We start from the raw sequence: 144,179 nt of genomic DNA, 5'->3' as shown, positions 1-144,179 counted from the left end.
AATGATGATTTATAGCACTCTATGCAGTTACGTTATAGCACTATACGCTATGTTTTAATAGAGATCAAAATTAAGGAAGGTAAATGTGTGTTTGTTAAACTATAGATCTATGGATGGGCTCATCCACGTTAAGCAGGATTCTCTAAATCTTGTCTGACTAAGAGTTTAATAATATTTGTCTGGGAGCCTCCTAAAATCCTGGGTACCCTACATGTAAGCCAAGCAGGCCACCAGCTGACAAACATAAGGCCACAGAAGTCAGATGAGCTGGTAAACTCCACTCTGCCTCATCACCGGGGAGGGGGGAGGAAGGAGAAGGAAGGCAACCGTGAATAAAGGAATGTGTTATCTATATAGACTGCACCAAAAAAAAAAAAAAAAAAAAAAAGATAGATGTTTGTTTTGTGACATCAGAGATGCAAAAATGATACTTAACACTCAGTGTGGGAACTTCTTGTCTTCACATGAAGGATTAATTCTGGCTCCCAGCTTACTGGAGCCTTACTTCATTAGGAGCATTTTGGGATATTATTAGCTGCAGTTTTGAGGGAGTTGGTTGATTTGTTTTTTTTAAAAAATTCTGATGCATCTTTACAGTTTCTATTAGATAATATGAAGGGGAAACAGAAGAAGAAGAGGGAAATGACAGATAGTAGACTAAGTACAAAATGGTGCTACTTCAAGGAAATTATTTATCTTCATCTGATGGAATAATTATTCCCATTTAGCTTGAAAGTAATTTTCCACCTAGTTCTGCATAGAAGAGCTGAAATACATTTTACTTGACTGTCCCAGGGCAGATTGACATTGGATTTAGGCACAACAAAAGAGGGAAAGACAATTCTGTTCTACTCAGGCATGAAAAAGTTAGAAAATGAAATCCACTAAAAATCTATAATTCACTACACAAGATGAATAAATGACCAAGTAAAGTAACATGAAGACAGATCTATTCTACTTCTAGGGCAAATCTGGAGCAACTTCAATGACTTTTTTCTGAGGAAAGGGGAGGGTTTTGCAATAGAGCTTTGCATGGTGGGCATTTCTATTCTACTCCACAGATTTCTATAATAAATCAGCGAAGCTGCAACAGGTTTTTTCCAGTACAACGGAGAGCAGAACCTGTCCTGACTGGTTTTCCTATTCTGCGCAATAGCTTTATAGCAATTTTATTTCAGAAGTGACAAACAGCCTGTAAGACTTTCACATAGGCAATGCACAGCTGGTACATAGTTCCATTTAGTAATAGGGCAGCTCAAGTTTTCACGTGTGTATATTTGGATCTGCCATGCTTACACATAGGCATTGAGTTTTGAACATAATTTTTACCACATACAAGCTAGGAGACCCTTCTCAGTGATCCGCAAGCTACAGAAATTCAAAGAACATTTGAAAACACAAATTACAGTGTTTCTATTCTGGTTCCGAGAGTGAGTTTTGAAAACTAGGTAGTATAGAGAAACATACAAGTGGCTGGTTTTCCCAAGAGGCAGCATGATGCATCAGAGGAAGCCTTCCTTAGAGGCCTGTATAGACATAAAGTGAGGTATTGATTCCAGGCGATCTAGAGAGGCACCCTCCCATTGAATGCTTGTGACAGATAATAGGAAGGATTGCTTGGTCACAGAAACGACCAAATGCATTTTGCGTGTAGTTGTAAAGCCTCCCTCAAGAGAGGGATCTTTCTCTGGTCTTAAGCTTTCTTCTCATCATCTCTTCTTCCACAGCAAGATTACAGAGCTTCCCACTAGAGGGTTTCACATAAAAATTGGTTCCAAGAACTACAGCCCACCATAAACTTGCCTATGTTGAACGACTTTGATGACTGACAAAGCCAGGAAAAATGGAATAAATCACTAGGTTGACTTGCCATCTTCTTTTAGTAACAAAGAACTAGAGATTTTACTTCGTTGGGTAGCTAACATGAGAACTGGCAACCAGCTTGCAGTGGCCCTTGAAAATGTCTCTAGGTACACTGGGCCCCACTGTGATGGGCATGGTCAGCAGGGAAGACTAGAAACCACAATGAGAAATTCTTCTGGAAAGTTCAAATTACAGCAAATATGGGAGCCCAGGGAACTCTTACTACATTGTCAAAGCTGTAATTTAATGTTCAGACTGAATTCATTGCACTGTGCATTGGGGAGACAATGTGGTCTGGAGGTTACAGAAGAGGGCTGGGAACCACAAGTATCCTCTTGGGATCCTATCCAAAATGAGCTGCTCACTGCGTGACTTCAAGGAAGTCACTTAATCTGATTTCTGTATGCCTTAGTCAATTTAGATATAAAACTGGACAGAAAACAGAACAAAGCTAAAATTTCCTGGTGCTGCAGTCAGACCTTATCTATGCAGAATAAATAAGTCTTTTTGACATAATTCATTATGGGAGGGAATATCAGAGAAGGGGACCCAGAAACAGATTGGTTTCATAACAAGCAGCAAAACCAGACATAAAGAGTGGTTTCAAATATCAAAGAAATGTATACAAATAGTACAGGAAAAATACAATGTTCACAGCAGCTGAAGAAAGTGGTTTTCTAGAGAGAAACAAAATCTCGTAAGTCTCGTTGGCATCATGTCACCCATTCATTAAAAAGGTGGTGTTGCAGCAATCAGATTTGCTTTGTTGGTGCTGAGCTGAGGGTGCACAGTTGGAGTGATTTGATCAACAGTTTGCTGTATCTGCTTGTGAAAGAGAAGCGGAGAACATCAAAGCTGTAAGTACCATGTGCTGTTCCACTGATGATCTATGGAAATGGACAGAATAGTCTACAGGGTCATACATCTACACAGTACCCAAAGCCACTTTGCAGCTAAGTGAAGTGGATCTCTTTTTACACTACTGCCAGCTTGAATGCCCAGGATTTTCTTACTATAGTTGGAATCAGATTATTAGAGGTCTGGGTTTACCATACTCAGGGCTTCCTGGAAGCTGTCAGGGTTTCAGCTCTGAACTTAGAAGAACATGAAAGACAAGTGGTCTCTCCTCAGGATGGAGGGAGAGCTAGATAATGGTATGATTTTAAAGCAAACAAACAAAGCAACCAACCCTGAATAGCCACAAAGTGGTTACATATTGAAACTTCAAGTCTGGATCCACATCTCAAAATATTCTGAAAGTTTGAAGGTTTTTGTACTGGAAAACTACTGATGAGACACACAGAGCCATCACTCCAAATACAAATTGACGAAGTGGAGTCGAGCAAAGGAATTTGGTTCAGATCCATGTTTTGTAAAGGAAGCATTCTGAACACAGTATATCAACATCTCCTCAGATGGAGATTTTAGCCCCTGAAATTTCATTTATGCTATATTCTAGCCTCATTTTCTTTCCCCTGAGTACAGGCTCCTCAGCAGAGTAACACACACCTGCCTGTGAACAGAGAACATTACAGTAAAGCTGTAGTGACTGGCAGGGAGGTGTTCAATTTGGAAGGTGTGCAGGAGCCCAGGCATCATCCAAGGATATTTTACTCAAGTAAAGAATCCTGGACAGAGCTTGAAACAACAAATCTTCAGTTCATCTAGTCCAACATTCTCAGAGCTGCACCAGGATCCAACCAAATTAACTAATTATGCATTGAGCCAAAGAAAAGTCTTAGCTAAAGCAAGGTTTTTCCCCTCTCAGTTTAACATGTAACATAGTCACCTAAAAAAAAAAAGTGTATAATGTATTTTAACTGCATTTTTATTATCTCTATGTTAATTTCTTTAAAGCATACTTTTAAATATTTCCTTTAAAAACTGTGTCAAACAAATACGATGGGAAACATTCTGCAATAAGTATGCATTCTCCCTCTGCTCACAAATGGCTTATAAAATTCAACAGTAACATTTTGGCAACCAGAACTATTTACATAGGAGACAGATGACTAGGCATGGGAAAGCAGCCTTTTGTTCACATCAAAGGACCACATACAAATTCTCACATGGTACATTATACTCATTTTTATTTATGGATCAGAAAGATTGAGCAACTTGATAGAAGCAGGAATGGTGAGAAGTATAGTAGGTTGAAATGGGGAGAAAGCTGCATTACTTGCACAGCAGAAGGAAAAGTTGTCGTATTGCATCATATAGGAAAGCGTTGGCTCAGAGTTCAACCTGTGAGCACAAAAGCATGGCTTCTGCATGCTCTGCTCTCTGTGAATGTTCTGCAGCATAAAGAAAGTTGCTTAGCGACATGTCTCACTCCAACTACCTCAAAAATAGGTCCTACTATACCACTAAGGATTTGCGAACAAAGCAAAACCCACAAAACAAACAAATTAACCTGTAAACCAAGGACCTCCACAAAAAAAAATACCAAGTAAACCAAAGAGCCTGGAACAGGAGACTGGCTACAGCTGTCTCCTATGAATACTGTCTCATATCAATTGCTTTTCTCACTACAAAAATTCAGTTTATTCAAGGGACAAAATTGGACCTAGAACCCCACTTCTAAAGGTTTGGAAAGAGGTATCTCAACAGCATATATTGTGTTTAAGAATTGAATTCTGCAGCAGCACAGAGCACAACAAGCTAGCAGCTCCAGAACTACTAATCCACACCTCCAAAGTAATTACAGCTTGACTGAAGAATTCAGTCAAGATACCATGAACCTGGTTTTAAATACATGTTGTAGCACACAAGTGCTTTCAGTGATGAATAAAAGGGTATATCAATAACATACTACCTGATAATACAAATACTTTATGTGGTACTCCTCATTACTACTTTTTTTTTAAGCCGCATTTTTTTTTCCTCCCCCCAAACGGTGGTTGTTGTTTTTCAGTAAATTTGGTCCTCCCACCTCCAACAAGAATTGCATCAGTTTCTAAACAGCTAAACAGTTCTTTCATGGCAACAGAATGTAAGAACATATTTAATGTTCACAAGTTGTGAACCACTAAAAGTTACACTGGCAATTAGCGAACAGTAACAGCTCAAATATCTGTAGTATTTTAACATTAAACTATCATCTCCACATGTGCATTCATGTACACGTTAGAGTGATGTTTAACTGAGAAACATGCATTAGAGGTCTAACATCCTGAACACTTGCCTTCAGACAGTCCACAGGTTATGCCCAGAATGTCTAAAAGGTTATTCAGGTCTTGTAAGGAGGACTGCGGTCCACATGTTCATTCCTCATCCATGGTGGAGATCTCTACAGTAAAGGCTAGAGTTCATCTTCTCTGGAGTCAGGCATCTGTCAGGGACAGTCAAAGACCACAGAGAAAATTCCCCTAGGAACACAGGATCATCACAAGGCTCCCTCCTTCCTATTGTGACCACTTTTCTTATTTAAAAAAAAAACCAACCAACCACAAATGTGTAGCAATGTGTACTTAATAAGGGACAAACACAACCAAGAGTTCACATCATAAATGTCTCCCTTTAGGAAGGGGAAAACAGACACACTATTGTGTGGCAGATGGCAGTCGTATTATTTGACACTACTGGAAAACACTGAGAAATTCCTATATATGGTAGGATAAGCTACAAAGGAAAATGTTACTACCATGCGAAATGAAAGAGGCAGACGCCATGACTTCCTGCAAGACAATCCATTTTTTCCTCCCTAGACTTGGTGTAGACCCACATGCTCTTTTCTATTGACAAACCAGTACACGTCAAGCCTGGTCTGGGGAAGTGACTGTAAGGGAGGGCAGCTCAGCCTTCCTGCCCGCTGAATTGCCACATCCTCTGTGGCCGTTATTTGCATAGCTGAGAAAGATCCACACCAGGCAAGCACAATCCAAGCCTACTGAACTCCAGACAGGTACACAGTATGCTTGATAACAGCTGTTCTAATTAATGACCACCTGCTCCATGCAAATGCTAAAGCTACACCTTATTTTCTAACTTGTTAGCAATAGATTAAAATTACTAATTTTTTTAAAAATTGTATTTATTTTACCAACTGTAAACCAGCTTCTCAAAATAAGGTTAAAAATAACCTGTGGCTTTAAATTCCACTTAGATAATACGTCAGTATTTTTTCAGATAGTTTGACCTTCTCTGATCAGGGAAGAGCGACTTGTGGATGGAAGGAGCATTTCCAAAGCTAAACGTGCATTTATAAGTAATTCATACAAATTGTTTACCCACGGAAAAGATGTGTTTACTGTACAGTCAATACTACTTGATCTTAGATAAAAACAGCTTGTAAGAAAGGAGATTAAATGACTCATTAAAAGTTGCAATATGCATCTTTTCTATTCCCAGGGAATAAAAGTTTCTCTTATTTTATGAGTGATTCACAAAGTTCGGGACATGCATACTTCTTTCTGTGTTGCTAATTTATTTTAAATTTCTTTTAAATGCAGGCTTACTGATCTGGGAAACAAACTTTCTATCTTTACTGTATAGATATAAGTATCTGGAAACAGTCAAACAGTGTCTCAATTTCTGATAAAGAGAACCCTCAAAAGTAGAACTTTTTTCCCAGCATCGATTGCACTAACAAGGTACAACCATTGCTATAGAATCTTTTATCAGATAGAAGATGCTTTATATGCAGGTCACTTATTTGCAGAACAGTTTTGACTGGAAAAACGTTTGGAGAAGGTGGAATGCTGAACTTGCTTTTTTTCACATCAGTGATCTGGAAGTTCAAGGATTAGCTTAGACCATTTTGCCACCTTATAAGGGACCCATGTTCAACTTCTTCAGCTGGCTGAGGGGAACTGAACTTCCAAAGAAGTTTCCTAAACATTACAAAGTATTCTACACCTCTTTTAGCCCTTCCCATGGGAGCCATGTTGCTTTGTATAACATACTTCAAAAACCAAAGAGCTTAATTCTCTTGGTGGTGAAGGATGTACAATGTATGATTTGAGTTCTACTCCTTCAGAAGAGTTGTGAACTGAACTTGAGTAGGTTGGACAAAAAAGGGAATAGCAGCTCCTTTTAAGATCTCCACAGCTATCACAGGGAGACAATTAACTTAGTCCTTACTTCAGAAACTTTTTCATCTGAGATCTTTAATTCAAAAAGAAAAAAATTAATTGTAAATTTGGCAAATAAAAATCAAGATAGTTTAAATCTAATCTGATCTGTATAAGAATTCTTTCCGGCTGTCAGCCTTCAATGACTGTTAACACAAATACAAATGCCCTTTACCTGTTTGAGATTGTCCTGCTACTAGGGCAGTCCAGGAGCATGTTAAAGAAACTTTTGGTAGACCTCAGCAGTTGTTCAACATGAGTAAGTTAGCCTTTTCTCTAGCTTTACAAGAAAGCTAAATTTGTTCCCATCTTTGCTTGGCCTACATGGTCAATGCTTTTCTCTTCCAAAACCAGGATTTGAATACTCTGGGCTGTTACAAGTCTGGATAAATTTGCAACAGTAAATGGAGTTAGTTCAAACCAACTGAAAGTCTGATCCTTTCTCTGCACTAGAAATTTGAATTTAGTCTAGGTGCAAAGGTGGAGAAGTTTTAAGTCCAGAAATGACGCCTGATTCAATTTAAAACTGAAGAGTTATGACTCAGTGCATTACTGAAAAAAAGATTTAGACATGCATCCAAATTCAGTTTGGGAGGATCATGAGGTCCAAGATTCTTGGGTTTCTTAAAAATGTCATAAATCTCACAGCTTTTGGCATCACACTTTATGTGCTTTAGCCTGCTTGCCCTATAACTCCATTGGTTTCCACACAGGTGGAGTTAGACACTTTGGGCAGCAGAAAATATTTTTCTGGCTGAGATAAATAAGTTTATGACAAAGCAATCTTCTCTTCTTTACTTTTTAAGGCGTTTTATGTAACAAATTACAACACAAACATTTACCTAGACAGAGAGAAAGGTTTCACAATTTTGACACTGAAAAGCAGTATCACTTACTTTGCATAAAATGTTTTCACTGAGCAAGGGAAAGATCAAACTAAAGTACATCCAGGAAATCAATTGTTAAATCACACTGACAGTTTAGCCAATTTTACATATTTTCACAAAACACAAAAGCACTAGCTACTTATTTAATTCTACTTTAAAATATATTAGTATGCTAAATAAAAGATACAAATAGAATTTCTGGGATAGCCCAGCCTTTTTTTTTCTTTTTGCATAATTTAGTATTTTTATTGATTTTTTTTCCTGCTAGCTGTTTAGTGCTGTTGTTTTTTCAGAAAAACACTTATTTTTGCTTTCTTCTCAAGAAGAAATACTTCTTAGCTAATTGCAAACATGGATTTTAAGAAATTTGCTGACAATCTGATACCAGTAGACCTTATGTGAAAAATCTTTACTCACTTCTGCCTTAAAAAATATAAAATAATGTGAAAACATACATGCACTCAGTCAAGCAACATGGAAGTTGAACCCTGTTATTTATTCAGAAGTGGGCAGTAGTGTGGTGGTGGTGCCTCAGCTGTATTTAATATTAGTTTTAGCTAAGCCTGAAAGCACAGATAATGTGAATATATAACAAGCACTGCTTACATAGTGCTACCCCACGTAACTATTCCCTTTAGTTAAATTCCCTTTCACACACCCAAGCCCATGCACTGTGGCCAAAGAATATCCAGAAATCAGCTGACAATTTCTTATTGGAGGTAAAGTTTCCTTAATTGGTTGAGCAGAGAAATGTTGCTGTTTTCTCCTTAATTTTTAGATATTGCTTATGTCTATATTATAGAGAAAAAGAAAGGTATAAAAAAGGCTGTATCATTCTAGTTAGCTCCTCTGAATATACGGTAAGGTAACTAACTCAAGTTGAATCTTAGTAAAGACAAGATACATGAGTTGGGTGTTTTTTTTGCGTTTAAGGTAGGAGGGAGGCAGATTTTAAACACAGGCAATCTTGTTTCATCTGCTAATTTATCAAAGACTTTTTGCCTTGTGCGCCATGGATATACCTTTCCATTCAGATTCCAAGCCAACAGAGAATATGCAAATTAATTCACTGTGGGCCAGCTTTTCTGACTTTTTTTTTTTATTCATTTATTACTAATTAAGCTTAGAGTCTGGTCATAGACCATGACTCCAAATGGGTTAGCTACCGCTGACTAGAAAAAAAATAAGCCTACCTAAAGATTTCCAAATTGACAAGGACAAGCAAATCAAGATTCAACAGCAGGGTCTCGAGAGCCAAGCACAGAGCAATAACTGAACCGCTTTTGGAAGAACACCCACAGACAATCATAAGACACTGAAAACAGAAGAGAAGGCATGTGCAAAACAACTGGTTTCCAAGTCTACAGACTACCGATTTCCTGCTATATAAGACTTTGATGACTAGTCTAATTCAAGATAATATAAAAATAATTCTGCTTTTCCTAGCAAATTAGCTCATTTCACTCCCTTTTTTCTCACATTTCCAAGTGTACATAACATGTGCTCACCACAACGCACAACCCAATTAGATTGTGTTGCTGACCTGTCAGACCAAGTTTAAAGCTGGCAGGCAGGCTGGCCCCCAAGGAATGCCCCACACAGCAATTACTGCAAAGGACTGGCTACTTACAACTCTTCTGAATGACAGTGTCAGTCTGGGGGTAACTATGGTTATGTGACACTTTCTGAATGCATAGAAGGCGTTTATCTCATTTCCTATTCCAGCTTCACCTTGAGTATCGGCATCCATAACGCCTCTCTGCTACTGGATTTTAGAGCTCTGGTCATTGTAAGTCACGGATCTAGTCATACTGCTGAGAGGTCAGGGTTTTCCTTCATAGATTAAAGGGAAACTGTTCCTCACACGAATAGTCCGGCTGAGGAACTCCACTGTAGGACATCATGGTTGCTAGAAGTTTACAAGTGTTTAAGGGAAAACTGGACATGTTCGTGAGAAAGATTTATTGAATGTTACTAAATACATAGAAGCTCTGTCTGGCTCAGGAAGTCTCCGAGCTGGAAATGATGGGAGCCTGAGAGAGCACTTGCAGGGAAACTGTATATGTTCTTTTGGCTCCCACACTCTTCCCTAGACAGTTATCCATTTCCAGTCACTGTCAGAGACAACACGGTGGGCTGGGTAGGTCTTTGGAATGACATGAAAGTTCTTCAGTTTTTGTTTCTTGTAGACTGGGATTTCTTCACCTGCTCTTTTCTTAAGCTGTTTACTGCCATTATATACCATTTCAAAATCTACATTCCTTTCAGAGGCTTCTGCATTTAACTATCGGATATATGATGACTGCTGGGTATATAATGAATACAGTATATTATCAAACTGTTTTACAGACTTACGCACAAGTCCTGATCAGGAAATAATGAAAAACAGTATCTACAGATGTTATTCCTGGACTCTGCTTCAGACAGTGTACACAATACAAAATCATGCATGTGCCTTTCCAAGACTGCAGAAAATAGAGATAGCCAATAATGAACAATTCAGCTACACAATGTCTACCATAAAAGCTGGATGTGTTTCATGTTTTCCACAGCACTTTAGTCCATTATGCAATTTTCATTACTATCACTGTAATTCTGCCTGAGAAGTGTCAGAGTTCAGTCTTGTTATCCCTGGCAAAAGACACTGTTCAATTCATTTCACAACAATAATTGTTAAATTCTCCTTCTTCCTAATAACATCAGCTTCTTTCAGCTCTGTTGAATGATGTAAATTAGTTATTCTATGCTAGAAAGTCAGCAAGCAAATTGGCCTTTGTTTGCAATGTCCTCTCCAGCAGGATCCATTTGCCAGAGATCATAAGATGAGCAGCTAATTGTGGCTTTCTAAAATGCCTTTCATTTTCTCCACTGCAGAAGTTCTATTTCTGCTTTATTTAACTGATAAACACTAGCAGAACTGTCCCTGTGGAGATGGGGTGAGCTTCAATGCATTGATCTGAGCTTTCTCAAAAGCTCAGGCATTTTCCACACTGATATTTTGGGTTTTTTCCTTTGCAGATATTCAAGGCAACTTCCAAACTTTAAACTTAATATGTAATATTTATCATATTTGAAGCAGGGCGTTATATTTCAAAAGCATTTTGGGCTACTATAACATTAAGTGACATTTTTTCTAAGGGTGACAACAAAACTTCATAGCAGGAGAGGTCACAGTGTATTTTAAACAGTTACAAAAATCAAAGAAAATGGATGCTTCCATCCATGCCACAGGGTATCTCTGGTTTGAAACACTATTCCTAGATTTTGTCTACAGTATCCAACTAAACTGTAGGTCAAGCCCAGTTAGGATGGCAAAAGTGACCACAGAATGGTGCTGAGGATTAGAGAAGCCACAAAGACTGACAGGATTGGGAAACATTGGCTACCCTGGTACTAATTGGATGATACTCTTGTGGCGGCATGATTCAGAGCTTTAAATAAGCTTAGAAATAACGTTAGAAAACTCATAAAGTGTGATTTCCAAATCAACACAAGATCTGGTTCAAGGCGAAACCCAGAAAAATTGCTGTTTGGTGACCTCAATATAGTCAATTATAACAACATTACAAGAGAAAACAGTTCAGAATTCCACCACAGGAATGCTGAAGTTTATAAAGGAAATTACAGAAAAATGGAAATCATAGTTAAAATAAAGCCTAAAAGAGCAGCTGCAAGAGTAGGGTGATTACATGCAGCAGAGAGGTTGTTCAAAAGTATTTCATAAAGGCTGTCAGTTCACAGCTACCTGACAGAAAAAGACTCTGAAAGGAACAATAAGAAGACAGTGTGGTTAAACATCTGACTAAGGACTGCTATTAGAAGTAAAAAAGACATTGTAAAATGTGGAAGATACAGCCAGATGAAGAATACAGAAAAAGGAATTAATGCTATCAAGTAAAAACATATTATTTTTTTTTTCCTCCTTGGCATGAAGTACAACTTGCTATAAGTATAAAGACTATTAATAAAAACTTTTTTCAAACATACTGGAAGCCAGAAGCCTGCCTGAAAGTTTCTGAAACCAACAGATCAAAAAGATATAAACACCTAAGCAGATAAGCCCGTTTCAGAAAAGCTAACGAATTCTTTCCATTTGTGTGCAGTACAGAGGAGGTCAGGCAGGTTCACCAGCTAAGTCAGTCTGCCCGAAGAACTGCCTCAAACTGAAGTGTTAAAGAGGTGGCTCTTTCCCAGCACTGCAAAATGAGTAGCCATAAATTGCCAAGACCAGAGTATTCACCCTGGAGTTCTAAGGGAACTCCTAATATGAAATTTTGCCAAGCTACTACAGTACTTAAGTCGTCACGAAAATTGCCCTCACTTGCAGAGGAGTGCAGTGGGAAAATGTCTCACAAATCTTGTGAAATCAAGGATGTTCTTGCAAGTAACAGACCAAGGATTTTAATGTCTGCTTATGCAGGCCAGTAAGATATAAAGGTCCAAATCAATAGATACTTTGATAAATATGATTTCACGAGGAAGAGTCAATGAGCTTTCCGAACGCAAAGTGATGCCTAGGTAAATCCCTCAGAATGCCCTGAAGAATTCACTGTGTTAATACAGGTAACCCACGGCCCATGCTGAGCTAGGATTTTCCCCCAGAGATGCTGGCTTAGATTTCAGAATGGTTTTGACAGCCACTACCTTTCTATGGGCTCTCTGCCTTTGCTAAGGGATAAAGCAGTGTCTTTCAAGAACTAGTAAGTTGTTAAATGACAGAAAGATTTAGTTTTGAGGTTGAAAGTAGTTATAAGAAGTATCCTCCAAGAATCTACACTGGGACCTGTGCTATTCAACATTCTCTTAAACAACCTGAAAAGGTAAAATGGGGAGAGAAACAAAGCAAGAGCGTTTGCTGATAATTTAAAAAAAAAAAAAAAAAACCCAAACAAAAAAAACCCCCACCTCATTCTGGATACTTAAAACTTTAGTCTAATGATGAAGGATCACAAATTTCCCAGTCTTAGCCAATTAGGTCACTAAAAGGAAAACAGAATTTAATGAATTTAATGTCAATAAAAAGAAAGTAATGCATCTGGGGAAAAGAAGCCTTGAGCATTCCTGTGCAGTGATCATCTCTCTTTTTGTTGTTTTTATTCATATCTGTTAATCAAATTTTGCTGCAGGTAACACCTAAAATAGCAGATAGATTACCAGAAAGTAACTAAAATACCTAGGCAAGTATTAGGAATATTTTTTTTTTCCATAAAGATGTAGAAAGCTTCTTCTATTCAAAATCCACTATTCACATGTTGCACATTATATTCAATTCAATATTCTCTTTTCTGTTTTATTCTCCCTTATATCAGAAAGGGAACAGAAGAATGAGAAAAGGAATTGGAGCGCATTTCAGGTAGGGGATAGCCCAGTATGTGCCTTGCAGGGGGATCGGTTTTGTTTTATTGTTGGTTTGGATTTGGGATGGGTTTTTTGTTAGGTGTTTTTTAAAATACTACTTCCACAGGCATTTATTCCCTCCAGTCATCAGAAGACACCAGGCAAGGGAGATGGGAACTGCCATGAAGAACCAATGCCCCACTTGTAGTTTTCTGGATCATGCACACAGGTATGGCCAAGTCCATAGTTCTAGTCTGCCAAATATGTCTTCCAGAGGGAGGTGGGGTGTGTCAAGAAAGGAATTTCTCCTTTTGTTATTGATCAGGTTCCTATATTAAGGGTTACTGAGCAAACTGAGACAGGAGTTTTGGTACAAGGCCCCCCTCTGACTCCATGCATTTTCAAGCAAATAAATACGCCACATATACTATGAGATTAATAGATTCCACCTGCACTTCATTTAAGTAAGTACCCGCTGCTCTTTGATATCATCCGGAAATTTAATTATTTCTCAAAACCAATAAATAGCAAGAGATTAATTCTCTTATCATATATTAAGTTTATACAAGTTCTAAAAGCCTCTTTTCACAATAGCAAATTGTTACTTATGACTAGGACAGACAGCCAGAATCCATAGCACTGTGAAAACATCTCTTAACATCTTTTGTGTTGGCTGCACTGCTGGCTTTACTAGGATTCAGGTGGGGTTTTTTTGGTTTGTTTGGTTTGTTTGGTTTGGGTTGTTTTGGTTTTTTTTATATGATGGTGTGGGCAGGGGTTTCTTCTATATATAGAAAGATATTCTGGAAGGTCCTTAGCAATATAAAAACCAATGTGTTTCAAAGGTTACCATCTTTTATACACAAACTGCAACTCATACAGCACAGAGCCAAAAGCAGTTATCACCATCTCCAAACAAACTAGCTCCTGGAGCATTTTGGTGTAAACAAATCAGTGCAAGATACCAGCCAAAAAATCTTGGAAATCACAAGAGTACTGTCCACAAAAGCTCTGGTTCCCTGAACAAGCTCAGCATTTCTAATTCATAAGCATCTTTGGATAAGGAGCATGCATGAAAATCTTAAGTAGAGGAAAGGGAACACAGCCTTAATTTTGGAAAACCACAGCAGTACAGCAGTTACACAGATAGCTTGCACTTCCTCAAATAACTTGGCAGCAGGCTTTCTAGCTGTCCACAAGCAACTACCCCTGAGCCACATCACAGCCCCACCAAATCTCGCTTATCCATGCAGTTCTTCCCAGCCCAAATGACCACCATCAAATGTAGCTGAAATAAAAATCAGGTTTATTATGGTCCTCAGAGACAGTTACAGCTTCATTCCTGCCACATGAGCTCTCTCATAGTGGAGCCAGAAGCACTTAGAAATTTGAGCAAAACCTCAAGTGCTTGGAGCCAACTCCTTTCTTCTCCCAAGTCTCTCAGCAAACCCCCAGCTCAGCCAGGTCCAAGCCACAGCACAGGTACCGTGATTCTCTGAGAGTCTCCGAGAACTTCAGATGAAGTTCTGTAAAGCATCACTTTTCCACACTACCAATAGAGTAAATCAAAATACACCAGAGCTTCTCAAGTGAATCGTTTTGCCAGACTGCATTTTAATTTGTGAATACTACTATTACAGCAGTACAGTAACACAGAATACATCCACCTTAGCTCCCACCCCCTGCACACCAAAAAGAAGAGCAAAAGAAATGGCAAATACAAGTCTTATTGCTAAAACACATCTCAGAGCACTCAAAGCCATGATGACTGAGTTATGAGTCAGAACAGATTTGAAACCTTTATGTTCAGGCACCTCATCAGGGGTCTGGTATGACAGCACAAGAGATGGATGGGGAGGGAGTAACACATAACAACATAATGGCTTTTTGCTGGGAAAGATTTGTTCACCTTTCATGCAATCTTTAGATCTAGATAACCAAAAATGGCCTTTTGCCAGCTCTTTTACAGAGCTGTCTTCACCTGCTGCCCAAAAATGATTACAGCCAGCTCTCTTACACCATCATGCTTACCTACTGGCAAAGCAGGATTACAGGTCAGTAACATCACACATCCTTTGGAGAGGTACTTGGTCCCCCTTTTACCTAGGCAAATGCAGGATGGAGCGCTATGAAGCAGCAGTAAGCCAGGGGCCACAGCTCTTGAACACAAGACACACAAATATAAAATGGGGGTGCCCGACAACAAAAGGAAACTCTTATCTTTTGCCTTTACCTTTCAGCATGCAGCTAGGAAGATGGACACAAGGAAAGTAAAGGTGCCCATTTTCTCCCCAACACACACTTTGTCTGCAGACTATATCTCAAGGTATGACAGAAGTTTCATTCCATAAATACACCTCATTAGGGAAAACCACTTGCAGTTTAGATATCTTCTTAAATATACATAATTCTTTACAAATCAAATAATCAGTGAGCAAGTATCTCTTAGAGATGCTATATAAACAAAAACCTATCCAAAGTAAAAACTTTTTTTATGCTTCCAAAAGAAAACCTGCTCTGCTTGTTCATCTCTCCTTAAACTCCCAAACTATGATATTTATGATTTCAGTTAGAAACCAGCAAGTAGGGCCTTTCACTGCTAAGTCAGTTCGTTTCTGTGGTGGGTGGTACAGCCAAGCTTCCCTAGTTTACACCTGTCCAGAGTTTCCAGGGCCTTCTACTCAAGAGATGAGCACAGCACATACAGCTTATCCTGCCCATTCCAGCTGGAGACCCCAACCACAGAATTGGCCCTTTGCAGGAAGAACACCACAGCTTCCAGGCAGCAGCACCTGAAAGCTGCCATCTGAAGGCACAGTCACATACTGAGCTAGTCCACACAGACAATCAAAAAGATACTCTTTTCCTGTTGGCTAATATTCTTTGGAAGCTTGGAGTATTTGCCCAGGGGACTTCAGAAAGAACAGCAGTAGTACAGATTACCTCAGCCCAACTCCAAGCAAAGTATCAAAGACTACCTGGGAGGGTTGCTACCAGCCTGGAAAGGCAGCACAACTACTACACTCATTAAAACTCTTGCTTGTTGTCGTAGCTGCGTTCTCATCAGCATCATGCTGAGCATTCAAATGTATAGTAAATTAAAATTGTGTACTGGATTCTGTTCCCAAAGATAGCAGATCAATTGTTTCTGATTTCCACAGCTGTTCACCAAGTTTCTAACCAGAGCACAGATGAGTTGTAAGCTACCAACTGAAACATTTTCCATATGGTATCCAACTACACAGCTTGTATTCTTTTAGTTTGAAGCTGGAATATTTGAATATTATTAGGGTTTCTTTAAGGAACAGCACATAGGAAATAAAAGCCAATTTCCTCAAAAGTTAGGGACAAAAAGCAGTCTAATTAGTCACCTGCCTCAACAAATCTGCATAATTAATTACCACAAGTGTGCATGAAAACATTAGAAGTAATGGACTTCAAGAAGTCCCTACTGTGCTGCATGCTGCTATCGTGTGTGTATAAATATAAACACCATTACTGTGAAGATTGCAAAATCCCCATGTTCACCCATGCTTAACTTCACTCAACCTTTTTTTTCTGAAACTTTCCAGTTTTGGATATTGAGGCAGAACTTTTTCTGGAAAGTCTGAGAAAACTCTTCAGTTTTTCCAGAAATGTGTGGGAGTTAAATTCTCCTGTTAAAAAAAAAAAACAACAACAACAAAAAAACAACAACCTCAAAACCCACAAAACAACCACAACAACAAAACAAAACTCACTCACACACACAACCACTCACAAAAATACCCTTTTTAAATTATGCTGGATACAAAAGCAGCATCGTAAGCAACATAAATATCTTGCATACCCTTCAGTTAATAGTTTAATTTTATTATCAAGAAATATAATAATATTTTGGCATGTTTGTTGTGCTGGGCCTCACTCCGAGGATAAGCATCTCTGAGAATCTATTATTTGGGGGTAAACAGAAAAATCAGCTGGCAGTATACTCTCTCTTAAACGGTTACCTTACTGCACTAAGCAATTGTGCTCCAGGAGAAAACAGGTTGGTTTTGCAGTTGAGGGACTAAACAAAATTCCACCAGGCTTATCCTATTTTATCACACTGTATTAAGAAATCAAGAGATGAGATGAGCTGCCTTCTTTGGTCCTGATGTGTAAGGAGACCTGGCAGAGAACACTGGAAAACTCCTGCAGAAAATCAGAAAATTGCTTTTACTCTTGTCTTTACATACATCCACAGGAGCCAGACCTTCACAGGGCAGAAATCTGGAGAAGGACAGAGGCCTCCTTGGAATATACCAGGGAGATTCCTCAGCAACACTGCACATACAGGGTCAGGTCAAAGATCCATCTAATCTGCTGATTTTCCCCCACAGCAGCTGGGATGCCTAGAGAAAGTAGTGCAAGTATACAATAACATTTCCCTTGTGTATCCTCCCAGCTCAGAACTTCCTCAACTAGAAACTATCTACTGTTCAGGAGCTCTTCGTGGATTTTTTTTTTCTTCCATTGATTTGTGTAATCATGGTTTGAACTATTTGGCCTTCAAAACATCCTGTGGCAAGGCATGCCATCATTTAATTATGTTTCTATGGAAAAAGTAATGGGTTTTTTGTTTTGTTTTGAATTTGTCAGCTGATTGTTTCATTATGTACTTCTAGTCCTCATGTCATGAGAAATATTGACTGTGCCTTCACTAGTCACCTTTTCCATACCTCCTCCAATTTTATGAACTGCTATGATCTGCCTTTCCCACCCTCTAACTCACATCATAATCTTCCAAGCTTAAGAACTGCATGTCACCACTTCCTACATCATCACATAAACTTCTGAACAGTACAAGGGGACCAAAACCACGCAGACCAAGGAAGACAAGAACAAACTATGAAGTTAGTGGCATGATGATGCTTTCTCTTTTATTTTCCTAGTATTTTCACTAATTTTATTTTTGCTTACCCCCCTCCCTTTTTATTATTGTCAGTCACTTCACTGTGAAAAATTAATGCTTTATGCCCAAATCAATCTCAGTGAGAAATTTTGAGTGTGCTTTGGGTTTTGTAGTTTTTTAAGAAGTTCTAGTATTATACTGTAAATCAGACTAAGACTTAGCCACTTAATTATTGGGACCTTACAAAAGTGATAGATGTGAAGCATGGCTTCTTTGTATAAAGGCTGTGTGAACTTCTCCTCTTTAAAATATCCATATGTCTACTAGGTCTATTTTTTATTATAATTGCCTAATCATTTTCCCCCTGTAGAAAGTCATCTTTACCCATCTTAAGCTTCCTAGATCCCGTAAGAGCAGTCATGCATTTGCTATCTGCTATTCCTTTGGCATCAAGGCTAATTGAAGTCATATATTACACACCACAGTTAACAGCTCAGTAATTTAATGTTTGAATTCCTTCAAAACACCTGGGTTATACCATTTGGCCTTGACAATTTATTAATACTCATTTTTATGGATTTGTTCCAAAAACTTCTACTGACATCACAGTTTGAAAGCATCACAAAACCTCTGTGAGAAATACTCACTGTTGGAGGAGAGTGACTCACAGAGTCAGTTAGACCATGTCACACCGGCATACATGCGAGAAAGAGCAGAGGTTGTCCCACAGAAAAGGATACACAGAGGCGCCTTGGAGCCATCGTGATGTATTATGCAATTAAAAGACAACATTAACCTTAGAAGCATAAATGCCAAATTTGGAAAGAGTCAAAGATCTTTCCCTTCACCCACGCAAATATTAATGCCGACAACATTTGTAACTCACCAGAGGAAATTTCCAGGCTAGCTGGAAATTTTTTTTGCTGGTCCTATGTACTATAGGAGTTCCTAGAGTAAACATTACATTTAGCTGGAAGCAATACCTCTTAGGATCACGTTACTTGGGGCTAGGGAAAGTACAGAACATCAAGATATGATGCAGTACCTATCCAAAGGTAAGCAAACAAGCTCGTTTGTCCACGGAGGGTTTTTTTGTTTGTTTTTTTTTAAGGGGTTGTTCAGCTTTAACAGAGTGTTTGTCTAAAACAATCTAGTAAAGCCAAAGACCACACATTTTCAGGTCTAAGTTTATGTTGTAATATAAATGTCTTGTTATATGAAAGCAAAGTTTAAGGTTATATAATGAGGTTATTTCAGATGGGGGGGGGGGTGGCCGACACACAGGATGACAACAACATGGGGACCCAAACAAAAACGGAGCTTAATTCCAACAGGCATTGTTCTTTTCCTTACACACCATTCTTTCCACCTCCCCCTATTTTTCATTTAAGTTTCTTCTGCTTAGTCACAGGATTTGGATAGAAAGAACCAGCACAACCAGAGCCACAGCTATGCTCATTACATTTTTCGTTAATGGAACAATTCCTGTTAGAGCTCTTGTTTTCCCAACAGGTTCTCCAGTTTAGTGTTGTCGCTGCTGTTTACTGATGTTTTAGTCGCTTACTCTGATAACTATCCTACCCCTCCTGGGCAAACATGGCTCTTAGCTCTATTTTTGTGTGAGACTAAAGTAATGAGGACAGTGTAGCTAACATAATAGTTAACTATCTAGAAGCAAAGACAGCAATGGGCTTTATCTCTTCACCTATGTACGTGTTCTCCAAATGCCATAGTATCCCTGCACAAAATGGAACTACTTTTAAAGCACTGTCCCCCTGCCTGATCCCATGGCCAGTCTTCAGAAGGTGACTGCCAGGAAGGGCAGGAAAGAATGGGTTGCCAGCACTGAATAATCCTTTCTTAATATATTACTTTAAGGATCCCAAGTAGATCCATGCAAGAAAACAAAACCAAACCAACCCACACACAAACAAACCCTAGAACTATCTCCACATGCCGAAAACTGCATAATATTACTAAATCTAAAAGTCTCAATTCTTAGCAAAATAACTTTTCACTAAGGTGAAGTGACATTTGTTTGCCCACAGGGGAGGCTGAGAAAAGGGAAGATATCACATCCTCTGACTTATTTTGTCAGGTTGAATTTGATCTTACCCACATCATCAATTCAGACAGCAAACACCAAGAGCTCCAAGGGAAAAGGAGCCAGACAGTTCATGAGAAGAAAAAGGATCTTTTGAACATGAATATCACAGAATATCCCGTTCCATCAGGCATGTACATATGCTAAAGGTATTTGCCATCCTCAGCCCGATGTAGATTCTTCTCAATCACTGCTGCTTAAAAAGCACCATCTCCCACCCTAGTTCATATACTCTCACTGTCTTCCCTGATAGTTTTCTAAAACCTAGAGCCCCAAATAAATGGCTTCATATAAGAGTTCACTAAATCCAAAGCTAAAGTTACAGCAACTCAGTGCTGACCAGCATCCCACCTGCAAACAGAATCCATCTAGCCTTTTACAGTCCTTCTGACAGAGAACAGCCAGGGAGTACAGAGTGCAAACCAACCACACTTACTCCTTCTTGTTGCACTTATGTGACAGACCTGGTGAGCAGAAGGCTCAAGTTTGATTCTACAAGCATTAAGACTACCTGAAGAGCTGCCATCTTAAAAGTTCTACATTGACTAGTTGGCAGTGAAGAGGTGATCAGGCTGTTGTTTCAACAATGTGCCTACCTATGACATGCATGACACCCTTCTCTACACCTCCCTTGGGAAATCAGTGATCAGGCCAGGACCTGAGCAAGCAGTGGAAAACAGAATACCTGGAGATAAAAAAGCACCATCTAGCTCCTTTCATTAGCACTAAGACTCAGACCTTCAAATACGCTAGTGTGCTGAATTCCTGTGTAATTCTTTATAGGCTAAGCATTTAAATACCTGCAATCCAGTCTTGACTGGCCTTGGTGATCTATAGGTTTTCTTTAGACATTTAATCAAGTCTCCAAGTCATAACACAATAAAGAAAGAAAAACATATTTGCAGAGACAGTTAAATTTTAAAAGGCAGCCAGAACTAGCAATCCATGCCAATGAAATAAGGCAGCACTGACTCTGCACTTAGCACTTGTGCTTACACAGTGCACAGTCAGTGCATCCTGCTTGCCCGGTGCCATTTATAACTCCAGCAGTTTATTGTTCTGTGAGTATCCAGAGCTTGAAGAGGTCATGGCCACCTAAATTCAGCCCTTTTGCTCACCTGAGAGCCTTTCCAGAGGACCACACAGAACTTCCCTCAGCATGCCATGGTTTGCAGTGGTGCCAAGACACATGAAGCACTTGACAAATAAACCCAGAAAACATGAAAGTTGTGACCAAGGGCAGATTTTAGCAGTATTTCTTGCTATAGTAGTCTAAGCAAGCCAAGATCTTTCAAAAATAACCTGACCAGCAATTTCAGATCCTTTGTGGAGGCAGATCTCCTTAAATTCTGTCCTTAAGCAGACCTGAAGGTTTTGACTGTAGCAATATAAACCCCTTTTATAGCCAAGATAGATATATAGGTCCTTTATTTACATGCACCTGTGATACACAAACCCAAACAATTCTTCTTCACTTTTAAACAATTTCAGTCACACTGAAGGCAATAAGCTTCAGCTATTCCTTATGACTTGCATCTCTAGAAGCTGACCTGTTTTTGAAGGTGGCACATCACAAGCGAACCGCATCCCTTTTTGGAAATTTTGGAAAAAAGTGACTGAGAAGGAACTTAACAGTTTAGGTAATCTTCATAATTAGGCAAGCTAAAAATCAGTTCTTAATTCAGACAGTAGTCTTCTCACCTTTAAAGCTCTTTCTCTAAAAAAACATTTATCCACAGGCCTACCAGTGGGCTAAACTCTAGCAGTGTCATGGACTACCTGCTTTCACGACAAGTGTGACTAGCTTTTTTCTCACCATGACCTGTTTTATGTTGCATCTGCATTTCTGTGTACCTGCGAAAGGTCGAACTGTTTGAAAGTCACGGCTTCCTCACACAAGCATTCACTTGCAAACCCAGTAACAGCTTGCAAGTCTCTGGCTCGTGCAGAGCAGTGCTTGCACAAGCTCTTTCTCACGGAAATACAATTTTACTGCCTCACACATGCTGAGCCTTCAGCCTTTTCCAGAGTGACTCAAAAGGTCGCCAGTCTGTGTGGCCATGCAGATCACCTCAAGAATTTCAGCCATCAAGTTCTGCTCAGCTTAGCAGTACAACACAAAGAATAAATTCTTCCTCCCATTTTTGCACAATAGGAGGCGGCAAACTGCACTAGCGGAGAATAATCCCTTTAAAGTCTAAATGTAATACCATAATGTGATTATCCAAGAAATTTTAGCAGCTTACAACATCAGTAACACAATATCTTGGTCCATTACTGTAAATACTTTAATAATCTTTTAGTGTGTCAGTAGGTTTTCTTCCCCTAGATAAAGTATGTCTGTAAAGCTTAGGAAGATAAAAATGGCTATTACTTAGTAGACCAGAAAAGCCATCTAGCACAGTACCTCCAAGAACACCCTATAATGGATGTGTATGGAAGAGAATAAAAGCAAGGGAAACAGAACAATACTTGCCCAAAACAGCCTCTCACCATCCCGATATTGGTTGCTCAGCACCTTTCTCAGCCAGAGATCACAGTAGTTAGTTTAATAACTTTAAATGTTAACGAAAATTTGATTACAAGAATAAAAATGGGGAATGTGTGAAGCAGGATTTCAGCTGTGATTATGGTCCCCAAAAACTATGCAGTGCCTAAAAAAGAGGAAAGCCACAAATACAAGTCAGGAGGAGCACCTGGCCTCTATGAGAAGCAGTAGTTTCCTAGACTGCAAAGTCTTGGTGGCATTGCCTACTTTAGACAGGGACAAAACACCAGCTGGGGCTGTACTGCCATTATACAGTGGAAGGGACATGGAACAGGGAGGTTACAACAGCGACAGACTATTTTACTACATCATATGTAGCACATCTTGATGCCAGCTTATACCTGCATGAAGCAGCAGCTCTCCCATCTGCAGGGACGTGGAGGGGGGAGAATGTGGTGGCACTGTGCTTGTTCATATCAGCAAGGGCAGTACAGCCTACTTCTTTTACCTCGACATGCTGCTCCACTGCCATGGCAACATGAGCAACAAATAAAAGGAAGACAATATGAACTTTGAGCAGAATTCATCGTTTTCATAACTTCTGATGAAAAATAGCTTTGGGAAATTTTTAGTGAATTTCCACATTTCCTTGAGCCTCCTTTGCTACTAATTCAATAGATCCTGAGACTTGATCTCTTCCTACGCATTGCTTTTCATGGGCAGATCCCCAGGTGATAATTATGCTTTGGCAGTTTTTTCCAGGGAACTTTTCATGTATATTTTATGAAAACAGTGCCCAAAGGCCAGTCCACTAATGATGGCTGTTCTTTACAATTTGTCCCTACAGTTCCAGGTGGCAGCTGCTGCCCCGAGACAGAAGCAACACAAAAACCTGGGAAACAAAGCAACAGGAAGGCCCCATTAATATGCCCCATAACTTCCAAGGAACAGATACTTGAAAATAAAGCTATGCATTCTCTCCACCTTCAGTGTGCCATATCTTGGTGTCTCTGCTCATTGTGCTCCAGAAGACTTTTGCTTCCAACACCTCCCATAGGCAGCATGTACTAGACTCAAGAGATTTTCACTCTGCTGAAGAACTACCATTCTCACAGACGTTAGTGTTCCATACAAAACATCAGAACAAGACAGAATACTTAAATTGCCACCTCAGATGTCAGACCACCCTTCAGCTTTTTGATGTAACTCTCTTTGCTGTTTGAGGCCCTGTTCATGCACCACATGACCATACATATAGACAAGTGCACACACGCATGTGCAAACACAGCTAAGTAAAACCTACTGAAGAATCTGAAATCCAACTGTAATACCTTTTACTAACTTTCCTGCTTTGAACATTTAATGTCTTTTTAAAGATTAATGAAATATTTATCCACAAAGCCCCTGTCCAGATTTAGTGATGATAGCAGGGACTGTTGTGTTGATGAAAGAGAACTCCTGTCAGTAAGTTTGCAGGTCTTTCTGGATTTTCAGGGAAAAAAAAAAGAACAAACCACAAACAAACAAACAAAAAAAATCACCAAAAAAAAACCACTAAGGTTTATCTTCAATTTCTTGAAACTGGACTTAGTGCAGCTGTGGCAGCAGGGTTATCATGCCTATGTTGTGGTATCTGCAAGGCTGACTCCTGCTGCCTTTTGCCCTGCACTTCACTACTCAAATGGAGTAAACCTCAGAGCTTTAAATGCGCTACCATGGAATGTTCTGGCCATATCAAGAACTGAAGCAGTGAGCCACAAAGCTCAAAAGCATGAGCTATTGCTGCTAAAATGCTAGGCTCTCAAGTAAATGCGTCCCATATGCACGCATCCTCTGCGAACTGGGCACAGCTGGGGATACACACCACATAACACACCCACACACTGATCTGTAGGTCACTCAGCAAATATGTGGGACGAACAACTGAACACAATATTTGAACGCAGTGAGTCATATCAGTTTTCAAACCATGGGTTTGCAGCACAAAGAACACATTGCCATGCAATACAGAAACTTCCCACCCACCCCAGACAAACCAGCAGCAGAATTCAAGTTCCATGATCTCCTAGGCTTGACCCACCCTAAGCAAGCTACCAGGGTGACCCCTTCCAACCTCTCTGAGCAGCCCACAAGACAGAATGCATGTTTTCCTGATGTGTCACAGGCACCTACAGCCAAATATCCCTAAAACTGAGTAGAACTAGGAATCTCATGATGCTTACAAATTCCTCCACCAGAAGAGCCGAGTTAAAAAATTTTGCAAATGCAGGATACAAAAAAAGAACCAAAAACACACCTTCAAGCCAGAGCAGCAGTACTCAAAAGCAACAGCTTCTTCCTCTCCATCTCTTCAAAGCAAACAGTAGAGCTGCAGGAGAAGATCTCAAAGCCCCGAGGACACTAATAAGCCTTAGTTACCCTGACCAGCCCCACATGGGACCTCACCCACACCTGCATCCATGGCCCAGGAGCAACCTTGCAGCCTAGGTTGGGGCTGTTAGTCCCTGAGCACACCACAGGGACAAGCTCCCACAGTTGACCCAGGCTGCCGCAGGTCCTAAGCCCAGCACTCACAGCCTAGCCCAGAGCTGTGCAGGGACTGGTGGTCCCAGCCAGGGCTGCACTGGGGGGTCCTTGGTAGGGCTGTGGGGAAGGTCCCCAGGGAGGCTGGCTGGGGAAATTAAGGGTGATTAATGCCCTGGGGCCCCAGAAGAAAAAAGCAGCTTTGACCTCTGGAAGACAAAAAGGGAAAGGATCTCATCTGTTGATATTTTCTGTGAGCCATGTGTCTTTGGTTAAACTTTTCTTTTGAGATCGATCCCGTTAAAATTCCTCTTAGAGTAGCTTCCTGTTCTAGGCTTCTCTTGAATTAAACAATAAACCCCCCAACATTTAAAAACATCCTGCACAATCTTTGTGATGCACCTGTAAATGGCAGTTCCAGCAGGGTTTGTACTTTTAATTAGACAGGAATATTAACTACACAGTGCTAGCAGGTAAATGCATTTGGTGAGCTTTGACACTTTGCCATAGGACTGGGGACTGTCAGTGGTCTGGCAGCTCACAAGGCAAATCCTATCTATTTACTCAATGATTTTATGAGAATATCTCCAGTGCAAGATGCTGATTTTCTCAAGCCTGTATTTGTTTACAGAGAAATCCTGAACTGCTAATTATGCTGGCTCCTGAGCTCTCTCTGTCAACCAGCAACTAAAGCAAGCTGCGCATTTGCTTACAGATGCAAAGACAGAATATTACATGTTTCCCTTCAAACATCAGCACATGCTAACATACACAGGAATTAGAATTTAATGACTGGGCATTAACCTGCAACAAATCTGAGGCAGCAAATAGTACATAGCAATTAGTACGCAAAATTCAGGCATACACCCACCTAATCAGGCACCTGCTACTTCCACTGAGGTCAAAACTGTGTAACAGTTTCCTTGAAGACATTCGTATGCAAAATATCCAAACTGATGAGCTCTGGAGCATCTTAGTATCTCAATGAACTGTTTATGCCAGATACAAACCTGTTACTGTACACAGTGGGGATAAGATGGTTCTGCTCCTGACACATACAGATGGCCTCTGTTTCTTGTTAACTATCAAGGACAGAGCAGGGGCTGTTTGTTTAAACTGGAGTCTGCTTCTCTTGGCTCTGGTTCAACTTCCTGGTTTCTCTAGTGATCAGACTAGACTGACGAAAAGACTGAGATGTTTCAAAGTCTCAACCCAAGGTGTCCAAACTAAGACCCACGTTTGTCCTGATCACTACAGCTTCATCAAGCTAGAAGAGGTCATCACTTGTATAGAAGACCTCAAAATGAAGCAGCATGTTGTAAAATGCATGTTTCAAGCACTGAAAGAGGCTGCCCAGGGAGGTCATGGAATCACCAGCCCTGGAAGTTTAAAAAATGCATAGATGCAGTGCTTGGGGGCATGGTTTATTGGTGGCCTTGGCAGTCCTGGGTTAATGGTTGGACTTGATCTTAAAAGTCTTTTCCAATCTAAATGATTCTATGATTCTATGAAAATGAGAGCAGATTCCCTAACTACTTTTCTCACACTTCTGCTTTTGTGTTACGCCCCACCACCAATTCACAATCACGGGATCCATCTCCTCACAGATGCCCAATATTCTTTCCAAATCTGGCAGCTCAAAGCGGTGTCTTCCTTTCTATCCCATAGTGAGACTGAACATCTTCATCCTTCATACAGGGATGCAGAATATATAACTCACCATGTAGTGTCCTGTTTGCTTTGCTACCATGCTCTGGGCCATTCTACCTCTTCTTCCCAGTATCAGTATGCAGGCAAGACTCTGCAGGGATGCAACAGTCCTCTTAAAATCTGCTTGGGAACTTTCCATTCAGTCTCTACCACACCTGTCATGCGGCAACTTTTCAATTGTTTGCTGCACAGATCAGATTGGGCAGGTGAGAAAAGTACTAACATTTTGAGATGTTGCTGCAGCGCTATTAGATGGCTTCATTAGCTAACTAGAAACACCTGTAGAGGTACATCTGAAATTTAGGTCTTCTTATAGGTTATGCCCAGTATTTTCATCTTTCCTAACTCTGACAAGAATTTTATTTTTCCCAGTAAAAAGAGATGTATAAGGAAATGAGCAAACTTGCAGAGACAGTGGTGAGCAATCTCTTTTTCCCAAACTGGTCCAAAAGCTTGTGTTTAACAGTGGGTGTTTTGTAGGATATTCTCCCTGACAGTCTGTCCACTGCACCTTCCCCAGTACTAGGAGCTACTAAGAAAAAGAGAGGACATATTCTCATCAAAAGTCTTAGGTCTGTTTCCAGTTAAGGGTGCAGTAAAATAACATGTCATTTATAAAACCAGATGGAAAAACCCAAAGAACAATTTAAAGACCGGCTCGTTTCTTCTCAGAAAAATAAATGTCAGCCTAGCCCCACCTTTTCTTCTATACACAGGACAGACTGAGGAGAAAAGAGGTCAGATGCTTGTTTCTGTCTCATGAGCTAAATATTTCCCTCATGCTTGCACTAGAGAAGTCTGTAGTAGCTAGCAGCACCTTTAACACATTGAAGAGGTCAGTGAGATCCAATTATTGCCTTCAGGTTGTTTTTAAATATTAACACAGTTGCCAAATGACTAATACCTGCCTATAGTCTGTTACCTACATGACCCATGTCACCCAAACTGCATACCAGATTACTTTGTCTCATCTCTTTTTTTACCACATCTCTCCTAGACTGAAAGCTCTGTGAGTTGAGCTGCTTTTTTTTTTTCCCTTTAGCAGCTAGCAAATGAGGGCCCACCTTAACAGATTCATGACAGCAACTGCTTTTAGTCAAAAAGACAATTATAAATTTAAATAAGTTGATGTTTCCTCACCAAAGTAAGCAAAACCAACATGGTTTTAACTTGAAATACTGTTGTTACAACAAGGCTTTTGCTTCTTATAAACAGCAAAAGAAAGGAGAGGGTAGGGTATTTAATTTCCTGATTAAATCCATGAAGCAAAAGGATCCAGTCTGATTTCTACCCAGGCCTGAGAGAATCTACCTCTCGTATGAAAGCACTATGGCTGCGAGGCTACCGAACAGCTGAATCTTACAGTTTCATTATGTTCTTATACAATTTTATACAAGTCACCGGAGCAGGGACTGAAATCCAATATATACTTGCTTCTGTGTATTTGCTAACCACTGGCCTAGGGAGTATTTGTCTCTTTTTCTTGGGCTCCGGAAAAACTAAGGGTGTACTGCCCTTTCTTCCTAATATATTCAAAAGTGCTGGTAATTCAGTGGGACTGGATTATCCAGCTCTACCCAGGCACAGAGTGGAACTGGATGAGGGATTCCCAGTTTCTGGGCAAATGCATTAACCCCTGAGTAAGCAAAAGGGGGAAATGACTGTGAAGAAAAATCCACTGCTGGAAAAAAATAAAATCCTGGCAGTAACTAGTTAGAGAATTTGACCTGAATTCATAAATAGTTTTGGGATGACCTAAATATCATTTTCCCAACAAATTTATTATTCACCAGCATTTTTTTTCTCTGGTTTTTGCAGGCCACTTGGTTCATTTGAGGTGCCTCACTATAGGCATCAAACAACAGTAAACCTAAGGAGGTAAGGTTTTCTTTTTATGCAGCTTGGATGGAAAGAAACTCACTATGAGCTTCCTTAGTCCACACTGAGAAAGCTGTAGCCTGGTTTTCTAGAGTGGCCATCATCACAAAATTGTCACTGACAGGAACACAGCAGACAAAATGACCACAGCCATCCTCAAGAACGCCATCCTCCCACATTAAAGGTCACAAAATGCCTGACAGAATTGCCCTTTTCGTAAGTCACTGGAAATACTAGGACTCCCGAGAAAAGAGGACAACACGGTATCATCTTCAGACACAAAGCAAAATGCAAGGGCACCTAATTAGAGGTTTCACAAATATCAACAAGGCAAAGTTGAAGCAGACCTCAGTCTGTGGGAAGGAATCAATTTTCGGTCACCCCATGATGGAGACCACAGCCATGACTTCCACCGCCACAACAGCCTGGCCACGTTCAGCCTCCGCCTCTGCCAGCAAGGCCCCAGTAACAAGGGCAGGCATTCACCAGATCCTCTGCATCCGTTTTTGTCCTTCAAAAGGAAGCTTTGTAAAGGATGAGTAGATGTCAGGGCTTTCTCTGTTGAAGATGCAGCAAAGATGAAATATCCAGAGGATGAACTCAGCTCATCTTTCACCAGGCTTTCCAGACCTGGAAGGCAATTGGTATCCGTTAACAGGACCTGACAAGCCTAGCAACCGGAGACGGGACTCAGACCAGGGATATGTAATTAAGCAATAAAGTCTACCGAGCTGTGGCTGCTGAGGGTTATTACGTGCTTCAGGTGGTATGAAAAAGCATAAAGCCGTCAGCCACAGCACCTCAGAGGTGCAATTCTGGAGGAAATCACGGGCTTGTTGTTCTTCTTGTGAACCTGGCAGCTGGTGGGCCTGCATGCTGCCCTCTACCCCGGCCGGGCGGGACCTTCCCTCAGCCCCCAGAGAGGCCTGTGCTGCTGCCCACCCCAGGGGCCTGGGCCCACCGCCATCCCCAGGCTCCCCCAGCGCACATGCCTCGGGTGGAGACATTGGGCTGCCATGGTGGGCTGCTGTGGGACAAAAAACCCACTGGCTCAGGCTCCAGCCCACAAAAACCTATTAGAGATCCCCCACGGGGGGCTGCAAGCCCTCTGCAGCACTCACAGCCCCTTGTCCAACTGCACGCCACTCGCCACCCTTGCTCAGAGGCAGTAATTCTCATTTGGTGGCTTTTTTTCACCTGACAGTTTCTTCTGAGAATCTGTTGGTGTAATTAAGAGGGAGTTTCGCAATAACTTCCAGTTGTTCCGTGCACGTAAACAGAACAGCCAGCAGGCCACATGGGAACGCTGTGCGAAGGCAAGCGTGTGGCCATGACACGCGTCTGCCCTCCCTCTGTAATGGTTTTCTTCATCCCTGACAGAATCATCCCCCATAGCAGGTGACAGGGGGTGCTGGGGCACCCCAGGGCCCCCAAACCCACCCTGCATGGGGCAGAGCAGCCCAATCCCTGTCCTGCTGAGCCAGGGCGCTGCAAGGAGAAAAGTCCAAAATAAAAGCCTCTGTGAGAGGCAGGTTAAAGGCAGGCTGCAGCTTAACCCACCCTTGAGGACACCTATGGCTGAAGACAAGGACACTGGTGTGAATTGGACAAAAAACCCCACAGGTTCAGCGTGAGGAGACTCCTCCGCCATGCCTGAAATGCTGCAGGGGTCTGGGGCCACTGGACTTCTTTTGCAGCCGTTCATAAGGGAGCCCCCTCCAGTGAGACTAGCCAAGAGCACACCTGCTCCTTTATCTGGTTGACAAGAAGTATACAAAGCTAAAGAAATAGGTTTTATTCTACTACTTTATTTTTACTTCTACTATTACATACAGAAAGAGACCCACGGCATTGGGGGCGGGGGGAGCCCATGGAAGCAGGCGGAAGATGCTGGGTTGAAGGTAATGGAGTGAAGAGGTACATGTGTGAGGATGAGCTGTCCTAATAAATCTTCAGAGCTTCTATTTTAAACCCTTAACCAAAGAAACTCATTCCTAAATGAGCAAGCTGTGGCATTACAACTGTAGCATTCATTTTTCAGCTTTGTCTGTGCCTTAACATGCAGGTCCCACAATTTCACGGGGAAATAGCGAACGTCAGCCAGTTTTCAAAAATTAGGGGAATAATGACAGTAACTGTGTGTATTAGCTGTATAGGTAATGTCACAACACTTGGGGTATATACGAAGTTATTATTTACACACTCAAAAAATATCACCAATAACAAATCTCATTAAAAAGACCAGGAGAGCAGGGGAGAAAAAGGCTGAGGGGGGTAGCTGACGTTAGAGCAGGGTGCTGTTTTCACTGTGTCACGGCTCAGCTGGCTGTTCACAACCCAGTCTTTCCCTAGGGCTTTGTAGCACAGCTACTTTTATGGACCTGTGCTTAAATGGAACAGTTTGGCCTTCAGATGCAACAATAGCTTACGTGCAGGACTCCCTAAGAGCGCAGGTCCCTGGAGAGGGACATGAGGATGTCTACAGGAATGAGCTGGCTGTGGCCCGAAGCGGCGGAGCAGATTTGTGTAATCCTATCCCATATAGACCAAAGAGAGGAGTTAATCATTTTCCAGGCAAAGCTTCAAATTGGATCACTAGGGATATCTGTGAGGATTCCAAAAGAAATATTCCTGATGGCCATTAATGTGTTCCCAGTGACGTACAGGATGCACACGCGTGCGCGCACACACACACACACAAACAAAGTAGCAGCTAGCCTGGAAAAAAAATCAGCTTGTATGCAAAGGTGCACTTTGAGCAAATTACCTCACAAGGGACTCAATTTCCAGGACAAACCAAGACTCCCACTGCCCTTCCATGTGTGCTCCCAGCAAAGGGGTGCAGGAGCTGGACGCAGAGCATGTGTACAGCCCAGCTTCCACCCTTGAAAACTCCAAAGGGCCACGCTGTTTCCATAACACTTTTTACATGCTTACTTTTATGGGTCTCTTGATGACAATCTAAATCCTGCCTGTTCTTCAATAAACCATTAATCTTCCAGATAGAGTTCAGGGAAGTTGCTGTGTAGCAATAAAGTGCATGTTTCCAGAGCCCAGATGGAACAAAAAGACAAAAAAAAGTGAAAGGGAGTGACATTGTTTTTGAAAGACAACTTCCTGGCTTGGAGGGGTTGGGGTCATGCAGGGTTATCTCCCCAAATCCTACCTGGAGCCTGCCTCTCCCCTCACAAACCCCTGATGCTACTTTGCCTGCAACACTTGTGAGAAGAAGGTCCACCCCTCCAAAACCAGGGTCAGCATAAGAAAGGGGCCGGTCACCCCCTGTACCTTCCACCTTGATGGCCCAGAAGCCTTTTGTGAATTGTGCCAGCTGGGACTGTGCTCTGGTGAGGAGATACCAGTCAGCGAGAGTCAGTGCTCATCACTGCTCCCCCCAGCACACCAGACCTGGCTTGGCAGTCAGTGGTGAGGGGGCTCCACTGGTTCCCCACCAGCCAGTGATTTCAGTAGTTAACTCATATCACGCAGTTGACAGGCTTGCTGCTGCTTTTGCAGACTGAAGCATAAAATGTCTCTGTCTTCAAGCTACTTGCTTTTGGTGTGCTGAGGGTATCAGTCTCACAGAGCCAGTGTTGCAAAAGCCATCAAATCCTCATGCCAAGCCTGGCTAGTCCTGTCCTGGGTTTGCATTTGAACTGGTGACCCACAGTAGAAGTAACAGATTCTGTGTCCCACTTTATAACAGGAAAAATTAACACAATCCCTTGTGCTTCCAGGCCCCTGTAAAATTGATGTTAACCATATGTCAGTGTGTGAATTGTGCATAGCTGTTAAGAAAGCACGTACTGCACTACTCAAAAGAGATGGTAGCAGTCAGCATTAGAAAGTACCAAGGAATAAAAAAAATCATATCCAACCTGACTTAAGTGCCCTAAACTATGTCTTTTATGCAGAAAAGAAAAAGAACAAAAGGAGAGACATGAAAAAATAAATTCCCTGGGCTACAGTCCTCTAGAAAAATGGTAGTGAGCAGGGAAAAAGTAGGCACATCAGGAACATACATACAGATAGAAGTCCATTTGTTGGACTCTCCCAGTTCAGACTGGCACAGCTCTCAACAGAAAAATGGGGGAAAATTCACTGTCTGTCTAGACATCATAAATACAAGGTCTCAAAGAGTCTAGTGCTTTTACTCTAAACTCCTGGGTCTGTGATCCTTCCCTGGCACACATGTATCTCACAAATATTCCTATACAGGACACATTTAATCCCAAAGCTCTGCCTATTCCATATGAATGTTATGTTCTTTTCTTTCCATATGAATATAATGTTCTCTTCGTTCCTGGTGACAGTGCTTTACAAGACAAACTAAAGTTCATGGATGAGAAGCTCTGGAAAAAAATCCTTTTCACTGACAAAAAAGAATCTTGCCATATTTTAAATGTCCTTCATCAGTTTTATTACAATAGTAATGCATAACTAAGTATGTAAATATCCTCCCAAACACTCAGTATAGTACCTACAGATCACCTGAAGCAGTTAAAACCTTGAGCAACCAGCCCTAGGGCAACATTTTTGCTTGCCACTGCAGCAGGCTGACCACCAAAGATGGTTAGCTGTGTCAGCAGCCATTCGCACCTCCCTAATGATGGCTCCCCACAGAGGCAAGCTGCACAATCCTTTTCTTCTGGTGTTTCATTCTTGATGAACATAGGAGAAAAAAAATTTACAGCAAGAATCCCTCTGAGATACATATCCTGACCAAAGAGAAGCTAATTAGATGTGACTGAACTTAATTATGTTTAATATTGAACAGCTAGACCCCAAGCAACAGAACATGACAGAGCTGTTGTTGCTGTTCTCTTTGGTGAAGGCACAACAAGCAGTTCCTCACTAAGTATGGGTAGGTGTTACCATCACATCACCCATGTGCCTCACTGTCATTTCTTAGCTAACACTCACCGTTCTAACCAAAGTCAACAGCATCCTTTGGTGTAAAATCCTGTGCAACTGATCAAAATGAACACATATGCACAGGGTGCGTGCACAACTCCAGACTTTCCACACTGCTTTCATACAGTGCTGTGTGTGGGAAGTCACATCTGGAGAAATGTCCCAGTGGTGCTGGGGCTTTCAGCAGTCCCAGCACAGCTCCGTGCTTTCACAAGTGTCAGGAGTGTTCCCTGCTTCCCGGTGGAGCAGAAACACGGTGCTAGCATGCTGGAAAGCAATTACTGACACTCATTAGCCTGCTGCTGCTGACAGGATCAGCAATAAGAACGAGTCCTTTTGTAGCATCAGGTATTTGTAAGGAAAATGATGAGGTGGTGCTCCATTAAGACCTTGAAAGGAGCACCACTGGGGCTTGTATGTATATCTTTCAAGGGTAGTCTTTCTGCTACTACACTGTTATTAAAAAATAGTAGCAGCAACACCTTTTCTTACCTTCACTCTTACAGGAAGTCTTGCTTGATCAGTTTATCATGTTCTGAAGAGAGAGAAGGGGGATACCCATCCTTAGAGGTGTATATGGTTTACATTCCTTCCTGAAGAGAAGGAAAGACCAGTCTTCTGTGTATTCTCTAGGACAGAATTCAAAATCTCTTGCAAACGTTGTATGTCTCCCATCCTCTCGCCTGCGCTGTTCAGCTAACATGCTCACTGCTGGGATGAGACACAGCTGTCCCAGGGAGGGCTAGGCTGGGGACCAGCACCACAGCAGGCTTGCTGCAGGCCCAGCATTCATAGGTAAGCTGCCAGGGATGGAGGCATTACATGCTGGCTCTGGCTAAACAGCTGGAGTTCACACCAGAGGAAGTTCTTCGGTTTTGTGGTTCCTTCTCTGAGTACGAAGTGTAACAAGTCGTCTATCTTTTCTCACTTTCCATCAGAGCTCAGCAGCCTAAAATTCTCAGTGTAGTTATTCTCACATCAGCCTTAGGCAGCAAAGGTGTGTTCTTCTTCACAGTTTATAAATGACGGTCTTAGCCAAAGCAAGTAATTTTCCAGAGTACCACCGCGAACCTGGAGCAGAAGTGGGAACTGGATTTAGTCTCCCACTGCCCTGCTCACCAGAACCTACTCTCTTCTATCAGCCAAGCAAAAAGGCCCTGTTACATAGCTTCTGCTGACCTGAGGAGGTCCTGCAGGATGAGCTGCATTCTTCCAGATAGTCACAGATGCCAGCAATTGTCATTTGTGGCCAGTGGCTGCTCTAGCACCTAATAGTATTAAGGAGGGCAAAAAGTTTGGTGTTCCAAGGTGCTCTGTATTTATACCGTATCTTTTATCTGACAATCACAAGCATTTCATGTCTATCAAGAACACACCATATTCTCACAGGCAGGAATATAAGCAGCAACATCTGATAATCAAGTGAAACACAGGACAGTTCAACAGATTACCCAGCTTGTAATGCACCATTCCATAGCTCTTATTATCCTTTTTTTAGCCACTTATTTGTATGCTAAAAGCCACAGCCTAACCTGGCCTAATACAAACTGGAACTCTACCTAAACTAAAACAAAATTAAGCTTTGAAAATCGCTGGTGCTCATTGATTTTGTATTATTTTCCATTTTCTTTGCTAGCTAAGATGGATACAGAAGTGTCAATACACTAATAAGGTGGCTCATCTCGCAGCTACTTTTGGCTGTATGCAGTAGGAACTGCAGAGGTGTGTGAAAACGGAAAAAATACAAAAGCAATTCAACCAGATACACAGTGGCAAATACAATCAGTGCTTAAAAAAAACCAGCCTAAACAATTTCATTAACTTTTACGCCTCTTAGATCCAAACTCTTGTTTTAAATCTAAAATGCAACTGTGAGCTCAGAGAGAAATCATCTTCCCACTAGAACTAGGTCCAGAAAGATTGTAATGTGACTGTGTTAGGGTGACAACCACAGGACCCAGACAAAGCGTGGCCCAGCTTTGGCACAATTGTATCTGGCGCAACCAACTATACCATCCTGCACCCTGTTTTGAGCACCTCTGAGAATGCTCATCTATCACGTGGCAGGGACTCTGTCCATCTTTGCAGGGTCTTGAAATTTTTAGATTAAAACTAAAGGCAGATGGTTTAATCTTCTCTTGGTTGAAATGGCTGTGATAAAAGTGCAGTCTGCATTGGGTACCTGCGTGCAACTTGTCCTTGAGCAGTACACCTATCCTTGTCCAACACTGTGCACTGAGGACTTAGAAACAAAAATGACTGTTAGAGTTCATCTGCTTTCTTCCTTTCCAACCCTGTGAGAATTGATTTGATTATTTGGGTAGGTGTGGGCGTAAGCCTGAGAAAGGGACAGATCCAGGGGAACCCGCTGTGAAAGGGCCAAGCTGAGGAGAGAAGTTTTGCAACGAGTTGTAACACATGAGGCTCCTGGCCTTACTTACCATCATCTGTAACCTGCGTTCTAGTCCCAGGAAAGTGGATTCTCTCATATTTGTTAACCTTCCCTCCCTGGTTAACTCTTTCCCTGGTCCAGAGCATGGCAGACAGAGGAGATCCTGTGCTTGGGGAAGAGATGAGTTCTGCATTTCCACTTCTGTTATTCAGCAGGTTCAGCTTGTTGAGTGAGTAACCTCACAGGTGCATCTCTGGATGCAATCCACTGGTAGGGTTTAGGACAGTGAATCAGCCAGCTACTATCACAGATCCCAGTGTGGTAATCTTGAGAGCTGGCACTTAAATTTACAGTAGATCCTGGAGCCAGACCATGTACACATGCCACATGTGGCCATCTTTTCCCGTTCTTCCAAAGGTGTTATGTGTTAACTATTCCAGAGAACATATGAGCTATAGCACTGCCAAGAAATGGCAGCCTAACTGCTGTGTTCTTTTAAGAAAGAATGCATTTGTAAAAATAAAAAAAATCTCTATTCTGTCAAATTACAGTCAGTTATCATTGCCCTCAAGCCAAGATCTATTGGCTCTCGGTCTGATTTAACTCAGTTACTGAAGCACACTGGAAACACCCGTCATTTGGGGGGAAAAAGAATTATTACCTTTTACTCATTAGTAGTCAGTAGGATTTTGAAACAAACTTCTTAGGGGAAACTTTCTTCCTTCCATCTCTAGCTTTTCAAGATTAACAGCATCTCTTCCATTTTGGAATAATAGCTACCTGGTAGTCTTGGGTCACTGGGCCGTCTTCAAGGCATCATTGCTTCCAGTTGGATATCCAATCAACTTTTATAGCCAAAATATATTTTTGCTTCTTTTTTCCCCTGGTGCCATCAAAATACTGGTTTGGACAAAGACAAATGCTCTTGGACGGACAAATGCATACCAAACTATCACATGCTTTCTCAAATCCCAGGGGCCACAGATAGCTCCATCACAGTCTGCAAGAAGGTGGTCACATTCTCATGCTTACTAGCCCACTTCAGTGTACATAAACCCCAAAGCACACAGTGTTTCCCTTTATAGCAGCTCAATTTAATGTAAGGAACCACTGGAATAAGCTAGCTTTTTGATCCATGAAGCAGAGCTGTAATTTACATTTTGTTCTGTTTTTCCTTCTTATCACCAGCACTGTCAGAAGTCTCTTGATTCATTATTGTGGCAATGGAAACACTGGAACACTGAGACAGCAGCATGTGTAAATGTGGAAGATGCAACATTACTGACCTGCTATTCCAGGACACTGTGGGTGTCCCGGGAGATTACATTGCCAGAGGGAAACGCAGTCTTGCTGATGGGGAGCTTTAGGTCCACAGAAACTTGTGAACAGGCCCCAGAATTATTTAATGGGGAGTGAGTGAAGAGAACAGAGCACAGAGGAACAGGTTTTGTGGGAAAGTGAGCAGACGCAACTTTATAGCAACCTGATTTTTGAAACAACCTCAAATTACCCCATGCAAATAGGCCTCAGCCAGTGCCTGTGACCCTGCACATACTGTCACAGCTTGAAGGAGTTATGGATGTGCAAAGTTGCCACTAAACACTTCCGCACTGCACTGGGAGCCAGGATCCTGAAACCTCCCCTACCCCTAATACTGGAAATGACAGAGCAGCAGTGAGACCCAGGGTCAAAGCTTGTGACAAAGCCAGCGATGTACCATGGCCAAGTACTGGAAATGCAGTGGGAGCTGAGCCCTGTGCCAGAGACTTGCCCATACCCTCAACTCTAGCCCACCCAATTTGCTGAATGAATGACAGAGAACTTCTCATAGCAGCCCATCAGTATTGCCAGCCTCCTCAACGGGTGGCCAGCACCCCCAGCTCCCTGCAGGAGGGCTCAGTACCCCGCAGCCCTGCCTGCGCACAGACAGGAGCTGAGCACGAGGAAGATGCCAGGTGCCCCAGAGAGCCAGTGCGGACCCAAGGCAGATTTGCAGTGCGCAGCTCAGCCCTGCATTCAGCCCACAACACTGCAGTACTGTCAAACACAAAGAATCATTTTGAAAAAGAGCCTAAGAAAAGGATTCTGTAGATATTTTGCCCAGTCTTGTTACTGGCAATCTATTTGACCTAGTGAACAAACATGGAAACTTTTCCAGGAAACGTGTTTCTTTATTTAAATAAAAATTAGTGCCAGTAGAAACAATAAACTTTAAATACATGAGACAATTATATACAACTCAATGTTAGGAATTATATACATCGGTTTTTTACAGATACAAATACATATATACCAAAAGTAAAAGGACGAAAGAGAAAGCAATGGAAAATGTGACAACTTGCGCATGTCAGTCTCATTTGGAAAGTTTCAGGATTCAAGTGATTCCAGGCAAAGTGCCAAACTTAATTTGGCTTCTCTCAAACTTAAAACAGCCCCTTTTGGAGTAAATCTACCAAAAAGCTTTATATGGTCTGATCCAAAGTTCACTGAAGTCAATGGAAAAACTCCGGCTGCCTTCAGTCTGGACTGAATCAGGCCCTTTCTGAGCACAATGGAGCCTTTGTTCTGCTGCCTTTAGAGAGAGACAGTGATACCTCTGCAGGCTACATCATGTTAACCCTCCAAGTCAAAAGCAGAGTTCTCCCTTCCAAAGGGAGAAGTACAGCAGCCTCTTGCCTCAGTTTGTTCCTGCTGTTCAGCATTCATACTTTTCAAGCTGTCTCTCAAGCTCTAATGCCAGTGGCTAAATCACAGAGCTATTTTAGCACAGGAAATAGGTGAAGACATTTTGCAAACATTTTGCTGTGCAGTGCTTTAGATTCAGGCTCTTCAGCCCTCATGCTTCAGAATCAAACATTGTAATAAGTTATTATAAAATATAAGGTATGATTGAATTATTAATTCTTTTTTTTTTTTTTTGTTCTTACTTCTTTTAACAGTGCAATAATTTAGTAACTAATTTCATGAGCATTTAAAAAAAACACAACACAGTACCATTAAACTGGGGGGGGGGGGGGGGCGGGGAGGGGCCGAGGGGTGTGTAGTTTGTGGTAGTTTCCAAAACTAGTTACCAATGACTTTATAGAAATGCATGTGTCACATGCAAGCTGGTTAAAAAAACTGCAATGCAATGTTTATCTACACTGGATTAAATAGGGCAGAAAGTCGAGATTCTTTAATGATGTAAATGGGCACAGTTGTACTGGCCTCAAATGGAGAATTTAAGTCCAACAGATAGGCACAAAACTTTGTGCATGTCCCCTGACGTCAGGAGGACTCTGCTGATGACTTCGGTGGGGCCAGGATTCCACCCTTGCTAGGTTAAATTCTATTCTGAATTCCACCTATTTTTCAAGGGGGAGTAACAGAGCAGCATTTGTTCAAGCCTTTCTACATCTTACACCTTGTAACAAAGATCTTTTAATGTCTCCTGTAACTTACAGATCTTTGCCTTTAGTGATCAAATGTACATATATATAATAAAAATACAAAAGCAAATAATAAAACCACTTTTCCTACTAGCAACTGGCTAGTTTAAAGACTGGATTGCAGCAGAAGTTGGTGAACCCGACCCAGTCAGTACAGGTACAACTTAAGCAAAGATAGATATAGTGGCATGGATCTGAAACTGGGCTCTACATACCTCCTAGAAATTTGGTACCTTTATTTTTTTTCTTTCATTCTTTCTGTGCCTGAAGTTAGTCTACAACCATGCTGCAATCTCCCTTCAACTGCAGCATCAACAATTTTTCAGGTTTTATGGCCTCATTGAGCAAATCGGGTGTTGGCTGTTGTTTGTTATAAAGAAAACACAGTAAAAGTACTTCTAGTCTATCACAGTTTTCTGTGAATGAGCATTACCCATTGTCTTTAACAGCCAGGCACTTGCATTAGGTTCCCTAACCATTTCCCAGATATTTGCAGAATTCTGAAATATGCGGAGACAGGCCAGTAATAGTTACCCCATTAGAGAATATATATATATATATATAAATATAAATATAAATATATATATATTCTCGTTGTTCTTAGCTCTTATGGTAAGAAATAATAATGGAAAAATTAAAATGAAGCATCCCAGTTATGTGCAAGTTACACTTTGGAGTTGGATACCACTGCTTCCTTGTCCTGCCAATCTCAGGAACACCTCGGGCCCGGGGGCACGGATACCTGTTCAGAGTTCATTGGAGAGCAGGAAAGTAGAACCACAAGTTCTTAGTGGGAGCTCCACTCACACTTTGGCAGCTGATCAAGGGAGCCCTGCAAGTGCTAGGAGTTCTTGTGGATGTTTTCCACAGATCCCTCGCTGCTCTCATTGAGGAGCATTTCTGACACTTCCCCCAGTTCAGCATCCGGCACTTCCTCCTGGATGGTGAAATGCACGTCTGGGGAGGAGGATTCAGAGCTCACACTGCTGCCTTCCATTGAGCAGATGGCGCAGGACAGGGACGGCACCATGCTCTCCTGCAGCATGTTCAGCATCATGGGGATCTGAACAGATTTCAGCCCCGATATGGTTGGTAGAGGCTTCACAGCTTCCCCCCATTCTCTCTCCTCATCTTTGTAAAGCAGAAGCAAATTGGACTTCTTCTCTTTTCTTTTGGATTTCATGTAGCCAAGCATTATTCCTATCAGGAAGATCCCATAGAAAGACATGACGATCAAAATGTAAAAATACTCGTTGCTGTTGCTCTTCTCTGTGTTGCGGGATTCAGCATCAAGCATGGCTTGGGTTATGTTTGCATGGTCCATCTTCAGCATGGAAAGTGTTTTACCACAGCTAAAGCCTGGAGGAGAACGTGGGTATATGTAAGATCAAACTTCAAAGATAAAAAAGAAACATCTTAAAAAAGATACCCCCAAACGATTCCTTGCTACTCATAGCTTGCAAGCTTGCAAAACAGACACCTGATTGAAGCTTGCAGTCTATCATACCTCTGCGTTAACATTAAAGTGAATGAACTGTTAATCAGATACAGACAGTATTAAAGGAAAGAAAATGCATAATATTAAATCATGTTGAGTTCTATGCTGAAATATAAAGCCCTGAATCCACACGATTAAAGAAAGAAAACCATACAGAAATACTCCACTAGGCACTTAAATATAGTTTTGTGCTACTTGACCATGCTTCCATGGGGAGGGGGAAGTTAGAAGTATTATTTTATTCAGTGCTGCAGGAAAAAAAATATCAAAAAGCAACTTACTTCGGTATGCAAATAATTCCTCCTTTTGCAAAGCTCAAGAGACCTTTCCTCTACCAAATGCCGGGTGTTCTGAAAACTTTCCTCTGCTGCAGTTGGAATAAATAGCTCTCAAGAAATGTTTCATCACGTGTTTTAGAGGCACAGTTTATAATAGTTTTGTGTTGGAGTCAACAGACGAACTTGAAGGATTGCAGTTCAACCCACTGAACTCTTAACAGCTGTGAAAAGAAAAAGAGTTGGGAATTCAGATTTTACTCTTTCCTAACCAGTTCAGCACTGGCTCTTTCAGCTTGGGAATCTATTCCTCTCACTGCCATTCTAATTGCTAAATCTGACCTGTTACCCTGAGAACTGCTATGCAAAATGGAAAACCTGCACACGATTATTCTCTGTTTGTCATAAAATATGGAAAAATATACATCTGAATTTTGTAATAGACACTATCAAGTTATTTACATGCCTGCTATACATAGTTTTCCTGAAGAGATAGGGGCCGAAACAGGTTATTTTCTTTGCCTGGGACTAGTGACAAAGCCTTTCAAAGCGCATACAAAACAAAGTGGTGACTTTCCATTCATGTTGCAGCTCCTTTGCCACAAGGTATGGGGCTGGGAGGACTGCACCCTGGGTCTCAGGTGAGTTTTGGATGGATATGCTGGTGCCACATAACTTCAGCCATCGAAGCAGCAACTATGGCATTTTGGTTCCCCACATGACTGGAAGGGTGCAGACTGCTCCGGGGAGCAACTCGGAGCTCCTGAAGTTAGCAGCTCCTTTCTCCCACTGTTTGTAGAAGCAGCCAAGAGCTACGCGGTCTGCATGCTGTTTATGCCTAAACAGACCACGACCACTGAGTTAATGCAGATTTTAGTATGAGAGGAGTTTCACAGCTTCTGGGCAGAGGGACGCTCTAAGTGCCTGCTGGAGGCTATAGCAGCTGGTTTCTGGGCTGAGCAGGATGCCTCCTAGACCGCTGGGCAGGGCAGAGTTAGGACGCAGGCTGGGTTGTGGGGCCCGCAAAGTTCCCAGTCATCAGCTCAGTAGTACAGGAGGCTCTGAGACCCCTTTTCAACACGTAAGCAACAGCACAGGCCATGGGAAGAAGGAGGCCCAGCTTGCACCTTGGGGATTTCACTTCCTTAGCCTCTCCATCCCCGTTCTTCACACACAAAGCCCAATTAGTCAGGCCCCACATGTGAATGTCACCCCTTTTGCAAAGTCCCAAGGATGTTTATGTAACGGAACACTCCACTTCCAGAAAGTAGTTGACTGGTGCTAGAGTTTCCCAACGGTAGGTCTGGGGTTTTTTGCCCCCGCAGCCACTTGTGGATTCTTTGCATAGACAGCAAATTCTTTTCCAAGCTCTGCCCTCACAATCCCTCTGAGGGTAAAGGCAGAGATAGGATTAACCACTCTTCACATGTAGGAAAAAGCAAGAGGGAGGAGTTCAGCAACTTTAAATGAAATGAAGAATTCAAGGAAAGACAGAATTGTATCTGTGTTTAGAACCAGCATTTTCCATCTTTTCTCCGAACAACTCCACAAAGAAAGGAAAAAAGTTACATTAGCCAGATTCCCTTCTCTGTCCCTTAAAATAGAGGATCCACCCTTTAGGATGTTGGTTTTATCTCCTTGCGCATTCCCATGTGATAGCTCAGGAGCTGTTGATGTTGGACTAATGTCTGCTGGGATTTCATCTGACAAAATCTGTCTGCAGCACCAGCTTGCCAAGTCTGGATTCTTCTTCCCTGTTCCTGACAAATTACTGAGCAGGGAGCAAGAGCACAGTAACTGGTAGGCTAAAGCATAACACAGAGCAAGTCTCTGGATTTACTAGCTAACTTTGGGGAATTTTTATTTCACATCTTTCTCAGTTCCATGTGATATTTGCTCCCCATTCAGCTCCAGAAATTTGGAATCTGAAAAATTAAAGACAATATGTCAGGTTTTATCAACATCCTTTTATGCAGGACTTTCACAGAATGTTGAGGAAATGCCCAGCATTGTTGGGTCAATGAAAATTGGCTCAGTACAAGGAGAAATCCCTTCTCTGTGCTCATGACACCCTATGAAACCAGCTCTGAAGCTGCTTGATCCTGGGAATGAGACCACCTAAAGACTGTCCTGCTGCCTCCTGCGGTCAGTGTTATGTACAGGTAATCACTCCCCTTGACATGAAAAGTGCTTTCAGACACCCAGAGGTGCTGACACTCCACAGCTCCCACCAGTGAGCCAGCAGAGTGAATAGAATCACTTATTTATTCCAAAGCCTCATATTCTTCATGTAGGTGAAGCCCAGTACAAGGTTACCACGATGAACTGCAGCACCCAACAGGAGCACAGGAAGATGGGTCAGTTACATCCATAGATCTATGAAATCCCCTGAAGTTCAACTGAAAGATGACTGAATTGCATATTTATGCAGTTATTGCTGAAAACTCTGTTTACCTTGGCTAGCTGATGACACCAACTCTTTTCCATCTGTTAGCCCATAACTCTGAAAAACAGTTTAATTTTAAAAAGGCCTGGAAGGAATCCCTGAGCTTTCTATAGACATGAAGAGGAGGGATAGGAAAACACTGGGGATTAACCACCTGAAAAACATATGCCACTTGCTTACTGGTGCCATAAGTCTGCTTTCTCAAGCTGTACCCTGTAGAAACTATACTTTCATCTAAAAACAAGACCTAAAAAAATGAAAACTGGAGCCTATTAGGTTTGTGTTTCAAAATTACTTTTGTTGCAAATTGTATTGTAAAACCATTGACCATGGCAAAAATACTTGCTTAATTTGAAGTCTTTCTTTGCCTGCACCACCACCCCCCCACACACACACACCCCCCACACTCCCCCCCCAGAGTTAAGGTTACTAGCTATTTCTTTTTTGAGGTTTCTTTCTTCCTTTCAGATCAATTTTTTTCCCCAATCTTCACAGAATTTCCCTGAAATTTCACTTACAGATCTCTTACACTTCCTGCAATTGCCTTTCACATGTTCCTCTTCACCTTCTTTAAATGAATCCCAACCTAGGCTATAACATTTAAGAATAATCTTCATGCTGTTGCTCCCACCTTTCAGATTCCCCCTTTGGAAAATATTCAGACTAGTAAAGCAGAGCAACAGCCAGGCACTGCAATGATGAAAAGGTCACAACGTAGCTGCTGATGCCAGTTTTTCTTCTCAATGTCCTTGTCTCCTAGAGAGCCTTTTGTGGCAGCAACCTTCGTCACCAAAGGACGCAAAAGTTGAAGCTTGAGGCATCCCATGGGGCAGGAATTCTTCACAACACAGCCTAAGGGATAGTATAATGTGAGCCCTTTCTCCAAATCAAAATGTGAAGATAGTCAGAAAACTGAACAAGGACAGAATCCGTGATGAGGACAACATGAAACATCCTTAGACACTCAGATGACTCCCTGAAGATTCCCTGCCATGGAAAATACATGCCTAACCCTTCATTACAGGCTAATCCATGGCCTGATGCTGCATTTATCTTTCTTTTTGCAGTTAGGGGGTTAATAAAAATAAAGATACAAGACACAACTGATAAAGGGCTAGCTCCTACCAGAAGCTGAGCCTGTCTAGTATGCTAACAGTTTCACTCTAAGGAGTATCCAAGCATATGCATTTTTGGAGTAATCATCTGAAAAAAAGGAAAGAAAAGAGAAATGGGAAGAACAGAGGAGCTGGGGTTTTTTCTCCCTGCACATGGACCTTTAATGGAAGTAATGGTTTGGTATTTACCACTAGGGAGAAAAAGGAGGGAAAGTTTTGCCATGCAAATACTGACTTAGTTATAATTTAGACTTTCCAGGCACAGCAGCTGGGAAAGGACAGCAAAGATGATAAATATTTTCCACTCCCATATGAGATTTCAGTTAGAGTAAAATTAGGCGTCAAGAGCTGGGTTTGACCCCATAAAGAAAGACACAATGAATGGGATGCTTGTGCCCTTGATTTGGTCTTGCGTTTAAAGACCTGCCATGCTGAGATGCACATACTGACTTTTGGTCCCGTTGTAAAACACACGCCTCACTGAGGACCTGATTCCTAAAGTTAATGGCAGTCTCTCACCTCAAGTGAATGTCAGATCAGGCACGGTCCCTGCTCCTTTCAAGTTCTGTACAACGCAGAGTCAATTTCAAGTGAAGCTTGTGAGTGTGTTGGAATAAAAGGGTTCGCTCAAAAGCAGCAAGTCATGCACTCATTCCTAAAGTAGGGAATGAGTAGCAGCCTGACACAAGTCATGTGTCTCCTTGCTAAAAAGCCTACTTACAGTATGAAATTTATGAGCTTTACTATATGCTTTCAACACTTCTATGCCTCAGTTCACCCACTTGTGAAATTAAGAATATCTCCAAATTGCATGTGCTGTGAGGGTGCAGCCTGGTAGCGCACTTGCAGATTGCTACCTGAAAAGGTAAAATAACCATCGCGTTTGTGAGCACAACAGCAGGAGCACACGGCTGGGCTGGCAGCTGAGCAATTCTCACACAGCTCTAGGTTCAGTGTCATTTTCCATCACTCCTCCTTATTTTTCATACTGCAGAAATAGATGATGATTTTTTATATACTTCACACAAGCAACTTCCAGAGGAAGGTGGCTGTTTTCTCAGTGTCATCCACAACATGGAAGTAACGCTCTGCCCAGTTATTAACTGTGAAAAGCTTAGTAAAATGCTACAGTTCTGCCTTGCTACCTTACAGTCTTTCACATGCAAATATAACTCCAGACGATGCATACATAAGCCTTCTCTCCAACTTCAGGGTTTAGCTTTCTTTAATTCAAATTTTATTTAACCTTCATAGCAATTCCCCATATCATGAAACTTCAAGTTTCTCAGGCATTCCCTGCACCCAGAGCAGCAAAAACTTTCCATTTTCATCAATAGTAGCAAATACAGGGTTCAGAAGCACCTCACAGCCAAGGTGGCCATCTGCCCTAATGCTCTCAACTCTAGTAGTGGCAAGAGATTTCCCAGAAGTCACATCTGGAGTATTGCAATTGCACTCCAAGCACACAACAAAGATCTGTAACGCAAATTGGTTTCTGATCCTGAGAGATGACAAGCAACAGAAAACCTCAATGATAGCTGTAATAACTGTTTATACTGAATTTAACTGTAGGGCATCCATTGTGCAAATCTTGGTGTTTTGGGATAGGGCATTTCTTTTCAACCTCTAAACCGAATTTCAGAAAGCTCTGAGTGACTGAAGATAAACAGAGTGGAAACAGGTAACTCATGATAGCAATAATAAGAAATTACATATAAAAATCAAAATCTTTCAGTGGCCTGATATGACAATCTGAGTCCAATGTCCTCACACTCTCAATTCTCTTTCCTGTAGCTGAAACAGGTTACAAAGTTATTTTGTCAACATACATTTCTGTACAATAAAATTAAATTTTATTTTTATTTTATTTGTGATTCTGTGAAACTTATACTTCATATTATCTTACCTTTTGGCTTTCATGGGGCACAAAGGACATAGGTATGCTTGAACTGAAAATGCTTTTTCTTTTCTTATTCCTTCCCCACCCCCCACCCCCCACCCCGAATAGAATTATCTGTTGGATGCACTACCTTTAAAAACAGAATAAACTGAAAGCTTTCTTTGCTCTCAAATGCTAGATTCAGTTGCACTGTATGCAATCAACTGTGTTCAATACATTTGACTCTACATGGAGTTTAAAACAGCAGCATACTAAATTTTAAAAAAAAAACCAACAAAACAAGAATCTCTAAATGTGATTAGCAGTATTTAGAAGAAATTCACTGACAAATCCAAACACACATTTCTGTTTCTTCAGCAAGGAGACAGCACTTACACTCCTCCAGCTATGGAAAGGTGCCTTATGTAGGACCATTCATCCTCTCCTCTTTGAAGGGCTTCTGACTAATCTGCTCAGAATTAGCATTTTGATTTGCATTAGAGAAGGCTTCTGACAAATCTCAGGTGAAGGGATATGAATGAATATTTACGGGGGTTTTGAAACATTCCTCTGCATGCAGCATGAAGATCTCTCCTCAGTTTTCTTTCTTTTTTTTTTTTTTTGTTGTTGTTCATTTAGAGATTTTTCATTATCTGAAAAATTCAGCATATGCCAGCAGTTGAGAAGCATAAGAAATAAAGGAGAAGCATAAGAAACCAAGAACAGGGGAGCAGGATGCTCTCTCATGAAATGAACGGGGCAAGGCTCACACACCCAGTGACTTCACTTGCACTGGCACAGAGGTGTAACAGCTCTCAAAGTCCACCACACTTCAAAGAATTTGAGAAGGAAAAAAAAAACCAGACAAAAATTTAACTACTGGGGAAACAACAGACTCTGAAGTCCAGGAGGCAGTTGGTGCTTAGTCGTACTAAGCCACAGCATTGCGGTTTTAATTTTCGTATATCAAGAAATGTTAAAGACCCCAACATCTTGATAAGCAAGTTCTGCCACAGACACATGCCCAGAACTCCCACTGAATCCTGCAGGGTTTGCTGAGTGTGAGGAATACTCCTCTAATAAGGTACCAGCCTGGCTTCCTCCATGGGCTGCATCTAGTTTTCTACCTTGAGATTAAAGTACCTGCCAGTACCTAAGGGGTATTTCACATTAATCTTTAACACTGCTTTTGAGGACAGGGTTGAATACAGACTGTTCAAAAGAGATTGAAAAAAGGGAGATCGTTATGACATTCACCACAAAAGCAATTCTATCCCTTTAGGAACTTGTGACAGCACACAACAAAGAATACAACAAGTGTCACAGTGATCTTTGCATCCTCCCAAGGAGGGAAAACGCATGCAAAGGTAAGTTCACTCTCCTCTCCCAGAAACAGGTGTAGAGCAGAGATGAAAGGGACAGACAGTGCTTTCTCAGTGGCACACATCCAGCCCAGCTGAAGTGAAACCACTTGCGAGGTCTTAGAAGAGAAGCTACATTTCTCTTCATTATTGTTTTTTTCCAATCCTGGAAAATTTGTTTGCAAAGTAAAAAGTAGTCCGTGCTGTTTCACAGCCATGTCAGCACAGCATCCCAGGTCACTGTGACCTTCAGCACATACAAGATTTTTCACTTTCACATGGATACCAGATGCTAAGCCCTCTTTCCCTCCGATGTTCAAGGCCCTCAGGCTTTTGTACTACATCAGGCACTTAGTATCGTGTCCGTTTGCAATGCTCCTTTTGAGTTTTTGTTGTGAAACCTCCACATTTTCTGTAGCTATTGCAGCAAACATCACACTCCGTTAATTTCTGCTCTCAACCTTGTTGACCTGAATCTTCATGGGATTGCAAAAGCAGTTTAGGTTTCATCACTGCCTTTTCCCACAGCAGTCCCCTTTCAAGCTGAAGCAACTGAGACAGCACTTCAGTTTGATTTATTACATATATTTGGCATCTGTTGACTGTACTCACTTTCAGAACATAAAATATTCAGAACAGCTATTTGTATTCTTACTCCAAAAGTCTGCTTTGGAAAACACAACACACACAAAATAGTGATCTGGGGTGTAAATAGCATCAATTGGGATGAACCTCAGGTGCTCAGCAAAGAGGACAGAAAGCATACAAAAGAAGAAGCAACAGCACATCCACCCTCTCCAAAGGGAGGGATGCTGCAAGGTAAAGGAGGGAAATCTGAAATCCAAGGCTGAACTCCCAGTCTCAAATGAGGAACCCATCTGCAGTTTCCCTTTGGATCCTGTAAGGTCTGGCTTACCCTTTTAGTGCCTGGATACAAGAAGTTAAAACGATTCCTGAAAATGAGCTAAGATCCGTTGCTATATTTCTGTATTAGTCCACAGAGCCACAGCTGTGAGTATGCAGAGGATGAGTCCCTAAATGCATAATGTATGGAATGGGTTGCATGCAATACAGGGTCATGCCAGCTTTAACAGAACAGGATTTCTTCCTTTTCAACTGACAGAAAATCTTCATTTCTTCCAGTTAAAATAAGCACTGGTAATCCAGCCTTGCGTGGACATCTGATGGAGATCAAAGGATGTAATCTTCCATTACTAGGAACCTGATCGATGTAACAGCTCCCCACAACCTCCCACATGAAAGAAGTTTCACAAGAGCTCCAAGAGACCTGGAAAAGCCCAAGGAAAAGCTTTCCTGACATTCTCCTCACCAGCGCAGCGAGTTTGCAATCTGCAGATTAGGTGTGCCCCATGGGTGCATGTGGCATCAAACAGAACAGAGAGAAGGTGTGCAGCCCTCTGGGAACCACTGCTGTGTCCCCATAAGGTCCACAGCCACATCACCCTGTGGAAAATTGTTCCCATGCCATGTGTTGAACAGAAAGAGCGAGAGAGCACACAACACTGCAATACTGATCAACATCAAAAAAATCAAAATAAACTTCCCAAATTATTTTTTAAAAGGTAATACCAAGAAAAGGAACTTAGTAACAGGTAAATTCCTACTCTAATCAGGGGCAAGCTTACTTTTTTGAGTGCAGGCATTCATGCCTCTGTGGTGAGATACCATCCCTTCTTGAATGCATTTTGTTAAAGCAAAAGCAACCATTGGTTTGATGGAATTATGCTTTTAGAACTCAGGGGAAAACACTCTCCTCTCTTGGCTGCTCAAAGTAAACAACATGTGGTCTTGTGTGGTCTTTTTGCTCCTCATATGAGGCTGGTATTTTGCTCATCTGTAGGAAGCAGCAGGAAATGCAGAGTTCTGCACAGATACAGGATTCTGCACTTTCCTAACAAGCTCTGGAAGCGCAGTGTGTTTGGGGGAAAAAAATTACTGCTGTTCAATATGGGAAATACAAAAAAAATACACCTAGACACATAGAATGAATTAATACTCCTCTGAGTCACGTAACTACAGAATTTTGATGTAGCCATATTCACAGAATTTCCCAACTCTCCCATAAGCATTTGAGTGTTCAAGCATCAATGGAGTACTAATCAATTCTTAAACTAAAGTGTTAAAGGAATTCCTGAAAGCAACATAACTGCTGTACTAGTTGTAAATATAGTTCATGGTGTGCAGTGGTTGCTCACATAAATCATCCACTTAGGGAAGAGAAATAGCGCTCCGGCAGATGAAAGGGCTCAGCACACACAGCAGGGTCTGTGTTCCCTTTGCTGTTGCACTGCAGGCAAGGAATCTGTTTGCTGCTTTCTTCAGCAAGGATCCTGAAGAACGACACTGCGTAACATGCTGCTACCCATTTACAAAAGAATATGGGGTGTGGAAACTTTGTGTTGGTTTTCTTAACCGTCACTTGCTCACTCAACCCCAAGGCACCCTGTCTGCACCCATCATGGCAGGGGATGCACACAAACCATTTAATCAGTGTGTTTTCCAAGTGTCGCTCCCTTTCCCTACCACACTATGTCTCTTCCACATGACCCATCCACGTCCCCCTCTCTCTGACCCTTCCTCTGCATGGTCTCGACCTCCACCCCGCCAAGCCATTCAGCCCAAGTCAGCCAAAACCCAGAGGAGGTCTGCTACCCCCAGCCACCTCCACATGATTTGGCTGGCTCCCTCTGCCCCACAGGCTCCACTTCATGCTCCATGTATTGCAAAGGGACGTGGACACAGACCACTCTCATCTATCAAATCGTGTGAACTGAAAATGCAAACTGGAAGCCGCTGCTTCAGAAATGGAACTCGTGTAGTCCTTACCCACATTGCAGAGCTTACCTCCTTCTGAGTTAAACCTCCCGCCACCTTCTCCATCTGTGACTCTTGTCCCTCTCCTTTGATTTCTCCCATGATATTTTGCTTTCACCATCAATGTCCTTCACAAACCAAGTTGCCAAGCATCTCCTTCAAAACCCTCCAAGATCCACCTACTTGCCTGTAGGGACAGAGAGGGAAGGGAGAAAGAAAAGAGATGTTAAGAAGAGTCTAAATAACACTAAGACAACAAAAAATACGTGCACATGTTACTCAGCACCACAGATCCATATTACTTGTTCATGTCACCTATGGCTTTTCGCTGACATTTCTGGTTATAAACATAATGTTTATATCAAACAATGTCATATCAAAACACATCGCTGCCTGTAGCAAGATACCTCGCATTTTTCTGAGCCCTGAAATAGCAATCACACCCCATACATTTGTGAAGTGCACTCAGCTGGGACAGCTCTGCAGAGCTCCAAGTGTTTTCCCAATACCTCCCTTGAAGAAAGAGCTGTCAGAACCAGTTCCTTCCTTCTCCCAGAAGATATCCTCTCTTTGCTGCAGCTCCCTGGGGCTGTGTGGCTCAGCCCCTTGCCTCTGCCCGGTGCTGATGCTGGGGCTGGTGCAAGGCGCATTCCAGAAATGCTTCCAGCCAGCGCCCCTTGTGCTGCTAACTCTCCTCCTTTCCCTAAACATTCAGACATGGCTTAGTCAGACTTTTTTTTTATTATTTTTTTTTTTTTAAATAGTTGCTCATTCTCAATGAGACATGGGTGCATCTGTTCTGGAAGGTTCTCTGCCCAAGTCATCATTACCTGATATAGCTTACTTGGATTAGAGCCCAGACCTAGAAAACGTTCCTCTGGATTAATTTGTTTGTGAATAACAGATTAAAATGAAAAAGAGGATGTAGATTTGTTTGCTGTGAGTGTAATAATCTCAGCATTAGGATTAGCTAGCAGCATAAGCAAAAAATCCAAAAACTCTCAAAAAAGTTATCTGAGATTAAGGAGTCTTGGCGATTAAGCTTTATGATTTGCTGCTGAAGCAACCAACACATCTGAATTCATCATTATTTTTTCCTAAACCCAAGAACTAACAAGATAAACCAAAATATTTCCATCAATTCCCATCATGTTTTGGTCTATTATAAAGTCTCTTTTTAAACATCAAGCTGACTTTGTGAAGACTACGGTAGGAGTTAACTAAAGAGTAGGCAGTACAAAAGCATCCTGAAACTGGGTGACAAGCTGTGCCAGGCTGCGATTTTGAGGCAGTGAGAGCAGAGGAGCTTTGCTCTAGTCTCCTGTGTAATGTGGGAGCAAATAAAAAAAAAAAATAACATCTTCCAGTTACCAGAAGGATAAAGAGAGATGCAAAATCATTCAGAACTGGACACAGATTGCAAACCCTTGAGGATGCCATGCCATTTTTGAACCACAGTTTCTAGAAATTCTTAGGGGTCAGACTTTTGTTGTTGCTGTCGAGCTTGAAAAGCACACTATTAAATTGGGAGCTCAGTACCAGAGAAGCAGCAGATTTAAGGGTCAATGCAGAGGCCAATCACCTTTGGTGTTGACAGGGCTCTGCCCTGCCTCTGCTGCACCCCACACCGGCTCCTGCAGCAACCTCTGGAGGCAGGGACAGGCTGGATTATGTCATGTATTACATGACGTTACTGGATCCTGAAAGCACCAGGTAGGACACTCACAGCCTCAGGAGTGCTCTCACAGGGACCCACTACATCTGATTTTTCAAGAAAGCATCTGTTGTATTACAGCCAATCAACAGGTCCAGGCTCAGCCCGTGAACTGCTCAATTTCATTAGACACAGCAAATCTTCACAGGGGTCATTTCCCACTGAAGTCACTGGGTCGGTTTGCTTTTCTACAATGAATCATATTCTGCTCTTTAGGCTTAATACTGAAATCCTTTTCTAGATAATTCCCACTAACTCTGCTCTGTATGTTGCCAGCCTCATAACCTCATATCCCATCGATGTCAACAGCAAGGAGGGTTGGTCACCTCTTCACAGTGCCCCCAAACACCATATTTGTGTTACCACAAATCTGTCCCCTTTGCAGACGTTGCTGTAACACCTCCAGGTCTCAGGGTTTCATGTTTGCTGGTCTCTTGGTACAACCCTGCCATCCCCATCCTCTCCAACACATCCCATCCAGACCCTCTCCTCAGCACCCAGCAGACCACAACAAGCTTCAATACTTCATACAGAGGAAAGCTATAAAAGGTCCTGTCTCATCATTGGAAAGCTCAGTGGGGGCAATCCTAGGTCACTGCCAAAACACCCCGTTGTTCTTTTAGGTTTTTTGCTGTTTGGTTTTGGGTTTTTTCTTCCCCCTCATGACTGGTTTCAGGGCCAGATGAATCTCAAAAAGGAAAAAAAAATAAATAGATACAGGCATTGATTCAGGTATCCAGTACTCAGACACTTCAAATAAAATGCCCAGCTCCTTTCTGTAATTTAGCTCAGGAAAGCAGTCAATTTGCTAAATTAAAGATTTTAGAAGTCTTACGAGCGAAGCGAGCCCAGGCTTTGCCCCGTAATTTATTAGCACTTCAATTTCATTTCTCTTAGCTTACTCAACCCTTCATTTCAGAGCCAGTTAAGTTTCAGTCAAGTAGGTTCATTATACCATGGAAAAACCCATGTGCTAAACTAGTGCTATAGACTGCACTAGCGCCCTTAAAAATAATAACTATAGCAGGAGTGAGCTGCCACATCCCCAGCACAGACCAGCTCGGAGTTCCTGGTCACCCTATGTTGCCATGGCTACAAGCGATGCTCAGAAACCAACGCTGCCACGGAGATGAGATTGCCATGACACCAAGGCAAGCAGGAGGCTACGCTGGGGCTGGGCAGATAACACACTCCAATTTCTGGATGTCATAATTTTAATTAGTAAAGGAATATAATATAGCCACTTGCACATAGGTAATGCAGAACTTCAGTAGCATTTCTGCTGAATTAAATTTAGGAGGTTTTAATCTAGCTTTAAAAACAAATGGCAAAAATGCAAGATCTTGTTAACAAAAAAAATTACAAAATACATTAGAATTCTATTATAGCAATAAAGTGGGGGCAATTAATATGCCCTAAATATAAGTAAAAACCAAATGAGGATCCCTTATATCTATATTAACTATGTATTACTGCCTTCCTGAAGCTGAAAGGTAAAGGTTTCCCACGAGGCAGTTACAGAACAAGAGAAACCAAGAAAGAAACAAACTCCTCTGTACCAGGATTTTGAATACTGGAAATTTGTCCATGACTGGGGGTGTACAGGCCGCACCCTGTGTGATGCCAGGCACCTTTAAGCAGGGAGTTATCGAATCCCCCCATTTAGCTAGGCACATTAATTAGGCTGTACTAAGATACTCATTTCATACTATTCAGTTGTTGCCAAGACACCATTCACACTTCTGACTCCCCATTAGCATCAGCTAACAATCTTCTGACGCCTGGTTTTCAAAGAGCTCCAGAAGGATTCAAAGCTGCTATAAGAAAAGAACAAGGCAAGAAAGAAAAGCTGCTTGCTCTTGCGGTCAAAGGAAGAAGTTCAGCCCACGGCTTTTGTGTCTCAGATAACCAGGAAACCAAACAATAAAACCCCAAATTCATTACTTTCTTAAGTCTCATCATTTGGGGATCTGAGTTGTGATTTTTAAATCACAGCTTGCTTGGGAGTTAGCAAAAGCAATAAAGCTTGAAAAAAGCAGACATAACCACAAGTTCCCCTGTTTCCACCTTCTCCCTCAAGTGTTAAGCAAGCTTTCTCCCTGCTTACATCCACAGCTGGGTCCCTCCTGCGTCCCTGGAAGCCCACAACACAGCCCCGACATTTCTCAGCTGCTTTCCCATGTTCAAAACATAAATGATTTGAGCACAGGTTCAGTCAAGGGCACAGAAATTGTTCATCCTGGGCAAAGCTCTGGGGAGCTGCATGGCAGAGCCAGGGCTGGGGGAAGCCCTGCTGCAGAAACCAACCGGCACTGCCGTGTCATGCAGGTGGTGGGCTTGGCATGGACAGGGTCAGAGACACAGAAAAATTCCAGCCAGCCTGATCTCACCCATTATTTCACTCTGAAACAGAAACCCTGCTATCTTTGACCCTACTCTCCTTCGAGGATGCAGTCAAAGCACTTCTGCAATGCTGCTGCCTCTGCAACAGTATATCCACAGTGGGGAAATCAGCCCCGTAGTCTCAGAGCCTCAGCAAAAGCTAAATGCATTTAGTAATCACCATTACTGCGAGGGCTGTATATTCCAGGCTTTGTGTCGGTGTAACACTCGATACATGTGTTTACGGCTCAGCAATGAAGGTAACGGTGGCAGAGATTAAACGTCGAGGCTAGCAGGAAGCCAATGACACAATAAACGTCCAACTGCTCAGCCTCTATTGTAGCAACAAGACTATCCTTACCCTCAGGCAGAAATTTGTTTCGGATCTTATTTCAGCTTAACTTGATATTAGCCTTAAAAACAGTTTTTAAAAAAATCCTTACATCTATGAAATGTTGGAGGCAAATGAAAGAGGTATGAGAAGCCCAAACCAGCACATTTTGTTCTGAGTCTGGTGTGAAAGTACATGGGCTTGAGAAGTGGAGATTTCTGATTTGCACCCTTCATTCTGTCACTTGCTCCAGGACTGAAAGGCAAAGCACGACTGAGTCACTGCCCAGGGGGGAGATGGCCTCCGAGAGAGGTCAGGAGTTCCTCCCTACAGCAGGAAAACTATAAAGGACAGATTAAAAAGAAAGAAAGATAATTTATTTAAAACTTTGTTTTGCTATTGTGAAGACACTAAAAATATTTTCAAAATAAAATAGGACTGGAGAGATAATTCTTTACAACGCTTAGGGGTATTGCTTTTTTCTAGATACAAAATGTGAGGGAATCGGGTCAGAACCGTGGGTCTTTGCTCTTGCACGAGCTTCTCAAATTCACAGGAAAACAAATGTCACTGTTCTTCACCGAGTCATCTTTTGCACGCAAGCATGATTGTAACTGAATCACTGACAAATTACAAACATTTGCCACAATTTATTAATCCTGGAAGGTTCTGGGTTTTTTCTCTTGTGGCTGAAAAGAATAAACCTGAGTCAGCTCCAGCACAAAAATCAAATGCTAGTGAACAGGATGAGACGTCGGCCCTTGTGGGGTTTTTTTATTTACCCTGAGGAAGTAGGTCTGCAGCTCTGCAAAGGCAGGTGCCAAGGACCACGGTCCCTTTGCCAGTTGGGCTGCCGGCACTGGCTGGGTGCAGCTTCACATTGGTGATGCACTCACAAATTTGGCTGGAGAAAGAACAGAGCTGCCTGCATCCGTCTGCGCAGCATTTGTTTTGCTTCTCTCTGCTCACCCAAACTGCAGACGATTAGGTTTTACGGACAGGGCTGCAGCAGCATAAAGCATCCTTCCTCTGCAGGAGAGTCACTCGCCTGCTCTCCTAAGCAGAGCCATGTTAAGTGGGACCTACCAGGTCTGGGTGAGAAGATCCCTGTTGGTCGCGCTTGAGCCTTCCCCTTGCTTACAACAGGCTCAGAGTGCTGGGACATCCACACCGCCTTCTTACCACCTGCAGTGGAGAGGGAATCACGCTCCACAGATTCAAATCTCCTTCCTCCCTTGATACATTCTGCTTGCTTTGACGGCAATTCTTAAAGCTAGTTTTTCTAGAAGCGATTAAGTTCTTGCCTGTATAGCTCGCAGCCTTTCTTGCTCAGCTGTCTCCTCATGAGACTCAGTATCATTCAGAATTTGTCAAGATATTTCATTTTTTTGGATGTTAATGTACATTTAATATTTAGATATGTTCCTCCACCCTCAAGAACATGCTTGGTGAGGTTGTAGGAGGATGCCTGGTTTGAAGGAGTTAGGCACCTGGGAATGTTTTTTACGTCTGGGGAGCATCAGCTCACCAGCCTTGCCCACCCTTTCCCTTCCTCATCACGGTTATGACTCATCCTCCCACATGGATTCTCCTGCACTCTCAGGCATCGCTGGTTCAAAGTAACTGCCACATCCCAGTTTATGCAACCCCACTAGCCAGTCCCCTGAGCACCTGGTGTGGGTAACACAACCATTTTCCTTTGCCCCCAGACAAACATGCCCTTCTCGAAGCCTGTGCCCCCCAGGCCCCCTTCCTGCAGCAGTGGTCCCACCTGCAGGCACGCTGGTTATGCTCCATGCCCGGGGGTCTTCCTGGAGGTGCTCCGAGGACCATCGCCGAGCCCTGAGGGCTCTGTCTCATGGGCAACTCGCAGCTATCGGAGTATTCAGTTTACAGGCATTTTAAGCTAAAGGTGAATACAAAAAAACCTTATTCTCATTTATGCATGCATAAGCCCCCCTCAACCTTGCAACACAGTATAAGCTGTTAAGGATCCTAAATGGTGTACGTCAACACATTAATCTATGGGCAACTTGCAAAGATCCTACCCCAAAGCAACACCAGCAGAGAAACTGAGATCTTACCCAGGAGAAAAGCAAACGCTCTTTGAACAGGTCAACAACCAAAGCAGGAGCCTTTGTACCCAGCAGCAGGGCTCTGCGGAGGTGGGCAGGAGGGGTGGCAGGACATGCAGCGGGGCTGCAGCCATGGCGTGGGCTGGGGCCAGGGCGCGGACCCCACTCTGCCACGCACCCGCCACGCTCCGTGGGACTGCGCTGCAAGGTGAGAGCAGGACAAATGCTGCTCTTCGAAGTAAAACGAACCATACCAAAGTGGGCGATAGATGCTAAGCATTATGCTGTGCATGGGAGCGGGGCAAAGCCAGTCACTGCTTGCCAAGCACCACGGTGAGCAGCTCCCTGGGGCTGCCAGCCCCTGGCAGGGGGACACTGGCACATCCCACTGCACACACACCTCCGCTCACACAGCCAAGGCTAAAAATCAAGATAAAGCTGTGAAGAAAGCAGCATAAAAATTACCCTGAGTAACATTTTAACTATCACTTAATTTATATCTAAATAGTATAAATATCTATTGCCATCCTTCATGCCTACTGTCAGCTGTATTTTCTTACAGTGCATTTGCAGGGTATGAACGCGTGGGGTATGCACCCCAAGATATTCATACAGTTCCCATTTAAGATCATCACATGGACCAGCAGAGAAAAATCAGTAGAGATTTTTTGCTTTGAAGCTACCAGTGCCTCAGTTTATTAGCCTAGAAAATTAATTAAAAAAACAAAATTCAAGTTAATTATGCCAGGCTCACATGGGCTGAGTTATTTGTTCCCTCCAGCACTACAGGAGTATTCACTCCCAGAGGAGCTGCAATGACAAGGGGCTCTGTGATACTTATTTGCTCATCTCTCCAGCATCACACACTGGTTGGGGACCTCACTACAAATAAGCCTTTGCAGTTGCAGAGGAGCTGGGACACTCCAGCCCACAGCTCCCACCTCTGCAGCCACCTCCAGAAGTGATGCCTGGTCACATCAAAAATCTCTCAGAGATGGCTTAAGGTACAAATCTCTCAGAGATGGCTTAAGGTATCAGCTCCAGAATAAAACAGGCCAACAGATGAATAGAGGGGATAACAAAGAGAATTAAGTTTCACTGTACTTATGAGAAAAAATTGACAAGAGTTCTGTCTGCTTGGTTAATATAGAAAGTCTTTTCCTGCAGTCAACACGTGCTTCCTAATCTCAAAATATTTATAAATTATAGGTAAATACCAGACACGGAGATGCTACAAGCGTTTTAGATGTATCAATCTTTAAAGCTATTTGCCTCCAAAAGCTATGAGAAAGGTCTTGGCAATAAAATCAAAAAATCATAGCAAGAAAAATGTAGGGCGAACAAGTTACTGATGGGTTTCTTACGTGGAGCTGGGATGAAAACCAAAATGGGACTATTTAACAGTGAAAACTGGGTATAATTGCCAGAAGCCTCTGCTAAAGGTTACCACAGCAGCAACCTTTACTGCATAAAGTCACTGTTTATAAGGAACAAGTCCTTACAGAGCTTAATCCCAAGGCTCCTGATGTTAGGAGGAAAAGCTCCCTTCGCCTTGCTGGGCTTTGATGCAAGTCCTGACTCAGCAGCTGGCTGCACTGGTGACGTGGGCTGTGGCACTTCAGATGGGAAAGCATGCCACAGCTCTGCTCTCCCTGCCAGAGGGCCGGCATCACCCCACGCAGCCGCTTTCAGCGGTGATGGAGGCAAACACATGGACAAATTCCTTAAAAAGAGAGGATCAGGAGTCCATCCACCGCTGGCGTTCCATGTGACGATGCCAACGCAGCCAGCTCTGGTCAGAGCAGGAAGGGGAAGGGGATACAGTAGGAAACCTCGAGACACAGACAGACGCAATGAAAAAAATAAGAGCATACAAGAGAAACAATGAAACACTTTGGGGAATAATAGTTAATTAAACAAAAGTTGAAAGAAGCCGTACACTTCTTTCAAAGAGGGGGAGTATGCTGTAGCCTCAGCTCATGGTGGGAAAGGAAACGTGAAACAGTGTCAGTCAGTGGTCTTGAATAGCCGTTCTAAGGCTTTGCTGCACTGAATCAGCACAGGAATCTACATATCACAGTGGGTTAGAAATTTCTAGCACAATAAAGCTGTTCTGAGTACTACTGGAGCTTTCTTGAAGAAGTAAATAAACACAGACAGATGGAAATAACTGTAATCCAAATGCTTGGAATTGTTGGAGTGCAGTTTGCACTTATCCTAGATTAGCCCTTAAAACCTACCCCAAGCTATGAAAGGGGAAAAAATTCACTCCTGGCAGAAGCAGGTGGGAGGCTCCTGGGCTCTCAGACACCAGTGGAGCCTCTGGCCCTCAGCTGCCATCAGCGGCAAAACCCAGTGAGCGCACAGGCAGGGCTTCTGCACGGGCACCGTCCCGGCACGTGTGGGGCTGCCGAGGAGCCCTTGTGGCACAGCCCGGGACCCCTGCAACCCCCACCCCTGAACAGTGCCAAGCCCACGGAGCAGAATGCTGCTGCCTGCACCAGGGATGAAGTCAAACCCAGGGAAGCCGCGCCAGGTGCCACAGAAGTTCTGGCAAACACCCCGCAAAGCTGCTCCCTTCCTCCTGCCTGCTGGTCATCCCTGGCACAGGGCTGAGAAGCTACCTACCTGCATCTCCTCCAGTTACGTCACACTTTGAAAACTAAAAATTAAAAGTAAACTGCTAATAATAAAAGTTTTCAAGAAACACCTTGAAACTTCTTTCCACATGCAAGGAGAAAAAGCCACGTTGCAGATTCCTCACCCAAACCATCCCCCTCACGGTACCCATCACCGCGGCTGCTGCTGTTGATGACACCGGTTCCAAAAAGCACCCAAGACATCAGCGTTTTCACGTGGCTTTTCCACAAAGTCACAGGTGCCGTCAGGTGGTGAGTGGCTCTGCAATACAGAGAGAAGCAGACGCATGCCTGGTGGCTAAGGGCTCGCTGGCCACCACCGTTGGGCTAAGGGTTTGTTGTTTCCCCAGAAATTAGAAGCCGTGGGCAGCACCAGATGGGCACAGCTCAGCACTCCACGGGCCGGCCAGCAGTACCAGCCCGATGGGTCCCTGCACCTGAGGCCTCGGGGTGTCCCTGACGCTCAGCACCCCGCAGAACAGCACCAGCCGGGCCAACCCCTGGCAGCCCAGGGCCAGGGTGCTCCAGGTGTACCGTGGCACGGCCCAGCAGGTGGGATTAGACAGATTTCTCTGTTATTCAAATTATCTCAGCTTTTTTATCTTTTCCCCAAGGAAAAGAGAGTTGGTGTAAATAAAATAGATTTCTTCTTGCACCTTGGCCAAGCCTTCCCTCCAAGGATCTCCATATGGCTGGGTAACTTCCAGGCTGCTTAAGATTGGATAACTCTTGTTTTCTGCAAATTCTCCCCCTTATTTTAAATAAATAAACAAATAAATAACGTGTAGCTAATCTAATTATAAATAATGAAAGGTTTATTTAAGTGTATTTCCCCTTGTGGAAAAGGCAGGGCAGCTCTGAAGGAAGGGGAGGGGGTGGTGGCACCTGGTTTACCACTCGATATCAGCCACTTGTTACAATTTAGTGATTTAACGTTTCTTGCCTGCCATTTCCCAGTTTGCCCACGAGCCTGCCACGCTCCTGAAATTCCATCGGGCCGGGATGCGGCAGCTTTCCCCGTGCACCCTGCCAGGACGGAGCGGGGGAACAGCACTTTGCAGGGACATGGGACAGGCCTGCGGCAGCCACCAGCTCCCGGGGGGCACCTCAGGGCCAGGCACACAAGGGGCCAAGGGCCCGCACTGGCCCCCAAGGGCCCGCACTGGCCCCCAAGGGCCCGCACACCCACCCCTCCAGCAGCTGGTGCCCCCTCAGCGCAGAGCACAGCGGCCAGGGCGCAGCACCTGCTCACCAGCAGCCTGCCTCGGCACCCATTGAACTATAAGCCGTCACATGCCAATTCATTGCATTAGTCTAAATATTCCATAGTCAAGCAAGACAAAAAGGAAGGTGTCAGGGATTTTTTTTTTTTATTATTTTTTAATCAGGCTTTCCCTTTCCCCCTGGCCCAGCAGCACTGGCTGTCCCCATATCCCCGAGCCAGAGGGTAAGCCGGCCTTGGCTTCCCGGGCAGGCACTTCCCAGCGGGATCTCCTTTGTCTCCACCCACCCTTCCACAAGGAGCAGCGAAGGCAGATGGGCTCACACCTGCCCACCGCCCTCAGCACCGGCTGCTCCAGGCAGGCAGCGGACACAGGCTCACTCCTTCAGACCTTGGCGGGGGGGGAAACACCCAAAAAAACCCCATTTCTAGAAATACTTGCCAGTCAAGATTTCCAGAAAGTATCATGCCTCCTTTGGAAGCAATCCATCGCGTCTACATCTAATATAATCCAAATTTTGTAAAACAATTAACAGAGTCAAAACATCTGTTATGGAAAAGACTGTACCACAAAGATCTGATTGGTGCGTGGTATAATGAAAAGTTACAGGCAGAAAATAGTAAATGGAAAAAATTATTTAAAAGCAAGTATCCCTTTGTACCACTGGGAAAAATCCTGGAGAAAGTCCCAACTCTCATTTTATGAAAACATTAGGAAAACCACGGCAAAACACATTATCAATGGCACTTTGATGAATATAGACAGAAACAAATACAAAACAAGCAGACTGGGGTACTGGAGAGCATGTTAGGGCAGGGAAACTTTTCTGCATGCTCAGTGGAAACACCGTCATTGCGACTGGAAGGACAACTCCACCTGAGCAGACCGAAGCCACCTATCCGGAGCCCACAGCAGCCCCGTGGGTTCAGCGTCAGAAGGAAGCCAGCCCTGGGGAGGCACTGCCCATCAGCAACACCCTGCCTGTGACAAGACCCCTCACCTGCCATTTCTGGAAAACATCCGATAATCCATTACTAGCCACGTGGAGAAATAACTACATGGGAAATATTTTCAAGGAAAGATTTGTTAAGCTTATGAAGACCTCAAATAAAAATCATAATAATAAAAAAATCTCTGAAATTAGTATTAGCACATTTTGCTTATACCATCCTCGGTGAGATGTAAAGCAAGCAGAAAGCACCATCCTCCAGAAGGCCCATCCTGGTCTACACCAGGAAGGGACAATCCAAAAATCTTCTGGCCCTCGATCCTACCCTGTTGCAGGCCACCTACATAACATCTGCCTGTGCGTGTCAATGAGCATGAGTGCACGCGTGCCTGCAGATATCCCAGCAGAGTCACACTACGCCACAAATTTATCAGCTCTTTTTGATAAAGTTATTCTTGAAAGCCTACCTCCTCCCTTCCCCCACCTTGTTATGTGGCTCTTGTGCAACTTTGGCAAGGAGGAGGAAAGAGGATGTGATGCTGAATGGGCCAGATTGCTCATTGGCATTCTCAGTCTGCCTGGCAATTTTGTTATGCTGCTTTAGCTGGAACAGACTAAGTCCTGAATTGCAACAAAATTAAGCAAAACAGTTTCATTTCCGAGAAGCCTGGCAAAAATACCCAGTAAACATGGGTGAGATCCAGAGAAGAGAACTGATGAGACATGAAATTCTTACCGAGTTTTAGCAACTGGTTTCCTTACAGCTTGTTAAGCATCCAGACCCTTCCAGCTACCCTGAAGAATGGAAACCTCTACTTTCCAAGTCATCCTTAACGCATTTAACCTTTAAAAACAACTATAGATACATATGGTACTAGGAAAGGTAACAAAATCTGCGAGTTTGCAGCAAGATCCATGATGCAAGTCTTAGAAAAAACTGAAGTGCACCTGATCCGCACAGAGAAATCTCTGAATCAAAGTCTGCACTAAGCAGCTAAGCATCCAGGAATTTTTACCAGGTTGGGATACAGGGAGTTTTATGGCAATTTGATACAATAGACACTCTCTTTGGCTATTAATATTTTCATATTTCAAAATTATGTTACTTTCTCCACCACCCTCTCTAGGAGCCAGAAGTAGCAGAAACCCTACAGAAACATAAGGATCTGTCGAGATCTTGCCATTTCAGAAGGATTAAGGACACTACCCACCAGGCCTGTTGCCAAACACTGTTACTGTGATTGCGTATCGATGAAACCCATATGAATTTTTCCATTAAAACCATTTATGTTCATAAAGTTGTCTCTCAATTATCTGGAAATAATTTAAAAAATAAAATCCAAGCCCACCACTAATAGGAAGTATTACAGTCTTAGATGAAAAAAATAAAACTGAGCACACACTTGTCATAAAGTGGGAAAGGGCATATCGCAATACATGGATATTCAGGGGCCAGGGATTAAAGTGTGGCATGTGGCTTTTTCCTGCTATTGCACTTGGCAGTGCTGCATAACCCTGAAATCTGAAATAAACCACCTTTTTGGTATCACATGCACAGAATATTTTGTTATAGAGGAATGCACCACTCCTTCAGGTACGCGTGTTCACAGCAAAACTTAACCCACCCGCCCAGCAACAAAACAGTGTTTGCTTTCCTACCAGTCAGCTCGTACTGGGCGACACACAGCAGCCTGGGGATGCCCTTCTGGGACCACATACATGCACATACAGGCGGTCCAACGCCCAACCCTGCGGGAAGGTCTTTACATTAGGTAGGCAGTTAAAAGCCAAGCAGTGGTTTCCATGTAAAGCAGGAATGAAGCGCTGAAATACTTGGTTTAAAGCATTCTATGATGAGATTTGGGATTCCAATCTTACAGACGCTACTTGCTGAAAGTTAACTTAGTAGCTTCAACAGAGAAAGCATTTATAACTAACTCTCTGAAATGTGATCTACCCGCACCTGCTGTCCCTCCAGCCACAGCAGCTGGATCCCACCCGGACAGGCATGGGCACGTGCCCACCACCGTCAGCTCTGGCCCTGAAGTTTGGCTTGGGATATGCAAAAGCTGTCCCTCCTGGGAACTTTTAGTAATTTCCCAATTCTCGCTGGCACCTCAAAAGGCAGATGGAAAACTACTCAACCCTTTCATCCTGAAAAAGCAGCCTTTCCACCGCTGGCTCCCCAGCACAAAGAAAAGGCATATCCATCATCTGTTCCCCTAGCTTGCCAAGTGCAGACATCCATTCTATACGTACGATTTCCAGGGAAAGACAGTGGTAATTTTCCACGCCATTCACCATCTGCTCTCGCCTGCAGAACTGTTGACACGGGAGGGCAGGCAGCGTTGCCTCACCTGCCGCAGCTGCCCGGGACCCCCAGCTACAGCCCCCCACCCCGGGAAGAGCGAGGCTGTTTCTGAACCGTTGCCCTGCGATGGCACCCAAGACCAAGTCCAGCCGTGCCAGCGTAGCACAGGCATCGTTCTTGGTTTACCTCTTACTGCCAAGGCAGAAATTGTGTATACACAAAAATATTAAATTTTTAAAAATATTATTCTTAAGTATTAAAATTTTATAATTTTTTACAAACCACTCACTTTTCCAGCTACTTGCATATTCCCTTTCCCTGCTGTCCCCTAGATTTTTCTGGTGTAGACAACGATAGCAACTCATCACTTCAATGTTTTTATTTGTAATTTTATTGTATCTATTATTCTGGATCCTATGCCTCTCTGATGGCTTTCTTAACATAACATTTTCTGAAAACTAAGGCTCCTAAAATGGTTACATGTTTATCCTTTCTGAAATTAGTTGCTATAATAAATTACCTACTACAATAGCTCGGAACTTGTTTACTTCTCTTTATTTTACTAAGGAGACACCTAAAGGCATTTTAGAAGCCGTGGATGCCTAAGGGGAAAAAACTCCACGAACAGACAAACAAAAAAAATCAATTAAAGCGTGTCATATTATCCTAAATGAATTTGAAATAGAAAGTTTTCAGTCTTAGAAACACCCAGTATTTTTGAAGGGAAGAAACAAAAAACTACTTTGAACGTAGCTGAAAATCAGGAGGAAGCTGGAGCTTTCTCATGGCTGATGAAAGGGTTAAAAATCAAGATCAGCTATACAGCGGGGAAGGCTTGACATTTAGCCAGCACTACTGACCCCAGGCATCTGGGGACCTGGCAATAAAGACCCTCAAAAACACAAAAAGAGGATCTCAATAGATCTGTTGAGATGCCTCCAGGATGGCTGGTTACCAGCAAGGGGGTTGCAAGCTTGTAGTCAAAACCTTGAAGCACCCAAGATCTTTTAAGTTGCCAGCATCTAACTTGTCTTTGGGATCTGACCCTTCAAGCCCATAAACTTAAAAAAAAAAAATTAAACACCAAATGTAAGTCCTAGTGCACCTGGACAGTAAAAAAACATGGCAGAAGCTTATAGCTTTACATATGGCATTATCATAGCTGGTGCTCTTAACGGGTAAATGACAAATCATATGCAAATAAAAGATAAAGCAGGATGGTAACCTTCCTGTAGTGGAAAACCAGGCTGACCTGACAACCAACGCTCCTGCATTCATCTTGGAACCGTTACATTTATTTTGACTATTTGACAAGACTGGAAGAATAGTTTCAAAAAACACGAGCTGGCTGAATTCCCACTGTGTTCCGTAACATTTCTACTCCTGCATCAGTGAGCCTTGCACAGAAGGGCGATTACTACCCAGTCCAGATACACAAACTCACTACCAACAATATTACCTACAGAAAAAGACACCAGTGACATTTTTACCGCACAAACGGCCGAGTAGCCCCCCAGAATGTTCACCACCTGCAAAGCACAAACACATGGCTACTGACACAGGGCACTGACAAGATGCCAAACACCAGCAGCAGGAGAATGGAACCTTCTGCAAAAGGTTACCAGCGAGGTGAGGCAGGGAGCAAAACAAAAGGATATGCCTAGCACCAAACAGGTTTCCCTGGCAATGCAGCAATTTGAACTACCCTAACCCTCTACCCTCCTTGAACAGTGGGATTTACGTGCACTAATTTACAATGGCAACTGATCTAGAACTCAGATAAAAATAAAACGCTGCTTAAAAAAACTGGACGCATGGGGCCCAATTTGTGAAATTAATTTTATTTTTGAAATATGATATCCAATTACAAATAAATAATTCATACAATAAAACTCAATTAGGATATACAATGTTCAGGCAGTTCATAGCAACAACCAAGATCACATCGAAAATGAGTTTACATTAAATAACCAATTACAATAATATACAACTGGTCATTCAATTAACGTTTCAGCCTGGTCCACGGTGTATGCAAGTTGAAGATTGTTTCTCTTACCAGTAAAGAAATAGATGTTCACTGTTTTATACCCAGTCCAAAGTAGTTAATACATCACATTAATAAAAATTAAAAACGCTGCGTTGCATCACCTTAATGTAGTTTCAGTACAGAATAAAAGCTTGTGATTTTTAGCTGGATAAAGGTTATTACAAAGGACTCTTGCGTCCCGTAGTAATTTCTGTATAAAGTTACAAGTTTTATAGGACGTTTTTGATGTATGGTTTCAATTCCATACCCTTGTCCGCATCCTATCTATAAAACCAGTAGGCCATAGGTGTATGCATTATGTTCTTAGTTTCAGCTGTACGTTGTTTTTTGCTTTTGTTTCAGGGAGAAATATTTTACTGCTAAGATACAGCTTCCCCTTGAGGCATGGTCCTGCTTGTGTGCGAACTGCAGTAGCAGCAGCAGTAAACCTGCAAGGTCTTTTCTGACATGTGATTTTTAAATGTCCCCACCTACTCCAGAAACACTGCTCTCTGCAAAGAACACTTACATCATCTAGATTGAACTTAGCCTGAAGTCCTGAAATATTTTTAAATAACTGTGGAAATTTAAAGGAGATTCACAGCATCCTTGGAATTTCTCGGTCAGTCGCTGTTTATATAATGAAATATGTAAATTTTCACAACGGAATACATAGTTACAATTTCTGATGATTCAGTCCTGGGAAATTTATATTTACAAAAGCTTTGTTAAAAATCCCCTCTTTTTGGGGGCCCCTCAGATGAGATATATGCCCCTTGTTCTTAGTTTGAACTCAGAAAGACTATTTAAAAGTTCCGGCTTTTTACATTACAAAATCCCCCACGTGACAGAGACCATTACTTCCAACCATGCACTCTTCCTAATTTACCCTACAGCTGCCCACAGCCTCTGGGACACACGCAATACATTCCAGCAGGTACTTCTGTTGTTCTTGTTACACTGGGCATGGGAAGACACACACAAAAAAAAAGAAAATAAAAAAGGAGCGAGACTAGGTACATTCCTGGCTGGCATGTAGCACATCTACACAGGGTTTCAAACCTCCCTGATGCTGTTTTTCTGCTCAGCAATGCAAGAACACAAGGTGAGAAGACGGTGGCAGCCAAAAGTATCTGACAGGCATAGCAGCCCACAGGAGTACGACTGCCGGAGCAAGGAAGCCCTACATCTGAGCAGCAGCTGTGACTTACCATCCCATAACAGCCCTGGGCAATTAACGAGAAGCACGGGCACCCATGGGACAAGCGGCCTCAACGGGATGCGGAAGCACTCAACCTAGCAGTATTAAAAGTCTGTCTTTTGTTATAAATCAAAAGAAAACACATACTCATCACAAATATTTTAAGCCCATACAAGTATTGTAAATGTCTATCTCCAATGCTGAGATTAAAATTAATGAACTGCTGTATTTTCACATTTGGAAGAAGAAATAAATGTCCACAATGAATATGACTGCTGAAGTAGGAGGAACTACATATTTATCAACTTCCATTTTAAATATAAAAACCGAACTGCAAAATGAAACGTACAGTTAGACTGTAACGCAATCCTGTGACTGGATTAGAGGAAAAATCAGAACTACTGTTTCCAAACCATTTCAGAAGTTTAAATTTGTGCAACTTATCCAGAAGTGGGTTTAGACCCTTAGCAGAATAATAACTTCAGATTTCTCCTGAATTAACCAAAAGCAGATTTTCTTAAATCTGCTGCACAATGCACCAAGTGATATACATAGTACTTCAGCAACTAGTTAGTTTTCACTGAAAATCACACAAATACTTGAACAAAGTACATCCTGTGCTGACTGCCAGCTATTTAAGAACATGTTGATGGAGCACAGATTAAGTATTAGTAATGTCTAATATATGATCTGACATTTTCCTACAGACTTGGCAATTTCCACATTCAGATTCTTCATTTTCCAACATTAGTCTTATCTCTACTGGCCAGAAGGTTTTAATTTATGATCTAGATATCTATAGGCATTAATCTCATAAAAGTGGTTTGATTTCTTTTTGTTGCTTATATTTCCATTTGACTAGTTACACCAAATTCTCCAAAAAGGTAACAGTTTTTCATAGGCAGCAGTGGGGGAAATCTACCAATAGTGCGAGAGATGGTAACGTCACAAAATACAGCACAAACCTTCTCACCATTTCATCAAAGCTAAAGTACAGGGAACCTACTTGATAAGTTTCAACTCCTATGAAACTGCTTTTCACAAACAGGGAAGTGTTAACTTAGTTTAAAAAACCCTCCAAAATATTATTTGAGAATTTGTGTATCATCTCCCAAAACTCCCACGTCACAAACGCTAACAGCAGGAACTCTCTGCCCCAAACGCTTCTGCCATTCAGAATTGCTAGACGCTACCACAGTAGGGTACTACAGCAAGCATCAGACCTCAATTTTTGTAGTACTGTGATACACATGAGGGAATAATCTCTAAACTAAAGCTATTAAAATATTTGCTCCATCACAAAGTTGACTGATGTATGCATTTTCACATTCTCATGTAAGTGGTTAAAACAGTCTTTCCAGAAATATTTTGAAAATAGATTTCACATCTGAAAGATCAAAACACTCTCACTGAAGAAAAGATCCCCCATAGCTCTTCAAACAATATTCATATATCTATAGTAGAACAGAAATTGAGACTCCTTCCCAAAAAGTAAGAACTGGGTGTAACAAACCAAGCAACATTAACTCTGGCTGACAAATACTTCAAATATCTGTTTTTTAAACCAAAAAATGCTAAACAAAAAAACCCACAGAATTAAAGGGAGATTTTTAACGGCACAAAGGGCAGCTAGGCACCAAGTGAGCTGAGAACATAACTGTCATTATGTCTTTAAAAATCCCCCCAAGTAAGATTTGGGTTGTAGCTAGGGCAGAAGAGGGGTCTCACCAGACTTTCACAAGCAATGAAAGAGGAAACCCAGTGTAATGTCCAAACCTAATGAGAAAACACTGAAGTTGTTACAGTCCCTCTGCTAAAAGGACACTGTTAAATGTACGAAGTTTTAAGTGAAATTAATGCTGAGAGCTCTTACTAGCTCTATACAATTCTACTGGATAAAACTGTCATGAGCTATTTAAAAAAGGAGTTTCTGTATTTGAAAGATTCTTCTTACATTTAGCTTTTGCTGTGTCAATAGCATCTTATGTATTAAACAAGCTTTAACTAACACCTGCAAATGTACCTGCCTTTATGCAGAGCTGTGCCACGACCATATTTTCACTTTCAGATAAAAACAAAAGTAACCATTAGGCACATATTGAAGGTGTGTTACACGACCTGGAATGTCAAAACATTTTTTTTCCCTCAGATTTACACAGGAAAAATAGCACAGCAGCAAATAACCTGGTGCTCCGTTCAACAACGATCTCGTTACAAGCATTTTCAATGTACATAATGTCACAACATCAATACCTTCTTAACTTTAAATAATTAGGTAAAAAAAGGCCCCAGTATAACCATTTCTTATATAGCCAAGTTCTCTCTATATACATCCAAATTTTAAAGATACAAATAAAACATTATACAGGATTTATAAATGTTTAAAAACTTGAGGCTTCAGAATCATGGCTTCCCAAAAAGACCCGGGAAAATCCACAGACTGACAAGGTAGCAAAGAAAACTGGAAAAAAGGAGACAGACACAAGTTTGCTGCCATAACATTTTACTAAACTTGCCAGTCATCATGGTGATGTTATCAGAAATAACAGTTTAAGCTGCAAATGAGGAATGGTGGTTTTCTGTGTTGATCTCAAGTGTCGAGACAGGCAATTCAAGTATTTCCTATTTGATCCAAGCTCATTGTAGCAAAGTGGTGCAGAAAAAAAGAATTATTTTACGTTTTTTCCATACATTCGATCAATGTCCATTTGATAGTATGCCGTAAGCTCTTTGCGTTTTAGTTTGAACGCATCTGTCACAAGACCAGTCTCAGGGGTCCAAGGATCAGGGCTCAAACGAATTTTTACTGGTATTTCAAACTTCTCCAGATTAGCTGTAAAAATAAACATTTTTAATACAAAACTTAAACATAACCGGTTTTCTACAATTAAGCATACAAGTACAAACTGTATTCTCACACAGAAAAGTGTGAACCAAGAAATGCACCCCAAAACCCCCACGGTTAGCTTTGAAAACCTGTGTGGTCACGAGCAGAGGGACAGCATCCACCAGTAACCGTGCTCCAGTCTACACAGAAATCCTGAAATCACTCCCAGCTTTTTAGGAACAGTTAAAGTTAGGTACCCAACTTCAGGAAAGCCTCAGTGCATGGAAGTGACATCCCCAAAATACACACTGTTGTAGCCCTGTTATGATACTCATCTTCTGAGATAGAATCTTAAAATTCATATTCTGTAAGCCTGAAAAAACGAGGGTGGGGGTGTGTTGTGTTTTTTCCTGATAGCCCTAAACTGTTCAAGGAAAGCAAGCTCATACAGTGGCTGTTCTCCTTACTGAAACAGCACGGTGCTCTGCATGTGACACCTTGAGCACAAAATGCTGTACCACTTGCAGGAGCTTCTCCTATGGTTTCAGATGCAAGAAGAAAAAAAACCCTAAAAGCTAATCAATAGATGGGCAATATTAACACAAATATCTACTTTCAGGTTAGATAAAAATTTTCAAATCCACAAATGTATAATTACCCTGGGCAATTTTTAGAGCTTCCTATGCCTTTTACTCCCCTTGATATTAAATCACTGGGTTTGGGTTGTGGGGGTTTTTTTGCAATTTAGTACTAAAAATCATAATATTACTTTGAAAGTAAAGGCTATGATACTAAAGTGAAAAACAAAAGCAAATATATGATAACAACAAAATGTGTAGAAGTGCCTCAGGATCAAATCAAGTATTAGTTTTATCCATTTTAACAACATATTTAATTCTCTTTAAAATAGTGCTGCACAAAAAAAACCAAAAGGAAAGCAAGCACTCTCCACCACAGCACTTCTTAGAATGACTTTGCCTGTATGTTCCATGCAGATGAAAAAAAAAAAAAAAAAAATGGAGATGTGGGGCAAGGAAAAAAAAAAAAAGTCTGCTGCAGTATTGAGACTGTACTCATTGTAACAGCATGCTCCTGTAACAGAAGTATGCAAGTATACATCATAAGAGTTTCATATAATCACAAGCAATGTGGAGAAGTGAAGGTTAACAAGACAAAGACTGTTGGAAGCACAAAGTTATCTGTAGGAGAGATGAGGACAAACTGCAAACAGGTGCAGAAGAACATTACGATACCAAGTGATTGCAATTCATTGCAGAAAAACTTAGAAGAGAATGCATATGAAAAACAGAGTTAACATCCACAGTGACCATTTAAAAAAACATTCTGTGGTCATAAATGACTGAAAAAAAGCTCAGTGCTTCATAATAGTCAAAAGCCAAAACAAGGCAGAAATTCTTATGAAAGAGTAAACAAAGCATCACTGTGCTACTGTTTCATTCTGCACCAGAATACCTAAACAGACTACAACCAATCAGCATGGAAAAAAATACAGCTGAGGGCAAGTATAACAGACATGGGAAAAAAAATGACAACTGCTATTGTGACTGTCCACTTCTCATACAAGAGCTCAGCAGAATCAGGCTGAACTAGCAGATGGCAGGTTCTTCAGAGAGTTCTTCACACAAACTTGGCTGAGCTGTGCAACTCCGCCACAAGACAGTACGGGTACTGATACAGAGACTTTAAAATGTGACTAGAAGAGTTAATGGAAGAAAAGTCTATGGAAAATTATTAACTACAAAGACACTGCTTTTGGCTTAGGAAATCCCTCAGATGCAAGTCACTGGAAGCTAGGAGAGCCCTGTCACCTGTCATCATTTCAGCTATGCACAGGTGTGTAGCAGGTGAGACTGTATGATGCCCAACACACGTATCATGGATCTACAGATGACTCGCCCCCTTTTGGGCCAGCAGCTAAGGCCAAAAAGGCGCTACAGGACATCTTAAAGAGCACCAGACACACACATCTCTACATATACGGAACTGAACTTGTTAAGTTTGACCTGTTTTTATATTCTTTCCTCAGCTAATGACCACGGTAAAAAAATGGTTACCTAAACCAGGAGGACTGACATATCTCATGTTTTGTTGTTGGTTTTCTGTATGAAAAATTCACTTCATATATGTTCTATGAAATATACATTGCTCAAGGGAAGTATTTTTAGAGTCTATGCTTATCTGTAATATGGTCCACAAGGTTCATACTCTTTACCCAGCTACTCACCTGCCATGGCAGCCTCAGCTAGCACCTTCAGTACCTCTTTTTCCATCTCAGGACTGTTGCAGATCTCTTCCCAGGTTCCTTTAAATCCTTTCTTTCGAGCTAGTTCTGCGAGCTCCTTTTGATTTGGCACAACAAATCCAATGACATAAGAATGGAAACTGAGAAGTATAGTGTACTTTAGTATAAATTGTAAAGTTAACAAGTCTTCAAAAATAACATTTCGAGTTGGGGGGTTTGTACTTTACACAGAGATATTGCTCTTAACAGTTGGCTTTTGTTCACCTGATAATCTTTCTGAAACAGCACACACGTTACCTTTGCCTGCTTAAAAATAAGTAGAAAGAGAAGCTACTTACCTTACAGCAACTGGACTGCTTCAAGGTGTGCTGTCCATATGCATATTCCACTGTGTCTCATGCTCAAAGCTTTGGGGAAGCAGTACCCATACGATGTCAATGCGCCCTGCCTCTGCTCATGTTTTGCATCCCGGTATGAAGACTGGTGTGCGGCTTCCCTACCCCAGTTTCCTCTCAACTGCAGAATCCAGTTACTGTAGAGGAGTAGAGGACTGCAGTGAAGAGGGGTTGGAGAGCAGGTTGTGGAATGAGCATATGTGCAACACATCTCAAAGAACGCCTGCTTCTGTAAGGGAAGTGACTTCTCTTTCTCTTTCAAGTGATTGGCCATACACTCACTCTACTGCTGGCAATCTCTGCCTGCTCCTGATATGCCTAGAACATACAGAGCTGTGATATCAAAGTCTTGGAAAACACTGAAGCACCGTTCACCCTGAAACAGGTATTCAAGATTTTTCAGATGGTGCAAAGTTTATGGAAAATGTGAACAGAACCTCACAGAGCAAAGAGATTCTAACAAAGCAGATCACAGAATCCGAGAGCTGAAGGCGATCTCAGATCATTTAATTCATTCACTTGCCACCAAGCAAGGTCAGCTACACCTAACAAGTATTTGTCTAACCCGTTCTTAAACATAAGGCAAATGCTAAAGTCAACGCTTCATTATTCTTAGCATCAGTAAACTGTTCATGATGGCTATTCCTGACTCACTCACTCTCTGCGGTTTATATCAGTTGTATTTTCATACAGCTTAATGGTCAGATGTTCCCCTCCTTTCCTCAGAAGCTCTCTATTCGTTCACAGGCTGCTACTATTTTTTCCCCCTTCTCACATTTCTAGTCTTCCAGATTTCAAGTTTCTTTAGGAATTTAAGCCATGTCCTTTCCTCCCAAGTCATACATCACAGATCGCTGCCTAGACGCTCTCATTTTTCTCCTGGACTCTTGTCAAGAGGGACACCTTTTCCCAAGCGTTGCGTGTGGAACTCAGACCCTTTAATGCTTGGTAGAGCAAAAGATCATTGTACAACTTGCAGGCACCTGATTATGCCATGTTATTTACCTTCTTCTGATACTTGTTGACTCACATCAGCTCCTACAGAACTGCTACCAGCTGGTGGTCCTAGTCTTGTATTTTTACAGTTTATTTACGTATAATTTACATTTCCTCTCTTTAAACTGACTGCTGTTTTGAAGCAGATCTCCACCTAATCAAGCTTGCTCTGAATTCTAATCCTGTGATCCACTGTACCTTTGCTCCTGTCCCACCTTAATCATCTAGAGATTTATGAAATCTTTTCAACTTTTTATTAATTAAATTTATTATTATTTAATAAAGGTTCTCGCAAGACAGACCACTGATGCAAAACAGAATTTTAACCCTGGTATGGAAATTACTTTAGCTTGTCCTTTAAGGTCTCCAAGATAATTTACAAATACTAACTCCAAATGCCCTTTTGATTACTGTACATTGCAATTTTCTCCTTTGTTACTGGTATGCACTATAACTGGCATCTGACAACAGCTGCGAAGACTACATTGAAGTCCATTACAAATACAGGATTTTCTGGCATCATCTCTCAACAAGCTCTGCCTGTTGACTGACTCAAAACTGTTCTCATTTTTCTAAGAAAGTACTTACAGGAAGACATCAGATTAGCCTCAGTACCGCTTACTGCTTGCATCTCGCCTTCTGTCTTTGCCTCTCCGATTTCCCCCCGCAACACACACACATACTCATGAGATACTCTGTACTGAATCACTGTAACCTTGTCTAGAGTTTGCTCTGTAATGTGTATGCATTATGTACGAGAAGGCATCCAGAACACAAAGGACTCTGGCACTTTCATCCCTGGTTCCTGTAGTTTTTTGACACGCTTAAGGTCATGTCCAGCAATACCACCAGTGTCTCCAGGGAGAAACAGCGTACAGGAGTTCGCAGTTGGCCGGCCAAGCCTCAAACTTTCAGTTCATCTAAAATTCAGCCTTCTGAGTAGAAGCATACTTCCTCTGGACAAACAGGTTCATCCAACTACGCTTTTTCCTAGGAAGAGCACCTTGGAGCTCACAACTCCTCCTCACAGCTTTTCACAGTACCACTAAGTGAAATCTTCCCTTGTTGCAGTTCAAATGCCAAAGCACTGTTTGTCTTGCGAAATATCCTGAAGACTACATCTTCCCTCTGGCGCTGCTACCTCCCTCTCCACTACTGGTCTTTTTGCAGATCTTTTGAATTTGCTAGATTCTTCGGCCTTGGAGGTCATAACAGCACAAAGAAAGACATTTTCAGAATTCAGCCCCCAGGACCTCCTTAGTCATCTCCTCCACGCTAACAGATTTTGCTGAAACATCTCTCCTACACTAGGTATCCTCATTCCCTTGCTGTGCTGGAGATCCTACCAGTACAGCCCTCAGACCTGTGGTAAGAGACCTATACTACAAGTCAACAGCATCGTTTCTATCCTGTGAAGTCTGGTCCTTATCAGCTCTCCTGGAGCATCCTGCTGAGAACTCCCTTGGGGTTTTTTGCCAAGTTTGCTCATTCCTCAGGCAACTGAGCTACTCATTTTCCTGGCGTGATGCTTGAGACCCACTGAATGAGTCTTGGATGGGTGAAGTGCTTAAAAAGCAGTAGGACTCACCTCTGAAGGAGCTCTAATCGTGATTTCTTTCAGCAAACATTTTATTCCTTATCTCACCAAGTATTTTATCTGAAGTGGTCTATTAATATTTTATCTGAAGTGGTCTATTAATACAGCTTTTGAAGCAGTGCCACCGTGTAATCACTTTTGATTCCCTACTAACACGTTCAGAGGAGCTTTGCGCCCCAAGATCTAAGGTCAAATCACAGATTTAACCCATTTGTAGAAGTCTGCCCTCCTTATCCTTTTGCATGTGGAAGACAGAAGAGCTACAAATGAAGGACTCCTCTTGCATACAAAGATCACCCAGGCAAAGTACAAGGAGAGGCAGGATGGATAAGAGAGGGCATAGGCACTGCTAACAAAAGTCTCTGAGCTCACACTGCTGAGGTGAGTGTATAACCCCAGTGTAGTGTGTATATGGACAATCATTCAGAGAATCTGTATTGCATGGCTACTTACACCAAATTACACACGTGAAAGTATTAAGAAGAAATACAGCAGCAGCAGAAAAACCCATGTGGAAGATACCTAGACTCTGTTTGTAAATTACCTTTAAAAATTGCTCATTGGTTTTCCTATTTTTAAGTAATAGGCAAGACACAGACTATCAGAGTCATGTGCCTGTCTGACAAGTGCATTTTAGCCTCCAATGTTATGTTGACCCAGCGAAATTAACACAACATTTGATAGTACAATTCCAACAGTGTACTTCAATCCTAGAAAGCAGAAGTTGCCATCTGTAGGAACCTTCTTATCCACAGAGTGCAAAAGGTGCTCAGAACAGGCACATAATCTCAGGCAGTCAAACAAGCAAACACAAGACTCACGCAGCGAGTCAAAACCACAAATAAAACTTCATATAATGGAAGTTTTCTCAGCAGTGGCATGCCACGTGAGCATTAGTCTATTGATCCTAAACTGTCAAAACTGAAGCTACAGGGTGACTACCATTAGTTTAACACAAAGAAAATACCACAGAGAACCAGGTGAACAAACCAAAAGTTAATTCTCTATTTATTACCACTGAGCAATTCTCTGGTACGCTTGTCCTGGCCTCTTTCAATCACACTTATCAAATGGGGCTTTTTCTGGCCATACTGGCAATAAGAGTATTTCTGATCATTCAGAAGCTCCAAAATTACTTTCCAAACATCAAAATGACAACAGGAAACAAAGATCATCTTAAGAATATTTATATGTGTACGTCTATATTATGCACAGGTAAGAAATTCCAAAAATATAAACTTAAGATGTGTTTGAGCCCTTATATGCCTAATTGATTAGTACACGTAGAAAGCAAGTAGAAAGGACATTTGATCATCATTTATTAATTGTGCATTTGCATAGTATTTGCAAAGCGTTTTCTCTCAAGCTTCAAGGCTTCTGCTGGTGTAGTGCAGGGGTTAAATAAAAGTATTTTTAATGCACAAGCCAGCTTCTGGGCTGTTGGCGGTTTTTTCCCCCCCTGCCTTCCTCTGAAAGACAACAGTACTTCCTCTGAAGAACAGATCACAGCTAAACACAGCAAGGAACAAGGTGTCCTAGGGCTTCTGTAGGTAATATTCGCTAAAGTGCTTAAGTGGTGTCCACTATGAATGCAGTCATTGCCTAGCTGCTTTTCAGGTTGGGGAAAAGGGAATGAAAGACTCATTCTTGGCATTTTCTTACAAGTGACAAAAACACAGGAGAAGAAAAATAAAAAGCTTCAGATGTTTTAGTTTTGATGAAGTTATTCCATTGTATTATAAGCACAATCCTTTTTCAACTGGTTTTAAAAAATTCCACACATTGAGTGGCAAAAAATCTTGCTTACAGCTTCAGCAGGACAGACAAAGAATACAGCAATAGCAAAGTATCAGCTGCCTCTTACCTGCTTGCATACGCACAAATATTATCTACCAGTGGAAGGTTCTTTAGAGCTGCTTCTACTTTGCCAAGAGAAACATATTCTCCTGCCTGGAGTTTTACAAGATCTTTTTTACGATCTATTGAGGAAAAAAGGAATTAAATGTTAGATTACAGAACACAAAACTTTAGACATGGATTTTATACTTTTCTGAAATATACGTATAAATGCTAAAAGGTAAACTGACTCATGTCTGGAAATATTTAAAATCAGGTTTCCAGACTATTCATTTTATCAATCTGTCCCTCATGTAAATATGAGACAGATTTCAATTCCACGCATTTTCTGCCTTCAAAACAGCATTTCCTACGTGACGGCACCGTCATGTGAATGGAAGACAACTAGAAATATACAGAAGCCAGTTTGGCTAGAAGCACACATTTTGTGCTGTCTGGTCTAGGAGTTTAAGGCACAGGATGCACCATTTAGTGACATTTTGTTATTTATTCCCAGGCTAAATCCGTATTTCAAGAGCAACCATTCACCTGTTATTTGAAACAAAAACCATAGGAACTGAAAATTAAGCCCAAATTACTGAGGCTTATTGTGCGTAGCCCAGAGAGGGCGAAGGTGACCACAAGGTTTACTCACCTGGTTGTCAGGGCAGCTATATACTCTCCTTTGCTATATACTTTCACACTGCTTTGTGCAAGCCGGCAATAGTTTTGCAGCTGTATGGCCTTTTGACCATTGCAAGGCTGCTGCAATGGGACCTATGATTTTTCTCATACAATAAACCAAGAAAGCCTAGTTTTCAGGAGCTGCCTGAATCACCCACTGACTTCAAGAGACACATCTGGTAGTTTATAGGGCACCTATTTTTGTGCCTACAGGTGTCAAAGAATGATGAGCCTATCACAGGCTTATGTGTAACACCTTTACCTTAGTATATTTTCCCCCTAGCTCCTTTATGAAAAGGAGATATTATTATAAAGACTGGAAAGATTTTTAAAAAGTCTTATTTAATCCCTGAGCACTTATGACCAAAAGAGCCCTTTCACTGAATCAAACTGCATTATTTACAAAATTATAAAACTTAAGGCAGCTTACCTAGCTCAATTAGCCTATATTTAACTCTTTAATTACTACCCAGTCACACTAACAGCGTGGAGTCAATGTTAAGACTGTTTTAAAAGGAAGCAATTCTTTTAAAAATTAGCTTTTAATAACACAAGCAAGTTTATGTTAACATACCAGAATTTCCCTGGGATACATGTTAGGGCTTTAGACCTCTTGTCAAGACATGGAGAATGTGTTTGGGGGATTTTTTTGTTCATTACAGTATTTAGCAGCCCTGAAAAATGTATATAGGTGTTCACCTGAATTTATTAACTCACCAATAATTTTTAGACATCCATCTTGATGAAATTCTCCAATGTCTCCAGTATGCAGCCACCTCTGTCCATTCTCATCAACAGTGAAATCTTTCTTGGTTCGTACTTCATTTTTGTAGTAGCCCACAGTCACATTTTGCCCTCCAATAAGTATCTCACCTCTAGGATATGGTTTGTCAGTGTTGTAATATCCACCTAAAAGTTTTTTATTAACATACAAGAATTATAATACATTCCAAAGTAAGAATTGCTATCATTTTTAATATTTAAAGATAGGCCTAAACACTTAAGTCAGTCCTTAGCCAAAGTTACCACTTGCCTAAGTAGTTCGGTAAAAGAAGAGGTGGTTCCAATTCTTTTCAGCATATAAAAGTTATTTAACACGTGTTTACAAACAGTGAAATTCAGACACATGCAGAGGGCAAATGCCATCTCTACACAGTCTTTCTGCCTGGACTAACATGCGCTATCAGTTTCATACAGGCTCAAATAGAAAAAGATAAATTTCACCTCATATTTTAAGAAAGAAAAAAATCCCTAAGGTTTCACATTAGCCTAAAACACACTTAAGTATTATTTCTATTCTACAATACGTAAAAGCCTACAGTGAAAGGAAATCACCTAAATACATTTCAAACCCCATTAAACATATTTTGTATAGCATCCATTAAGCTTCCATTCCATATGCCTATTTTTTAATTATTTAATAACATTATGAAGACTATATTAATTTCTTAATGGCAGCAGCAGGTATCACGCACGCACTTAAGTCTCCTGAATCCAGCACCTCTCAAGACACGACATACACAACCCGCACACTCTCCTGCAAGAATATTGATCTAAATGAGAAACAGGTACAACGCTGTATATATTTAGACAATATACACATATATTTAGAGTGACTGGAATAAAAGAAATGATGTAGCCAGAAAGTGTCATAACACAGCCCAGTCAAAATGCTACTTTCCTTGATAGCTTCTGTCTAGGTATTTGTAAGTTTAAAAGCTACCAAGGAATTTATTTTACCTGTTTTCTCCCCCAAGTTCAAACTTTTATAGGTAAAAGTAGCATTTAAAATTTCAAAAGCCAAGAAATTGTCTAATTACTACTACTGAGTAAAGTCCAACATAAAAACAGCTAAAGTTCCTACAAACACACTGTAATTTAATCACATACAGAAATTCTCACCTTCTTCCCAGTTCAGTAACTTGATTTCACAACAGACCAAAGGTGCTCCCACTCTCCCTGTAGTGTAGTCCCAAACTAGAATTTTAAAAAAGAGCACTTTTCTGAAAAGTTTTTTACCAAAACAGATTAGAAAAAAAACCTTTGTTGTCATGCATCTTATTTAGTGAAAAGTAACTGCTGTTTATTTCTGAGATTTAATGCATGGAACAGAACTTCCAAGAAAAAGCAATGGATCTATAAAGGTAATGCAGATAAAATCCTTATCCTGCAAGGAGAACAGATGGCTGTATTTACAGATACCTCCAGTCATATCAATACAGCTTTGATAGCAAGCTGTCCATGCGGATCATATTTCAGAAGCAGCACAAGAACTTTAGTGTTTGCAGGACTCTGAAATAAGCAGCAATATTTCATAACAATTCAAGGAGTCTGTGTTTTGATGCATGTTCCTAAAGTCCCAATCCCAAATACTTCTGCATCTGAACACCTTCCCAGAAGAGTATAACTGGAGACTACATCATTTGTATTGCAATTCCACTTTTTTTTTTTTCCAAGCTACCGAAGAAGCCACTCCCACAGACCTCATGCATAAAACCCACATCATAGCAGTGTGTGGATCACCAAGGAACCTAACACAGGTTCTACAATCCGGCATAATCTAGCAGTGAGCCTTAGACACTTCTTATGCGATCCTTAGGTAGGAAAAAACAGCAGGTCTGACAGTTTCTGCCACCACTGAATAGGAGTGAAGTTTTAGGACTAAAAGGCAACTGAAACCACTAAGTTCTGTGACATGAAATTAAAATCCGGTGCAGGCTTTTGCATTCCATTTTTTATTTTCCTAACATCTTGACACACTCACCAAAATTAGAAATCGTTTTTTTCAGTTCACCTGCTAAGTGCAATAATGCCAAGATCCCATTCACACTACTACAGGTTTCTCTACCACAAACGAGAACATTCACATGACTGGTAGTTCAGCAGCTTCAGCACAATGTGTCAGAATTAGTACTCCTACTGTTTTACACATTTATGATTACAAGTAATTCCCAGGATTCCCCAGTTATGTTTGGTGGCATGCACCGAAGAAACAGACTGTCAAAAATGATACACGCTGAGCACTCATCACGGATCACGGCGCTCAGTGGGAGGCACCGACACCAACCTTCCGTGATTGTTCCAGCTCCAGCTGATTCAGTCAGTCCATACCCCTGTCCTACAGGGCAACAGAAACAAATGTTCATAAACCGCTGAGTTGCTGCGGAGAGTGGAGCTCCTCCACAAAGCAGGATGCGAATTTTTCCACCTAGCAGCATTCGTACTTTCCGGAAAATAAGGCTAAAATGCAAAGATAAGAGTATGTATTTGTTGCTTAAAAACAAAAAGAGTACCTAATTTTATATCTGAACTGAAAGTTTCCACCATCTTCAAATAAACTTTTAAGGCATTCAAGGTAAACTTTGAAGGAACACATTTAAGTTTTTGAAAACACAGGCACAGATTTCTAAGCTTGTTTCCACATTTTCTGATTTGAAGATGAGTTAAATGTTTTGAGAATGCAGATTTATAAGACAGCAGAATTCTGTGATTTTCTCCTCGAAAATAACTTAAACAAGCTGTATAAATCTTGAAATTATATTATCCTTTAGTGTCACTACAGTTGGGAGTTGGACTAGATGATCCTTATGGGTTCCTCCCAACCTGAGATATTTTATGATTCACTTCTGTGAAAATGTGAAGTCTACAGTTACCTAGAGGAACAGACTTCCCACCTTACCCCAGAATTGTATAAATCCATTATTAAAGTTTCATGAAAATAATGCAATGAATACAAACCTCCAAACAGTTTGAAGTAACACTTATTTAAATTATGTCAGTAAATATTTAAAACCATCACAGACTACTGACACGTTGTTTCAATTTACACTTAATTACAGACTTGTTCAAGTTGAAAATGTCAACATTGAAACAAAGAAAAGCACAAAAAAATCAGATACTGCTCTTGTGGCAAGACTGATAAACATTTTTTTGGCACCATTAAAAATAAAATTACCTATCGCAGAGTGGGGTAGTGTAACCTTTTGAAATCTGTTCCATTTTGTAGTTGTAGGCCAATATAAATAGATTCCGCTGGAAACTAGTCATTTCATTCACTTTATTCATGACATTTTTGTAGATCCGATCCATAATTTCCTAGTTACATAAAAAGATTAACTCAAAGAAACAAATCCTAAATTCAGTACAACAAAAAGGAAACGTGACTTACAAATTCCAGTACATTTCAGATGACAACCCACTCCCAGGTTGCTTCCTCTTCACTTGCTAAGAGATAGCAAGGTGTTCACAGAAATGAGGAAGCCAGACACCAGAGCAGAAGCACCAGTTAACCCCAAGCTGCCTGCTGCCAACTATCTTTATTCCACTCATTTACTAGACGATTAATTAAAACTGCAATCTAATCCCCATAGCTATTTTAACTTTGAAAAACTGCTGACACTCAAATGATGAATGTTTATCCCCAACCTTTTTTATTTAAACTATGATTGCATTGATTTTGTTGTTAAGAACTTGAATTATGTTTTTTAAATAATTTTTAAAATTATTTATCCTTCAGTTACTTACCGGAACAGCTGCCATTAAGGTTGGCTTAAGTGTGGTAACATCACCTTTGCTTCCTTTCTTTATTTTAGAGGACTAAAGGAAAGAACAAGTTTACTAGCAGACACATTCAAGGTTTTTAACGTAAGAAACAGAACAACATAGCACATCTTTCCATTACATTCATTTAAATTATACTGTAACAATTAAAACTAGTCCAGAGTCCCAGTCAACCACCAACCCTGTTTCACGAACTGCAGAAAAGTTTTGTGGTTATATTTTTTAAGAAATATTATGAAGATCTGATGGTGTTTTTTTTTTAACCATAAGGGCTTACGTCTACAACATACCTGGTCAGCTAATGTCTGAGGCGAAGAGTAACCAATGCGGCATCCATGAGACAAACACACAAGTTCAGCACTCAGCTCCAGAACATGGGCCAGAGGCAAATAGCCAATATAGATGTCTTTTTCCCTGTAAAGAATTTTTTAACAGATTAGTGGTACAACGTAAACCTGGGTCCTCAGATGAGTCATTAAGCTAAATCTACACAGAGCTTACTGAAGAGCTACAGAAAGTGGAAAAGTGCCTTTGAGCTTGAGAACATACTTCAAATAATATGGGGGTTTGTTTCAAAAGTTGCATACACGTACTATAGGTTTAAGGCATGACCAAAGTGTGATGCCTACTCATGCCAAGACAGTTAACCATGTGTTACGGTTGCAAAGGCAAGTCTGCAGACAAGATAAAAAACTGCACCAAAGAGAAACAAACCACAGGATTTAACACTAACCACAGAAGTACTGCCTAGGGGAGCTTTCAACCTCTCTCATGCAAGGCAGCCTCACGGGCTTCTGTGTCCCAGTCTTGCCCACATACAGAAGACAAGAGAGCAAGCAGCACCTGAAGTAGTCATTTAATGCAGTACTGGAAGATGCTCAGACACCAGTGCATAGTACGATGTGTCACAGACAAAGCAATATAAAACAATTAATATTTTACACAGTAATTAAAGTTATATGCAACTATATGATTTCTTTATTTGCTGGTAAGCAACCGCTGGTACATACCCCAGATTTGGAATCCTCTCAGCCATTCCAGTTATCCCAGCAATGATGTTGCAATGGGAGATCATAACTCCTTTGGGAACTCCTGTGGATCCACTTGTGTACATGATCACCGCAATATCTGAGGGCACAGGCCTAGCCTGCTGTTTGTTACCTGTAGTTTGTGTTACAGAAGAGAAGGCATAACATGTGAAGAGCCTATTGTGCTGGGAGATCCGATACACTCATGTTTCAGCAGTCACTGCAATGCAACGCTACATGACTACTGCTATTACATTTCGCTTTCAGTTAAAAAGATTGTGGTCAAGCTTAATTGCCTTCACAAAGAGTAGGCATTTCTTTGTATTAGCCAAGCAATTCTTTCGGCGATCGTTCCAGTCTACCACAGCAACACTTCTATTGTTTCCCATATTTCTGCAGACGAGAGAGAAATGGCCAGAGCTTCGGCTTCTCCACAATGCGGCTGAGATTCGCATCCTTCGGCAGCCATGCCACACTGGTTCCATGCTGCCACACGGTCAATCCCCACTGGCAAAGCTACTTTCTCATGTGCTCCCTGGCAGGGCAACAACACGCTGCCTCATTTGCAACACCTGCAGCAAGGCACTGCTGAGCCAACATGAGACCCAGTTTCCATAAATATTTAGAGGAAATTAAACAGCTTTAAAAGAATTAGGGTGTTTGTCAAATATTTGCACTGACAAAAAGAAAATACAAAAACAATTGTGTTTACGCTTAGGGAAAACTGCATAATGCACAGACACATGCGGCACAACATACATGCTGAATGAGAAGAGTGAAAGCGTATTTAGTAACGTCCCACTCACTGAAGCCTGTCCATTCTACATGATAAACACCATGGAGGAAAAAAGCATCAGCACCAACTCAAGTACTTAATATAATATTAAAAGGCTTGACCATAAACAATTCATTGTGGTATTCCACAATTTATGAATGGTTAACTTGACAAAGATAACATTCCTTTATTACAGCATATAGGATGTGGTATTTAGACTGAAGAAAGGAGCATTAGACACCTTTTTACATACCACAAACAGATCTCAATGACCTAATTAATAACAGCCATAAAATATTACGCTGGCGTTGTCTGAACCAGTTTTAATAGTGCATAAAACTCATACATCAAAAAGGGAAAACGATCTTTTAAAGAAATTGAGAGGTCACAACATTGGGAGCAAACTTGCCATTGCCCTGATCAACAGCACATGGATTAACTACCTAACCTAGTCCTAAAAGAAAATTCAATCCAACATTAATGTGCCTTCAGTGGTTAAATGAAAGCACAAAGAATAAAAACAGAAGAAAGCAACTACTGAATATAATGAAATCTTAAGATACTAGGTTTAGCAGCTCTTCAGAGCCAAGAAAAAAAAATTATCATAACAGTCAAAACATCTTCTGAAATTCTGAATTCTAAAAATTTCACACAGATTGGAAATCTGCTAGAAAATGTCTTGAAATCTATTGATACTTTCAGAAATGCAATACAAGAGGCCAAGTTCTATCAGATTTAAATGGCTATTTTACATTGTTATTTGTGAATTTAACAAAACTTAATGGTAGCTGATGACTGATGTCTTTTGCGATAAAATACACAACAATTTTCTGTGTGTTCTGAATAACCTGGTTCTAATACGTCTGATCATATTCTTCAACCTGTGACACACGGCTGTTGAGAAGACTTTTTAATAAAAGCATCTGACTCCATTGAAAGAACAAAACAAAAATACACCCCACCCCACTTCCAACCGCAACCAAACTAAAAAACCTCCACAGATTTTATTTAAAGAAAAAGCAGATGATAAAAGGTTAATCACTGCATAATTTTTGGGGATATGCAATTATCCCAGGTTATGTCAACAGGGTCAAAGCAGGACAACAAATTAGATGATCCAAATAAAAAGAAGAGATAACCTACCCATATCTGCCTTGGCCCCCATTGCTTGCACAGAAGCCATAGTGTGAACAATGACACCCTTGGGAAACTCTGACCACGTTGTCGGTTTGCCATCCACTGTAATAATATGTCGCAGCAGTGGAACCTGAGAAACAATTTCCTGTGGACACGAACATGTGTTCAGAAATTAAACATGAGGTTTGTGCCAAAAAAAGCAAAAAACACAACCACCAAAAAAAACCCCACCCACTATCTACTGTATACATTAAAAAAAAAAAAAAAAGTACTGGCAATGTATCTGAGGTTTTAAAATATTAGAGGAGAAACTTGTCTAGCTCAAACAGCTCCAAAGCTTGAAACTTCTCATATCGAGATTTGCAGGACAGATTGAACCTTCCACTTAGAAGTCCAAAAACTTTTCCAACAATTTACTGATCTGGGTCTTATTTCAAGAAAAGCCCACAAATAAGACTGCAATGATTTGTAGAGGTAATTGACTTTCCACTCATAGAACACAGAGAAAATGGTGATACTGAGCTCTCAACAATTTTTATGTTGCTCCTTGATTACTATGCTATTTCAAATAAGCAACAACTAACAAAACTACAGAAAATTATCAGTTGAGCACTAGTTAAACATTTCAGGCAAAATGTGAATTCTTCCACTAAACATTGGTAAATTTTTTAGAAGAGATTATTACCACCTATAGCAGAAGATTCTCATACTCTTACTGCAAACTGAAATAAATGTGCATTGTATACATACTGTCATTCTAGCAACTTTAAAGATAAAGTTTGGGAAGTTCTCATTCAAAATTCAGCAATAGTTTTAGTTTTTCATTAAAACGATTCTCTTATGTGAAAGGTCTAGTTCCCCCAAAACACATGATGATGAAATTCATGCAGATTAGTTGTTCCATCTGTGTATTCAATCTGTGTCAGTAATGGGAAAAGTTTTTTGACTGTTCTAATGTTTAGTAGGTTTCCTCCCTGTACCGGAAACCAGTTCTAACTCTCCAAGCATCCATCTTTAGATTTAAGAGCCATTCTCTGCTGGGAAAACATCCATCAATCAATCAGGAGGTTGATCACATTTAGCTATTCATATACAGTTCATACATTTTTTTTTTCTGTTCTTCCCATTTGCTTCAACTGTTAAATTTAGGCACTAAGTCCACCTAGTTTCTTGTAAAGGTGTTCCAGGTGGCACTGAGCTCTTCAACAGTGCAAAGTGCTTGCCCTGTTCTCCAGTCTTTGAGGAGCCTAATTCCCACTGAAGACCAACTACCATTTTTTCTGTACATTAAGACAGATACATAAATCTTATTCTAGAAGAAGTGCCTGCCCTATAGAAAGGCAGTAAATCATTGTTCCGTACAGTGGAACCAGGCCATTTAACAATAATGAACAGATACACTGGAAAGAGACAGACAAAGAACAGTTTTCTGACCTTCAATTTTGTTTGCATCAGTTCTTTACTGGTAATGATGGTGGTCACCTCCGTTTCGTTTAGGCCATGTACTATTGCTGGGCCTCCCAGAGTAGCATATAGAGTAACAACTAAAACAGAAAATGGGGGTAAAATGGTGAATCTCCATGTTCCATTTTCAAGTATAGTTTACAATAAGGGGCTGAGATTAATCTGGGTTGGGTAACAGTAAAAATATTTGTCAGCTAACAAAGGTGGTATAGTTTTGTGCTTTACAAAAAAACCCATATTATGTGAATTTAAATACAGCATAATTTTCATTTACTCCCAGAAAGAATAAAGAACAACCACTGAGAACAACCACTGTCTATGTGACCGTTTTAGTTAGACCCTGAAAAGCAGTAAAATTGTCTAACTAAAGGTAATGTGGTTTTGGAACCTCATATCGCTCCCTTCTAGATCTGCTCTCATACCTTCATGGCTTTTACCATTTTAAAAGTAGGCATCTGTTCTCAGTTTAATACACTGTTAACTGTCCTCTTGTACACAGGAAAGAAACAGCTTTCATTTATGACTTCTCTTTTCAGAATTCACGTGCTCTGTTACTAGCCTTTTACAACTGACTGCTAATAGAACATTACTGTAATACTTGTCATCAGCGGATTAATTCTTACACTCAATAAATCCGTAACTACTACATTCTCCCATCTTTTTAAAACAACATAGTAGAGGTTTAATCATCACAATCATTAGACATTGAACTGACATCAATACAGAATAGCAAGGAAGGAAAATATTCAGGAAATTCACTATTTGAAACACTGTTTCCTGCATTTAAGGGCAGCTTGTTAGCAATAGAGTGTACGCCACAATTACTTCGTATAAACGATTTTAAAGTCATATTTAATTCCCTGCCGTTTTTATGGGAACTGCATGAGAAAAGGCAGGAAGAGACGGGGGAAGAAAAAGGCAGCTCAAAAAAGGAAGAGAGGTGTTGCTCTCAAAAAAGTAGTGATTTCCTATTTTCCAAGCAGAATGCTGAACAGGGGCATCACAAAAAAGTTGTAAGGTCAATCACCACAGCAATTACAACATCAGAGCTGGAAGTTTTGTCACATTAGGTATCTGAATGTATTTGTATTTTAGTCTGGATTTAACTGAATATTTAAACAACATAATTATTAAAACAAGACACTCCCTCATATGTTAGGGCTGTACCTATACGATGTTCACTGCAGCAAAAATAAAAATAAAATAAAAGTCAAACTCTGTTGTGTTCTAAGATTTGAAATCCAGGGAGTTACTAACCCAGTGCAGCATATTAAGGACTCAAAAGCAGTTTTCTTACACAGAAAAGTAAATAGTTGACCTCTACTTATTTTTTCCTTGTTAAAACAGTCCATCATAGTTCAGAACTGTTGCAGGGCAAATGCACATGCACTGTGTTTTCTTTAATTTGGTGGGAGCAAAGTCCAGAAGAGTGCCTCTACTAGTTCCCACGAGCTCTCCCTCCTTACTGCAGTGACCCCTGTTATATAAACATCTAGCAGAAATTTAGTTTCCCCAAGCCAACAAGCACAACCAAGACAACACACTGCCTGGAAAGAAAAGCATAATCTCTGAAATAACCATTTATGCAGTTAATTACTCAGCTATAAATAAATACGTCGAGGATAACGTAGAGGTATATGACAGAGCTGAAGAGAAAGAGGGAGATACCATTTATATGATGGTGGACGGATGTCACAGAGAGAAAAAAACCTGAGCAATGACTCTGATCTGTGAAATTCTCACTTCTCCACACTGTCACCTCAACCTTTTGCAGGCAAATCTGAAAGTTTAGGTCATTTTCCTCTCCTCGTTCTCTTAAAAACATACTGACAAGGGATTACCTTGTGTGTTCATCTTTATACATGCAATAGTACAAGCAAGTCTTTGATACCTGAATTTCTGCTAGGAATACTGCTCTAAAAGTCTGACAACAAGAAAGATCTCAACACCACTGAATTTGCCAGCTAATCCACAAGAACAAAGCCTTGCCCTAAAGAAACAAACATAATTTGAAAAAAATGGCAAAAGTTAACTAAAATGCTACACTATTTCAGCATCCATCGTACATCAACAAAAAGCAAAATCTACCTCTGAAGGCTTCAGCCAAATAAACTGACAAAATCACTTCTGCTCAAGCTTCAGGAAAGCATCACTGAAAAACAAAACACCCTTTCCTATTTATTTCATTATTTGGTAATACACGTAGATGTTTTATCTGCCTACACTGATGAAGAGCTCTTCACACAGATTAAGAGCAGATACTTTGGAAGAAAAACCTGTTTTCATGTTAGTACTTTTTTTTTTTTTTCCATTTTTGAACTAGCAATCCTACACTACCTCCTGCAAACACAAGACAGCTCCAAACAATGTAAAATTTACAATCAGGCAAACATTTCTAATCACAAACCCACTTCTTTGTGCAAGTAATCAGTAACAAAAATTACTTTCCCCATTTTAATTCTGTAGTGCAAAAGGCATTCTCTCCAACACTATGTATGTACAAAGCAGATGAACCTGGCTCTCTTGACATCAGTTCTGGGCACATACCATCAGATTTAATGCACTTCACAACCAGAAAGAATTTTACAACAGTACCACAGCAGTTAGTTGTTGTGAAAGTCGTAAACTGAAGAACTTCAGCAATGTCTTGCCACACAATTTTATAATTCATTCAGCAAACTAACTGTAAATACAGCATATCACCATCATCTGCCAATACACAAGTCAGCCAAATTCACGTAAGATGACGTACAGCTTAGATGCTAAATACCCTGTCAAACAGTGTGCTGAAGCACGTCTCACTCAATAAGGGAATTGAAAACATTAATCCAACAAAATCAAAAACATATGCACACTATTCTGCATACAACATCCATCCACTATCTCAGATGTATTCCCCCCCCCTCACCCAAACTATAAAATCTTCCTAGGATTTCTAAGTGTACTTCACTTCCAAAGGAAAAATAACTGATACAAGCCTTTGCATTTTATTCCCAGGATAGTCACTAGGGATCTAACACATCCCAAAAGTGATAAAACTGAACTGATACAGTGTGTTAGAAGACACGTAGTTTAAAAGCAACACAGGCATCTCATCCAACAGCAGCCTGAGCAGACCTCAGCAGCAGCCACTCACTGAAGAACGAACAAGAAATACCACCGAGTTTAGGCTGGAAGGCACCTGGGAAGATAACCTGCACAAAACAGTTCATTACAGCAGAGTGCTCAGAGCCATGGCCAGTCTGGTTTTAAGTATCTCCAATGATGGAGATTTCACAACCATTCTAGACTCCTGTTCTAGAGTTTTAGATTTAGAGATTTAGATTTAACCACTCTCACAATGAAGTTCATCTTTAATATGTAATCAAATTTTCCTGTGTTTTAACTTGAGCCTGTTGCCTCCAGCCTTACCAAAACACACCTTTAAGCAGAGTCTGGCTTCGTCTTCTCTGTATGTTCCCATTAGATAGTTGTAGACAGCAACAAGATATCAATTCCTTCATCTTAATGCTGAACAGCCCCCACTCTGTCAGCCTCTCCTCGTATGTCATTCTCCCACCCGTTCAGCATCTTGGCAGCCCTCTGCAGGACTCACTCCAGTACGTCAATGTCTCTTTCCTACTGGGAAGCCCCAAACTGGCCGCAGAACCCTAGATGTGGTCTCACATCACGAAAGGAGGAGGACTGCTTCCCTGCACCTACCTGCTACACTCATGCTACTACCACCCACGATGCTGTTGGCCTTCGCTGCAAGGTGGCACTGCATACTCATGGTTGACTCACTGTCCACCAGCACCCACAGGTCCTTTTCTGCAAAGCTGCTGCTCTCTCTCTCCCCAGCTGTCCCCCAGCCTATACTGGTGCATAAGGCATTCCAGCACACACAGAGGAATTCGTAATTGCTTTCACTAAACTCCACAAGGTTCCAGACAGCCCACTTTTCCAGCTGACAGACCCCTCTGGACACAAGCCCTGCCCTCCAGCCTACTGGCTGCTCCCCACAACTTGCCACGGGCTGTGACCTCCCATGTTTGCACCTGCCCCACTGCCCAGGCCTTCCATAAAGACATTAAACAGTACTGGGCTCAACACCAGTCCCTGAGGGCTGGCAAATAACTTTGCCCTCTGATTACAATCCTTTCTGCCAATGGTCCAATGAATTTTCCATCCGTCTTACCTATTTATCCATTCTTTATCTTAATAGTGTGGTTGTACAGATACTACAGGGACCATGTCAAAGGCCTGGCTGAAGTCAGTATGCAGCATCCACCTGTCCTTGTCCACAGAGCCTGTTATCGCACCAGGCAAACAGCCCGACTGTGAAACCATGTGGGATGCGGCACTACCATCTTGCAACCAATTCCATCCTTAAAACTGAGGGAATACTACAGCGTAAGGGTATAAACCAAAAAAAAAAAAAAATTCACACAAACCTGCAGTAAAGACTTATTTAAATTAAAATTGCTATATTCTCATGAACATATGGCTTCTCAAATTGAAACAGACTCATGCTTAGAGCAGAGAGGGACCACTCAGATACAATTTTCTTGTTAGGCTTGCTTCCAAAATCTGAAAAAAGTTTAACTGATACACATCTTTAGTGTGGGTAGGTAGTAAATCGGGAATTTCTGCACATCTGGCTTTTACAGTCCATCTCTTATTGGCAGATGTATATGTATATGGGGCATGCAAGAGAAGAGGCCAAAGCCTGTGAGGAACAGCAGCCCCTAGAGTGCCCTGTGGGAAAACGAGAAACATCCCCCTTGGTGCATCACAGAACCCAGCCAGGTTGAGCTTCCAGTGACACAAATGACATATTAGGGAGTGATGATGAAACTGACATCGGAAAACAATTCCTATACCAAGTTGAGATCAGCACTCAATAGGTTTCTCAGCAAGAAAAATAGGCCTAGAGCTCCTACACATATCCTTGTGCCCAGGTTCACACTACGCTGGGTACATAGCGGTTTTCCACCATGCAGATGTGCCTCGGACACAGCTGTGGCTCAAGTGAAAGGGGAGCTGACCTGGCTTCGCATCTGTGTCTGCCCTGTGCTGTGAAGCTGTGCAATGACACCTCCAGCCAGCCTGCCCTGTTCTCCACTCCTCAAAGGCACCTCCAGCACAGCCTGCCACCGCCAGTGCACACATCCTGCCAAGAAAGCACCTTCTCTGTCAGCAGGTTCAGCCCTGGCCCAGGAGTAGTGGTCTCCACAGTAAAACAGCAGAAACCTAAAGGATATTTAACTGGAACTTACGAATGGGACTACAACTGTCATCAGACAGAAGAGCCCAAAAGACTTCTCTTACGCTCACTCCATGAGAAAGTCAGAAGTGTCATCCAGGTCAGAGAATCTAGTCTCAGTCCACTGCCACAGTTAAGAATCCAGTTAGCATATGATTAAAATGGATACTATGAATGAGACAGAGACTGACTTTAAACAGCTCATCAAAACTAAAAGTTTCTGAAGCAATAACTAGGACTGAAGCTTGCCCTCGAGCATAACCTCAAGTCAGCACTCAGGTTAGATTAGGATGTATTAAATGGCATGCAATGGACTATGAGAAAGTCAAGAGGCAGAAAGAAGAAAGAAAAATACTAAAAAAAAAAGTCAGCTCAGTCTAAGGTTTGAGTTAAGGAAAGACTTACGGGTTGGTAAAGAGGTTGCTTAGCAACTTTTTAATTGAAAAAGGTCTCCAAAGTAAGGTCAGGACTTACTCATGCCTTTTCACTTTTAGAGATAACAATACAATAAACTCTAACCAAAACCAAAATTGAAGAACTGATAAAATATCCAGTTAAAACTTATAAGCACAGATGAAGGTTTGACATCAACTCCTGAAACTGATTTAATGAATTCATGTGTGATTTTTGTTTGTTTGTTTTTAGGAACTTGGGAATCTGTACCGATTTGAGATTGAAAGAAAATAAACCTCTCACAAATTCCATTGAGCAAGCTACACTCGCCAAAACCATACTGCAACTGCAAACACATACGGGTTTCTCTATTCGATAAAGCAAAACACTACAAAGTGCAGTCTCTACCTTACATGGCATTTTTTATTTGTAATTTTAAACATTCTGTATAAAGTCTATAATAAAGTTTTCTTAGTATGTAAAGTAAGCAAAAGGTTTATTTTCAGATTGCATTGTAAGATCAAAAGACAAAAATTCTAGGAAAGACGCATACTTACGCTGGTAGTTGCACATAAAGCAGGCCTGCGCTGCAATCATCCACTCGGCTCTGGTCTCACAGAAGATAGCAATGTTAGTCTTTGGTTGCTGACCCAATACTGCTAAGCCCTTTCCAAAATTAACAGCTTTAATGTATACATCTTCATATGAAAGCCAGGTGTACTTGCCAAGGATGACCTAATAAGAATAATAAATTCAATTTAGAAAACGAAAATTCTTAACACATGTCCTACTACATCTTCATCCACATCAAGAAACCACAGATGTTTGAAGTAATATTTGCTTGAATTATGACAGCAGTTTACTCAAGATAATGAATAATCTTCTTGCCAAAAACTACAGGGACTGTGGAAGTTCCAACACAAATACTGCAATATCTCCACACATGTTATCACCTCAGTTTCTATTTTCACATTAGGAAAGCACACAGCTCCCACCGTATTTTGTAGCTTCAGAAGCCCTCTGAACAGCCGTGGTTATCTGACCCATATGCCTTTAATTTTTACAAAGATTTGTTGTGTTTTAAGTAAAGGCTGACAAGCACTAGCTAGTACATATCTCTATTTGCTTCTGGGAGATTTGGGCTACAATTCTCCTACACACATATGATATTTAAGTGTTTATTCTTACTTCAAAAATAGTAATAAAATAAAAAAATCAGTGAAACTGGAATCCAGAAAGCAGTGTATCATTGAGTCCTCAGTCTGAAATTGAGAGATCCCTTTTCCTTTGTTTGTTCCAAAACAAATGCTCAGGGGGAAGAAGAGTAATCTTTTTGCCCTTTTTTACTGTCAAACAGAAGTGGGACAGAAGACCAGACTGGAAATTGCTGGCAAGTCTCAGTACTGAAAAGTCATGGAAAACATTAAGCAATCTCACTTCTCTTTTATATGGGAAAGCTGGTGCACAGTAAATTCAAATCCAATTTTACAAGTCACTATTTATCAGATTTCTGTGTGTGCACATACACCTTGCAGTACCACTTTCTTACTGAGTGAGAAATAGGGTATCTCTGAGTATATCCTAGATATTTTCATATACAGATGTAGTATGAACATGTCTTAAATTGAAAATCCAGACTAAGTTATTATACCTTATCTTGTTTTGTACAAGCACCTTGACAATTTTTAAAAAAATGCGATTTTTATTAGTCAAGTATTTCAGACATTTCCTTTGACTACACAGCATTAGTAACACATGCAAGCAAACACTAAAAACAAAAGCTAGAAAAGCAAACTTCTCCCTCCTCCCCCATTCCGATTTCCGCATTTCATTTTTCATCTTTTACTAAATTTCAAACTTGTGGGCTGTAAAACCTAACAACTCTTTGGCATGTAACTACATTTCTAACAATTCTGTAATTCTACATCCACTTCCTGAATAAAATGAATAATTAAAGAAAAATAAAATGTAATAGTTTTTTTAATCAAAACACGCTTTTTAAACTGCTATATATAGTAAACTATTGGGTAATTGAGTTGTACCTACTACAGCCTTGCTGCATATTGGCGGCATATTGCTCATTAACCTACTTGTTTAGCAGGACAAATCTTTAACTCTGGACAGGTACATGTGCAACTGTGCTTGGAAATTTCAGAAATGTTTTTAAGGGAAAATATTATTTCACAAAACAAAACAAAAATACCTGCCAACAATAGCAATACTTAGCAATTTCACCAGAAAATAAACATTTCCTCACACCAGCATCTGCTCAGGTTTTCCTGTTTTCTTTACAGAAACTCAGCTCCGTTGGCAAATCAGCTGTTTCAGAGCGAAAAACTTTACTGGAGAAGAAAGATCACGGTGAATTTCTCTGCTGGCACCGGTGAGAGAACCCCAGCAGAACTGCTGCCTGCCCTCGTGTGCGGAGGGCTCACACGCTGCTGGCGCTCACAGCCACAGCCCCCCAAGGAGAAGGACCTGGGAGCTCCTTTCGGTTTCAACACACCAAGATATTTCTAGTGTGGAAAAATTTTACTGCTTCCAAAGAAAATACTGCATCTCTTCCTGTCCATCCAAACTTCAGTAATTTGGAATTTTAATTCAAATTTGGAGCATTTTCCCCCAAAACAGTATTTTTGGCAGACTTGTGAATTCTTGACAAGTTCATCAGTTGAAAACAATTTAGAGCAGTAAATCGGGTGACACCCCTTCCATCATTATACTCTACCTAGAGCACGGCCTCAGGGATACTGCTCCCAAATAATTAGGCCAAGAAACACAAGCAGATTCTTCTTACTGTTTCTGGTAAATCTGCCAGTGCGTAAGTGAACAGGGTCATTTCCACCATTCACTACATACCTCACTGAAGTTGGAATAATATATCATTAAAGGGTCAAAACTCAATCTTTCTGAATAACACTTGTGATTCTGCTTTTTTTTCCCTTTTTTTATTATCTTAAATAATTTATCCTCATTGCTTAAACAAGTTTGATATAAAACAGCGAAAGGCGGCCTTATCGGTGCTTTCCTTTCCTAGAGGGTTAGAAAATCCATAGAAAGGAAGTACAGCACTATTGTAGTTATTTTTATATAGAAAGAAATATGTGTTATTAACACAGATGTGTTAAAACAGATGAGAAGACCTTTTCCAATGCAGCTATTCTGAGCTTTACTTTTCTTACTGCCTTCCATGTATTTAAATTCCCATGTTCCCTTCCTCCTCATGCCCACTGTTTCCTCTCTATTCCCTCCCTATGACATATTAATATACTGCCTCTGTCCATATGTCCCTTTCTTCTGCATTTTCCTATATGCTTCTTCTGCAGGACACAGAGCAGGTTACGGTTTCTCCCATCCTTCCTTATGTTTGAGTATGTCTCCAAATCCATCTCCATTTCGGCCCTCCCCTCAGTAGCCTTCGCTAGTATTTTCCAATGTACAGATAGTTTCTACGTTCAACAGCTGTTAAGACTGACGTGAAGCGCCATAACCTTTTACATGTTCACACGCATTTAATTTTACAACTTTCAGAAGTTATTTCTGCTAGATAACTACTTACACACGTGCAGAAAGTAAGCGCCCAAGAGCTTGCAAGCAAAGGGCAAGTCAAGATTATTGAGAACTGATTAAATGGACACACAAACCCAAAGCTGCATCTCAGAGCAGCCAGCGCCTCTGAACGCCTGCTGGGAAGCACCACGTTACGTAGAAGAACACTGCCCCCTAGCGCCCCAGCTCTTCAACGCACTTAAAGCTACTAAAAATAAGTCCGGTTATATTTAATTGCATTGGAAAATACTAGTAAATATCAATACTGTATCCGTACTGAAAATCCAGCAAAGTATACAGACTAAAAACTTGCCGCACAGCGAACATTTCTTTAGTCTGTATTTTAGGGCAACCAAATACAAATTTTTAGTGTGAAGGTGTCATTAAATGTTCTCAAAAAAGCTGCAGGCACACGTGGAGTCGTTAAACTACCTGACCTCAGTTACCTTTCAAGTGGCTTATAAGGCTTGAAGAACCTTGACTACAATGTGGGAACCAGCGATCACAAATTAAATACATCTCCCTGTAGAAACTGTATTAATACAAAAGAAGTTGAAACCGTATTAATACTAAAGGAAGTTGAAATATCTATTTTTGGCTTTTCTCATATGAAAACATGGACTGAAGGTGAACACTTCTGAACCCCCCCACCTTCAAACATTCTTTACATAGCACCCTGGGTTTTTCAGTATCATAAGCTATCCTTTTACTGCTCAGTAACTTGGCAAGAACCTTCCTGCAACTTCACATCAAGTTTCAGTTATAATTAGTAACGTTCTGAATTCCCAGGTGCTTGCCCACTTGCTTACTCTTTCACCTTAAGTCTCACAGGCTTTAGACACATCACTTTCCCCTACCAAAAAAGTGTTTACTTTCCCCCACTATGTCTTACTTATTAAGCTTCCATTAATTCTGTTCTTTGTTACAAGCTCTTTTCAAAACAAAACAAGCAACCAACCCCCAAAACAAATACATCCCCCTTCCAACAAAAAAAAAAAAAAAAACACAAAACCAGAACACACACACACAACCAAAGCAAAATCCACATACCAACATATATAAAAGCAAGCACGTGACAATATAACCTATAAATAAGACAACATAAAATGATCAACCAGCAGAATAAAGTTAATCTTTCTGGCATCATAAAATTTAAGCTCTGCTTAAATTAATTATTTTTTCCAATTAATTACATCTCAATTTCTCAAGTATTTTCAACAGTGTTTTATCCTGACTTAAATAATAGGTACGCTCTCCAATCCATGTATTCAAGGACACTACAGAAGAAAACAGAAAAAGCAACTACATACGAGAAATACTGCAAGATGCAACAAAGTGAGCAAAAGCAAGTATTTGTATTTCATTAACATCCATAAATTTCTGCTACTCTGGCAACTACACAGGAACCAATTAATCTTTTTAACAATATAATAACATAAAGATTCAAGAAATTACAGATTACCTAGGATATCGCTGCTCTCAGAATAACTTAATGTTAGATATCTAGCTTTAATTAATTTTAGCTATAAGTGTGAACACACTTAGTTCTCCTAAGAATCAGAAGCTCAGTATTTTACTTTGAGATATTTACTCAATTAATATATATCATAAATTACATACATTATGCTCCATTAATAAATCATTAATTATGCTAATCTAGCCCATTACAATTTGCATAGAGAGAAATCTAAATAGGTAGTGCAACTCAGTACACAGGCCCACGATCTATATTCCAATCTGCCTGTCACTTGCAGATTACCTCAAAAATGCATCAATCATTCCCACTACTCTGTTCAATTTATGAAAGGGGAAAAAAAAAAACCTAACAAGTTTTGCAACTCCCGTGAAGTACAGAAGTTATATGCATTACATCGAAGATTTAAAGTTGTCAGGCATCTCTTTGAAAAGTTGCATCAAACAAGCTTTAACAAGTTGCCTTCACTAAATAGAACCAAGCGATAAAAAGATGCATGGTATGAAAGACAAAAATCAAAGGAAAAGAACCTTTATAATCAACAAGGTGTCTTGTGAAATTTTCCGATTTTCCTCACTTGCTAAAACATGCTATGAGGTATTAAGAAACACTGTATTCCTTAATGGAAAAAAAGAAAAGAAAATTAAAAGCAGACTTACGTGATAATGCCACAGCTTGGAACAAAGTAACACCAGGATAAGTATGGCAATGACCATAATGAACTGTTGTGTCAAGCTTAGACAAAATTACCTAACTTGGGCAATTTCCAAGTCTAAATACTTAGAAACAAGTAATTTAAGTAGGTCAACACCAACATTCTTCAGCTTTCCAATATTCAGAACACTTTGCTTGCATAATGGAAAAGGCTAAACCTCCTAAGTTGCTTAAGCCCTACGTTACCAATTATGTTTAAAAAACAAAGCACTGACCACAGTGCCAAAATTCTGATTTATGCTCAGAAGCCCACTTTGTATGACATGAACTTTCTGTTTCTTTTTAGGGCAACGAGGCAGCAAAATGTGCATCAAGAGGGACTGTATGTCACCATTTCTCCCAGCACTTCATCCATACTGAAAAATAACTCTATAGCTGGGAGGGAGTTTTGCAACAATTAGAGGTTCTTAACAGAACTAAACTTTGCCATGTATTGATATTAACCAAATTCTACTTTAAACACTAAAACATCAGAATTAAAACTCATAGTATTTAAGGAATCCTTTATTATAAAAACAGGTAATTTTTTTCTTCTGCAGGAAAACTGATCTTAACTGCCTTCATAGCGTATCGTTAACAACTTCTAAGACGGAAGCACAGACCTTTAACACATCCACACACAACCTGTCAATGGTATCTTGACTTGCTTCTTCAGGTAAAGCTGCATTATTAAATGCCTCTGAACAAATACAAAGTTGCAACTGACAATACGGGCCTGAACTGAAAAGTCTGTAAAGTCAGTCCCTTGAAACCCATTAATGGAGTTTTATATTGAAATTACATCTCGTGCACACCCCATCATCACAGAGTAGCAGAGCTGTAGCTCACCTTAAAGGAAATTGAAAGAGGAAAAAAAACTCTTCCAATTAAAGCCTGCACAATATTTTTCAAAAAAAAAAAAATTTCATTTAAGCCCTGAATTCACAGGGCAGAACAATAAATCATTAAGTTATGATTAAGTTTACTGGAAAGGCACATCTGAGTACAGGCACCTAGCAATTTTTCTATATTTATCTGATTATAGTTCAAAACAACACAGAGGGAGACTTCTTTTTTAATTCACCTAAAAGGAAAACTTGAAAGCCAGTTACATCATCAGCTGAATATTAAAAACAAATGTGCATTTTTCTTTGGCTGAAACCATAAAAAAGGCTATCTACTCAAGAATGCAAAAAGAAGGTTTAGATTTGTTTTAAATGCTAAGTAATGAAACATTGCGAATCAGGTAATTTAACTGTTCTCATGACTACTTAATCTACGTAGATAAACTTTTCCCCCCCTCAATTTGCTTTACTAGACTAAAAATGTTGCAAAATAGTAAACGTACTTTTAAAAGACTCTTGAAGGCAGACTGCAAAGAGACTTACCTTTTTAAAAACTTTTCCTGATGGCTGGATTTCATCTTCCTCTTTTAGGATGTCACGTGTTCCCAAGAGTTTTTTGTCCTTAAATTTAGTTTTAGCGTATTTAAAAACTTTGTCGAGTGTATCACACCCAGGATACAAAACAGAAGCTAAGCAGTGTAGACTGTTAACAGATCTGTACGCACCCCCAGGCTTGTTATTCACAGGTTTAGCTTTAACCTGCTTGGCTTTTGCTATAGCCTGCCTTGATCCTGAAAATATGTACCATGGAATGTATGTTACAAAGGTGTACACAAAGATCATAAAGTTTATAAGCTGTAGAAGAACAGGGTTGATGTTATGCTTCAACTTCATTCTGGCTGCTTGCGAAGGTTACAAGGAAGGGTTCGGAAACATGGATCAATTAGACAGAGATCCAGTAAGATCTGAAAAGAGAAGAAAAGGTTAGTGGTAAACTCTACAGCAGCTGGCAGGGGAGGGTATTTTCAAACAGATTACTCCAAGCCATGTCCCAGTCGGTCGTCTTATACAGAAATTCGGCTAGAAATCTTTTGACACAAATGAAACAAGATGCTGACAGACGAGGAAAAACTCCTCCATTCCCATTTACCAGCCCTCAGTACTTACTAATATTTTGGATTACTTTGGATACTACACAACACGAACACAGAACCTAAGGGATTTGGGACATGGGTTTTGAAATGTGACACGCGAATGGCATGTGTTTATCTGAAAATATTGTATGGTTACACAATTTAAAAGATTCTCTCCAACCACATCAGAATATCTATGCGTGTACCTTCACCAGGAATCTTTACAGCTTTGAGTGTAAATCATCAGCTTCCATACAAGCCCTAAGTACACATGTAATGCCACCACTCTGCACATCGGAACCCCCACCACTAAGTATGGTATAATGTTTGGAAAGCATTTTAACAAGCGGGACACCTACATAAGAAGAAAACTGTCGCCTTCCCCCATGCAGGCCCTGTATGCCACAGAACTTCGCCAGTTCCTTTATTCCCAGGGACTTTACATCAGTCCTATGATTTCAGTGTCAGTGCCAGTATGCAATGGGCACACTTGTTATACAAACAAACATGACAGTAAGTTAACTAATATTTGGAAAATACTGGAAAATAGCATAGAAACATCCCCCCAAATCCTAGCAACAGTACTATGAAGATATGTAATTTTTTCCAAGGTCCCTAATGATGCCAGGATATTCACTCTGACATTTAAAAGTGTCCCTCATCATATCTGAAGAACACCATGATGCAACTTTCTAATGTATTCTACTGTGCAGTCAAGAAATCATGCCATCTGTCTAGAAGGGAAAAAACAATAATCAATAAATTAATCTAAATCATTATGGAAAACAGGGACACTTGTCATAACGGCTGAAGATTAACTTCCACAATGGTGAATAAGCCACCAGTTACAAAAAATCAGTGTTCTACACATAAAAGCAAGATGAACTATAAATACACTTCACCCAGTTAACTTTTCAGATGTATCGATACAACTGTATTAAAAGCAGTAACATAAATCAAGCAACTAATAATGATGTGTACATCAGATGCACAACTTTGGTAATTCTTTCTAAACTGAGTTTTCCCTCATAAGATACAGTGCCAATACCATATTATTCTTTGCTGATGTCTTACATTCATTGACTCTTTGAAAATACTAATGAAAAGATATTTTAGTTGAAAAAGTAGTATTCAAATCATGCAAGATCCTTCAGTAGTAATGGAAAGAAACCTTGCTTCACGAATCTTGGCTTTGCAGGTCCTTTTAGGAACAGATCAGTCCAATATCCTTCATTTGTAAGACTGATGAAATTAATTCTACCTTTCTCTAAACCATACAATTTCTTAAAACTTGAAGCAAAAAGATTTCACTATCAACTTTTTCCCTAACAAGCTGCCATAACCTCATTGTTAACATGGTTATAGACAGTTTGAAGGAACCAAGCAACGTCAAGGTCTATTCTGCAAAGCACGCAGAGAAACACATTCAAATACAGCACAGGAGCTCTTCAGTGGTAGGACTTGCTGGATCAAGCAGCTGGGGGGGGGGGGGGGGAGGCCGTGGGGGCAAGGGATTTAACACCTAAAAAAAATAATGAAGTGTATGTATTTTAATTTTCAGATCAAAGACAAAAAGCAATGACATAAAAAAACTTAAATAGGCTAAAGGGAAAATTCGTTAATCATTTGAGGAGACTTATGTTCTTAGGCTGTCACTGAAGGATACTTAACGGAAATAAACATGTGCCAGCCAATACACTACTGCACTCCAGAAAAAATATGCTCTTGTTGATAGCAGCATAGAACATGGTGTTTTAAAGGTGAACCCAGTGTTCATGCAACAAGTATACTCATTTTCAAGAAGTTATACAATCTACTTTAATTTTGTCTGGCCCAGTTCAGGGAGGGCACATTTTTTTCTCCTGAAAAAGCTGGTGAACTTCTCTGTGCCTACAAAGTAGAAACAGAATCTAACCAAATACTGCTACAAGCAGAAATTAAGGCAACTGATCTAATACCTTTTGGAAAAATTGTTTTCCCTGTCTGACAAACAGCTGAGCCTGTCCAAAAAATATTCTCTCTGGGTTTCAAAACTTTCCTTGGTTAGCGATGCACTGAGCCCTTCTAGAATAGCAACTTCCCATTTGATTTTGCAGTTACCCCAACAGCTTTATTCCTACCTCAGAAGGAGAAAGGAACCTTTCCCACTATTTCCAAAATAACCACGTTAAGGTCTCACACCACGCTCCCTCTTCTGGCTCACCTGAAGCCTTGCACATAGCCCCCAAACCTGGAAATACTTGCTAATTACCAGTTGTGCTATGCCCACCATTGCATAAAGGCTGCATCACAAGCAAGGGTCTAAGAACACTCCAACAGAACAGACGAAGGGGAAGTATTTTGCAACGTCATTCTGGTTCAGAAAAGCAGGCATCCAGCTCTAGAACTTGGATGTACAACCCGTTACCCTGAGTAAACTGCTAATTATTTCACTTTCTCCTTCAGCAAAGTGAGGCTATTACAAGTCATCTATTTCAACGTTTCTTTTAAAAATTAACAGTTAAGAGATATTTTTTTCTCTTCAAATGTGTTTTTTTTAAGGATAAAAAAGTATTTTTTTGTAAATGTGGTTTTTTGCCTTAAGGGCCAAATAAGATTCCACTTTTCTTTCTTTAAAATCTTATAATTAGCAGGTAGCAAACTTTAGCAAGACAGAGTATTCCTGTGCTAATGTCTAAGAATTTGGCAATTCACACCATGATATTTGCAAAGCACCTATGCTTGTAAGTAATTGCAATTACAATTGTAATCGGGATGTAAAAAATGCAGTCCCTTTTTATAAAAGCAAGAAATACATATTCCAGCATCCTCATTAGAAAGGTAAATTCCAATATCTTTGTATGGTTCTAAAGAGGACTGAGCCAGGACACAAAGAAAGTTCCTTGGTGGCAATGTAAAGGCTCCACCTCTTTCCTGAGAAGTTATACAGAAATTTTCAAGGTCACATCAAATTTGAAAGGGATGCACTGTTTGCTCTTTAATATTCTGCTTTTTAAAAAAGTACCAGACAAAAAAAAAAAAAAAACCAAACACACACACACACACACAACTCTGAAAGCCTTAGTGAAATACTACACTGGGGCTTTAAAATTTCATTGAAATATAATTTGTGGGCACCTCATCTATTTTGGAAGCATATGACTGCTTGTTACCATAAAAAAAGGGTAAGTAAACCCAACATTTTGGCCCAGGGAATGGAAAGCAGAGGACAACAGGATTCTAAGCAATTTTCTTAAGTATTAGACAGACTATGACATTGTGAGAAAAGTCCACTGCCTTTAACAATACTGGAATTTTGTTGTTAGGTAACCCCTGCTTAGTCCCTGACAAATAAAAACATGTGACACGTGAAAGTATTTTAATTTAGTGGTTCGGTCTACAGATTAGCTGTAAACACTCAGGTTCTTATAGAACACACATCCATTCTGCTTTCACATAATCCTGCTGGGGCTTTTGAGGAATCAGTGCTCAAACCCTGACTAGTGATGCAGGAAAGGTTGGCAGGTTAAATCCTGGAGGAGAACGCTGCTAATATATGCAAGAATATAACTTAGAGAAAAACTGTGCAAGTGAACCTTTCTGCACACACATTAATAGCTGTTCAGTTTACATGTAATTGTGTTTCATGAAGTGTCACCAAATGGGAAAGAGTAAGACCACAAGTAAAAAGGTACACACTTCTTTCAACAGCAAAGGGAAGAAGCAACCAGCACACTCATTCATGAGTCTGGAAAAATAAACCGGCAGTTTTCAGGACTGATCCTGCTTAATACATAATCAGTGATTTGGCCTGACACACTAATACTGTTATAAACCTTTAGTTTTAGAAGAAAACTTTTGTTAAATGAGGAGAAAAAAAATCCTTGAAGGAATGTGTTTACTAATTGACCTGCTTATAATAATTACACTACAATAAAAGCATGAATTAACAAGAAGAAGAAACCTTATGCAACTTCTCATCGCAGCAAGTACAGGTACAACAGCCGATACAAGATGTTCCTGTCTAGGTTTACTCAACAAGACCTGTCACAGGCAACTGCGTGAAATCTAAAAATGGAAAATCCCCATTAAATATGTCAATTATAAAACACTCCCTCCGTTCTTTCACTTGCCTTTTAAAATAAATAAAACCTGTTGGTCATCTAATACTGCACTGTGTCACCTCACAGAGTCTAGGCCCACTACATCTAAGTTAAAATAAAGCCAACTGTAACACACAACAAAGTTCAAGTTATGGCTCATACTTACATCCAGTATAACCAACGTAGCTGGAAAGCATTAGTCAAATTCAGCAGCTCATGCTACTTGCCTTCCTGACATTCCTGGACTCCCCAGTGCCTTCCAGTTCTACCATTTGGGGTGAAAAACACGTACCTATCTTCATGTATCTAGCTATGCAGAAAATACATTTCTGCAGAGTACGAAATATTCCTGGACACTTTACTAAAAGACTACATGAGACAGTAACAGTTACATTTATTGACCTTGCTCTATGATACATCAAGGTTTTATTTAATGCTCCTTGCAGAAAAAAAGTCATACTTAAAAAAACGCACTAACAATTCACATTTAAAAAACGCAGCAAATGTAACCGTTTGTACCTATTAGCTGTCTGAGAGGTTATTATTTAAACAGCTATGCAGTTCTCATGCTGATAATCTTTTCCAGAGAAGTTTCAGTGCATGGACTATTTGCTGCTTGAGGTAAGTACCCAGGGTGCTCACTGCCCCATTACTTACTTTCACAATTTCACACATACTAATTTAATAAAAATCAAACTAAGACCCAGAGATTCCAACATACCCTTGCAAAAACCCACACATTTCTGTCAACAACTTCCAGCTGCAGGAACACACACTGGACTTAGCAGCAAACCCTGCAAAAAGAAACTGATTTGTTGACATTCACAGAAAGGATAAAAAGGTTATTTACAGGGTTAGCCTTTCTCAGACAAAGTAACTTGGTATCTTTGTGTATTGCCTAGTATCTTCATTATAAAAACCAACAATCCAAGTACTCAAGACAATATAATAAAGACCATAACACAGAATTTTAACTAGATCAGAAATTAGCCTCTACTAGTTTACACCAGGACTTAAAAAGCAACATTAACAGCCCTTGGAAGCAGGTTTCTTACTACATCTGGAATTTGCTGTCAAAGCTGCCAGTAAAAACATTTATTTGCTAGCACTCAGCAAGTGAGCTCTTCTTTCACAAAAAAAAAAAAATCTCAAAAAACCCGAATTACTATTATTCATTTATAAATACTCATGTACTCATCTATATAAAAAATAGAAAAAGAAAACCAAATGTACACAGAAGCAATAGCCTAGGCTTCACAAGGAAACTCCCCCAACTATGAGGTGAGGTAAAGGTAGAGCCTGAGGTAATGAACGGTGCTGATGAAAGAATCCTAAACATATACCCATCTAAGCAGAAGATCCGTTTTGCAATACGGATTTAAGAGACAGCTGTATTTGAAAACAGATGTTCCTCACAGCTACAGCACAAGTGTTTTCACACATTTGAACCAGAGAGGACAGAAATCCCAACCAGCCCTAGAGAACAGTGGAAACTGATGTCTCGGGTCCCTAGAGGAGTGCTCAGCACATTTTCCCAAATGTGAAGCAACAGCTAAGCAGGCACAAGGACCCACTTCAGCTGCCCCCACAGCTCACCGCAGCACGCCTCCCCTCCCCACCACCTTCCCCAGTGCTGCTCGCCAGGGCCCAGCTCCCCTCCAGCCCATCCTGGTGGTCCTGTCTCTCCAAGGCCCAGGAGTTTCCACACAAGTGCAAACACCATCCTTGTCCCCTGGATGATTATCTTCCAGGCTCCCTACCCCTTCATGCCACCCTTTGCCAGGCTGCTGCCTGGGTCTCAGCATCACTTCTGGAGCAAGGGAGCCCTTCCCCACACCTCTCCAACATCCACAACACACTCCACGAAGCAGTCCTGCTCCAAAATGGACTGCCTCTGCTGAGTCAAGCTGGGAACAGATCCGCAGCTCTGCCCAAAAGGACATCTGCCTGCAACAGGGAGGGGAAAAAAAGAAATAACATTTGGTGCACGAATGCTGTGGTTTACCACCACCCATTGGAAACAAACCTAGCAGCCCAACCGTCCTCAGCAGCTCCACCTGACCACGCAGGGCTTGTTATAGTTTATTAAACAGCCTTTGCTAAAGAAAGATCTAGAAGAACAGGACTGCATAGCTGTAACAGCCTGACCTATACTCCACCGGAGGCCTTCACTAAACATTTTCAAGCAGGCAGACCACAATGAAATTAATTCCCACATCCTCTCCAGTCCTTGATTCCTCACTCCAAGGGCTGAACACGAGATAACCGGTCTCTCCCTGGACTCCCCCCTCCTCGCTGCTACCCATGTTGCAAACTGCTGCTCGCTTCCACAGAACAGGGCATAGTGGGAGGCTTTTCTCTCAAAAGGACACAGATTTTCAGGACGTGGGGAGAATAACTACCTAGGCAAGCACACCTAGGGTAATTCCGAGCTACCTTGTTCATACTGCCCTGCAGCCCCCAGCTGTGACCCAGCTCTCCAACAACCCTGGGTGAACTCTCGGGCTCCTCCAACACCCCCAGCCGCTCTGCAGCGGTGGGGGGGGCTGCCAGGGCCACCGCCGCACTCCCGCTCCCACCGCTCACCCCCCCACAAGGCTCCCACGTAATGAAACCCACAACTGAACTCCAGCCCTGATGGCACCTCGGGAGCTTCTGTGCACAAGTGTTTCCAAAAAGTGCACAAGGGCACACACAGACCGTCAGGAAAGACTGATCACGACCTGGAGCGCCCCGGTTCCGCAGATCAGCATCCCAGAGGCTGCTGGGGCAGGCAAGGCTGCTCATGAAGTCCCCAGCCGAAGGGTATGGTTTTGGTTTGGCTCAAGCAGATTTAACGCTGGGCTGCTAATAAAAACAGACTGTTCATCTCCAAAATGTAATCCAGCTCTTTCCCTCCATTGTACCAACACACAAGTGCCTGTGTGGCTAGAAAGGAATCAGATTAGCTTGCTGATCCAGTTTAAACCCTCTCCTTCTCGGGGCAGAAGGGTGGATTTTCATTTGTATCAACTTTGGAACTTACTTGAGCCTAGGGTGAGTCACTGCAGGCAGCTAAATCAACAGAAAATTAGCACTACAAAAGAAGTTATTCTTCCGCCATCTCAAACTGGGTAACCATGAATAGACAGACGTTAATGCCAGCCCGAAGGGGGAACACACAGCTGGAGGAGGAGAGGGAAGGCGCCTGGCAGTCATGCTCCAAGTCAAACCTCCACTCACTGCAGGAGAAGGAAGACCAGCACAGACCCACAGGCAAAACGCTTTGTGACTTGGTCCTCACTGGTACTGTGAGATCAGAGAAGAGCTGTGGTCTGGAGGATTAACCTTCTGCTCTCACTACTAATGATCTCATTACGTACTTTTTTTGGAGCTCACCCTTGGTGGTTTCAAGTGCTACAGCCTGAATACCTTTAAACTTTGGGTGTGGGCTATTAAGAATTCCTATAAATACAAAGGGGTTTAATTTATGTCCTTCACATCTCAATGCTATGTTTATAAAATGATACCCCTATTTCCTTCGAAGGGAGCCATAAAGCGTGTTATTAGGACAAAAACATTATTATGTACTTGTCAGACATCAACATACTCTAAGGGTAGGAATTACGTGAACCAAAGAAGTCATTTACCCTAAAGAGAAACTTTCTACTATATTAATAAAACTATTTCTCTTGGTTTAGTTATCTAGAAAGGTTTGCAAAACATTATTATTTTCTTTTCCTCTTAGTAGGCCCATTTACACCAAGAGGCAAGGAATCACACCTCGTGGTGACAGACAACGGGGAGACAAAGATGGTAGCACAGAAATAAATTAGACAGAAGCAGCTGACACTTCCTGAGGGCAAAGACTGCACCTCCTCTTAAATGGATCCTTGGTATATCCAGTTATTGATAAAAAGGTAATGGTAAGTGGGTATTCAAAACATCCATTTGCCATCAACCTCTTCTAGGTACCTCCATGCCCCACTTGTATGAAATATCACTGCACCTTGCAGGAGAGTGAGAGGCTCCCACCTGTAAATGTATCCTCTGCTTTCAACAAAAGGACAGTAATATGCATGAGGACCTGAAAGCTAAAGTGACAATCGCAAAGCAGCCAGCCAGCTTTATTTTCCTAAAAACTATGGGACTTCCAATACACAGTCTGAATGCAAGGGCTACAAACTGAAGTTTAAACCTCTGTTACAGGTAAAGGGAAGTAAAACTAAATCAAAACGGATTCAGCACTAATTCAGGAGCGACATTTAACAGGCACTCCTTAAAGCTACTGTTACCTACAACACAAATACCCTTCCAAGACAACAAAATCAGCTGAAAATGCGAACCCCATTGCAACTCTGCATCTTAGGAATTTTCCTATTAAAAACATTCTAAAATTTATTTTCCTTAAGTTTAAAAATTAACTTATACAAGACAGATTAAATATTTAATGAATTAATACATCTTCCATTAATAAGAGTAATAATTACTGTCAGCAAACTCAAAAGCACTTCCCAAGAAGTTAACATCACTGTTACTACTAATACGGACAAGAACATGGCGTGATAAAAACATTTATTCAAAGTCACTCAACAAAGTACCAGCTATGCCAGGAACATAATCCAGTGCTCCTACATCTTTTGTCTCCTTTTCCTCCCACTACACAATACTGCTTCATGGCAAACAAGTGCCTTTCTCGTTTCAGGCACTTTGATTTATCAGATACTGCCAATACACTGCTTCTATTCCTTCTCATAAGCACTTATTAGAGCATTTAAGAGATTTATTTAATGCCAAACTAAACTAAATGTTTTCACAATTGTGTCAATGGATAAAGTACCTTACTACTGGAGAAGACCTCTGAGTAACTTTGGTATCTGCAAATTAACTGTCAGAGACAAAAACACCAGTTTCCCAAGTATACCGCTAGATTTTTAAACCACAGATACAAAATAAACCAATACTGCTCCACACACAGTATGAAAAATGACTGCATAAAAATAAACTAGAGGTTCCATCATTACCCTCAGCCTTTGGCTACTGGAAAAATGGAGTAACAGCGCAGTTACTGCTGTCAGTTTATCACTCTCCAAACTCCTATCATTTTCCAATTGTTCAAGACAATCCTCCCAAGTACCTCCACTGGGAGGCAGACTCTGCTTTCCACTTGAATGCAAGGAAGGACCATGGCTTGATATGACATTTTCTACCACAAAACACAGCCTCAAATCAGTTTTGTAAATTCTGGGAAATCTGAAATGCTAAGGAGTGAACAGGTCTGGCTTGTTTGTTTCTTCGAAATCAAAACAGTAGTAGACATTCTGCTGCCATATACTGTCTGGTTGTGTGCTGTATTCTAGTTACGCATTCGGCACATCAGAACAAAAAACTTATGTAACAACAGCAGAAATTTTTTAGCAGTAAAGGTGCTTCTGGGTTTTTTTCTCTAGCAGAGGCTATACATGCATACAAATTCACATTTACTTTTAGATTAATTAAGAGTTCATGTAGCGTGACAGTAAAAATTTATTACCCATTATCCTATATTCATTTTTTTAAATTACCAGGGGGCCAGCTCCAAAATCTGGTAAGCCCATGTATTTATATTGTCTTCACCTTCTTTCTGCAACATTTCTTCTTTACTTGATGTGCTTTTGTTAGGGACAACTTTAAGCTGGAACCTCTTTAAAGAGCAAGTGGCAAACGAATACACTCAAGCAACAACACAAATCTGAGAAAACAAAAATTATGATACAGGCTTCAAAAGAAAAAGTAAAGTATTTATTCCAAGTTTTTAGAGAAGTTCCTCACAAGAAAAACATCAGCCAGACGAGCAACACTCTCCAGGGGAATTTTACAATACATTTCAAAATAATAAAGACATCCACAGCTTGATGAAAGCTATCAAACTGATAGAGCGGGATATATCACCAATTAATCTGTCAACAGCTCTTTCAATACACTTTCTGTCAATACACTTTCTATTTTGAAGGATAAATACATTTTCAGGTTCTAATTGCTTGGGGTTTGGTGTGTTTGGGTTTGTTAGTTTTTTAAACACCACCGTGTCCAATCATCTACCAGGATTTACTAAAAAAAAAAGTTTGATGAACAAGCTCCCAGGGTAGCATCTGCTTTTCTCTACCACCACCACCACAAACCCCCTGCAACTTTCCACTGGGGTGACCGCATCTCCAGAACAGGAGCAAACCCTCTCCCTCCAGCCAGCCGCAGAAGTTACAATTCCCTCAGAGGGGACCACTGCCTTCTCAGGGAAAGATTAACACTCCCAAGCTCACATGCGTGCTTCACACTGTGCTTTGTTAACATTCACTTTCAATATAATGAGGAGATCCCCCCTGCAAGCCACACAGCAGAGAAGCAACATGAACACGATTTGTAGAAGTCCCAGACCCAGGAAGCATTGCCTCAAGCCAACCCTTGCACAAGACTCAATGGGTTTTTCATACCTCATGAAGTGAACCTCTCCGCAAGGACTAAGCGAGACATACCGAAAGCAGTACTTCACCCCAGCAACTATATATATATGCAGAAGATAACTTGTGGCGCTTTTCCTGAGCACAAACAGAAAAGGAGAAATGAAATTCACTCAAAGTTCTGTGAATATGCAATTTTTAAGTCCACTTTTAGTAATCCTACCTCTACCAAAAGTTATAAATCTCTTGTCAAAAGCATTGTCTTTGTTTCTTACAGTGCCTACATTAGTATCTGTGAAATCCCACTTCCTAAACACACAGGTCTAGATGATTATTCTAGACTCCTAAAGCTGTATAACATAAATACTCTAAGATTATTTATATTTGAACATACATCCCAACTATACTGCAATGCACAGAAATTGCCTTTCCTAGTATTTTTCAGAATCTAATGTCAAAAAATTACTTGGCTTACTTAACTCTAGATTTCAGAAAGGCTCAAACTAAACCAAACCAATTTATAAGACACTAGGAATGCTGCACACATAAGTCAATCAGTAGAAACAGGACTTAAGCAAATGTCTCCTATGGATACAAGCATGACACCATAAATGCCAAGTTCCCAAAAGGAACGTCACCTGGAAGCTACTTAGGAACGTCTCCACTTTTGTCACAGATACACAGTCCTGTTCTCTGCAGCATCAAAGCTGGCCAAAAACAGTTCCTGAATTAGGCGCTTTATGAGGTCCAAGGAAGGCTACCACAGAAGCAGGTTTCAGCTGTTGCTGCTTCCACCTCGTTCCCCCATGTATTTATGGGCAGATAGCACTCTTTCTTTGCGCTCAAAAAATGACGGGTGACCCATGAGGAATCACTCAAAAGCTTAAGTTACAGAAAGACTAGCAAGCAGGCTGTTTTACTGCAAACCACTTTATAAAGGTTTTTATTTCTCTTGGCTGCTCTGAAATTCTAGGGACAGCGGGGAATACAATATTACCCCAAAAAAAAGAAACAGCAAAGGAAAAAAATGTATTTCAAATGCAGTGTTTTCCTAAAGATTTGCTTTATGTAGGTTTTACATCTCCACTGCTTGGGGAAATGGCTCCCTTGTTCAAAATCCAGCACCGGAATTTATTTAAGCGTGGCACAAGGATGCCTACCCTGCTCGTTTGAGTTATCAACCTGTTTTCTAACCTTAGTTAGAAGAGTATCAGGACAACCTCTCTCCTCCATCACACTAGAATGAGTAATGTTTTTTTCTCTTTTTATTATTCTCTCTTTTTTGTAAGCAAAGCAAGACAGGATCAGTTATGAACATGCCCAACAATTGCATAACATGAAACAAACACAAAACAAGGACTCATTAAGTTAGAGGCCATTTCATTCTATGTGAAGAAGCGTTAAAGGAGCGTGGTCCTCAGATCCAAGTCCTTATGTGTCACCCTTAAAACCAAAACTTACAAATGCAGGTGTTGAAAACCAGAGGACAACATCCAGTGCCCACAGATATGGACTGGAGGGGATGAAGGTGAAGAGGTAACTAAGTCCTCACAGGAGATAATTCAAGTCAATAGTTCAGAATCAGTATACAAGTATTACAGATAGATGGGATTTTTGGCAGAAGGGAATCCTGTATTTCTATTCAGGGAAAACAAACACAACCTTACACTCCGATTATGTAAATTTGACCAAATTATTGAAGCACCTGGCTGGGTAGAGCCTTCAATGCTAGGTTTTTATAATAAGAACATTTCTTAAAAAGAAAGGTACCATAGTACCAACAGCATTTCCAGGAATTTTGTGAATATTCTCCAGCAAAATTATTTTGCATGCATTATACAGATGGTCAGATTAGATTAATACAAACTGACAAGCTGGAAGTTCAAAATAAACTATTAAATATTTCTAGAAGAATATAAACAAAATATTTCATGTTTCACAAGCCACTAACATTTCAAAACCCGAAGAATCACATCTTGCATTTAAAAAAAAATCCCCAAAAGAATCACGAAAGATTAAGTTAGTAACATAATTAAAATACATACAATTTCAACCACTGTACTCAGACTATCGTTATCTTAGATGTACAGAGTATAGAAGAAAAGTCAGGCTAGCAGATCTCTGTTCTTTCACTCCCTGGACCTGACCAGAACTGCATAAATGAATGTGTAACACAGGATGTTGACAGAGCATTGTATCTTTTTTTTTTTTAATAAAACTTATTTTATTGGTAAATGATTTTTTTAAAACAAAATTTGTCACAAGTTTCTTTATGAATGTCTACTTTAGTTAGCATGCCTGATCAAAAACCCTCACACCACCTACCAGCACCCACTAACAGCCTTGGCTTTGTGGCTAGGACAGCCACACACGACACAGCCCTGCCATGCTTGACTAGGAAGTAGATTTGTACCTTGTTCTTGAAAGTACTGGATGTTATCAGGTTAGGCTATTTGTGCAGGTTGTAAGAGAACTAGATAAAAATCTCCATAAGCATCTCCTCCCCGGCCCCCACAATGCGGGGGGAAAAAAGAAATAAAATGTACACAGTTATCAGCACTGCAGAACTGTAAAATATTTTCTAGACAACTCAAAGCTGTTCATTAGGAAAAATCATTTTCTATTCACAGCTTCCCTGAAACAATACAGTACAGCAGTACTCCATCAGATCAACCTAACTGCAGCTATAAATGACTGACAAGCCCCGGTGACAGAACTTTCCAAGTTGTTTGTGACCTCATTGCTGCGGAACATACTGAACACACATTCTGTCACATAGTCAGGGCCTGCCTGAACATTACTGGGACCAGTCTCCCTCCTATACCTGGCACCTTACCTCTCTACTCTTCAACACTCACCAAACATATAAAATCTGCAGACACATCGCTCCACACAACCACTTAAATCCTCCTGCAAAGCCATCAACTCCTGCTCTTCCTGTTCCCTTCTGCCTTTCTCCATACCCACATACTTAAAACACAAACTAGACAGACACCCTCTTTACTAAACACAAATTACATACACATCTAACTTTTAAAAACTAACCACCGATGCTCCTCCTTCCACATTTTTCATAGGTTTTCACAGAATGATCCAATAAACTTTGATTTTGGTAATAGTTTGGTGGAACAACCACTGATCATGCTCCACTGTTTCACAGACCACATCAGATACTGTCTTAAAACTTTGGTTGGTAGAAATCATACTGTACGTCGCAGCTTATGTCACCACGCACACTGATGTATAACACTGCACTAATTGCTCTGAAGTCTTCTGGTCAAGAAGCAAAGAACCCAGACCCATGCAAAACCATCCTGCAGATGGTCAAGGTTTCTCACATGTAGTCAATCTAAACAAAATGAGGCACACTCCGTACGCTGTCCTGGCCAGCAGTAAGGGAAAGGCAGAAAAGTCTTTCCTACAAAGACGCAGAAAACCTGATTTTATGGTTTTCAGTTCACAGCACCCTTACGAGTTTATCACAGGACTGCTCTACACAGACAGTAACGTCACACAGCAAATAGATGGGGAACTGGATCTGGCAGAGCAGTACTACTTCTATTCTGGTGCTTAATCTTCACCAAGTCACTTCTAACGTTCATTATATATTTCCCCCTTCCAGGTCTCATACTGGTTTCCCCTTGTAGATACAAGCACTCAGGATAAGGATGATACCCACAGCACTAGGCTTCCAATTGTAAGTGAAATTGGAAAAGGCTTGCAGCTTGTTATTGCTGTTTTCCACTATCAACAGTGAAAAACTGCAAGTCGGTAATTTGCAATAATCCTATCTTCCCTGCTTTTCAGGAAACTTAGAAAACTAAGAAGCCAGCTTGTCCCACTTCAGATGCTGTAACTAACTCACACACCTCCGTAATTAACAAGACTCACAAATGCCAAGGGAAAAGACTTCCCAACACACGTGTTGACAAATCGCTGCCACCTCCTCTTCCTCCTCCCGGATTACAGACACCAAGCCAGCCCCATGACTTCCCACAAGCTGCAGGCTCACTCGAGTAATTCCCTCCTAAGGGAATACCAGTAAAGACTGCTGCAAGTTTTGAAACGGGCTGATGATAGAACCATTTTGAGTTTTGAACAGCTTTTCTCTAACTGATTTGGAAGGTAAAACATACTAAGGTTTGAGCTTCCTTCAGAGAGATGTACATTTCCCCCCCCCTATAGTCCTGGATTTAGTAACAGCCATTCAAGAGGTACAATTATGATATATATGGCATTGTCCAGATGATTTCCTTCAACATCCTCAAAACCGTTAGATCCCAAACTGTATCTCAGAACACCGAAACCTCCGAAAGCCCTTCAGGCCTTACTACATGGCAAACCCTGATACAGATCAGGATCTCAGGATGAAGAGCAGTTCTTCCAACTCTTAACTGCACAATTAAACAAGTGAAGTCCCACCACTTGAGAGCTGCTTAAGACTGGCTTGAGTGCCTGCTATAATCCTCCAAGTATATTGAGTAAACCTGCCCTGCCAGACCACATGCAGTCCTAAATAAGCTGGCTCACCAACTTCCACTGCAACTGCTCTGTGGGCAGAAACTAAACAGAGCCATAGGATAATTTGGGACCTCAGAGGGCCTCTGGGTCAACCTCCAGCTCGAAGCAGGGGCACCCATGGGATCATACCTGCTTTCTCAGGGCTTTATCCAGTCGGATTTTGAAAATCACATGGGAAGGAGACTGCAAAACCTCTCTGGGTAGGAAGTCCCACTGCCTGTCTGACCTCATGGTGAGAAATACCTTATAGACACAGACCCCTTCAACTTCAGTTCACACCTGCTGACTCTTGTCCTCCCACCATTGTCAAGAACCTGGCTTCACTCTCTTGAAAGCCTCCCCATCGGTGCTGGAAGGGCCCCCCAAGCCGCCTCCTCTCCAGGCTCAACAACAGGCACAGTTCCCCTGCTCACCTCACATGGCAAAAGCTCACACCTCTACACCATCTTGGTAGCTCTCCACTGAGCTCAGCATAGTTTATCAACATCTCTTGTCCGGGGGGGGGGGGGGGGGCAGGCAGCACAGCTGGATGCTGTATTCTGGATATGGTCTAACTAACAAGCACTGAGTGGAAGAAGATAATCGCTTCCCTTGACCTACTGCCTGTGCTCCTGTAACCGAGGGCACACGGCTGCCCCGCACTCAGCTTGCTGCCCACCATGGCCCCCAGGGCCTTCCGCACACGGCTGCCCCCCGCCTGGCCAGTCCCAGGCCCTGCTGCTGCCAGGGAACAGGGCCAGGCAGCCCCCACCCCTAAATAGCTGTTTAAAGGGTAAATTTGCTTAGTAATCAGCAGCAGATGAAATGGATAGAAATTGAAGCCAAGTCGTCTTAGTGTTAATACACCTTACTTAGTAGCACTAAATCGCATCTTAGGGCCATATTCAGATGGCCTAAATTCCACATAAATCCTTCTGTCTCCTATTTCTTATTAGCTGGCTTTCAGGCAGTACCCATTCAGCATCTTACATAAATTATCCAAATTGCTCTCCAAAACCAACTAGATTTCTCCATTGGCTGAGAAAAGGGGCTTGAGTGGAATTCAGGCCACCTGGATTTGGTCTTTAAGGTCTGGTAACACCGCAGCGGACTGCATTATTCCTTCAGTTTTGTCACCGTGGCAGTAACCAGCAGCTTCTTTGTCAGAACAGGTTTTAGTTTAGTTACTCTTTCATTGGAAGATGTATTTTCAAAGAAAATGTAGATTTCTAAACAATTCAGGATTCAGTTCTTACCACTACCTTCTGGAAATTTACTCCCTAGCTGGATCTCTTTGAACAAGAACGCTTTATCCGTTGCGCGCTCACATTTTGTCCTGAGCTCTGTGTTATGCTTTGTTCCAGATGTCTTGACAATTCACTGGTTTGAGCCATAATCATACTGAAGACCTAATTTTTACCATTCACTGGTCTACAAAAAGCAGGAATTAACGCTCTACATTAGCACCAAATGTGGGCTGGGGGAATCAATGGCTTAATTGCTCACTAGTTTGGCAAGAGCACACCATGCTTTAAGTCAAGCGTGAAGACATTTCCTCTAGTTCTTCAAAGGCTATCAGTTTTCCAGCGAATACCATTCTGATTTTCTTAGGCTCCAGGCTGAACCACATCTCTTGGATTTAAGAACTTATTTCTCATAGACATTATGGTTTTATAACAGTGTCATAAATCGAGAAGTTACACATACCAGCATACTCAGCCCAACATGCTCTGCTTAGTGGTCTTGCGTAATCAGAATCCTCCAAGCAAGAGAGATGGGGCAGGGAAGACAGGAACCACCCATCAACACTTCTGCAAAGAGGAACAAGATTCAACACACCACAGTCCTGACACCTTTTTTTTAGGACATGAACAGCGCTTCTGTCAAAGCCTCAGAGTGCTCCAGATGCACAGGTATGGACAACCTACCATCGTCCACAGCTGTAAGTGCTCTCTCTCTCAAAATATCGCAGTACACCAACAGATACGAGATTGTAAAATATGCAGAATACTACTGAGGCTGAGGTTTGTCATCTTCATGATTACTTTGAGTGGAACTGGACAGCTAGGGATGGCACAACTTTCAGAAGGCTGAAAGGCTTCTGAGCTGACAGGCTACTGAGGATCAAACAGGCTATTTTAACATAAATTCATTAGGTCTGCTTCTCCAAGGGATTCTGTTTCCATTAGTAAGAAGCTTGCTTCCTTGACCAGCCAACAGGGACTGGATCCATACCACAGGCTGCGCATGTTATGTGCTTCATAATTTTTGACCACATAGATCAGCAGGTCCACTCAAATGTGTCTGCCAGTCACCAAAACTGAAAATACAAACCGCGAGATCTGGACCTATCTCCTATTTCTAGGGACTAACAAACACACTGAACAACTACAAAGAAAATCAAGTCTTTCAGCCACAATGTCCAACTTAACCATTCCTGAGGCATAAATCCACAGGACGAGGAGGAATTACCGGGCTTAACAATGTCTTCCCTTAACTTTTCAAAGCACGCAGCAAGCAAATACTAGGAGATGTGCTTGCTCTCTCAGTGGTACAGATGGTTATGAGTATTAAGTCTTATGAGCGCACCCAGATGATAATCTTGCTCTTAGGACATAATTAAGACCTGATAACCTATCTACCATTTCTGACTTTTACTTTTTATCCCGGGGGGAGGGGGGGGGGGGAGGTCATATGCCATAGTGAGTATCTGTGCAATGAGATGCTGAGTCCACTCTAAAAAAAGATTATTTCTACAGCAGAATGTAACCGGACAAAAATCCTATTAAGTCATTTTGGTTTCACTTTGTGCTTTTTTCTTTACACGATACTTCGAACAATATAACTCAAAATGCTTTATGTCAACTCAAATATTCCTTAGGACCTCCATAATATTCTAAAACATCCCAAGTAAAAACTCGTGCCCTTACCCTTAACAGACTTTTGAAAGTACTCAAAGTCATTTACTGTTGGTTTTGCTCTTTTTCCACAGAGTCTGTATTTGTAATAGCACTATCAAAGTTAGAGAGTGAGGCTCTTTAAACATCGAAATTTCACACTTGGTGTTATCAAGCCCTTTTCATAGGCAAAAAACAAAACAAAAAAAAAAACCTCCTATGTTCTAGGATCTAGAAAAAAAGCTATGTTCTAGGATCTGGTAGTTCTAAACAAAATGCAGTACTTCTCATTTTCTCATTTTAAAAAAAGTACCTACCAGTTGTCGTACCTAATTATAACATGTTTTGTGGGGGTTATTTCTTCAACAAGTTAAATAAAAAAATATACCTAGCAGCGCTCAAACAACCTTAAAGCTATTTTTATTCAAGCCACCACTTTAATTTCTTCCTGAAGTTCACCGTTTGCTCACTTCGCAAGGATTGCGGCGGGGTCTCTCCAGGTGCCCCTCACGCCGTTCACGGAGCGATCCGAACCGACCCCTCCACGCTCGCCCCTCCGCCGCCCCGCGCCAGCCAGCACCAAGGGGCCGCCCCTCAGCCCCACAAACCGGAGAGACAACGGTACAACGCGACCGGTCAATCCGGATCGGTGCCCCCGCCCGCTCCGCCGGTCTCACGTTACACGCACCCACCCGCCGCCAGCCGCACGCCGAGGCCGCGCAAACGCACTGCCGGGACCGGCCCCCCCGTCGGGGCCGTTACCCCAGGCGCGGCGGCCGGGGCCCGGCGGCGGCTAGCGGCGGCTACCTGCGGGGGGGGGGGGGGGGGGGGGGCGGCCCCCGGCCCGCTCGGTGCCTTACATCGCGCTTCCCCCTCCTCCCGGGCCGTAAGAGCCGAAACACAAAGAAAAGCAGCAAAGAGCGCCCGTTACCGCCCGCGATCGCGCCGAGGAGCCGGCAAGCCGCTCCCCCGCGCCCCGGCGCCCCGCGAACGCGGCAGCCGCCTCGCAGCGGCGTGGAGGCCGGCCGGCCGCCGCTGGGTGCTCGACGCCGCGCAGCCGGCCGCCCCTCGCCGCCGGCCGGGCCCAGGGCGGCTCTGGCGGCGGCTCCCACCCCGCCGGGCCGCTTCAGCACCACCGCGGCCCGGATGGCCGCCGCGCCCGCGCTCGCCCCTGCGGGGGCGGGAGCCCGCCCCGGGCCGGGCCGCGGCCCCAGGAGGCCCCTGCGGGGCGCCGCCTGTTCGGGCGGCCCCGCAGCACGGCGGGGCCGGGCTCGCTGCCGGCGGGCGCAGGGCCACGCAGCCACCCCCGCGCCGGCCTCCCCGCCGCCCCGCACTTACCGGGCCCCGGCCCAGAGGACGCCCGCGGCCGGCGTCCGCACGCTGCGGGCCGCCCGCTACCCGCCCCGGCGCGGCCGCTCCCGCCGCCGCGGCCCGAGTGCGCGCGCCCGGCCGCGCCGCGCCAGTGGCTGGGCTCAGCCGCGGCTGGGCAGCCCGCCGCCGCCGGGCGCCCTCATTCCGTATGCGGCACGGCGCCTCCTGGTTGGCCGGAGCAGGGTGGCGCGCGGGGCCGGGCTCCCGAGGAATGGCGGGGAGGCGGGCCCGGCCGGACAGGGGTTACTACAGGTCACCCGCGGCAGGGGGCGGGGCGGGGGGCGGGGCGAGGGGAGGGAGGGCGGGCGGGAGGGCTCCCTGCCGCGCGTCAGACTCGCCGCGCCTGCGCGCCCCGCCGCCCCGCTACCCCGCCGCGCTGAGGCGAGGGGCGGCCGTGGGGCGGGGCACCGCCATTGCCAAGCACTGGTCTCCTCCTGCCCGGACCGGGGTGTCATCCATCTCTATTAAAACCCTTGTTAATTACCTCTGGTCCGCCGTTAATTTCATTACTTTGACAGGAGCTCCCGCAGTGACGGGTGACGGCGTAAACGCGTGGGTGGTGTCAAACGTTAATTTTGCCTTGGGTGCAGGAATACGCAGTTACCCGATCCTGGCAGGAGCCCTCGTGCATGTTAAGTTTTATATTTTTGGGGGGACGGGTACAAAACTCCAGATCAAAGTAACTTGGGTAGAAAGTTGACCTTCTATAGCTCCTTCAGAGGAGTTGGTGAGGCACGCTGGCCTCCCGCTGGCCTCCGCCTGCCGGGCTGCCTCGGCCCTCTGCCCAAAATCCAGGGCTGCAGCAAGGGCTTCAGCGTTTGAGGTTGCCCTCAAGATTTTACGGAGTCTGAGGTTGTAAATAGAGGTGTCATTAGCGGTGGTTGCTGCAGAGGTTCGTGACGTGGATCTCTGCTGACAGAATGGAACGAAGATCATCTCAGCTGACTGCCTTCAAAGCTGGCGGCACTTGGAGCAAGCTTTGCTTTGCTTGAGACTTGGTTCCTTCCTATTTAGCAGTTACCGAGGACATCTTTTATCAGTATTGACTCATCCAGATCCTGAAAATATTCCTCCAAAATTAAAGGTTTTAATTTAACTGGCGGCCTAATACAATGCTGAAGAACAAAATAAATGAGCACCTGCCAAAGATAAGCAAAATAAAAACAACAAATGGGAAGAAGGTTTCAAAGCCCAGAAGACTGAATTACAGCGGGTTGTGCCTGCAGTGGTGGCAGCCACCATTGCCGCAAGGGTTAGGCTTGTTTTCCTCTGTTCTGCAGGTAAAGTGCTCCTGTCACGCAGCCCTTCGGGCTGAACAACCCAGCAATCTGAGCGGCACAGCACGACAAAGAGGAGAGCAGGACTGCAACGCTGAGGGCACCAGTCTGAACACACCCGTACCTACAGATCGTCAGGCACTGAGGTCCTACATACCATTCAGAAACTATGCAGCTAACCACACCATGTGTCCTACAAACAGTCTTTCCTCCTCTCCCCTCACAGATACTACGTTTCAGAGGAAGAAGCATTGTTGGTACCTATGGTTATCTCTGCAGGGTCTTCAAGAGGCAGGGAATATAATCACTCTTACTAAAAGCAGATTAACAAGATACACTGTTATAAATGTATATTTACAAATACATTTGTATTTCTAATCCAAAGATCAACCAAGTCAGTCACCTCAGTTACTGGAAAAATTGCTTCCACATGCTTAGAACTGGAACAGAAGAGACAGTCACTGACAGTTCTGAAAAGCAGGAAAACATTATCTACAGGAGTTATCTGAGCTGTAAAGATCATGAACTACACAAGCAAAAGTGATGCTAACTGAAATACGGGTAGGAGTATGGAGAGGTTATATTTAAAACAGTTTCTCACTCAGTGGAAAAAGTGGGAAAGGATAAGCAGACTTGGAAGGAGAAGAGACTCATTTTTCAAAGATGGAAAATGTAGGTATTTCTGCAACAGGAGGGAATTCAGGTGGCTTTCTTCCAGAGGATTTACTTACATTGGTAGAGGCAGAATAAACTTAGTAAGTACAATGTGAATATTAGCACAAGGAAAGCAGCCCTAGATTTGTGTCATGCAATCTTCCACATTTCATTCAAGGCAAGGAAGGTTCAGGATAAAAATACAAAAGTGATTTTACATAAAAGGAGGTGGGAGAGAAAGCACCGGACAGTGCAGAGCTCATTTGCTCAGCACCAGATCTCATGCTGAACTCCCTGCTCTTGTTTGCTCCTGCGTAGTCACCAGCGACTGAGCAGTAAAATACTTTGGCAAAAGCCTCACTTTGAGAAATGCATGGAATCCACAACTTGAAATTACATGTCACCCTTATTAAACTGCTAGATCTGAATACTATCAAGTTTTACGAGCAGGAGATTCCGAAGAAACTTTAACTCCAAACATGGATTTGTTGTAAACTTTGTATTTCAGCCTTATGTCTATTACAGGGTGCATCGATGTGTGTGTTTTAAGTTTGCCTGAAATTCTGAGTTCTTTGAAATCCAAAAGCTAATTGCGTAACTAGCCATATTTATTCCAGACAGACACAGCTATTGGCTGTATCCCCAGGTCTTCAGGGTAAATGAGGAGCTGATGATGACATACCACCCCAGCAAGAAGGTTTTTGAAAAATTGTAAGGCCTTTGGTGTTTATGTCCCCCAGTTCTTACTGACTTTTGTCTGGATCGAGGTAACAGCTATGTTACCCAAACTAGTACTCCATGCCTCTAACTGAAGAGCGCGCAAGCATTTTACAGACACCAAAGCAGCCCAAGTACTTTCGTTGCCCTGCAAATACCAACCCTCCAAATCCAGCAGGATCTTCCTGTGTGCAGTGTAGGAGACCAACTGGGAAAACAAACAATCTAACACCAAGGAAAGTTCAGAAGGGTGCAAACAACAGCAGGAGACAAAACTCGTTAAGGGAATAGGGGGTGGAGATCCCCTGAGCCTGTTGGAGGAATGCCTCAAACACTGGCAAGATCAAAGGAAAGGTTACTTTGTATGCACTGAAGACTGATAAGAGGGAACAGCCTGCCAAAGGGTGAATAATGGCCCAAGAAGCAGCAGAGTCAGCAGATTTCTGCACCAACCGGGGGAAAGGTAAATGCGGCAGGGGAAGATCGTGACCACTGACAATTCAAGACTAAAAAGACTTGCCCCTCCATGCCTATGAGGAGCATGCATGCTAATTTACATGCCAAGCGAGGCTGATTTTAATAAGAGGCGGTCCAGACTGAAGGATAAGTATAAAAGAGGAAGGCAAGTGTCATTTTAGGAGGGAATAAGAATGAAAATTAAAAAGAAAGGCCTTCTGGACAAGTGCTCCTACACAAACACAAACACAAACACACACACACACCCATCAGCAGGCCCGATGTTGGATCCAGGAGTCTCTCTCCCCCTGCCCTCTTTATTTCTCTTGTTATTTTACCTTTTTCTAGTAAGTAATGTAAAGCATAAAACTTCATAAGCATGGCAAGTGATAAGCATTTCTGCTACCCAATTATTTACCCATGAGCCTGACTATGGAAGAAAAGTCTTTGTTTACCTACAGACCTCTGGTATTGTGTATACTCTATTCCAACCAAGAGAATTAGCGAATCTGAGTCGCTTCTCCCTCCCTCTTGGTGGGACGTGACAGTGCAGGACCGAGTGTCAGATATTCATCACAGAGCATTTGTTACATCCCGAAAAGCTGTGCAGTGCATTCCATATCTGAAGACAATTTAGACAGCAGTAAGCCATTCAAATAACAACAAAAATCTTAGAACTAACCAGTAAATCCTAACAGGTTATGAAGCTTTCATTCATTCATGTTTAAACCAATTTCCAAGGAGTTAGATTAAAAAGGCTGAACTGTGTCCAATCCATTAGCCTACAGTGACATTTCTTAAACTTTCCCCTGTACTGTTCGGTGCTGGCAGCTGCTGGAGACAGTACTGCAGGCTGGATAGCCTGATTCCTGGCAATCCCTGCAGCTTCTCATTCAGCTCAGCATCAGAGGTGAAAGAAACATCATCTGCAGCCCACATTGATTAAGCAGCTTCAAATTTAGAGACACCTAAGGTTTAAAAATACGTACATATGTACACAAACAACAACATACTGATTTAAACAGATTCCTACATGTATTCAGTATTTCTCGACCTTCTTTATAGATTCCTGATGTTTCCATATAGCATAGGCAAAGCTTTTCATGATATCAGAGATTTTACCACACCTTTTTGCTTAAATGTAGGTTTTTTGCAGAGCAGGGGTTTGGAAGATACTGGAGTAATGTGCCATTCACAGTGTAACACTTTTCTTGTACGAGTCCACGCTGAGTATCCCGTAAGGAAACCAAAGAATTTGGGGATTTACAGTAGACACAATAGTCACCTATAAAATGATTGATAATGTATGTTTATAATTGGGAATTTAAACTGCACAAGACACACTAGCGACTGTGGGAGACAGTGACCTTTCCTATACAAGCTACACACAATGATAGGAAATGACAAGTTAAAATAGTACCTGATTTATATGTTAAATAAAAAGGCACAATAGCACAATTAAAGGCAGGAACGAAGTTGTTGTATCACTCTAAAGCATTCAGGCAGAGAAGGAGTATCTGTGAAAACATTCATGGCTCCTACTAACAACATCCATATATTCACAAATACTTGAGTTTGGTTGTTTTTTTTTTTAATTTCCAGCAGGAAAAGCTCATTAACTATTCTCACTTTCCCTTTTAAAAAGTTTCAGGCATGCAGTCAAGGGGAAAAAAAAACCACTGCCATATGTTTTGATCAACAGCAGAGAATGAATAGCAAGTAGTAAATAGCAGGGAAGATTGCAAGTGATCTTATGAAAATACTGATTTGGAAGTACAATCAACTGACTCATCAGGAAGGAGAACAGAAAGCCAATGTTATATTTGGCCAATTCTAACTAATATCCATGGGGAATTAATAAAAACAAAACCACGAGATGCACTGAAAGAGGAGAGCCTATGAATGGGTAAATAAGTGTGGAAGGTTGGCATTAATCTTTGATGAGCAGGCTGCTGCCTACTGATACTCAGCAAGAAGCTAGAGGGGGAAGAAAAACAACAGTGTCACAGATATAACAGATGTGAGATCTTTTAGCTAAAAATCCCTAGAGGGACACAAACAAAATCAAGTATTTCAGGAAGGTACATATGGTTAAATTAAACCCAAATTGACTTCTGATGTGAAATAATAGAGGCAATTAAAGAAGGGCTTGGGTAGGACAAAGGTCGTGGTCTGGATAGAACATACTCCATTGTACACCTTCAAATTTGTGAAAAATAAATGACTATAATTAGATAACTTTCTCCATGACTCATTAAATAACTGAATGCTACAAATTAATACAGTATTGCTCTAAATTAAATTAATTTAAAAAAGATAACATTTTTAAATGGTTTGCTTAGAACTTAGTTTGTTTTAGCTACAAACAAGAAGACAGACTCATATCCCTGGACATTTTTAATTAAGCAATCAAACTGGCATTTTAATGTTCTATTTCTGAAGTTATCCTTAGTGTGGCATTTTGGATGCCCTCTTAAGACGCAGAGAAGGCTGAGCTAATACTGAATGGGTGGGGAGAGCCAGCTGCGATGCGAGTTCTGGCAGCAGAAACAGCTTGTGTTCCTGAAGTGATCATTGTCAGAACTGTTAATTTTGGGCTGTTGTTTTAAAAGATGGAGAAACATTTCTAGAGCAAGCAGCGTGAGGTTTCAATGCTAAATAGTCTCCATGTACATATTAATACATCTGACTCATCTTTATATCTTTGAAAATTTTTGTTTCTAAATAAAGGAACAAATGAGTAAGTTGCTACGATTAAATTGGAAAGCAGCAAACTGGCAACATGCCCTAAATGATTAATTATTTAGTAGAACATTTGATAATATGGCCATGCCCAGAGCCACTTTTTGCAGAGAGAGATTGATGACATTAATAATAAGGTGATCAAGGGTATAGTATAAAATTTATCACCACTTGACACAGTTCAGTTTGTTAACACTTGAGTACTTCTTTAAATTCCTCGCTTGTATTTTCTCATAACACAAATATGTTACCAACCCAGTGCGATATATCAGCGTGCAATCAGGTATTAATAGCATGATAACCCCCCAAACCTGAAATTTCCAACTAGGGGAAAGCATGTAAGTGAGTTAGGATCTGTCAGACAAGCTGCAAGGCATGCTCTGCAACACTGCTGCACCCTGGAACTGCCATGCTATGAGAAACTGTGTCACCCATGGAAAATCAGAGAAAGGATTAAAAATAGACTTTATTTCTGCTCTTGAACTTTCTTGCTGAAAAGCTGCCTGTTGTTTTCTAGGCCAACGGAAACTAACAGTGGAGCTGACAGTGTCAAAGGCAGCCAAGAGGAATCAAAAGCATCAATAAACACTAACGCGAGCTTGCAGAAAAAAAGGTGGTTGTCTATGGGGTCCAAAGACAGTAATGTCCTGAGTGAGCAGTGTCTTACAACAATTTAATAATCAAATAGACCATAAAAACATTTGAGTCCAGGTCTGAGCCCATGTCTGAGCTTTCCACACTGCTTGTACATCAGCAGCCACCCAGAGCAGGCTCCCTGGCACCTTGTTGTGTGCCCAGGTGTTACTCTGGGCACAGATGCTTTGGACGTGCTGCAGCCCTGTCCACTGACACTCCTTGGCTCTCCTGGGCACAGCACTGATTTAAGACTGTTTCTTCATTAAAGCAGCACTGGTCACAGAGCCCTTTTGCTTCTTAGACCACCACAGTAAGACTCACCAGGTTGTCTGGATTACGCTGCGTCCCCCTGGCATTTGAGAAGGAAGAAGGAAAAAAAGCCACTTCCCTGGACAGAGTTGCTTTCTTCTGCAACACTGAATAAATAAACAGGGTAAAGGAAGTACTGTTACAGATAGAGCTGGTAGTTGTAAACCCTGTAACGTGACAGTGAGTGGCTAAAAGAATCCAAGAATACTTTACTGCTGTAGCAGGTGAAGGCTGCAAAGACTTCTGATCGTTTGCTTTTATTCACCAGGGTTTGTTTAGTCAACTACTGTACTATGTCTTCACAAAAGAAAACCATTTTACCCTCTAAGACTTCATCCACGAAACAAATAAACGTGGCCAAGGATTTCCAAAACAGAAGCTTAAAATCCTGCTTTTGTGCAAATCAGATGTTTGGGGTTATTTGAGAAAGTTGAGGTAAACTACAGAGTATTTGGCAGTTTGGGAAACACCATGACCTAATTACGTGCCTGAACGTAGCCAAGACGCGTTCTGGGAAAATATCCCCCATTTACCCTGTCTCCAATGCAAACTGCATTCATGGTGGAACTTCTCCCTCACATTTGTAATGTGCTTTTTTGTCTTGAGAGGGTATATGTCTGTTCAGAAATTTTATTAAATAAGTCACTACTACCCCATCAAGATTACTTACAACATTTAAATCTGAGAATCCTAACCAGCAGGAAAACTTTCAAGCTGAGAAGCAGAAAGAGGGTGAATGCATGCATTTTCTTACTCTGGGGTATTAGGTGGAGGTAAATAACGAAGATGCTTTAGAGCAGACCGAATTTCAGAAACAAAGTCGTGACTAAGTGTAACAGTACCAAATTTTTACTGAACTTGTCTATACTGAAAATGAATACAGAATTACAAAGGTAGGAGTGAACGAATTTAGAGTCCTGCCTAAGCTATGAAGCAAGCTGTGAAATCCTTCGAGGTATGGAGGCATGCACTGCAGGTTCCTCAGAAGATGAACGTCTAACTACAGACAAGTTATTCCTAGAAACACAAAGCTGAACCCTGTATACAAACAGGCAGGTGGGATGTGTAAGAGCCAAAACTATAGTATACATTTTGAAAAAGAAAGCTCTTGCAATAAGTCCCAGGTCTGGTATTTAAAAATCAAGCATTTGTGACTCACACACCCAAAGGTACTGTTGATCAATACACTCAGAGACTGATTATTTAAAATGCATAATTCATTCATACATGAAATTGATTTTGAATGCAGGGTTGTTTGAATCCTAACACCTGCATCTAATTTCATTTTGGCATAACCAATCAATCATTTTAATACTTGTGAAATTTAGTCTGCCAAACTTAAGTTCGTTGAATGCACTTGGATTTCCTTTGTAGTGCAGTACAGCAATGCTTCGATAGAATTGTGAAACTTCAGAAGAACAGCTTTCAGTGTGCTTTGTATAGGAGGGAGCAACTCCTTTCCGCCAGCCAGAGATACAGCAAGGAAGCCATCCCACTGATTTACACTAAGCTCAACTAGGGAATCCTTCAAAAAGTTAAGGATGTAGTGGAGGTGTCCAATTTTGCAAGCCGTGCTGACCACTGCCAGGCTGTCTGCTGCTTGACACCTGCAAGGCAATGGGTTGTTGTATTTAGTGCAGTTTGTCCATCACACTCCTGTAGAGCACTTTGAAGACACTGCAGCCAGGCAGCAGCAGAGCAGTAGACCTGAGACATGCTGGTAGCAGATGGGAGGGCAAACCCCTTAACTATTTCCTTAAAGCCACATTTATGACATTTGTACATGTGTAAAAGCAAGGATTATTCAGAGGCTTATTTGTCCACGTGTTCTTCTGGGCAATGCTGAGCAGAATGTCAGATCTGCTCAGTTACACATTTACAGTGTTCCTTACAGATTGCATCAGACAATCCATACAACCTACTGCATAAGGGAACGTTTGCTCTTCAATTTACTCAGTAATGATATGAGGAGGTTTATTTAGGTTTTGATTGATGGACATACTCCTTTGCTTCATAGTAACTACTTAGTGATTGAAAATCTGGTATCAGAAACAGTAGACAAAGAAACAGAACTTCTCTAGCAGCTAGGCTTTATATATTTAATAAAGTAATTATACGCTTAATAAAGTAGTTGCAAAATTCAATAAGTCAGTCAGAGTAACTGCAAAAATCAATGAATTTTAGGGCTACCCCACCACAGTATTAGAGAAAGGGATCACTGTTTAAAACCCAAAGAAAAATAAATTCTAAATCAATACTGATATACTTACATACACTAAAATTCCATTCTATGCTATAAAAGCATATTAGAAAACACATTAGAAAGCATGTAGAAAGCATTAGAAAGCATATAGAACTGAGCACTCACAGTAACAAGTAAAATCAGAAAATATACAGAGAATAAAAAGAAAATATGCAGATAAAGGCAGGAGGATTTAAGAGAAAGGTCTGATTCAAGAATTCACAGCTGAAGGTGCAATAATGAAGTATGATTTATAATCCTCCTAAGTCTTCACATTATTCTGAAGTAAATCTACAAAGGCATAAATAACTGAAGACAGTGTGATCTCTTTGATGATTAAAATGATACAACACTGAATTCAGATATAGGGTGGTCTGGGTCTACAGAAAATAGGCCAATGGTATCTGGGAGCACCTGGAGCATTCATCCTCACCTGACACAAGAAAAGTCTAAGGATTAAAAGGATTAAGATTAAGGAAAACTGTTCATACGTGAGGAAGACTACAACCACACTTGCCTAACAACACACAAAGAGGACATCTGCATACCATGATCTACATCACTGCAAAATGTTTGCTTCATCAGTTAATGGATCATATGGGTGTTCTTCAGAAGACTGCATTCTGTACCTCTTCAATCCTCTGATATTTCAAAGACATGAGCACTTCTAAGAAATGAAAGTAGAATGTATGCAAATGTGTATATGCGGGGTGAATATTTTTAAGGGATTGTTCCCCTAAATCTTTCCCTTAGGAGACCAAAGCTCTATTATATTCACAGGAGAACACCATAATTCAAAGTCTTAATTCCTGAAAAGATGGTCCAGCTTAAACGTGACCAATATTTCCTCCTGAATACTGGATGCTGGACCTTTCTGGAGAAAACCCACAACAAGAAGTTCTAACCCCAGTCCAAACTTCCATTACCTTTCGCAAGAAGACAATGAACATGAAATTATCCTTTCAAACTACAAATCACTCACAAAATACATTTGTGGCTGGTCTTTGCTAGCCAGTTAAGTTCCTGAGCCAATATGTTCAGTACTCAGCAGTGACAAGGACCACTGCACTGCGTCCCTGTGCAGCCAGCTGGCAGCCGACAACACCGTAGTACAGGTATCCACAGAGATCTCCTACAGCCAAAAAAATGTGTGGTTTTAATACATAAAGCTTTCACAATTATGCCAGTTTGGAAAAAAACTAAACATACTTTACCTAGTGATCACCTAGTTACTCACTGTAAAATGCTTAAATTGCATCTGCACTTTGTTTAGTGTTATTTGGGTTGGTTTTAAAGGCATTTTGTCTCATCTATTTCTCTAGTTGAGACAAAAACCTGGAATTTTAAATGATAGTCATTAGCACAGCTCACCAAGGTCATGTTCTCACATAACCTGTTCTGCACTGGGAGACAGTTCTGAGAGCTCAGTTGCATACACTGAGTCAGCTGCCCTTTCCTTCCAGAATAGATTGTTAGCACAGGCAACAGTATTGTTTTAAATCGTAGCAAGGTATTGCTGTTTACCACGGGAGGGTTTGGCAGTAATTACTTCTTATGTAAACACATACAAATGAACATTCTTATCTGGAGGCCTAAATAAAAGTCTTCGTTAATTTCTTGAAAATATGCATGGATGTAAAATTTCAGACCTGATAAATATTAAGTCATTATACACTTCAAATTCTATTTCATCTCGTAAGTTAAAGTAATAAAAGCAATAGTTTTGTAGTACAATGATGTGTTAGAAATGTCTGCGAACAATAGGGCTGGTTTAGCATAGACTATTTTTAGAACAAATTAGAGCACTATTTTTTCAAGATTTTAAGCCTGTTATAGGGAACTACACTACTCTGACAATACTGTAATTACAGAGATGTAAATGTAATAGTGAATAATGAATGTAGTTACGGAAAGTATATTGTGGAATATCTAATCAATGTGTGAAATCTGGATGCCCTTAGGATATGATCAGCTAGAAGAACTGGCATTAGATGTCATTTGCTTTGTTCCTGCTGAGACAAAGAAAGCATGGTACAAACCATTGAGAACTACTATTTATTAAGAAACTTATTTTTAGAAGCTATAGATTCTCATTACCTCATTATTTTTCTTGTGCAAGGGATACTAGATTTTATAGCAATGTTTCCTCTGAGTATCTCAAAAAACAAAACTCAGGGGAAAAAAAAAGCTTTACACAGCACTTAAGGTAATGATCGACATCATAGCCATTATGCCATGAAAAGAGCAGTTATTTTTTAAGTGAGAAAAAAATCCAGCTTGTGGTTTGGTTTTAGAAATTGATTAATACTATTCTGCAAATATACAAAGAATCATGCAATGTGGAACAGATTACACCCCAACACGCTTGTCTAATTGTTTGATTAAATATCCAACCCAACATAACAAGGACATGGGCCTGTTGGAGCGAGTCCAGAGGAAGCCACGAAGATGGTCAGAGGCTGGAGCACCTCTCCTAGGAAGACAGGCTGAGAGAGTCGGGGCTGTTCAGCCTGGAGAAGAGAAGGCTCCGGGGAGACCTTATGGCAGCCTCCCAGTGCCTAAAGGGGCCCGCAGGAAAGCTGGGGAGGGACTTCTGACAAGGGCATGGAGTGACGGGACAGGGGGAATGGCTGGAGGCTGGAGGAGGGCAGATTTAGATCAGATATTAGGGAGAAATTCTTTCCTGTGAGGGTGGTGAGGCGCTGGCACAGGTCACACAGAGCAGCTGTGGGTGCCCCATCCCTGGCAGTGCCCAAGGCCAGGCTGGACGGGGCTGGGAGCAACCTGGTCTGGTGGGGGGTGTCCCTGCCCATGGCAGGGGGGCTGGGAATGGATGATCTTGAAGGTCCCTGCCAACCCAAACCATTCCATGATGGTTCTATGATGTTACATTTAGTAGTAACTTTTGTCTGGAGGAATACTAAATAGCCAAGCTTTTACTTTTGAGGCACCAAATGATCTCCCAACCTGCTGAAAAGCACTGCTTCCAAAGTGCTTCTAGCCCTTATAGTCAGTCCTGGGCGAAACTGTGGTTTTCCTACTTTTCATTTACCAGACTCAAGTACAAAAGAAAAACTAGTCTTCATCTAAGAAAATCCCAGCAAACACAACATCAGTGCTTTTATAAACAGAGCCTTTAATCTTGACAGGCTCTGAATCCAGAATGCAAAGGATGCAATCTTAGATTTGCTATTAACATTTTTTTTATTTCCTGTGGCGTAAGTAAAGAGTTTAAAAAAACCAACTTTAGGCTTACAATGTGGCTTTCAAGAGACACTTCCTGCATACAGAACCCAGTTCTTGATTTAGGAAATATATATATATGCTATGCTATCATGGGAATTGGCTAACATAAATCCCAGAGAAGTCATATTTGAAGTACCAGCTGCGGAACACCCCGGCTGTGCCCAGCTGGAAACACAGGCAGGAGAACTGCCACTGGCATTTCAAGAGGAAGGTGTTACATTTCCACGACAACTCTTTTAAAAGAAGAGCACAATAAAACCGGTGCTGGGGAAGGAAAGGTCAACAGGTAATCCTCCTCTTGAACTAAACTCTTGGATCCCCTGAAAATTCTGATTTTTCCCTTCCTGCAAGAACATTAGTTCTTATGTTCAACTTTATCTGGAGCAGGCTGTTGCCAGGACATAACTCGCATGCTCCAACTCAGCTGCCATAACCCCCGCTCTCCATCACCTTTGCCCTTTTTTCTTCATCTTCATGGCTTGTTGTGGTACATGGAACACAGCCCTTGATCTTACAGCAGTTGCACTAGACTAGGATCAAAGTTTGGAGGCTGGAAAATTAGCATGGGAGACTCTAGCCACAAGGAAAAAGCCTCTTCATACTTGAAAAACAACATGCATACTTCTGCTGCCATGTAACTAAAAACATAGTTATGGTTAGGCACATGATGATGAGTAACAAGGATACAGATTACTAGCTCTTGAAAGCATGGAGATGTGTTCATGCCATCCAAAATGCTGACAGTGCCAGGATGCATCACTTTCTTTTAGTGACACCTCCCCTTACGTGCTTTATTTTTCCATCATGAGCAAAAATTGCGAAATGTGACAGCAACAGCTGGTTATGGATCTCCTGAACTGACGAACAAGTGGTTATCCACAGAAAGCCAGATATATTTAAAACACAATGGGAAGTTCATGCATCTGTATCCCATCTCATCAGCACTAATTGTGCCATGACAGGCTTAATGATCACCTCTCAACGGCAGCATTCCCTGCCCCTTAGCTCGGCTAACCGGTGGCTGACCACTTGTGCTGAAATGAGACAGGGAGGGGAGTTAAAACTGAGTCAGGTTCTCCAGCTCTTGGTGGCTCAGAGCAGCTCTTGCTGTTGGTTTTCATTCAATCCCTTCAACAGCTGATGGAAAAAATGGGATAGCGGGCCTTTAATATCATTCTCAGTGGTAATTCTGGGACTGGCAGCCGGTGTTGGCAGGAGGACAGTTCTCAATGGGATCAGGAGAGGCACTGCTGCTCCCCAAAGCCAGTTATTTTAAGTCACATCTAAACAAGGAATTATCAGCTTATGATCAGCATTTCTCCGCTGCTGCAGGTTCAGTTAGATGCAATACTTGGTAACTAAAAAGCAAAATTACATCCTTTTTGCTTGAGCCAGACTCCTGTTGGCTCTGGTGGGTGTTGGCTCCTACTGAATCGAAGAAGTCACAGCCCGGCCATAGGTATGTGGGTAAATACCTGGGAGGGTGACGTGCCCTGTGTGCCTGCTTGCGTAGCTGGATACCAGCCGGGGAGGTACAGCAGCCTCATTTCAGACACTGGTCCGCGTGCTAATTACTGGCATCCTTGCCTGCAGGAGGGCAGGTGACTCCGCACCAGTTCTGGTACCACCTGTGTGACACTGCCGTGCTTTCTGGTGGTAGTTATTCACCTTCTCTCTAGCTCATCCCCTGAGTAAAAATAAACAAACACACCAACAGAAACTATCACTGGACTCTTTACACTTCCCTGCCTGCCCCACACACGCTCATTTGCCTCCCTGCTGTCTGTACCCTGCATTTTCAGTGGGTATTTGCTCTTCAGCCATGCAGTGTTTAGCGGCAGCATATCTGCACCAGCGGTTTGCATCAGGAACACTGCTATAATCCAAGCACCATTGCAGACAAGGTCTCAGAAACACAAAGAGGCTCGCAATCAGGAAAACAAAACAAACAACAATGCTCTTAACACGTCTGTCAATAGCTCTATGAAGCTATTTTATGGGGGGCTATTTAAACCATCACTAGGTCATCTATACAGCATTATTGCCCATGAAATAGTAAGATTTATGTACTGAAACAAAACATTTGCTAACAACCAAATACCAACATCTTTATTTCTGCCAGGCCCAGCTGAGGAAACCTCTTGCTGGGCTGAAGCTAAGCACCAACCATGACACCCAACAGACATTTATATTGGAGATACCACTGGATGGTGACACCCAGCTCCAAAGGGCAAAGCTAGGCCTCCATTTCTCACTGCTGAATTACAAAAAATGCACGGGTAAATCCCCTTCCCCCACAAGTCACAGCATTTCTATTAACATCACTTGCATGAAGACTTCACGCTATATCCAAATACCTCTCGAGTTCAGGCAGGTGCAGATCCAGGGGTGACACTCATGTCTTATTGAGATCCATGATACTGCTCCTCAGCTTCCCTGCAGCTTTACCTGCCCACACCTAAGGCTTGGGCTCCACCGACCTTCTGACCTTCTCCTTCGCAGCTGCTGTGCCCTCAGCCCTGGTTAACCTGCTCAGCTCCTCTAGCTCAGTCTGGGTACATCCAACTTCTCAGCCAGATTTCTGAAATGATTCAGTTTAGGAAATAAACAAAATGGAGCTTCCTCCCTGGGGGACAGGCATGAGCAACAGGTGAGCAGCGAGAATACCAGCAACCTGCTGTCACAGCTGGATTGTCATTAATTTACATTACATACAATTAAGGCTGCAGTTTAGCTTTGCTGAATTAATTTGTTCAATTCGCTCATTTGCTTTTATTGGAGGGGAATGATCTGAAAGCAGCTGAAATACCAGCATTGGGTCACCACATTCAGCTACATGTGGACTTTGGCTGTGAAGTCAAGTTCCAGATTTGCACTTAAATTCAAACTTAAAACCAGAAAACTCCCATCCAAACTCCTCTCTACTTCTTTGTGCCTGCTTCTTTAGGTGCAAAAATTTGTTTGAAATTGATGATGAATCAGGAAGCTTTTGTAGAATCTGACCAGAATAGAAATCCAGGTGAATTTTGTGTATATATACATTTTGAAAGATTTCACTTAATTTCATCAACATTGCTGTATTAAGCACAATACTTTTGAGAATCCAGGTATGCACTTCATATAAAAATGTGGAGCAAGCCTAGGACTGATGAGAATGCTGATGGAACTAATCATAGAATAATTTAGGTTGGAAAAGACCCTTAAGACTATCAAGTCCAACCATTAACCCAGCACTGCCAAGTCCACTAGTAAACCATGTCCCTCAGCATCACATCTACATGTCTTTTAAATACGACCAGGGAAATGTACATTGAAAACATAAAACCCTTCCCTTCAGTATTAATTTGATCTGGTGTATAACAGAGCAATGACAACCCTCAGATTGCTTTATACACCAGTGAGTTGGACTTCAAGTGCTTTATGACAGAACTAAGAAAGCTCATGAAAAGAAAAGCCATCATTCAAAATTTCTGAAAGTTTCAAAACTCTCAGAAGTGGAAATTAGCTACAGAAAGTTCTATCATCTTATTACATACATACACACACACACATGCATAGATGTATATGTATGTGGAACTGCTTATTTACTCATTAATTAACTTTTCACATTTCCCATCCATTGTAGCTCCTTTGCTGCGAGCCCCTAACCAAAGCTTAGGGTTGGCTGCAAAGCCCTTTTGAAACATTATCAGGACATGAACATTATTCTAATTCTTTTTATTTCAACTGTTTATAATTATTAAAACAGGAGATCTAGCTAACTGTGCTGTAAAGAAATCATGTTTTACCTAAGCTCAGCCTGCTTTTTTGGCAATACCATTTATTTCAATACCTGATAAATTCAAATGTATTGCCAGTGAACACACAATGAAAAGCTATTTTTCTGTTGAAAATTTAATTGAAAGCTATCCCAAGTAATAATGAAAAGCCATAAAAGCATTGGTGTTATATCAAACGTCAGTCCTGGTGCATTAAAAACGTGCTTCTGTACCATTCCTGATCAGAGAAAAGATTAAACGATACAGAGAGTTGGCTGGTGTTTTTTTAATAAGTTCTGGCAACCAGGTTACAACTCTGGACAGTGGTCAGGAGTTTTCATGTGCAGTTGAGGATACAGCTCAAAACAGAGCAGGAACCAAATCCCCCTCTGCAGTCAGGGCTGGAGAGGGAACAAACCAGCAGGTGCTCATGGTGGAGCCCAGGAACCAGGACTGGGGATGGTTGTACATTACACTCAAATTAATTTTCATGTATTTTTTTAATGCAAGCAATTATAAACACTGCTGTCCACCTGCACTCCCCAAGGACAGCTGGTTTTGCCTGCTCACAGATTAAGTAAATCCAACCAGCCTCCGTCACCCACTGAGACCACTGCCCATTGATGTCAGTGCCTAGTCCGGTCCCATTCTCGCTCCACCCATTGAGTGTAAGCAGCAGGTGACCCCAGTGGGACACCACCATGGCCAGGGCAATCTAGATGCCTTTGTAGACAAGTCAAAGCGAGGAGGCTGTGCCTGACTGCTCCTCCACCACCTTGGGCCAGAGCAGCCCTCCGGTTGCGTAGATGGGGTCAGAGTGGCATCAAGATGAACAGGAACTGTGAATGAAGCAGAAAACATTGTACCAGCCTCGCCATTTGAGGAGCATCTTAGACCTCAGGGCACAGCTGAAACGATGCCCTTCTATAAATAGCTCTTTGCCTTAAGCAAAGAAGTTGCCTTGATATCAGGTGGCAAAAGGGCCCTGCAATATGAACCTTCGTTGGAAGCAGAATCAAAATTTTTGATGCAACTGCAAAAAGTACAATGGCAGGCGATGAGCAATTTTACATGGAAAGAGCCAATTTCATGCTCTTCTTTATTTTTTCTAGCTCTTACTATCTTCCACTGTGAAATCCTACACAGCAAACATAGCAATATAGTCAAGCAATGTTAGAAGAACATCCTTCCAATACTGAAAAGGATACATCACATATAATGTTAGCAAAATGGTTAGTAATGCCATATAAATATTAAACATGGCAACATTAATATGCAGCTGCCACTGTGAAGGACTGTAGACAAATAGTATAATAAACATTTTTAAAACTGGGGGCTTCCATGTAGGTATCCAAACCAGTCACTTTTTTCACAGAGGTTTAGAGTGCTAGGCTATCATCATATAAAATCAGGTGAAGAGATTCTTGTAGAAACAAGACATGGAGTTTAGGATTCCAGTTTGTAAAACAATTAGTCAAACTTCAAAGTAATTTAATGTTGTTATATTCATACTTCTGGTTTTGTTCTTTTAAGTGTGGATCATTTTCTTACATACTTTGTTTTTTACTAACAGTTGCGCTATAAATAACGTGTCCATTTCATTTCCCCATCTCTTATAGAAAGGATCAACTAGGGCATTTATACCAGCTTTTAAAACAAAAGTTATTTTCTAAAGGAAGAACCTTGGAACTGTCTTGTCTACAACAGCAAACTTTAGTGCTTAAAAAACAACACCCAAGCTGATGACAATTTCACCTACTAGTTTTATCTCCGCTGACAGCATGCCCAGACTGAGATGAGAATCAGGGCTTTTCACACCCACGAGTGGTTTGCTTCAGAGGGAGATGAGCTTCTCAAGATACTCCTGGTAGGACTGCTCACCTTGCAGTGAGGGCCAGGTGTTCAGCACTAAAATACCTTATTCTCTTCTACTCGTTAACACCAGTGTTTGCATGGGTTGATTATTAGAAGTGGGGGTCGCAGATGCCCTGGGGGTAGCAGCCTGTGACACAGCCGTGCCCGCAGCCTTTGGTATCTAGCTACACTTTCAGCAGTTCGCAGCAGTAGACACCTGGGCAGCAGTAATGATGCTGGGGCCAAAGAGGTAAACTGAGGCACAGAGGGCGAGGGCCTGGTCCAAATCCCAAGGCAAGCAATGAATGAACTCTGATTTGTTTATCACAAAATGGTCATCCCTTTGTGAACCCATTCTGCCGACCCACTGTCCTGACTTCTGGACCACATTCAGACCCGCTTTTACCTGGTTAAAAGGACTGAGAAGGCAGCAGAAGATCGATTTTCCCATTTGAATTTGGTTTTAAATGCACGAGGGAAGTTGTTGCACCATCAGTACCAATAAGCGGAATCCTCTTGAGCTGATCCTCCATTGGCACAAATGACTTCTCTGAAGGTTACTATGAGTTTTTAAGACTGAATTAGGACTCTCTGACATGCTTCATTCCCATACGGTTTGTGGCATAGCACTGAAGTCCATCACACCTGAGGTTTCTCTTTCCTTCAGCAGTATGCATTTTCACAATGGTTCCTAAGACATCTGGAGTGGTATGAGACTATCTGGGCAACGAGAAAACTTCAAAAGCTTTGCTCTGAAATGTCCAGTCTCTGAAGACAACACTTCCTGAAAGGCAAAAAAGTCTTGAGAACACATTCCTGCTAGGCTTGCAAGAGGACCCTGAGTCTAAAAGTCAAACAAACAAGAAACCCACACTACGAGGCAGACTGGATGAGTCTTTTTTCCTTGAGCTATACAAATTTCAGCTGACCTGCTGGTGACTTCTCACTTTTGCCTCATGTGAAACCGAAAGAAGCTTCACACATAAGACCCAGGATAACATGCTATCTACTGGGGGATTGAAATCATCTCAAGTTTTCCCACTGACTTCAAAACATTTCCCCTGACACCATATGTTTTCAAAAAGAAAATGCTACAGACAAATGCATTTCAGCCTTCCCTGCTGTTCAACTGATTCAAAGCAGATCTGAATTAGCTGCATCATATATATTTAAGAGTTGCCATACCCCAGTGAAAAGACATGTTGCATTGGACTTACTTCTGTAGTGCTTCTCGGGACAAATGCCTTAAAGGCTACAGATGTTTGGTTGCTGAGCAGAATCCAGAACCTGAGGATAGCAGCTGGGGGAAATTATTGACGTATCTACATTTTAGTTCAGCCTAGGGATGCATATTTGAACTGAATCTCTCAAGCATAGCAGTAAGAATTAGTTAAAGGTATGATTTGTGATGAGTAAATCCTATAAAACTGAAGGAGTAAATTACTAGGTACAACTTCGCTACTCACCTGGGAATAACATTTAACATAGGGCTGGAAATGGAGCCATTTCTTCTATAGTTGTTTGGATTCAGTGAGAGCTGTGGATGCCAGTGCCCATACTGCCTTTTCAACACACCTGTAAAATCCTCAGATACCTTGACTCCTCAAAAAATGACAATAGCTATTTCAGCTTGGCTGTGTGTGCTTTCTCCCTCCCTGTCACTGTTTGTGGCTGAAATTGCCCCTTCGTTTTCTTCTCCCAAACTTCCCACCGCGCTGTCCCCACCTTACGGAGGCTCTGCACCGCAACATACAGGACATGCTGCAATTCAAAGGCCAAAAGTTGCTAAAGCGCTTATGCAAGTTAATTACTGTGCCCGTTTAATCCCATGTAATGCAGATTAGCGCTGTCAGCTACTGTTTGGAAAGCATTTGATGTAACAGGCTGGCCAGTCAGTGCTCTTCAAGAGCAGCAGAGTTGCTTAAAGTGAGGAGATGCTGACCAGCGCCGGGAACAGGGAACAGAAACCTCTCACCCTGTTCCCAGTGGCTGTCAGGGCAGAGGAGGCAGACATAAAAGCTAGATACGACAAACAGGCAGGTTTAAAGAAGGCGTCGCACTCCTCATTTTGAGAGAAAATTGTCAGCTTTGACCCTGTGCTCCACTTCTGTGCATTCAGATTAAAAACTCCAAAGTTTCAGAGCACAGTCCCACGAAAGACATCCTTAGGTCAGGAACCAAGCTGCAGTGAAGTCAAGCCACTAGTCCCTATTTTCATATCAAAGTAAAAAAGCTAATACATGTTTCCATGAAAATGAATACTGATACGCCAAAGAAAGCCATCCAGTTTGAGCAGCCAGTCATCCCTACGGGCAGGAGAAGGTGGGAAGGTGGAGGGCTTCCTGGGAACTTGAGTCCAATTTAACTGGATTAATTTACAATTGTTACTCTAGTAAAACGCCCTTTGGCAGCAACGTGTGTTTACATAGGGTCTGCTTATTCCCCAGAAGAGTGCAAATACAATGCATTCAGATAGCTCATTCCAGAAATTAATGTAGTATTTCAGGATTTCCAACAATGCTTTTCCTGTTGTGGAGGGGTAAATAACACCGGTTTTCTTGATTTGTAAGTGGTAGCCGGGACTACGGCATCTCATACACCACCGCTGGTAACTGAGCTACAGCAATAATGCCTGTTTCACATTATATGACAGTTAAGCAAATACTTTCCACCGCAGCAGATTTTATGGTCAAATTTTCTCTCTCTGGCTTACAGCTGACAAAACTTTGCTTGATGGAGGTAATAATGGCAGAATATGTGATAAGGCTGGCTGCTGCTGGCTGCGAGCCAAGGCATGGGATACTAAACTTCCATGTTTTAAAAGCCTTCCTTTTTACTCCACGTGGCTTACAGATGCAGTAAAACTGAATCATTATTGTAAAAAAAAGGATAATTAAATATAAATCACATAAATACTTTTTTCCATTAGAAATCTAAGTCTTTTGTACTCTAAAACACCGAGATTTTGCAAGCAAAGGAGATGTTAGATTAAAAGATGAACAAGTGTCTAGAAACATTTAACCTCACCCTCAGCGTGCTTCCATTGTTAGCCCCAGTGCCTGAGGATGGACAAAAGTTTCTCTTAAACCAGCAGCCACCTACCTCAAGCTGAAACTGGTTCCCTTAAAACCTGCCTGCCAGCAGCCCCCCGCGCCACGCCGCAGTGATGCTCTCCAGGATGATGCTCACAGGTGAGCGAGCAGAGCCTTGGCAGCAGCCAGAGACATCCCTGCCCACACTGGCCTCTTCCTCGCACCTCTGCCGCCTGCTGCCACCCGAGTGTCCATGATGGCTTGAGATAAGGTGCCAGGCTGAGATGGGGGGCACCCAGCAGCTCTGCTAAGGGAGTGCTGACGGCCGTCAGGGAGATGGGGCAGGCAGCGGAGGGGTGACATCTCAGCCACCATGGCAAGATATGCAGCAGCTCAGGTATCAGACACCCCACTGCTCTCTGCTTGGCCCCAAGGACAGTGGGTACCCGAGCAAAGAGGGGGTGTCCCTCTGACTCCACAGGAAGGGAAGGCAGGCGAACATATCGGCCAGTCGCTAGCCAAGCCCCCCGCCTCACACAGCGCTGGGACAGAAAGCTGAGAACGAGGAAGGCAAAAGCATCCCACAGAGGCAACGTGGCAAGTAGGGATTGGGAGAGAGGTTCAAAAGGATGAACACACAAAAAAGTAAACCCTGTAATGCAAACAAGTTTCTAATTTGAGAACATTAAATGTTCTCGTATACATGTTAAATGCTGAAGATCAGAAAGTGGTGATGTATTTCAAACAGCTTCCAGAGCAGCAACAGTTGTGCGACCTTTTCTCCGCCTTCCTTCCTCCCAGCCCCAGGTAAACATGCCAAGCTACGATGTCAGATAGAGAGAGAAATTTTTCAGGCGAAACGCTGAACCAGGAGGAAAAACGATGGAAGAAGAGGGGGTGGTGGCAGGGAAGGAACGCATCCGAGCAGCAGCACTCGCCGCAGCACCGGGACATGCACACGGAAAGTCGGGGCGCTCCGGGAGCTGGAGACAGGGCAGGAGCAGCAGCGCAAACCCGCCCTCCCCGCCCCCCGGCCCGGGCCTCCTGCTGTGCCGCCGCCGGTCCTTCCCGCTGCAGCGGCGTGAGCCCGTGCGCGCCGGCATCCCGGGGCCGGGGGCTGCGGGGCATCCCTCCCGCTGCCCTCCTCGGTACCCAGGCCTGCGGGGCATCCCTCCCGGGGCTGGGGGCTGCGGGGCATCCCTCGCAGGGCTGGGGCTGCGGGGCATCCCTCCCGCTGCCCCCCTCGGTACCCAGGCCCGGCCGGTGCCCGCTCTACGCAGCCAGCACGGGGCGCTACTTATGGCTCTAGGGGCTGGGCTGCAAAAGCTGATCACCGGTTTAAAAACTTGTTCATTGATGCTGGGAAAACCACAACGCCGGGCTTTGAAGAAGCGCCTGCCCTCCCGCTCTCCCCTTCCACCGATTCCGAGGAGCCGCACCGTGCGCTGGCCTCACCGGGAGGCTGCCGCAGCGGGCGCTGCCGGCCCCGCACACGCCTCTCGGGGCGCCGGCGGTCAGGGCCGGGCCTCCCGCCGCGGAGCCAGCCTGCCAGCGCCCGCCGAGGGTCGCGCCGCCGCCGGGAAGCGCTGGAACGCCCCGGCACTGCGGGCCCCGCGCTGCCGCCATCGCCCCGGGGCCGCCCCGCGCCGCGTCCCGCCAGCCCCGCGCACCCCACTGCGCCGCGGCACGGCAGCGCCACCTGGCGGCACACACGGGCGCCGCTGCCCGCTCCGCGCCGCCCCCCCGCCCCGCCGTCCGGGCCTTCCTACCTTTTTGGGGGAGCTCCTAAACACGCGCACAGTACGGCACCGGGGGAAAACGCTGCTGTTGAGCAGCAGAGCCGTAGTTTACCAAAACGCCTGCCTTCACCAAAGCACGCGCGGGTGTACGCGGGGAGGGGGCAGCACCACCAGCCACGCAGCGCAGCCCCCTCCCGCCCCCCCGCTCCCCCGCAGGATTCGGCCCCCGGGGTGCTGAGTGACATCCTCACCCCAAACCTGTGTTCCTTCAGAGCGGCTCCGAAGTCGCGCATCACTAACTCCCGGTGGTAACTGATGCGGAGTGCAGGTTGCGGGGCTCCTCCGAGCACACAGCACCGCTCAGCCCAGCCCGGCTCTCACCTGCTGCGGGAACCCCAGTGCTACGGCTGCCCTGGTTTAACTGGACTCTGCTTAACATAGGCCTCTACTGGGCAGGAGCAATTGGGGGAACATCGTTAAAAAAATGCTTGCTTTAAATAGAAGAATTAGGTTTTACCTTGTACACATGCAGCAAACAAATTTAGAGAAACAGCACAAATTTTAGCAACAGATAAAACACCTAGGCTCTGTTTTGATGTGGACTTTGCAATGCATTTTAAAGCACGTGTATGTCCATATTATGTCTAGGAATTAGTCCCAAGCAATTTCTCCAGGAAAACACTGTAATTCATATTGTCTCCTCCAGGACAGGCTCTGCTCTACACACACAGAGAGAGAAAGCTGGTTTTCCCGTCAACAGACCTACTCCCCATATTTAAACACTGATTGACGACTGCAGAAGGGAAAGGTTGTACCACTGTTGATTGACGTTAGCCAAGAAGAGCTCCCAGCCGGCGTGCTGGGCTCTGTCTCGGTCTGTCTATCAAATTTCATCAGCCATTCAAAAAGCAACGGGGCTCCATTCACGTCAGTAGGAAATTCAACTGAAAATAAATTAGACGAACAGAAGGTGTCATTTGGCTAACAGTTGTAACAGCTACTAGTGTCCAAGATGGAAAAGAATCCAGGTTAGATGTTGGCCAAACCCAGCGTACAAAGGCAACAAGTATTTCTTGATCCCAGCACACTTTAAGGCGATCTCTGTTGCTCTGCACTGCGAAAGGCTCTTCCCAAGCTTGTGCTGTTTGTGAACCCTGCTGCTGGGGTATGGAAGGCAACCATGAAGGATATGGTTCCTCTCCTGCTTTTAGTTACTCTTTTAGAAGGATCTATGTCTCCATCATATGGCTACATTAAGTAAACAGATTTCCTCTTTGTTTCTCTTCCCCTCGTCTTTTTCTACAGCTCTAGTCTGTCTGTTAAACTGAGAAAAGCCATGGGACCACTGGGATCTGCAACACAGGCACTGCTCCAGCAGTTCAGCTGACATGAAATTGATACCACCCTTAAGAAACAGCAGCTGAAAAACCACCTACATCCTTCAAGCCACCTGATTCCCTCCATAGCATCACTTACCTATCACAGCAGTCCTGATCAGGGTAGGTGTTGCTGTAGCACTTTGAGAAGCATGAAGATTCAGTCTCTCTCCATTCCTCATTTCTCTCCATTTCTTGCCTTACAGGTGTAAATTGCTTCTTTATAATATTTTGGCAAAACCAGGATGTGAT

At 41.9% G+C, this 144,179-nt stretch overlaps 2 protein-coding genes and 1 long non-coding RNA gene across 6 annotated transcripts; 1 reads left to right on the top strand and 2 right to left on the bottom strand.

Annotated features, from left to right (window-relative positions):
* Positions 1–13,088: 13,088 nt before the first annotated feature.
* LOC114016515 (uncharacterized) lies at positions 13,089–15,478 on the top strand. Its single transcript, XR_003561003.2, has 4 exons — positions 13,089–13,175; positions 13,287–13,388; positions 13,485–13,623; positions 15,400–15,478. It is a non-coding gene; the product is annotated as an uncharacterized LOC114016515 (long non-coding RNA).
* Positions 15,479–39,703: 24,225 nt separating this feature from the next.
* Positions 39,704–41,463, bottom strand: KCNE4 (potassium voltage-gated channel subfamily E regulatory subunit 4). The gene is made up of 2 exons (XM_005441648.3): positions 41,249–41,463; positions 39,704–40,828 (listed from the first exon to the last, which is right to left on the bottom strand). Exon 2 carries the CDS (start codon positions 40,800–40,802, stop codon positions 40,311–40,313), a length of 492 nt encoding a protein of 163 aa, XP_005441705.1. The 5' UTR covers positions 40,803–40,828; positions 41,249–41,463; the 3' UTR covers positions 39,704–40,310.
* A 24,859-nt stretch (positions 41,464–66,322) lies between these two features.
* ACSL3 (acyl-CoA synthetase long chain family member 3) lies at positions 66,323–120,062 on the bottom strand. 4 transcript variants are annotated; one of them, XM_055723514.1, is made up of 15 exons: positions 119,857–120,050; positions 100,034–100,455; positions 93,487–93,664; positions 87,262–87,371; positions 85,834–85,972; positions 83,898–84,048; positions 83,178–83,301; positions 82,852–82,923; positions 82,283–82,422; positions 81,395–81,567; positions 80,230–80,304; positions 79,045–79,236; positions 77,672–77,786; positions 72,802–72,959; positions 66,323–70,562 (listed from the first exon to the last, which is right to left on the bottom strand). In XM_055723514.1, the coding sequence occupies exons 2-15, from the start codon at positions 100,382–100,384 to the stop codon at positions 70,399–70,401; spliced, it is 2,142 nt and encodes a 713-aa protein (XP_055579489.1). In that variant the 5' UTR covers positions 100,385–100,455; positions 119,857–120,050; the 3' UTR covers positions 66,323–70,398. The 4 variants fall into 4 exon arrangements, with proteins under 4 accessions (XP_055579489.1, XP_055579490.1, XP_027664618.1 ...); XM_055723515.1 differs by lacking the exon at positions 119,857–120,050 and adding an exon at positions 119,450–119,469; XM_027808817.2 differs by lacking the exon at positions 119,857–120,050 and adding an exon at positions 111,155–111,259.
* Positions 120,063–144,179: the final 24,117 nt, after the last annotated feature.

The sequence above is a fragment of the Falco cherrug genome, chromosome 11 (assembly GCF_023634085.1).
Source record: "Falco cherrug isolate bFalChe1 chromosome 11, bFalChe1.pri, whole genome shotgun sequence".
Lineage (NCBI taxonomy): Eukaryota > Metazoa > Chordata > Aves > Falconiformes > Falconidae > Falco > Falco cherrug.
Note: the sequence above shows the minus strand (reverse complement) of the source record. Positions and strands in the feature narration are given on the sequence as shown.

What these genes read in the sequence shown, in the direction of transcription:
- KCNE4 (XM_005441648.3), bottom strand. Translation starts at nt 40,802, where the DNA reads ATGCTGAAGATGGACCATGCAAACATAACCCAAGCCATGCTTGATGCT.
- ACSL3 (XM_055723514.1), bottom strand. Translation starts at nt 100,384, where the DNA reads ATGAAGTTGAAGCATAACATCAACCCTGTTCTTCTACAGCTTATAAAC. An exon ending in GAGAGGATTCCAAATCTGGG is followed by an intron (nt 83,302 to 83,897) that starts GTATGTACCAGC and finishes AATTCTTTACAG; the next exon opens with GGAAAAAGACATCTATATTG. An exon ending in TGGATGTCTAAAAATTATTG is followed by an intron (nt 77,787 to 79,044) that starts GTGAGTTAATAA and finishes TTTCCTCAATAG; the next exon opens with ATCGTAAAAAAGATCTTGTA.